At 39.0% G+C, this 140,056-nt stretch overlaps 13 protein-coding genes and 1 non-coding gene across 18 annotated transcripts; 5 read left to right on the top strand and 9 right to left on the bottom strand.

Moving 5' to 3' along the window:
- Nucleotides 1–4,188: 4,188 nt before the first annotated feature.
- On the bottom strand, nucleotides 4,189–17,064 carry LOC145911205 (uncharacterized). The gene is made up of 8 exons (XM_082998470.1): nucleotides 16,762–17,064; nucleotides 13,262–13,398; nucleotides 10,829–11,004; nucleotides 9,623–9,764; nucleotides 7,854–8,239; nucleotides 5,772–6,808; nucleotides 5,036–5,494; nucleotides 4,189–4,760 (listed from the first exon to the last, which is right to left on the bottom strand). Exons 1-8 carry the CDS (start codon nucleotides 16,923–16,925, stop codon nucleotides 4,364–4,366), a joined length of 2,898 nt encoding a protein of 965 aa, XP_082854596.1. The 5' UTR covers nucleotides 16,926–17,064; the 3' UTR covers nucleotides 4,189–4,363.
- A 3,410-nt stretch (nucleotides 17,065–20,474) lies between these two features.
- Nucleotides 20,475–42,929, bottom strand: LOC145912482 (uncharacterized). Its single transcript, XM_082999956.1, has 44 exons — nucleotides 42,832–42,929; nucleotides 42,431–42,606; nucleotides 42,205–42,322; nucleotides 41,618–42,061; nucleotides 39,840–39,974; nucleotides 39,653–39,781; nucleotides 39,331–39,498; nucleotides 38,963–39,119; nucleotides 38,339–38,612; nucleotides 37,901–38,028; nucleotides 37,554–37,616; nucleotides 37,445–37,495; nucleotides 37,148–37,190; nucleotides 36,934–37,050; nucleotides 36,720–36,838; nucleotides 36,516–36,595; nucleotides 36,085–36,358; nucleotides 35,270–35,581; nucleotides 34,616–34,841; nucleotides 33,990–34,074; nucleotides 33,585–33,692; nucleotides 33,417–33,501; nucleotides 33,018–33,143; nucleotides 32,512–32,637; nucleotides 31,960–32,100; nucleotides 31,293–31,484; nucleotides 30,880–30,930; nucleotides 30,419–30,598; nucleotides 29,902–30,236; nucleotides 29,479–29,635; nucleotides 28,806–28,932; nucleotides 28,703–28,736; nucleotides 28,326–28,445; nucleotides 27,812–27,956; nucleotides 27,280–27,489; nucleotides 26,857–26,899; nucleotides 26,741–26,792; nucleotides 25,985–26,274; nucleotides 25,703–25,835; nucleotides 25,094–25,268; nucleotides 24,050–24,247; nucleotides 23,494–23,618; nucleotides 23,092–23,257; nucleotides 20,475–21,594 (listed from the first exon to the last, which is right to left on the bottom strand). The coding sequence occupies exons 1-44, from the start codon at nucleotides 42,865–42,867 to the stop codon at nucleotides 21,422–21,424; spliced, it is 6,627 nt and encodes a 2,208-aa protein (XP_082856082.1). The 5' UTR covers nucleotides 42,868–42,929; the 3' UTR covers nucleotides 20,475–21,421.
- A 3,829-nt stretch (nucleotides 42,930–46,758) lies between these two features.
- On the top strand, nucleotides 46,759–47,928 carry LOC145911625 (zinc finger protein 706-like). The gene is made up of 2 exons (XM_082999025.1): nucleotides 46,759–46,947; nucleotides 47,308–47,928. The coding sequence occupies exons 1-2, from the start codon at nucleotides 46,819–46,821 to the stop codon at nucleotides 47,398–47,400; spliced, it is 222 nt and encodes a 73-aa protein (XP_082855151.1). The 5' UTR covers nucleotides 46,759–46,818; the 3' UTR covers nucleotides 47,401–47,928.
- Nucleotides 47,929–48,053: 125 nt separating this feature from the next.
- LOC145912029 (uncharacterized) lies at nucleotides 48,054–55,783 on the bottom strand. Its single transcript, XM_082999456.1, has 23 exons — nucleotides 55,502–55,783; nucleotides 55,321–55,419; nucleotides 55,127–55,256; nucleotides 54,900–55,064; nucleotides 54,697–54,832; nucleotides 54,266–54,366; nucleotides 54,096–54,207; nucleotides 53,888–54,028; nucleotides 53,740–53,816; nucleotides 53,494–53,678; nucleotides 53,088–53,261; nucleotides 52,968–52,981; nucleotides 51,069–51,156; nucleotides 50,791–50,889; nucleotides 50,531–50,663; nucleotides 50,303–50,467; nucleotides 50,097–50,232; nucleotides 49,943–50,043; nucleotides 49,711–49,822; nucleotides 49,511–49,651; nucleotides 49,130–49,448; nucleotides 48,519–48,695; nucleotides 48,054–48,454 (listed from the first exon to the last, which is right to left on the bottom strand). The coding sequence occupies exons 1-23, from the start codon at nucleotides 55,607–55,609 to the stop codon at nucleotides 48,416–48,418; spliced, it is 2,952 nt and encodes a 983-aa protein (XP_082855582.1). The 5' UTR covers nucleotides 55,610–55,783; the 3' UTR covers nucleotides 48,054–48,415.
- Nucleotides 55,784–56,319: 536 nt separating this feature from the next.
- LOC145912507 (conserved oligomeric Golgi complex subunit 8-like) lies at nucleotides 56,320–58,495 on the top strand. The gene has a single exon (XM_082999989.1). It carries the CDS (start codon nucleotides 56,332–56,334, stop codon nucleotides 58,138–58,140), a length of 1,809 nt encoding a protein of 602 aa, XP_082856115.1. The 5' UTR covers nucleotides 56,320–56,331; the 3' UTR covers nucleotides 58,141–58,495.
- Nucleotides 58,496–58,519: 24 nt separating this feature from the next.
- Nucleotides 58,520–69,487, bottom strand: LOC145912506 (uncharacterized). The gene is made up of 23 exons (XM_082999988.1): nucleotides 69,205–69,487; nucleotides 69,075–69,142; nucleotides 68,749–68,940; nucleotides 68,421–68,615; nucleotides 67,887–68,045; nucleotides 67,643–67,834; nucleotides 67,217–67,285; nucleotides 67,011–67,139; nucleotides 66,444–66,599; nucleotides 64,166–65,855; nucleotides 63,839–64,023; nucleotides 63,217–63,327; nucleotides 62,878–62,988; nucleotides 62,362–62,502; nucleotides 61,817–61,942; nucleotides 61,221–61,415; nucleotides 60,964–61,095; nucleotides 60,558–60,758; nucleotides 60,061–60,195; nucleotides 59,557–59,723; nucleotides 59,354–59,489; nucleotides 58,907–59,032; nucleotides 58,520–58,840 (listed from the first exon to the last, which is right to left on the bottom strand). Exons 1-23 carry the CDS (start codon nucleotides 69,417–69,419, stop codon nucleotides 58,662–58,664), a joined length of 5,010 nt encoding a protein of 1,669 aa, XP_082856114.1. The 5' UTR covers nucleotides 69,420–69,487; the 3' UTR covers nucleotides 58,520–58,661.
- Nucleotides 69,488–69,978: 491 nt separating this feature from the next.
- On the bottom strand, nucleotides 69,979–75,241 carry LOC145912508 (fumarate hydratase, mitochondrial-like). Its single transcript, XM_082999990.1, has 11 exons — nucleotides 75,079–75,241; nucleotides 74,742–74,873; nucleotides 74,205–74,315; nucleotides 73,967–74,143; nucleotides 73,647–73,802; nucleotides 72,691–72,883; nucleotides 72,244–72,367; nucleotides 72,097–72,176; nucleotides 71,617–71,761; nucleotides 71,280–71,417; nucleotides 69,979–70,228 (listed from the first exon to the last, which is right to left on the bottom strand). Exons 1-11 carry the CDS (start codon nucleotides 75,184–75,186, stop codon nucleotides 70,087–70,089), a joined length of 1,506 nt encoding a protein of 501 aa, XP_082856116.1. The 5' UTR covers nucleotides 75,187–75,241; the 3' UTR covers nucleotides 69,979–70,086.
- A 3,406-nt stretch (nucleotides 75,242–78,647) lies between these two features.
- Nucleotides 78,648–84,233, bottom strand: LOC145910875 (muscarinic acetylcholine receptor M1-like). Its single transcript, XM_082998089.1, has 3 exons — nucleotides 83,768–84,233; nucleotides 83,175–83,468; nucleotides 78,648–80,151 (listed from the first exon to the last, which is right to left on the bottom strand). The coding sequence occupies exons 1-3, from the start codon at nucleotides 84,187–84,189 to the stop codon at nucleotides 79,308–79,310; spliced, it is 1,560 nt and encodes a 519-aa protein (XP_082854215.1). The 5' UTR covers nucleotides 84,190–84,233; the 3' UTR covers nucleotides 78,648–79,307.
- Nucleotides 84,234–89,538: 5,305 nt separating this feature from the next.
- Nucleotides 89,539–101,854, bottom strand: LOC145910530 (tetratricopeptide repeat protein 7B-like). Of its 2 annotated transcripts, none has more exons than XM_082997683.1 (21): nucleotides 101,644–101,854; nucleotides 101,402–101,559; nucleotides 100,850–101,018; nucleotides 100,659–100,774; nucleotides 100,498–100,601; nucleotides 100,178–100,253; nucleotides 99,050–99,279; nucleotides 98,055–98,118; nucleotides 97,608–97,745; nucleotides 97,449–97,532; nucleotides 96,506–96,758; nucleotides 96,050–96,107; nucleotides 95,375–95,468; nucleotides 94,683–94,822; nucleotides 94,215–94,325; nucleotides 93,874–93,953; nucleotides 93,666–93,741; nucleotides 93,345–93,489; nucleotides 91,439–91,529; nucleotides 90,680–90,785; nucleotides 89,539–90,281 (listed from the first exon to the last, which is right to left on the bottom strand). In XM_082997683.1, the coding sequence occupies exons 1-21, from the start codon at nucleotides 101,756–101,758 to the stop codon at nucleotides 90,152–90,154; spliced, it is 2,538 nt and encodes an 845-aa protein (XP_082853809.1). In that variant the 5' UTR covers nucleotides 101,759–101,854; the 3' UTR covers nucleotides 89,539–90,151. The 2 variants fall into 2 exon arrangements, with proteins under 2 accessions (XP_082853809.1, XP_082853810.1); XM_082997684.1 differs by having other exon boundaries at nucleotides 99,155–99,279.
- Nucleotides 92,915–92,988, top strand: Trnat-ggu (transfer RNA threonine (anticodon GGU)). Its single transcript has one exon. It is a non-coding gene; the product is annotated as a tRNA-Thr (tRNA).
- Nucleotides 101,855–112,662: 10,808 nt separating the features above from the next.
- On the top strand, nucleotides 112,663–114,703 carry LOC145911759 (demethylmenaquinone methyltransferase-like). The gene is made up of 4 exons (XM_082999187.1): nucleotides 112,663–112,920; nucleotides 113,121–113,235; nucleotides 113,673–113,793; nucleotides 114,008–114,703. The coding sequence occupies exons 1-4, from the start codon at nucleotides 112,695–112,697 to the stop codon at nucleotides 114,212–114,214; spliced, it is 669 nt and encodes a 222-aa protein (XP_082855313.1). The 5' UTR covers nucleotides 112,663–112,694; the 3' UTR covers nucleotides 114,215–114,703.
- A 3,138-nt stretch (nucleotides 114,704–117,841) lies between these two features.
- On the top strand, nucleotides 117,842–120,630 carry LOC145912344 (malonyl-[acyl-carrier protein] O-methyltransferase-like). The gene is made up of 4 exons (XM_082999781.1): nucleotides 117,842–117,959; nucleotides 118,161–118,275; nucleotides 119,785–119,905; nucleotides 120,125–120,630. The coding sequence occupies exons 1-4, from the start codon at nucleotides 117,908–117,910 to the stop codon at nucleotides 120,329–120,331; spliced, it is 495 nt and encodes a 164-aa protein (XP_082855907.1). The 5' UTR covers nucleotides 117,842–117,907; the 3' UTR covers nucleotides 120,332–120,630.
- Nucleotides 120,631–121,004: 374 nt separating this feature from the next.
- LOC145912028 (uncharacterized) lies at nucleotides 121,005–124,335 on the bottom strand. The gene is made up of 10 exons (XM_082999455.1): nucleotides 124,255–124,335; nucleotides 123,912–124,029; nucleotides 123,677–123,819; nucleotides 123,375–123,463; nucleotides 123,019–123,108; nucleotides 122,510–122,739; nucleotides 121,967–122,125; nucleotides 121,793–121,899; nucleotides 121,566–121,691; nucleotides 121,005–121,504 (listed from the first exon to the last, which is right to left on the bottom strand). The coding sequence occupies exons 1-10, from the start codon at nucleotides 124,333–124,335 to the stop codon at nucleotides 121,340–121,342; spliced, it is 1,308 nt and encodes a 435-aa protein (XP_082855581.1). The 3' UTR covers nucleotides 121,005–121,339.
- Nucleotides 124,336–130,357: 6,022 nt separating this feature from the next.
- LOC145910928 (Golgi-associated plant pathogenesis-related protein 1-like) lies at nucleotides 130,358–137,517 on the bottom strand. 4 transcript variants are annotated; one of them, XM_082998151.1, is made up of 4 exons: nucleotides 137,447–137,517; nucleotides 133,544–133,805; nucleotides 132,895–133,070; nucleotides 130,358–132,684 (listed from the first exon to the last, which is right to left on the bottom strand). In XM_082998151.1, the coding sequence occupies exons 1-4, from the start codon at nucleotides 137,478–137,480 to the stop codon at nucleotides 132,527–132,529; spliced, it is 630 nt and encodes a 209-aa protein (XP_082854277.1). In that variant the 5' UTR covers nucleotides 137,481–137,517; the 3' UTR covers nucleotides 130,358–132,526. The 4 variants fall into 4 exon arrangements, with proteins under 4 accessions (XP_082854277.1, XP_082854278.1, XP_082854275.1 ...); XM_082998152.1 differs by having other exon boundaries at nucleotides 133,544–133,802; XM_082998149.1 differs by lacking the exon at nucleotides 137,447–137,517 and adding an exon at nucleotides 135,954–136,073.
- Nucleotides 137,518–140,056: the final 2,539 nt, after the last annotated feature.

The raw sequence follows: 140,056 nt of genomic DNA, 5'->3' as shown, positions 1-140,056 counted from the left end.
ATTGAAACTTTCGCGTTGTAAAAAATTTCACACGAACTTCGTTCTTTTGATGGACAACCAACCAGCGACGACCAGGTACGGAGGGCCTTGGCAATATTGATTGTTGTTTTTCACTGGGACGTAATCAATGTTTCGTGAAGGTAGTGTGTGGTTGGGGTCACGGTAGTTGGTAGTCAAGTCATGTTGTATAACGATTGTTTTTTCTTGACACGTATGGAACAAGTCAAAACATACCTAGTTGTCGAGGAAAAGATATTGGTACACAAGACCACACACAATTGAAAAAAATTTAACACTCATGCAAATTTTGTCGCCATCAAAACAGACGTTCATTTCTCTGTTGTCCCCTATGTTTCGAAGTATATATTTTACAATTTACTCGTCTTAACAATTAAACACTGAAACAAGCTCGACTGAATTAATACCTGGTAAGAAATCTATATTCCCTATATTTTATTCAGTTTGGAAAATATAGGATATATTTCCCACCAAAGGGCAAAAAATACACTTGCAGTCTAAGATTATACGAAACCTCTGTTACAGCTACCGAAACCTCTATAGTTGCTAAAAAATATTTTCAAGAAACTGTTCCTTCTGTCTGGACTACTAAAAACCAATTCAAACACCAGTGATGATTGCCCAGGCTACCGGACATAAATGCTGCCTAGTCCACGCTTACTCTCCAATCCGCAGGATTACGGCTTGGGCGTCCCACATTGCTCCATAAACACAGGAACAATGGCCTGTATTGGCGGGTCAACACCACCGAGCGTTTTCGAGTGTTTGTGCAGGACTCGGTCTGGTGTAATTGTTATCACAGTGTCGACAGTGCGCGTATTACCTATGGTGTCTTCAACCCGTGCTGTATACACTTTCTGGTGCTATTGATGATGGTTATGAATTACCGACAACAGATTGAGGGCCCGGAGTGGCGCCAAATCGCTTTGGTGTTCGTGATATCAGCGATAAGATACGACAGTCGTATAAATATGGGAGTGAATAGGAAGTTGGAGAGTAATGCTTAATCATGTTTGTTATTTCCACTACTTCTGTTCAAAAACGTCATATACCAATGGGCCCCAACTGCTAACCTCTGCCATTAGATTCGCCGATCACTTATACAATGTTGCGATCTTTGGAAAGTCCGTAAGGAGTTGATAAGGCAGACAGTTTTTCCAATGTTCCACAGAAATCCAACCAGCAGAGCCACGGAGTCGTTGGGTTGTGTTTACGCGCGTGTCTATGGCGATAATTTGTTGTCACACAAGACCCAGCCACGCGCATTGTGACTCATCATTTATTTAAACACGACTAAGCTTTACGTAGACATAAAATATATATGTAAGCTTTCGCTAAACCTCATGATTGACAAAAGTTTGTGACTAAGCTGCCACGTCACAAGTTAAAAATCGTCACCCCGCCGCAAAGGTCTGCTGATATTGAAGTTTTAACCGTTCAAAAAAACTTTCAGGCACTCCGTTTGGTTATAATAACCTTGGTAATAAATCTACTTGAGTGCGAATCTTGGTTCGAATTTGTCTTTCTTTTTGCCTAAATCCAAAATATGGTTCATATACGTGATTGCACCGGGGATTTAACGTTAGACCAATCACTAAAGGGGCGAAAATAGATTCGTTTTTTTTTACTTTTGCTGTGGCACTGCACGACAAAAAAAGTCCGCATCGGAATTTGATTACTTGCTTCAAACTGAACCCTCAACGACTGGCATATTTTTTAAGCAAAGTTAAAATCCCGAGTCATTCTTTTCATATTTTCACATGTTTTAGATATAAAACCAAAAACAACCGGTGATGCAACAGAAACACTACGTAGTTTAACAACAAAACAACAGCAACACAATATACCTCCCAATATCTACATCCTGTTACGGGAGCGTTCATTTTTAACCATCAGACACCACGCACACATCTGTCACGCTACAGAACCTGCCACCCGCTCCTTAATATTGAATCCCACGCTGCGACAACACAGCGTCGCACCTTATCGTATAAAACATGAGGCGTTTAGAACGCGGAAGCGGTCGAGATTCTCTGTGTGTAATTTGGCGCAATAACCGCGCTTAACGGAGTGTGTAATGATTTCCTCAGCGCATTTGCGCCTTTTGTCGCCGCCTATTCCCCGTGTTACAATTGCGGCAAATGACACGTTTGAAATTAGGTTTATTTGAGCTTTGGTTGAATGACGTCAAAAGATTGACAAACACGATGTATTTAATGTGGAATTACGTGAGTAGTGACAGAAGGTTCCATCTGCGGTGGCCAAACGCAGGGCAAATGAACCTATTAAAATTGCCGCTCTCATTTTTTTAGTGTACCCAAGTTGAAAGATAATGTAATGCCAATTTCAGCAATAACTTGAGGAGTCACAAATATGTTGATCAACGTTTCAAGGAAGTAAACTTACTACATACCACCTGTGTTGCTATACCTAATTATATAACTCACCACGAAGCTCTGTATGCATGATGTTGATGACTCTTCCACACGTGACACTATCTCCCACTTATATGCGTTGAATTCCATTTTAAACTTAAATATACGCTAGTACAAATCACTATGTAGTTATATTGCCTCCCAATGTCCCGCTTTATTTGGAGGATATGTTTTTCCACGTTGAACGTAATATACATTGAACCACAAATGGTTGCGTCATAGTCGCTGTAAATAAGCTGTGATATCAACAAGGAGCACAAGAAAATATCCCCGCTCAGTTGAACCCTTAAAGCAACACAATAGACTGTGCGAAATCGACGATTCTCGAGTACGACTTATGCCACTTTACATTCCCAATAGGGAACGAAATAAGTCGGACTTGGCCCTTCTCACATGGCCTCGCGGAACCCAACTCACTCATGACGTGCCAGGTAAACACATTCGATAGAAACGCAAAAAACTCCCCAATTAGAAAATCCTTGCAATAGTTTTAAACTACTCGAAACGGTAAATTGATGTAAATATACACGCTCAATTGCTCCTTGCCTATTTCCGGAGTGTGCTATTAGCACTGGCATTCGGTCCCTGCGTGTGCAGCGTATAGGTTCGTAGAAATTTTACATACATTTTTGGACATGTGGTCGTGTTCCTTTTTTGTAATCAGGTGCTCACTACAATTTCTGAGGAGAGTAAGAATATGGCATTCCGTTGACTTGGTAGCAAACTCACAACCGTTTTCGCGCAACTGAAATTATATCTCCGACCTGCGTTACAGGTTGCATAACCTTTACTTTCCAATTTCCAGTTACGTGGAACCTATAGCTTTAGGTGCCTTCGATGCTTACACAACATACCTAAAACGCAGAAAGCCAGCATTAACATATTCTCAAAATGGTTCCAAATTTAGCGGCCACACTTTTGTCCTCGCGGAACAACAAAATATTACACCACGTTCAAAGGTTCAATCTAAACGATACCTGATGGTGAAACTTATAAAGCGGTGTAAAGCCAGTAATATTGTTCGGAGATGCCATGTGCAGAAACAGGCGATAGGCGCCAAAACATGTTTTCGGTTCAGCTGGGATCAATAACCCAACGTATCACCTACAGGTTCGCTTTTCTACATTCGCCCTTTCAAGTCTCGTGAAGCTCCAGCTGCCTTCAAACAAGGTTTCGCGTAAACAAAAGAATCGTAGTCGTCGTTACGCCTGCCTCCTTACGCCTTGTTCACACCTGGATGAGGTGCCGGCCTTTCGACGCTTGTTAAAAATGTCCGTTCGATTTGAAGTCTCATTTAAAAGCCACTCAATATAATACGAGACCTCTCGCCAAGCCGATGGAGAAAAGGTAAAATGAGTTAATCATTGTGAACAAAATCTTTTGTAATGACTTTTGACTAACGTTTGCGACAAAGGGTTTCTGTGCCAATGCACAAAAAAACTCAGTTCAGTCCTTTGCAACTGCTCTGTTCACCTTCAAAACCGACAAGATCGTAAATTACAATGAAGTTTTCATTAAATGTAGAAAATAAGCCAACACAACGCATTGAAAGTAGAGCTTCTGTTCGAAGATATTTGCAAAACATTTGATACCTCTGAAAAACAACATTGTATCACTTCACAATGCATCCAATAATGATGGCCACGTTATACCTACGGGTCGTGGAAATGTGCAGCGATTGTGAAAGCGTGTAGCGTTTTAAATTCTGGGTCTCGTACAATAAAAAACGTATGATTGCTTCTTAACATGTTTTGTACATTACTGGGACAATTTTTTAGGCAAATTCTCGTTAGAAATTAAACCTATGTTTTTGTCATGTACTAAAAACATAAAATGAATTGTTGTGAAGTTCAATGTTGCAGCAACATGTACCAATGAAAAATCAAGCTCAATCTTTTCCGGGCCAGAGGTTAGCACACCTCATGGTCGTACCCCAACGTACCAAACCCCGTACTACCCATGCCTAAGTATGATGATAATGACGTGACACTCGAAAACGATTCACTGTCGAATTCGTCTTCTAAGGTTGCGAGAGAACACATTTTAGTTTGTAAAACGACAGCAGGTTCGCATTGGCTGTCAAAGTGTTGTTCCGTGTAGCGAGACCCCGAAACTGCATTATGTAAACCCCGGGTTTCACAATGTTTTGAAGCCGAAGGAAGGCATTTTTGGCTTGGGGTATCAGGTCGATTGTTTGCTTGTTCTTGTGAGTTTTCGGCCACTGCACTGAAGGTCACGTGCGGTGATGTATCTTTATTTCTTCGCCACGGCGTGGAGCTGAAGAGCTGAATAAAAGGGACGCTCCATCTACACCAAAGAGATTAGAGTTATTCATGGTAAACATTCAATTTACATTGGCATAATGAGTGCCCTTTATGTTTTTATGTCTAAAATTACCTTTTTCATCTTTTCAACTTTGTACTATATCTATTTACTTTGGTGTTTGTTATTAAAAAGGCTTCGCCAATATTTTAGAACAATTGGTTGGCACTTTACATTGTATTGTCTACACGTTTGTCGATATGTTTCATTTATCCAATAAATCAATAACTCCTAGTTTATCACATTTATGATATGCGCACCTGCTTTTCTTCGGGCCTTTGTTCTGGTCTCTCCATTTGGAGTCGTTTTCCTTTCTACAAACATCGACACTTTTGGTTTTTCTGAGCAACTTCCGCTTGCGCCGGGATGCGTGTTTTTTCCTTCTCTCTGCATGGCGCTGGGTGTCGTAATTGTGGGCACTTCGGTTTCCATCGCTTTCACAGCTTGATGCACGGGAGCGCTCTTCACTGGCATGACATTCACAGCGGCATTGCACGTGTGAGTAGTTCACATTATCTTCCGCGTCGTCTGTATCGGTTGACTTCATTTTCCACAACTGCATATTGCGAGTGAAATCCACCGGGGCGGAACCCGCAGGGTCTGACGGGCGTAATTCAGGGGAGAGGTTTGTCAGGAGTTCCGTCGTCACCTCAGGTTTGCTTTTTTCGTCCAGCGAACACTGACGTTGTTCCAGAAACACTGAGTCTTCCACTTCGCTCCTGTGAAAAGTATTTGCCTGTTAAAAGCGGTCTTTGAGGCTTCAGTTAAAGTTGGTTAGTATTTTCGCAGAAGTGATTTAAATTTGAATAACAAAATTTGATTGCATGGAAAATTTTAGGGGTTGTTCATACACATCTGCCTATTGTTCAAACCAAAAACTTTGAGTTTATGTTTGAAACAGATTTAAGCAACCAAAATATTGTACTTGCAATTTGCATAAACTCAACCTTCCGGTAGGGAATTTAGTTTTAGTCCAATGTAAATTTGTACACCTACGTGAGGACAGTAACAGTGGTCTCGTTGCTATCTTGGTGTGAAAGACTGTCACATGCTCTGGCCAGCTTCGGTGAACAAGTGGTCACAACAATTGATGGAGCTGCGTTGTCCGAGAATCCGTTTTGGCGTAAAAGAGGTGGAGTCGCCGACCTCTCTGACATCAGGACTTGCAAGCGCTTTTCTTTGATTGGTTTTTCATGTTCATAGGCCTTTTCAGGTGTGACCAACTCAATTTTTGCCTTCGCCTGGATGTCGTTACCGTCTCTCCTTCTACCCTGGTGGATGGTAATTGTTTTTCCCGCTCCCTTCTTGTTGTACACCACCACCGGGTCGGCACTGTCCGAAAGCAATGGCGAAGGTGATCTCGGTCCGCATCTTGAAATGGAGTTAGTGTTCCTGTTGAGCATGTGCTGCTGAGGGGAGTGCTGAATGCGCTGATTCGCCTCCAGGTCACCAACTGCGTCATGTTCTGCCTCTCTGCGTACTGGGTTAGGCGATCTCGGAAATGTGCTTGTGCTGCAACCATGTGCATGGCCGGAGTAACCGCTGTCGTTTGAAACCTGCCTTCCATGTCTTTCCATGGGTACGAATCTTCTAAAGCCCTCGCCGACTCCACCGGAGTCACTATAAGTGTCGATCCCAAGCAAACAGTAGTTTCGTTTCACTTCCTTCCCTTGTGTTTCATCCCGACATTTGTAGGATTCCTTGACTGCAGAAGGTTTGTAAAAGGTGTCGTCGTGCTCTTGATCTGCCTCCATTTCTGCAGGGTAATGGGGCATGGGGGCCCGCAGGCAACGACATGCGCACGACCATTCTTTCTTCAACCGATCGTGGTCTTTCCGACGTGACGTACGTCCAGCTGACTTGTGCCTGAACTGTCGTATCTGACTGCGAGTAATATTTCGAGTGGCAGCGACACCTCGTGGCTGTTCGTTGCTGGTCTCGTCTGAGGAACTGTCACCGTCTTCACGAGATGTAGCTTTTCGCCTCCACCGGCGCTCAAAGTTTCTCCGTTTGTTCATTCGACATAGCGCGGTCTGAAATGCACGAAGACAACCTTATGTAAACCAGTGGGTAATTTTCCGGCTTTGTTTGGGATTAAGCTTGCCCGCCTTGATGAAATTTAGCTGGTCCGCCACAATTTAAAACATGGAGTGTAATAAAAGCATAGCAAAAACCAGCCTTGGCTCATTGGCTAAGTTTTCCTGGCAAATTGCAGCAAAAAAGTAAAGACATATCACAAACAATTATTGCCCGTGATGAATCATGCGCAAAAAGAATGAATGATTAACATTTTTACGAATACTATGCGTGTGGTAAATATACATCCAGCCTTGGGCCATACATTTTCCACGCTATAAATAGAGTGGCTCGTATCCCCAATAAAGAAAGCAAATGACACACGGTGCTGTCGGAAGACGAATCGGAAATTTCGGCGATGAACGATCGCTACTCAGTTGTCAGTCTTTATTTATATTTCCCCAGGAGACAGAACACCACGAGAAATTTTGAAGACTTCCAAACGGATTAGGTTCATTATACGTGGTTCGGGTCGCGTGGGTTTAAATCTTGCCGCGGTTCGCTTAAATTATTAACACTGTGACCGTTGCTGACCGCGACGGCCCTTAAATCTCGGGGACGTGTTGGCATTTTTAAAGCCGCCGATGGCTGTTGAAACAGTGAGAAATTTGGTGGCCAGGTCTCGATACGCCGTTCACTTAGCTCTTTGACTCATTAATTGGGATAAGAAGGTAATGGCTCATTACACTAGTTTCTTACTTATTACAAAAAATGAAAATTGCCTATGCAAGTTTAAAGCGAAAACATGCCTTTAGAAAACTTTGATGTCCCCGCAATAGTCCAGCTTCAATATGAATTAATGTATACCGTTGGTGATATCGGCAAATTGCAAAACAATGTTATAGTGGAGGGGTTTCAAAAAACTGTAACACCATGCGACTTGAGGAAAGGACCAACTATGGTTAATTTCATTATTGCTTTAGTCTACGTATATATATTTAAGCACACAGTGTACATCACATATAACCTTGCAAAGTCGGCTGTTTTTAACCTATTACGTACCAGCTTAAGTGGTCGCCTCATCCTCCCTTGCTCAGAGTCATTGTACAAATAATCCCGTACTGATTTTCTCAGTCCTCTTCCGTCCTCTCGTGCTCCGTAATCACTCACCAACTCGCTTGATTCCTCGTCACCCGATCCGTAATCATCTTCGTCCTCGTCCTCCAGCGATCTTGGAGCGTAGGACCGTCGGTCCAGTGCCTCATGATCGCCATTGGTCGAACCTTCCGGGGTGTCTGGCAGTGTGACCATCATGCGCAAAATCACAAGATTGAGGAAAGCTCCGATGACAGTGAGTCCGATCATGATGTAGATGAGGCTGAAGGCAACGTAGTGAGGTCGGTCTTGCATGTCACCATCGTCTTGCAAAGCCACGTAATCGCCAAAACCTAAATCAATGGAAATTATTTTGGTTAAAAATTTTAGAATTTTTTGCCAAATTGTCTATCTTTAAACATGCAGCCTTCCCAAAGCAAATATTTGTCTCTATTTCGGGGAAACACTAATCTTGTACCAAAATCGGAAATTAACCTTCAGTCCGTTCCTAATTCGATCCAAGGTTCTTAACAGAGCTATCCTTGACAGAGCGAGTTTGCACTGTTTTTTTCGTTTTAAGGGTAAAGGACCACAGTCAATAATAACGGCCTAACGGGAGTATTTTAAGGACCTAACGGCCAACGGGCCTAACGGAAGTATTTTATGATAATTTTTGTATAGCATTACCATTGCGATATCAACATACATTCTCTTTGCGGACATTTCATTATTAACCGCCCCCTTTTACATACGAATTCGTTGAAATTTTATTGGTAATTTATACAGAACTTTACGCAATGTGTTGCGGCCAATCGCAGATATCACGCCTTGGGTGGCAACGAACGTAACTCTAATTTGCTGGATTACATTTCGGCATTTTCAAAAGCTTCAATTTCACGGTTTAAAGACGCAACAGCGCTGACTGCAGTTGCGTGCGTACGGGATTGCATGCAGAGAATTCAGGACTTTTGATCTGCTCGTTGTATTTTCAAAACCCGGAAACTTTCAAGTGATTGGAAGGCACTTGTGTCATGGGATAGTGTGACAAACAAGTTAATTCACCTTGCAAGTGTTGTCTTGTGACAATATACCTTATATTGGAAGGATGGGATTGCATCACGCATCGTCCCAGACAGGAAATTTTTTTGCTTTAATAATAATAATACCATGTGGATTGGTCCGTCACTTTGCAACGCCATAGTTATATCTCTCCACAGGAAATGGTGTTTTTTTTTTAGCACCAATCAATCAAACCAACGATGCAATCAATACAACAAATGGGTCCAGCTGCGGAACCGGATCCAATGTGCTCATATAATGTGGGAATTTAAAGCTATAATCACTAAATGCAAGTGGTTCTAAGCGCATTCACACAAAAGCCTCAAAACCAATCAACAACCCTGAATAAACCCCAAGTTTTATGTTTCAGTAAACTTAAGTTATGCTGGCTTTTCTGCGATAATAGAATGTTTAGGGATGCATCTACCTACAGGTAGTGAATGTGCCGTGAGACTGCGAGGTGTGTCGCGGTGTAAACGGAACGAGTTATTTTGTTTCAAAGAATCCAAATGACCTTTTATTTTTGGCAACATATGACGTCACAACCCTTACATATTGGGTTGAGGTGTGCCGCCGAATTTTGAAAGTTTGTTAAAGTGTGACGTCAGTGGAAAAGGTTACGGAGCACTGGCATAGAAGCCCACGGTCGAATCGTCAAGTTATCGGCCTGCACTTACCGATTGTACTGAGTGTCATGACGCAGTAGTAGACGCTTTCCACGTACGACCATCCTTCGAACGCCGCAAATGAAATCGTCCCGACAATCACGGTGAGAACGCAGCTGAAGATGCCGAATGGCACAAGGCATCGATGGGAAATCTGTAAGCACAGTTTACTAGAAGTTAATACACATCTACGTAGATATTATTACCTTGGTGTAATCGATTCGATTGTTACTAATATCAATTTTCCAAGGAGGCCTCAATTTAGTTTAGAAAAAAAAAACGTTTGTAACTGGGGAAACTTTAGGAATATTGCCACTGCAATATTTAAAAGCAAAGCATAAATTTGGTTGAAACAATAAATACATAAGCTGGTTGTGAACTTAATTTGCAGAAATTTTAAGAAATCTCAAAAAGCGCGCCGACACAGTCCCAAAGACAGCGTCGTGCTACATAACACGTTCCTGTTTTGTTATTCAAGTCCGTCTTTCGCCACGGGTAATAGATAAACGGGGACCAATGGAACTGCTATGCTGAGACTTTGCCCTTCTTGTTATTTTTGCAAACTGACCTAGTGCTTGGCGCAGTGCAGAGATCTCATGATCCATTACCCGTATCGGTTGCGGATTAAATGGCCATCATACGTTACGCCGTTATCGCCTGGCTTGGGAATTTTGTTTCTAACAATACGCAAGTGGCCCGACGTTAAGTTTGTGACGCTATAAATTATTTAAGTGTGAGTATTGCGTTTCGCGAATGATCTGTAGCAGCGGACGATCAAAAACACACTTGCTTTGTTATGCGAGCATGTATGGCCGTGCCACAAATTGCTTCGACCATATGCCGGACTTTAATTTATCAACTGGCGCTTTTTCATCCCATATTTAACACACAGTTACTACAAACGCGTCAAATGTAACGTAACAGATAATGATTAGTTCGTGGGACAAGCAGCATGTTGTTAACAAAACAAATATCATCAGCATCGGGAATTTTTGATATAAATCTTTTTTTGATCCTTGCTTGAAATTTATATTTGAAAAAATGCGGTCCGTGGGCGGAGGCGCCCGAAAAATAACAAAACAACCCCAGTCCCCTCCTATCCCACTCTAATACGGTGAAAAAACAAACAAGAATTGGTCTCGGGTCGTCTGACAGCACTCCCGTCACCACCTGTCATGAAACACAAACCCGAACAAACTACTTGAGTGCGTTACTCGCCTCGTCGAACTTGAAGCCGAGTTTTCGTCCAGCTTTCTTGAGGCAGTACTTGGCCGCGTTGTTGATGCGCTCGCCCATTGCCTGAAACATGACCAGGCAGATCGGAATTCCCATAGTGGCATAAATCATGCAGAAGATCTTGCCGGTCACCGTTTGTGGCACCGAGTGACCGTATCCTATGAACAAAGGGTGTTTGCAATAAGACCTTTATGAAAATTAAGTATTTTACTATTACGTAGTGCTGAAAAAAGACAAATCGGTGTACCCACTGTTTCGACGTATAAGGTCTCAATTAGCCCAATGCCACAGCCACCAGCTGCATTGATGAGACCTTAAAGGTTGAAACAGTGTGTACACCTGCCTGCAGCTGTCATGGCTTAATATGGCTCTTTTGCACATACATAGTTTTTGAGAAATTGGAGACATTTATTTCAGTGCAAGGTGTGTTCTCCAAAATTATCTTTTATACATCATTTAATTTGAACTTCAAACACTGTATCATGCGTTTTAATCAAGATAAAAAAATCATTACACATGTGCATCTTCACGATTACAAAAAAAACATTAGCAATGTAGCCTCAAAGACAAAAAGCATTCCATATAAGTGTAGTTACAAAAACAGCTCCACTTTGCGTTGGATGCGTCCGCTTGGGTCGCAAAAATTGTCCAAGGTGACACACATAATGGACTGTGAATTATCGGATATGTTCAACTAATTCCAGGTACGCTTTCAATTAAACCACCTCATTTTTCTTGCAACGATCACTTGATTTCTATTATTATCTTATATTACTGGCACCCAATGCACGCATCCACCATTCACTGACAGTGCAAGGTAGCCATGGGATCTAGCGCTGCACTATACGACCATCGCAAACAAACAATTTGTTCAAAGAATTAAAAATCTTTGGGTTAAGAACAATTTTTATACCGACCAAAACTCATTGGTGGAAAAAGATTTCAACTCTAAAAGTGGTTGGACTGGTCATTTTGAAAACAATTGATCAGACAGACAGAAACAGTGTCATATTCTTTCAACCATCGCAGTATAGAAATCTATCGTTACAATTTAATGGGCAATTTGAAACGTATCGATCTCTTATTTTAATCTCTTTTACTTCACCTTCCACCTTTATCACCCGATCTGGAGCATTTTCTCCAAACCTATTGTTTGAATGTGTTGCGTAAGCACAATTTTAATTGCTGTTTCTTTCCGTCCATGACAGCATGGTAATGTTTATTGGACGGCTACGTGACCTTATGTGTTAAGGGGCATCTGTTTTTAGCATCAACTTGACTTCACCTACTGCTGATGGGCGCTTTCATGACGTAATAAATTGTTGTTCAAATAGAGATCATACAAATGAGAAAATAAAATCAGAAAAGTATTTTATTACTGCTGTTCTATAGGTAATGGCCATTGACGTAGTACAACTTAGTATGTGAAAAAGCTCCATATTTGGATATAGAGTGCATTGTAGATGTCATTTTTTTGTGGCGCACACCAAAAAACAGTTACTTTGGTGACAATTTCTAATTTCGCGCTGAAAATGTTTTGTGAAAAGAGGATTTTCGCCCCTTACATTTGCTTTTGAATCGCCTTGAAGCAAATACAGTTATAGTTATTACAGTGGTGTTAACTGACCTGAACTGCTCAAAATTAAAATTATTTTATCCCCATTTTATTTACAATAAATATAGGATCGCTTTTATTGAAATCTTAAATTGCCTTTGGGTGAAAAAGAATTTATGTATCAGCGATGTGGCTGCGCAATAAAGACTCCGAAGGTCATGGCTTAAACAATAAGGAACAGATATATAGAAAACGATATATTAGAGCACAAGAAATTGGCACCGCATAGTCAGTGAATTGCATCCGAGCTCTCATTGTCAGTCTATTTTATGAATAAAATTTCATTATTAAAGGCCATGCGAACTTTCGCAACGATGATTAAAAAAAAGTCGTTTAAGCAGGGATCATCGGATAGTCTGGACTTGTGGCTAAATTCGTCCATAAATTGAAATCGCGAGGCCATTTACCTATTAAAAGTCTTAAGCTAGTGACGAAAACGATACGTCTTGATCATGCGTAAACAGGGCGTGGAACGCGGATAAATTATTCACAAGCCTTTGCGCCATAAGGCCCAAGTATCGGCCCTTATCAAGAAAGCGTCGCTTCGTTCGAATCCATTGTTGTCGAGTCTTTGTCCTATTGCCAATTTGTGGTCCCGATATCGAGTCATAATAATGAGGTGGTGTTCGATCATGTGTTTGTGCCGATACCCCCCACCGTAACCGAAATGTAAACTCTCGGCCTATCTGCTGCACCTGGTGTTTTTCTGCGTCGCCAGTCGGCGTTGGCAATTAGAGAATGTGATTTATGTGGATTTGGGTCCAGCGACAAGGTGCGTATGAAGGTCAACACCCGCTTACCTATTGTGGTGACGACTGTTATAGAGAAATACAACGCCCCGACAAAACTCCACTGGGTGCCGGCTTTGTGCGGCTGCATCTCAAGGGCTATTCGCGTCAGATTTTTGAAATCCAGATCTGTCATCTTGAACAACATCCTGAAATGCAGACGAAAATATTAAGTTTGGCACCAATACCTGTAAGAGAAGTCTGGTCGTTTACACTATGCTCACTGAATAAATCAGCAACGACTTTTCGCCAGTAGGAAACACAAGAGGTAACAACACTTACAATTGCTATGCGTTGATTGTTAGTCATACTTAATGTTTTTGGCATTATTCACATTCAATTTTAAATTAGTTTCTTATCACTTGGTTCAATTTTGACATCTTTAATTGCCACGATGTAAAAAAATTCTGCCATCGCCGAATAAAATGTTAAGGAACAGAAAATCGATACCAGCGAGGTTTTGTATGTGGAAGCTGGCAAACGAGGGGTCATGGGGGTTATTGTACATAACCCAGTTGGGGCCTTTTAAGCCATTACTGCCGAGGACTACAGCGACATTACGCGACCCGCGGTAATCCCCTTGCGTTTGCACCAGCTCAAGAAAGAGTTGGGAAGCACTTTGCGGAGCGAGCGTGGTTATACGTAAGCGTCCTTGCTTCCGTTGTAACATGCAAAGTGTGGGTGCACGAGCCTAGCCTTAAATCTTGCGCGAAATCGTGCGAAAACGTCGCGGCGGATGCATTATTAATGAGGCGCATTTTTCGATTTGTTCTGACGGCCGCCTCCCCATCTCTGACGTTTGGAGCAACTGATACAGGAACCCAAGCCTGCATCTCCCGGGTGTCATATCCCTGTAGGTTTTACATACCTGGATCAGTGTTGTACGCGCATTTTCTATGCACAGCCTCCGTCATATGTTGCGTACTCATAGTATGTGCCAATATTCAGACATGGTGTTATATTCTGAGTAGTTTAAAGAAGATTTGCGGAAAAACGACCCAAGGTGAATTTTCAGCGAGAGGTTCCTTACACGGAGAATTCAATCAATAGGGGTAGTCGCGAAATTGGCGCAATAATAGAATGCAGTGCCGTCGCTAATCTGATTTGCATTGAATTACGCTCGACCCCCAACGCTCGACCACGTTGTCGAGGGGCATGGGACGAGTGTCCGGGCCCCATTTTTCCACTTTTGCACCAATGCTATTTGAAAACTAATATTTCGCCCATTTGCCACCAAAATAATCTTTTCCGCATTGCAGGGCAAGTTTACGGAACAGCTATTCATGTCAGGTAGCTGTTGTGAGACGACACATTCCAACAACACGCAACTGCTCATTTTAACACTATAAAGTTTTCGAAAAACGCACCACTGCATATGATCATGTATACGGACCATTATTATTGGGTATCGAAATTAGGAAAATGATCGATATTTAGAGGCAGCTCGGCAGAAAAACAGGACAAAAACTGTTAAACGCCGTTACAGGCGAATTTATTGATTTGACAAATTATATGAGAATGCTTTTCATTTTTAAGTTTTGTGATATATTATTAATGAAAAGGTAGATCCGTTGATACCACTGAGCAGAACAAGCGTATTTAAGTGTGTTGACGACGACAAAGACAAATCATGAAATTATGATTTAACCAAATATATTCTTCTTTTCCTATGTATGTGATTGAGTGAATGGCGCAACCACCATAGTTCACAACACGTGGTTAATTGCAATTAGCAACTGCCTAATGCACAGACATGACGCGGAGTCACCACCAGGAAAATACATCACTGTCATGAGCAATAATTTGTTTTACGCAGGTCGACACCATACGGGAATTTATCACCCTCTATGTATTGCGATTTATTCGAAATACATTTTGTGCCCATTATTCGAAAACTCCGACACAATTTAACAAGTATTGTCATGATCAAATCTAGTTGGAGACTCAAATGAACAGGAGAGCTATTTAAAGTTAAACCTGGTAACAACTTTGAACTTGTGTTTGCTCAGAAAAGGGCATGCTAGCTACATTTCGGTGATATTATGTATTGTTTATTTCTCAAATCATAATGATTTACAAGGACTCCATAAATTATGAATAGGGTTAAGATCAAGTATAAATATACTCTCAAGGTTTGGCCCGAAGGCACAACTCGGCGATTAGGTCGTTGTTTTGGTCTTTAAGCTCATCAACTGTCAAACTATTTTATTGGTCTCCGACAGGTTTGAACTGCACGTGACCTGTGATCCCCTCTTCTTCATATTTCATAAACCGACGGAAGCTGAGCTGTCCAACATTGTCGCTGACGGGCAGGACGTGTTGTTGGTCTTGCCTTGACGTTTTAAGTGCCCCCACCTAAACAATGACAAAGCATGCGCGGCAGGGGTCCTTTCTTACGCAGTGGAAAGGTCTTTCAACGATTTCAAGCATCCGCATCGATGCATGCAATAAATGTCGAGCGCTGAGCACTGTGCGTCAGCCTCTGTTTACGATTTGCCAGAATGCGGGTGCGACCGAGTGCTGGGTCGAAAGCGACGCTAAATCCGGGACAAGTAGGATGCCCCCCTACACCCGGTAGACATGCTTTATCGATTCCGGCCTTCAACGGCGACGCTAAATAAACATGTACGCACGGCACTAAACTCAAGGCGTTAAGGTTTAGGGAAAGGCGCACCTACTACTTTGTGTAGAAGTCGCGTAGGCAGTTGAGCTGAACGTAATCTTTGGAAAAGCGCTTATACGTCACAGGACGATATAAAGCGACGCCCGCTTTTTTATCTTTCCACTTTTGAATAATTTTTTTACAAAGTGTTACAAACTAGCGAACAGCTGAACAGCTGAATATTTTTTCAGCATGTACCTTGTCCAACGTAGTATAGGGACTGTGTTCAAAACGCCAAAAGATAAATAACAACAAGTTAATCGTTTCTTGTCAATTGGTAAAAGGCATAATTCGTGCTACTCATTGCTAAAATGTTTAATATTTCCAAAGGGTTAGGTAGAATTTCTATTGTGTGTTTTTTAAGCAGATCCCTATCCCTTAAAATAGCGGTTTAATATTTAAAAGTGCGCCCGCATATTGCCATTAAGTGTTTACATTGGTAAGGTCGATGCCTCCTTTGTACCTCAGATCTCTGCTGACAATGAATAGTGAAAAACATATGGTTGGACTACGAAGCACTGTTGACATATTTCGGACAAAATGTTTGATAGAAAAAGTGTTATGTAAGGTGACGATTTAATTTTAAAGATGTCGCTTTGCCACTATACATTGCATGGTCTATTAAGCAAATGTTTCAGCTATTAAAGCAACATGTATGCATATTATTTGATACAAGCGTTTTGTTGTGAACATGTTTGGACTGTTTACAGCACAGTGTTGGCTGACCAAATATAGAAACCACGAATGGCTTCAGATGCAAATCTATGCGATCGCTTATGCATTCAAACATACTGAATGGTATCTATTTACTTAAAGGTGCTGCTCAATTGGCACAGCTTATAACACTTACTTTATATGCTCGATTTCTGCAGTGAGACTAATCTTCCTTTCCTCTTCATTGTTCCTTTCCACCGCGCTGAAGATTGCGGCGCCCAAAAAGAGGTAAACCAATCCGATGAAGATGAGAATTAGTGTCCTTACGTTGGCCTCCATCTCCATAAGGAAGTTGCCCATGGTGGCCAGCAACCACTTCAGAGACCTATACTGTGCACTCGCTTGAGCCACAATATCTTACTACCTTTCTACGTCCGCCTCAATGGCTTGTCGTGTGCTATAGTATTCATACAGCGTTTAAACATTAGGCGTTGTTACACTTCACTAAGGTCGCTTGTTGTGCTCTGACTGCTATCGCGGCCGATTTTTTAGAGGTGCGTCTGCAGCCTTTTTTCCCTGGTTTTGCGCAAGCCCTTCAATACAACGTCACAAGAAAGCATGTTTTTTATCTCGAACGAATGTGTGTTTGCTAGATAATAATGCAACTGGTAAATGGATTACATCTTACATGGAACTGCGTAGGAACTACACAGAATATTGTATTACCGGGGTAATTGGACCAGTCACCTCTCTTGACCCTCGTTTAACAATGTCCCCCCCGTTGTGAACTTGACCTGTCCTGCATGGAATCGAACAAAATCAACTTCGACAACTTCCATGTACGTGAGGTTTTAAATTGAAAATGAAACACATGAGCCTTTTTCGGACACGTATGCCGGATTAATAATAGATTAGGCAGCCTCCAAAAATTACTCACCAAAACACAATATATTGCTTCAAATTCATGATCTATGCAAATAACGCTGCATGTGGCCAATGAAATGCGACACTGAACCTACATTTACTTAAATGTTATTGCCACCAAACAAGGCTATCTATCAAATGGTTTATGTCACAACGTCAATTTTCCACTTCTAATACAGAGAAAATCACAGTGGTCGATGGAAGTTGATTTGTCAATGAAGAACACAAGAATCATTCATCTAGGTTTATCATTGACAGTTTTGCCACGAATCCGCTTTGAAACAGTTGCTTTTCAGCTGAAGATGCGCCATTGAGCGTCTTTAACACGCCCAGGTTAACGCAGGTACCGCCAGGTTCACCGATATTGGTAAAAAAAGACGAAGCGAAAGTCGAAATGGCGTCACAGGTTCTTAACTTTCAACGCCGTTTTGACGTAAAGGATTTGACCCCCGCTGGGACTTCCACGTTCAACTCGCCGCGGGTGGGTGGGGGATGTTTTAACATATTTTGAAGTTTTGCTTTAAACTTGTTTTCGAAAAGATTTCTGGCGTTAATGTTATTGCCCGCTCCGGTGCATCAGTCAGCGTTAATTTAAAACTTCAAAAACAACGTTGTGGTTTTATTCAGTCGGGAGCCTTTTACAGTGCTCTGATATTTATATACCGGTGCTAAAACTCAAGGGAAAAACAACACGCCGAAAGCTTTCTTCAAACACTCCAGCAGTAAGACCAATCCTATTATATTACTCAAAAGCAAAATTCCACACCGTTAATGGGTGAATGACTGCAACCGAAAAAGACAACAACAAATTGTTCGTTGGCACTAAGAAGTTTAGTCTGCCCTTCAAAATTATGTATGTTCGCTTGTCGGTGACTCTCCGTCGATTCGTTTTTATCAATCTGATACAACACGACTATCCGAAGTTGTAATTTTATGTATCATTGATACGCGTGTAGTTACATATTATGGGGCCGAAAAAGCATTATTTCGAATTATCTCATCAACTTTAACGTCCGCAATTCCGATAATTTTATGTGTGTCAGTGCTATTATCGCTCAAAAAATAACTTTGTTCAGATACGTTGTTTTATAATAAACGAAATTAAATAATTTTCTTCAACATCCTAATACACACATTGCCCGGCATTTAATATAAGACATCTACCACCCTATGTTTGTCATGTGTTTGGTGATTTTAATGTGTCACTTCAAAAAGGAGCCGATTCCTTGCTGTCAAATCCTGTTGGATCTCAGCTACAGCCTGGAAAAAACTTTTGCCCCAAAGCTGTCATTTCAAAAAGTATGCTTTGATTCAAGTGCTTCCCAGCCTTTTTGAGCACGTCATACACTTTTTATTGCATTTTTTTAGGCCGCCCACTTGCGGCAAATCTTTTACCACCATGAGATTTGTTTCTATACACAGATGGACCTCACAATGAACGACTTTGCCCACAATACGACATGCAGTTTGCATTGCCACAAAATCAAGATCAAGCTAGGCTTAATTAAAACCGCTGTAAGCGACAATTTCGCAGACTCGACGCAAAATGACATGAAAGAAGTAATCCTTAAAAATCAATCACTTTAATGGTTGTAAAAAAACACGTCAATGGTTGTTGAAAAAATAAACATATTGATTGTCCTATCCTGCATGTATACATTGTTTTGAAACAATTGCACGTATGACATTTATTCGTCCTGTATTTTTAGGGATGCTGAAGGGCCAATTAGTTCACATGTGAGCTGGGCCTGAATCGATTTTGTAATACGGCCTTGGTACATTTATGATGTAAACGCAGCACCCCCAATTGTGCTATAGTGGTGTTGGTTAGATTAATATTCAAAGGGGGTCGCCTTTGATTGAAGACCGTTATATACAAACCTATGTTGGAATACAAAAAACTTAAAAACAGGGGAAGTCATGTTCATATTAGCCTAAAAGTGTCAGTATAATGAAAAAGGTCACATTGTGCTCACAACTAACTTTCAATGTCTACAAACGTAAGGGGTGTTCACACTTTCTAGTTTTCCACATTAGTATTCCATTTCTGGTCGAAATCAATATATATCCAAATAATTTCCAGGCAAATTTTGCGCTATACGGAAATCAAGCTGGGACTCTCGCCTACCTCTCATAGCAAGTAATCTCAATTATCTGCATACACGGCACTAGTAAAAAAACGTCTACCTAAAAAGTCATCTTAACTACGAAAGTTGATCAAGTCAACAGATCTCTTGAGAAGTCAAATCAATTCGGATTACGGGTGTTTTCCCAAACACACCTACTCGAACCTTATGCTCTATGCTGAATAATATTGGCAACGGATCAAACAGAAGCCTGTACGGCGACTGTCAGACGTGCAGATCTGGCATTCCTACGTCACATAGGATGTGGCAGTCGTTTGGTTAGTGAGCGGCTTCTGCGTCGCATTTTGGACGGCGTTCTCTTGGGAAGGTCGCATCATTTACTTAATAGAGAAGGTTGCGTCGCTTTATCCACCCTGTTACCGGACAGCGATCGATGGGAGGCGAGATTGGATGATGGCAACGCGTTCCGCATCCTAATTGGACCTGCTTTATCATTTTGATTCATCTTTTATCATGCCATGGAATAGAATAATTGGCTACATTAGTCGGTCTACCTTCTGCAAACTCCCAAAATATATCGTTAAATGTGGTAGTTCAAGCAGTCGATTTTAGGACATACCGGTTTCCGTTTATCACGCTTGACTTTAAACGAACTTCGAACCTGTATGTGTATTTACGTCTATGTATAACATGGCGTTCTTCGCGGTTGCACAACAAAAAGCGCAGTTTTCGCGAGGTTTAAGCAGGAATTGTGGCTTGCTATAATGGCAACAATTGTGAACATAAAAATACCCACTTCGATTTACCGCCCACACAACCGTATATATCAGCACCGATTCTGATGGCATTTGTCGATTCTGAAGCCAACCATATGCTGGAGCTATTAAAATGTCGCGAATTACGTTTTATTATGGCAAATTGCAACATTACAACCTGCCATACGGTACTGCTTTGTTGCGTGCGGACATTTAAAACCGATCAAAAGAGCAACCGAGCAAGTCTACAGAATCACAACACCAACAAATTTTGACACGTAACCAAAGTGTTTCAACCCTGGTATCTAACATTCGCTAGGTTTCCACCAAAGGTCTGTTTATACGTCTAACTTCCAGAAAGTTTTGAATAAAAATATGGATCTTTGAACCCGCAAAAAATTGGAACCAGCAACACCTGCATAATTGTACACTCATTTTCTCATAAAATCACTTGCGCTGGTTTCGCTTTACGACGTGTTATGCACAGGTTAGAGAGAGGGGATTGCGGCTCTGACATGATGTTTCCGTCAAACCGACAAGCTGGTACATCCGCTTATACAACAGAAAAATGAGTGATGGTAATAAGTACAAGATTGCCGCCTGTGCGTCGATACGGATTCTCATTACTGAATGCGATGCTTTTATGGATCGAAATTCTAAATTCGTACGAGGGTTGAGGTGAGTGAAACGTCAGCTTTTACCGTAGGCAGGTTATTTGAATTTCCCATTCAAAATACAACGGGTATTAATTGCAGAGTTGAGGAGAAAAAGTTTCGACACAGTTTCGCGCTTGTTTATTCGACAACATCGGGCGGTGTTTTTTTTGCGAAAAATCAATGCGAAAACTACGAGACATTTTTTCCGTTCAATTTCCGCCAACGCCGATGTGAGCGATTGGAGCGACTTGCAGTTGTAAAAGTTGTGGTCGCCCGCCAAGCAATAAAACAACTTAAAACAGTTTAAAGGGGCGACTCGTGAAAATGAACTGTCACTGTGCGCGTGGTACTGTAGGCTGGCAGTTCCTTAAAGGTCAACAACCTAAATGGAAAAAATGAGATGGTGAATGAAGAAAACCGATCCCCGACAGCGTTTATTCACAGGTTTGCGGGGTTAAGAGTCTTTGCACAGCGTCCAAGCTGTTGTGGATTGCTCCTATATCGCTCTGTAGCTCCCCCAAGCGGTGGTCCTCAATCGACGTAGTTGTTTCTTCGTGAGTAGAGGAAGGTGGCGACCGGTCGAATCGTTCGAATGCGGCTTCAGTGGCTGTAAAAAGGAATAACTTGAATGTTCTGTACATCGGTGAAAGATTAAGTAAAGAACTTCATGGTCACCAAAAGATGTGGGGTGAACTTTTTCAACAGAAGCCGGATCGTACACTATTTTATACTGTGTTGTTTTTAATAATAGTGATGTTGCGACTTCGGGCTTTTCCATTTTTTAAGCTGTTTTTTTTGTGCAAAAACATAAGACACACCGTTTTAAAAATAACTTGTTGCACTAAAATGTGCTCCCGCAGACATTGGCAATTGAGTTTAAAGTGCATATGACACGCGATGGCAACTTTGCGTAAAACTAAAGATACATCTACAACAAACGTATTCCAAAGTATTTCTGTTCCACGTCAACTAAAAAATGTAGAAAACTGCACGAAAAGTAGCGGCGACCGAAAATCGTAAACCTTTTGCACTGTGGCGAAATTGACATCACACCGAGTCGTTCGCGTCGAAAAAATGCATTGTTTGCATAGGAGAAGGCGCCTTATATTGCAGATATCGAATAGTTTCAAACATAGGAGAATCCACAAATTATGTTACCTCAAAGGCCAGGACAAGGTTTTACATCATACAAAAATATGTCATTGTGACGTCACAAACCAAAGGCTTATTTGTCCCTAATTATCGGAAGACCATATAGGGTATAGCATCAACGACATTACTCTGTACTTCGACAAGACGGGGATGGTGCGTTTCTTTGTTCAGTGACATTACATGACGTCATTTTGGGTGTGATGTCATAACCTTAACCTCACCTTTGCGTTGACTTAAATTTGATGAACATTTCTAGTTACAAACTATATTGCGAAAAATACATTAGTGGTTAATTGTGGCGAATTAATCAAATCATTTATGACGCGAACTCGCTGGCAACGCCAGTCGCAGACAACAATGCAGCTCAAATTGACATAAAAATTCGTTCATTTCACTTGTTCACTAGTTGTCCCCTGTTTAATGCAATTTTATGCGCACAATTTCATTCGCAACGGTAAAAATATGACTTTGATTAGCTGTATCTCTGAAACCAGTCGCCGTATCAAGCTTCTTTTTTCGCCAAAAATGTTTTTAAGTTATGAACATCTCCTAGTTTAATTACTAACATGTTTTATTTTTCCGTGTCACGTGCATTTTAAGGCTCCTGAGAATGACGAATAGGTTTTCTTGATATACGGATCTTGACTGATATTGCCAATCGCACAATGCAACATTAAAACAACTACGAATTAAAACTGTATGTGCTTCGACTACGCGTGTTGCACATTATATTGTGACGTCATTGTTTAATTGTGATGTGTAATTTACTGTACAGTGATAACGGAATCATAATTAAAAAAGTGGGCAGACTGTCAACAGCTTTTTGCAGCAGTAAATCCAGTTTAAAAAACACGCCAATTAAACTAACCCGACAGCGTCGCCAAAGAAAAACAGTCTAGGGTTAGAAGGGACACACGGTTTGTGGACTGAAGATTAAAAAAGCAAATCCCACCTGTGACGTATTCGGTGAGTTTGATAATTCCCGCATCGAGCGAATCTTGCAACTGGTTGATCAAAGCCAACAGGTTGCTTCGACCTTTCAGCATTTCTTCAGTGTCTGTGTCAGTCTCCAATTCTTTCTTCGACAGGGCGCTCAGCGCCACTAGTGTCCGCTTTATCTGGGAAAGGATAGAGTTGGTAAATTATCACCAGTGAAGCATTTGAGCGTGGGACAGGGTCGGCCGACTTATGGCGCATATGCGCAGTGTACGATTACAAGTAGAGGACTAAACCCTAAAGACAGTGGAAGAAAAAAAATCTAATAAAAAGTACAGAAATTTGGGTCGCCAATAAGCTAATAATGAGTTTTACTGAAAGAATTTCTGGTTTCATGTTAACATTTTAAAGCGTTTACCTCCAAAGGTTTCCAAAGGTCGGATTCATTCTCTGGCTTTTCAACCTTTGATTGATTTAATTCTTGTGAGGCGAATAGTTCTGACGACTCGGTAATCGAATTAGTATTTCCAGTCTTTTCGGCGCCTGTAAAACACCAGAAAATTCACATTTTCGATTTTAAAATTGGCTGTGGTAAGTATACCCGGGTGTCCCCACACGTTGGTTATTGGATCCCCAAAAAGAGAGGATAATTTTTTTTGCTGTTTGTAATCCATGGACAGTAATACATCAATTGAAACTACGCGACATAACAGTGGAAACACTTCAAACAAACAGTAAAGTCCATGTAACTGCATAGAAATTTATTTTTCAGACGTTTCGATGTAACTGCAATCATTCTTAATGTAAAATGCAGGCGAGCGGGCAGAATGGGCTTTACTGTTTGGTTTGAAGATTTATAAAACCATGAGGTATGTTCCTAAGCGGAAACACCGATTTTCCAATACAGCTGGTTGGCGCTGAACATAAACAACAACAGTTTCTCGTACGATTATAACTTATCGTTCAACACTTACCCTGTTGTTCAACGTCCATTTCTCCCTCTATATTGCCCGTGTCCCCTTTCAAAGAGTCGCGGTTTGGCGACAACTGTCCTGTGACCGACGCAACGATACGGACAATCACCGACTTGACTGTTTGAAAAATAGAAATCGAATCAGCATCGTTCGTTTTGCTGTTTTCTGCGTCAGGACTTTGAGTTGATCCGATCGCTTCTGTGGAAAAATTAGATTCTGTTCATCAATCAGAATACCTAATCATTTATGATTTCTGGTACACCGAACAAACGCTTACATGCGATTCATCACAGTAACCCCGTCCTGTGATTAGATCCGTCACACGTGGAGTCAAATAAACTGCTATCGTCGGTCAAAATTAATATTTCATGCTCTAGCTATTGTCGGCACTTTAATTGAAGTAAATCATGTTACATAGCTTAACAAGAAAAAACTTGAACTTTTGTAAACTCTGCCTTGGGTTTTTTTTTAACTCACTTGAATCAGCCGACAACCTGGCCAACTTACGACCATTGTCGGTTCTTGAAGACCGTTTTTGTGGTAATGTCTTCATACAAAATGAACCTCACCACAAAAGTGCTATTGTTTTGTTTAGGAAAGTTCAGTGGAAAACCTCGATAGGACATTGTGTTAAGAAACTCTGTTCTAAATGGATCTTTACGTAAACTAGCATTATTGCGGCAACATTAATTTTTTTTCAAAATAAAAAAAAATAGTTGTAAATATACGAGTTTAACAGATTACGTGACACCACAGCCTTTCGACTTTTTGTAAACATGAGTAAAACTGACACAAAACCGAAACACACATTGCCTGGTGATACTACAGCCGGATTGAATTCTTAAACCAACCGTTTGTCGCCTGTAAGCGTCATCCGCACCTCGCATACGAAAGAGATGCATAAAAAAAATTGGCTACAATTGCCAAGGCCCAACTACAAACAAATACGTAAATCTCGGTAGGGCAAGATACGGAAAACAGGAATGAAACGTCGCTACTGAACCGCACGTAACCAACACCTAAAGGTGGTTACATTGTCATTACCATTTTCAGCGGCTTCTTTTTCAGGAGTGACGTCATATTTCTTAGTTAGGTCATCATCCTTCCAAAGTCGGAGAAGATGATGCTCTTTCTGTGGATCGGCGACGTCGATTTTTAGACGAATTCCGTATAAAGCCTCCTGCATTTTCCCCACTTCGTCCATTAGACGGTTGGTAACCTGAGGATTTGCGTTTTGGTTATGAGAAGAAACCAGATTTAACATTTATTGCATTTACGTTCACTCAGAGGTCGCGCTCGGACGGTTGCAAGAAATTAGAATTGCTGGCACCAAACAAACATATTGGGTAATTAAATTATCGATATTGTACGGTTCAAAAACGTGAGGGCGTCGCATCAATTTAAGGAAAATAAATTGATTTGTTTGAAAAAAAATAGAGGATATACCATGTTAAGACTGACATCTGCGACGGAAAATTGTACAAAATTATAATCCTAATGCAATTTATAACTAGTGTGTCGCAAGTGCGGCAAATCGACGCCCAGAGAGACACGGAAATTGGTCAAACATTTTACTTTGTCTTTCCAAACAAGCCTGTTGCATTTTTTCAATTAAACATTGTTCTTGTAGTTATGTGCACAGTATAAGCTTACCATCATGATCTGCTGAAATGACTTCTCCTTGGCCGTTTCGTTCGAATCAGCTTCAGCATCATCACCAAACTTCATTAGTGAGGGGAGTTTCCCTTTCGTGAGAAAGTCGGTGTTGTAAAGAAATTGTCGCGTCCTGTCATAAAACAACCACTAGTAGGAGCTACGGAGCGTTTGTTATATGAGGATGTTTAAAAAAAAAAAGTGTTGCATTTTTGTTGTACAGGCCATTTTTTGTATGCCTTTTAACTGCAGAATCAAGCACAGACAAACAACCAAGCCCACCTTCTTACGCCCGGCGGATTCTTACACGTCGAACAAACGTATCCCTGGGACACTTTGGGCCCCTCGTTGGCCCCCTGCTTATCCCCAACACCGTCTGGTGGTGGGGAGATCCCCTCGCAAACGGCATGCTGCCAAGTAAAGCAGGATTCGCACTGGAGCATAAACCCTTCTTCTTCTTCTTCACCACACACGCACTGGATGATGTCTTCATTGACGACTTCAATCGTTCCCTTGGGCTCAGTGTCGGAGGCAGCACTATCACCCTGCTGTCCCCACGAAGTCGCGTCAACCTGTAAACGGGAATAGCAAGTCAACTCGGTGAAGGTTTTTAGAAAATGATCTACAATTGATACAGGTGGCTGAATTCCCGAGACAAGAAAAGGGGCACGTGTATGGGTTGTCGTATAGGTCTCTATAAATGGTTTGGTTGATATCACATTATTGTGTTGCAAAAAACGGCATTTGGACAAACTCAAATGAGTCGGGGATGCTGTCAAGAAATATACTACTTCATGCCACGACACGCTTAGTTTAGCTTTACTGCACTTTCCAAGTATAGTTTCGTGTTTCGTGTTGCTGCCGACTCATAATCAAGTCACAATTACACAACAATGCCTCTACGAATATCAGCAGACAGGGGGTTGTCGAATGTTTGCTGAGCGATTTGATGCTTGTTTAACAGCGTTAATTGCATCATGTATAAAAAACTAATTTCACGTTTATCGTAACACACAAACGGTGAACTTTGACCTATACCTCTCCGTCTTCGACGTCATGTGGGCTTGCGCCGCTTCGCTTTCGCTTGCTTCTGAAACAAGACGACAAGAAAGTGTAAATTTGTTCTTGAGAAGGTAAGGGAATAAAATACTTACTTGCCATGCGGTGAGATCTTCTCCATCGCAAAGCCATCCCCACCTGGAATAAATACAGTTTTGCATTACGCAATGTAACACTGTGTAGTTTATGATAAAAAGTGTAATAGACGGTGGGAAAGATAACAAAACGCATAAATCACAAAAAAATCTCATCACTAAAACACTTATTATGACGTCACTTTACTTTTTGGATTTAGAACATGTAATTTGGTTAAATGCAATGCTTTTTTTTATAATGATAATAAACTCCCATCGAGCATCAGATAGAAATGCTAATTGTTATATTCTAGCGGTCGCTCGTTGATTTGCCGCCATTGGGTGCCGCAAATTCTTAATAAATTCAGGGTGCGTAGGCCGAGAAGTGCTTTTTGCTATAGTTTTTGCAGTGTCCAATATTTCCACAAAAAATCAAAAGTTTGCCTGCAGTTCCGCTGTCATTGGGTGACAACATGGAACGATCCTCAGGGCTGCTTGACGTAACACCTAATGACGTCATCTTCATCCGGTCGATAGGGGGTTTCCCTCCACGTGATCTCATACCTCTCTCGCCACCTGAGGAAGAGTGGGTGGCATCTGGGTGGGGCGACATTGTGGCGTAATAATCGTCCGATACTCGACGTTTTATCGCAGCTGCAATGGTAACAGTCCGTTAAAAGTTTCCTGTTTTGTCGTTTTATTTTACAAGGAGAGTAAACGAGATACACTGAATGTAAAAAGAGCGTGGATAAAACCTTAAAAGCAGGGATTCCAATCTTTCAACCTTGGATTGATATTAGTTTCGTAAACATTCTTGCCTTTTATTACAACCTTTGAGTTTTTTTTTTATAATGGTGGTATGCGAACACGGTAGTGTGTACAAAACCTTCAAAACGCAAGAGACGAGGTTTGGGAATCAAACTGCCAAAAACCATTCTTACACAAACACTCGACAAAATGAGAATAACAAACTTACTTGGTTCGTCCTTCGAAGCTTTTCTCTTTGGTGGAACTGGAGTTTCCTGGTCGCGTAGTTTATATCGCTGCAAGTGGTAGTGTCTGTGGTGCTGCTGTAGAACCGATTCCTTACGGAATACCTTGTTGCAACCCGGAACACGGCACTGTTCAGCGTTAAACATGTTTGAGGCGTATATACAAGCTTTAAAACAGCCCAGAATTTAAAGCTCAATTGAAATATTTTTCAGTAAATTTTTATTAGGAATAAATAGCATCTGTACAATGTATATCAGTGGTCGACAACCTTTGTCTAGCCGCTAGACTCTGCAACCTAACACTATTTGTCCACTAACAATATGTTCGGTTCACTGTTTATAATGTTGAAAAACATTGGGAAGTAGTGGCATTTTATTCAGATTATCTTCTAATTTGTACTTGAATCATAGTTACTGCAATTTGTAAAGAGGCTTCCAGTCGTTGATTTGCCGACCATGATGTATATGTTAGCGTTTATTTTGTTAAAAAGAGCTTACTTTGAACTTGTTCAACTCCGATTCCACTGCGAAGTCTTTGTGGAAAGGTGGTTTGGGAATGTGGCCGTGGGCAACATCTAATTCATGCTTGCCCGGCGCTTGCTGCGTGTCGTCGCTGAACTGAACAAAAAAAAACACGTTTTTGCGCCGGAAAATTCGTAAGTTTATCAACGATACCGAGAAGGCCGTGAAAAAGAAACGAATTTTGTGATGATTCGTTGAGCAAAAAACTTATATTGGTCGAAAAAATTATGACCAGGGGAAATTAAATGGCATGGGCGCCGATATAACAACAAAGGTTTTCGAGTCATTACAGTAATTACCGGTCATAAATGGGAAACGAGAAACAACCGAACATTAAATCTTTTTAAACTCACCTCTGTTCGTTGGTCACCTGTTGCTTTCTCCCCCCTGAAAAGCAATGCGAATACCCCCGTGATAAACTTGCTATTTGGCAATTTCATGCTCACTGTAACTTACTCTTTGGAGGATGTTCTCTTTCTTTGGCGGGCGAGTGGTCTGGGTAGAGCAGTGGGATCCCATTTCCTCAGTAAGTTCGGCTTCACTTTCAATTTCATGCCATCGTAATACTGAACTTCATACTGACCTGTTACGACGATAAAACCGTTACAAAGGTTTAATTGAATTTTCTTTTAAATAAACATTAGTCCGTAACAGCTGCAGGCAGGTGTACACACTGTTTCGACCTGTAAGATCTAATCAGTGCAGCTGGTGACCGTTGCACATGCTATAGCTGGTAGATTAGCAGGAACACAGATGTCCACTTTGTGGTACCTTTCGGTCAATCGTCAATGTGTTGGGTACCAAACTAGGTAACAATCAACACAGACGAATCACGTGGATCGCACTATGGCCAAATAACTGATGAGACCTTACAGGTCGAAACAGTGTGTACACCTGTCTGCAGCTCTCATTGACTATCATGGCTCATTTGTGCAAAAAACATTAGTCCAATTATGGTAAAAATCCAATTATCTCAGAGTAGCCAAAAAAGTTAATATATAACTACTTTTCATTTTCTTTTTGAAAACACGCGTAATATGTACAAAATAAATGAAGTTAACGATGCTGGAGATTGCAATAACGTTCCTGAAGTTCATTCGTTTTAATTTATCCAATGCGAAAAACTGACCGTCCTTGAGTCTTCGTCGTATAGTAGCGGGGTATGATCTGCAGTCGGTCCATCGCGCCAACACGGTGTCTCCAAGTTTAAAGCCGTACACATCCGTCACATCATCTCCCGCTGTTCCGTATTTTTCTTCCGTCGATTCCTCATTTTCTGCATCCGCCTGAACGTGTGACGCGGTAAAAAATGGAAAACAAGGAAAAAGAAACTTGTAACGCGGAATTTTCGACTTTTTTTACCGCAAGCTCTAATTTATTGTTTGAAACTTAAGAACTGTCTCAGAAACTTTCGTTTCAGGTTAAAATCTTTCAGTCTTCTTTTTTCAGGGCCAAATTGCAACAGAATGGGAAATGATTCCCAGAATCAATTCTCAAGCATTCTAAAACTTAAGAATCAAATAAATACATATTTTTATATATAAACACATACCTCAGTGCTGCCATCATTGATCACACCGGAAACTGAAGTTCCGCCATATTTTCCTCCGCTCTGAATCTCACTTTTCTTCTCAGCCAACACATTACCGCTAGATGGCGACAAAGGTACTTTGACCTTGGAAATGATGATCGATGGGGTTTTAGCGTTGATCAGTTTAGCTTTGAGAGTCTTTGACGCAGACACGGACGTCTTTTCGTCATTGGCGTCAACGACACTCACGACTGGTGTTGAAGTCGCCTGTTGTGCCGTGGTTGGTTTCCATGGTGACAACCACGTGTACTTGACCACTTTTTTTCGTTCGTCATAATATTTTACCAGATAATGGTCTGAAAGGAATTCCATCGTGTATTTTTGTGGTTGGTCAGATGGATTGCGAAAAAACACGTCTAACTACAAATGCGTTAATTGTACCCACTATTCCCACTATTGGAATTGGTAATAAACAAAAACGTTTTCAGAAAAACAGCCAATTTCAAATAGAATTTTATTAAAATCGTCTGACACGAACCTTCGTCGACCTGTCGTAGTACAGTGGCGGGATACATTCTTCTGTTGGTCCATCTACACAACACGGTTTCGCCTTTTTTGTACGTGATACGTTGATCGGGTGGAGTGAAAACGGTCTGTGGGACATTCGTGTTCTTCTCGCTTCCGGCTGTAACACTGGACGACTGTTGCTTCTTCGTACCTGGATGGGAAAACGAAAAACTTAATCTTGCGGTGTATTAGAGTGTGTATAATTGAGCAAGGATTAGGGTGAGTAAATTGCTCTCATTTGCTCCATGTAATTTTTGCCGTATAATTACTTTAACACTGGTATATTCTTTTGTACAGCGAGAAAAATCGGAATAAATCTCTGTTGAAACCTTATGATTGTTTTTTTTTCAATGACCTGAAGCAGGGATGTCAAAGTGGCAGCCCTTCAACCGCAAAATAGTGACAGTGGATTTATATCTAAAAAGGACAAACCTGTTATGGTGCCCCCTGATGAAGTTGTCCGTCTTCTTTTAACGCTTGCAGCTGCGAAAATAAATGTATTATATATACGGTCAGTGTCAACCCGGGTTTCATTTAACATCATTGAGAAAAATGAACCAAACTCCCATAAAGCAAATACTTTTAAAACTAGCGTGTATATAAAACCTCTACATTTTGATAATAGTTAATGCTACTGCTCGTAAAAGTGGAAATTTAGTAAAAAAGGTTTGCTTCAAACTCTTCAAATATAAAGAACTTTCTATTTTGCAACAACATTTCACGAACCCCAATTTACCAACTGTATAAAATAGTTCAAACATGTGCCATGTTAAAAAAAATAGTACATGCTACTTTGACCAGTCATTCACGCCAGCATTGTTACATACGTCAGATTGACGAAGTACCTCGCGCAATTTCAGTCTTTTTCTTGACTCGCTTTCCTCGTCCCCTCTCATCTTTGGGCGATTTTTCTTCAGCCAACTTCACGGTTTGTTCGGGTGCAATTGGAAGAATCGGCATTTTTCCACTCCACGGACGAAGAAAGTCGTCTTTGACCGTTTTCACCAAACCGTCGAAATAACGTATCTTGTACTTATCTACAAACGATTTGTAATGTACATTGGTTTACTAAGTTGTATCCTTCTGTGTATAGCAGTGGTTCTTAACCGGTGTGGAATAATACGGTTGATATGTGGGTAATTACTCGGTTTCGAAATATACAAAAGTAGTTGCAAGAGAAATGTTAGGTTCTGTATTCGCTGCGTGTCGTACACATATTGGCATTTTGTCACACAATGCGGTAAAAATGCAATAATTAAATTCCAATTTTCAAAATTTAAATACAAGTTGGAAATGACTATTCTGTTTAAACTGAAAGTGGAAAATAAGAAACAAAAGCTTAAGAACCACTGGTGTAAATCGTCTGAGTGTATGAATAGTAATTTGTCTGTACGTAAATTTGACTCTCTTTGCAACACTTCGTTTTTTCACAAAACAAAACAAAAAGAGTATTTTTTTATCTTATTTAAAGTAGTCAGCTCCAAGATTTTACATCTAAAGCAGTTTATATACCTTGGTCAAGTCGCTTCAGTATGGTGGCAAGGTAAAGGCGACAGTCGGACCATTTTGCAAGTACGGTTTCCCCTTTGCTGTACCAGCTCTTCTTGAATGGAATGGAAGAGGCCTCTGGTGCTTTATTCGTTTCTTTGCTCTCTGAAAACAGCATGCAAGAGTGCGATGAAATTCCGCTTGGTTTTGAACACGATCCCGTTAAGACTGTTAAATGTTTTTCGCCATTTAAGTTTTATTTAATATCTGAACTTTAGGGACGGGTTCATGTGCAACGATATGTGGTATTTACTTTGCATTCAGTTTTGACGAACACGGTTTTGGGTGTTTTAAGATTGGACCATCTGTACGGCTGAACTAAAACTGTTTTTCCAGACCAGATTAGCAGCAACGACCACTAAGAAAATGTGGCGCACAATTTCTTTGCCGAATGAGATTTGCCGCGGTTGAGAAATAAAAATAAACTTTTAAAAATAAACTTAAACCAAAGACATGGGGAAATTTTGCATCAGGCAAACAGCAGTTTTTAACACATGTTTATCGACCGCAACACACCTTTATTCGATGGTGTTCCCACTTCGCTGGATACGGAAGAAATATCGGTAACATTCGAATCGTTCAAAGTCGAACTTTCCTTGTCTTCGTCGTCGGCTGTCAAAGCAGTGTTTCCTTGTGTCGCATCTGTATTGGGTAAAAATAATAATTTGTGGAGCCAGAATCAAGTCCGCAAGTAATGGGTAAACCTATTTAAACAGGACAAAAAACATCTAAAGAGAAATACGTTATCGCCATAACAACATTAGGCAAAAATCAAAAAATGTTGTGCTTATCATCCTAAAATTAGATCCGTCGAGTTTTTCCATAAACTATTTGCGCTTTTTTCTCTGCACTCAAGTTCAATGGCAAAAAAATTACACAAACATTTTTGTTTACAATCCATAATAAACTAAAAAGCATTAGTAAAAATACAAGCTTTCCTTTTGCTCTTTTTTTCAAAAAAAACCATCCCAGAGAGTATTTAAAAAATATATATTGTCCTGAGACAAGATGTTTTTCTTTACCAGTTGCTTCCACGTTACTGTCTTCCGGTTTTTCTTCGATCTTCTTACCAAGGTCGGTTTTGGCGGAAACCGATTCCTCACCCACGTAAGCAACTGGTTTCGAACGTTTTCGCTTGTTGCGTTTATCTATCGGAAACAAACAGGAAGTCGTAAGCGTTAAGACGGTAAAATTAAGTTGTAAATGTTTTGCTAGAGCAAGTTCAATTCAACACAAAAAAATCTTTTGAAAAGTCTTAAGCTCTTGCATAATAGCACAAATAAAAAATCTGTATATTATTCGAGGTATATTAGCACAATGGGTAACTTAACCACCCCAAAACACGCCTAATGCAAACAGTTAACATACTGTTAGAAGTATTTGCTGTAACTCAGAAAAGTCACGCTGCTCTTTGTACTTACCTTTCATAACTTTGGCGTCTTTTTTCAGAGCGAGGATTTCTGCTTCGGACATGGGTGTGTACAATTTGGTCAGTTCGTAGCACATCTGAACGTAATACATTGTTAGAACAGTTGCGGCGCAGTCTATAGGCGAATAGCCTTTTCCTGTTCAGGCCAGAGACCATATACCTTGACTGTAGATGGAGTGGCGACCTTGCGAAATTCGTCGTTGAAAAACTTCGCGAACTCAACGGTGGAAGTTACACACGAAGTATTTTGTTTCATGAATTTGCTGATCTAGAGTGAAGCAATGGTGAAAGCTTTGTTATTATTGCTGTATGGGCTTTATTTGCTTGCCTAGATTTTATGCGGGCTAGACAATTTGAATCTTTATTGATACAATCGATATTTTAATTCAAATTTTAATTGCAGCACTGTCGTTAAGCCATGATAGTCCTAACGGAGTATTAAAATTAACATCACTGGGCCACAAAAGTAAACAAAGTCGAACAGATTTGGCCCGCGGGCCTCCAGCATGCTTGGCACAATTCCAAAAAAAAGCAATTTTAAAAATAACCATTACACATTTTGTACCAGAGATTTCTTCCATTGTTGTCGTAATCTCCCGAAAAGCTTCTGGTCAGGATGTTGCAGGAAATGAGCGGCCGAAGGTAAAAACCTGTCCAGGCGTGTTTAAGAAAACAAGGTAAATTTTAAAGAAATCGCGACTGCGACACACTAGCTGGTAAATGAACATTTTAAATAAACTTTAAGAGAATTATTGTCAAGCAAGGCAACGAATCTAATTCCTAAAAAAAGTATGTTGCCAGACACAAAGGGATAATAAATTTTAAGAAACCTATGACGCGAAACGTCAGTGGAACCAAGTTCACCTTTACTCTACACAATTTGTTGCTGACGCTACTAAATAATTATTAGTTTGGTCGACGTTTCAATCGCTATACAACAGACCTTCACCAAGACAAAGCCGCGTTACTATTTATCGTCGTGTTTGCGTCTTGCTTACTTGTCCTGATGAAGGTCTGTTGCAAAACGACTGAAACGTCGACCAAACTAATAATTATTTGCCAGAAGAGCCTTGAGTTATTGACTACCTTTACTTTGTTACCAGGAATGAACACTTTTATTTGTATCCAAACTACTCGCTGAAACACAGTCTTTCAGATAAACAAGAGCAGTGAGTATCAAGTTCAGCCCACCTGAACAAAACTATTTGATTTTCCTCTGCCAACTTGAGAACGTCGAAATCGACTTCGTCGAGTCGCCAGTCCAGCAGTAGAGCGGTCGGTCTGTGCTTCGTCGCGTTTTGCATGAAGTTGCTTTTCAGCCAGTGATGAAACAGATCGGAGCTCAGGGTGCCGGAGTTAGCGAGGGCTGCCTCTATTCCTAGCTTTTCGTCTTTAGTCATGTCTCCCTTGCTGTTTTCTGCACAACAGAATCGAAAGCTCATGTAGTGCGAAAAACAATGTTGAAAGCGGTGCGTTTCCATGACTACATCTACATTGTAGATTCTTTGCATTAAAATATATTATTGTGACGTTTTTTGGCTGGGATTCCGTTTACAAGTTCGTCTTACAAAAAACAAAATTAAAATCATTTGCTCTTTATAAAACTGCCAGTTTTGCGAATGTTTATACCGCAATATATAAGTTAAACAACTCAGTATCGCATACTTTACCGTATTATTTTTCAACATAACTTACGTTTATTTTTTTTTTCACGCCAACACACAATCAAATTTAAAAGCAATATTTTCCGCCAAAACTGAAAACAAACAAAGTCTCTCCCAATCTTTTTCCATCACATCGTTATATTGTCCACTGATAAGCCAGCACCATAGCAAGTTTACCAACCTGGAAACACGTGGAACGTGGGCAACATGTCACCATTCGCTCCGATGCAAGTTAAGGTCGTAATCTTGCTCTTCTGCGCCGCCATTTCCAGCGTTGCCTCTCCGTGTGTAAAGTTGACGTCGTGTAATAGTTTGGGACTTGCGTCAAATACAAGCTCGTCGCAGTAGTACACCGCGTTTGGGAAAATATCGTAGGAGCGCAACATGGCCAACCAGCGGACGAGCCAGTCTTCGAAGCCTTCCCTGTCGCAGCGAAAGCGCGCTAGCGGCCTCTTGCGGCCAGGAAAAATCTCCGGGTGGCGCTCGAGGAATCCTGAGGAAACATTCGCTTACAGCTCATTACAGGATAAAATATCGTTACAATCTTGGGGAAGATTATTCAAGCAACATATGCAGTTAAAATTACAAACGGTAAACATATGCTTAACGGCAAAAACCACATTTCAAATTTCCAATTCACAACACATTTTCCATATTTGTTGGCTCTGTGATGGTTTTACTGGTAGATGTGTTGCAATTTATAATCGCTCCTTTTCGCGTGTAGCGGCGCATTTATGTTTTCTATTGCTCTTTTGGGTGTGGTTGACAGAGAGTGTGGGCGTGGCAGTAACGCAAGGGCGTATCGTGGTGCCTTATTGCTGTTACGTCTTTTGACGAAGGCATGATGGTTAAACTCTTGGTTGAAGCAATTAAATAGACAAAGGCATACACACTACTGGTTGAAGCAATGACTGATTACAAAGGCATTGTACCGGTTGAAGCAAATCCAACAAACCTTAAGGAAGATAATAACTTGTAAACATAAATTAAACTAACCACTAAGCCAGGTCTTGGAAGGAAAATTAACGGGCGACGCGTTGTTGAACACGACAGAGTAAGAATGTTCGGCTAGGAACAACTTGACCCTGTGACAAATGTGCTCGTCACTGATGCCCCAACCCAGATCAGTGACGTCATGGATCCAGTTGATGACGTCATCTTCCTCGGCTACAGACATGAATCGCGGCGAGGAGGAGCCGGAGATAATGCCGGGACGCTGGAGAAGTGTTTCGCGAAGTTCGGCCACGTTGACATCCAGTACTTCGGCCGCCTGCGCAACAGTGGATTCGGTGAAATAAATACGAACATGTAAAAACAATGGCGGAATCTTCCAGAAGTAAACACGTATTAACACTCTGATGGTTTTGGAATAATGGTGCGATTGTGTTTTCAAATTGCTAAATTCAATTAGACTAAATCCGCCCTACCTCAATTAGACTCAATCCGCCTTTCAGCACCCGCCCCACAGCGACACCTAGCCGTTCACTCTCTGTCAGATCTTTGGGATCTAAAGAAAAAAAACGCATTCCTTAAACACGATGAAAAACACCAGTTTTTTTGCACAAGAATGAGACTCGATCAAACATTATCCGTTTAAAAATGTGGCTGAACACGAAAAAAGTCACAATTACTTTTAGCTTCCAGCGTGGCAGATGTATCTTCCCTCTGTTCTTCTGAACTGGTTTTGTCGTTGTTGTAACTGAATAGAGAAAGTTGCAATAGAGCTTCACTCGCTTCTTTTCTTTTCTTTCTGTTCACAAAACAAAAACCATCAACATTTTTTAACACAAAGACTACCCAATATATTGTAGACGACGTTAACGGCTATCGCAGTGTGTATAATACCCTGTAAGCGGCGACCCAGGGGTAGGCGGATTGTCATCCGACGAAACTGCTGAAGATACAGAGAGGGCGGCATCGGCCAGTTTTTGGAGGTTTTCGTCCAGCGGTTTAGCCAAAGAACTGCAGATTAGAGTGAAGGGATTTTATTGTTTTGCCACAGCTTTGTTTTCAACAGGTATATTTCTTCGGAAAGGATTGAAAAAAAAATCGTTTGTACCTTGTTTTTGGGGAATCCACGACATGACCCTCAGTTTTGTCACCTGAAACAGAAACATACAAAGCCATCAAACATGGAACGGAGTTGAATATTGGCATACCAAGAGCTCGTATTTCAATAATGTTTAATGTAATAACTATTCAAATCAGTTGGCAAAAACATGTTACTGCAAGCAAACATGTTGGCACGCATATGTTGGTGTTAACATTTTGACATAATTGTAAACTGACACGCCGCATTCGAAACGTTCCGCTGCTATGAAGCAAACTGTAGCCTTTAAGACCGATCTGTTTGTACCTTTTTTCTTTGATTCTCTTCGCTTAGCACTGCTGATCTGAGGCCTTGTCACTGCAAAATAAACGGTGCAAAAGTGAAAGGTGTCGCATTTTATGCCAAAACCACTCACCCTGTTTGGATTTAGCCGAACCCTTTTTAACACTGAGCTTTGGAAATTTGCCGTCTCTGTCCTCTGCCGAAACAAGAAATCGTGGGTAAATAACGCAATAACAGAAAAACAAACAAAACAGCCAAAGCAATAGTCGGGAATTTTATGATACAGACGTTTCGATTGCTGTACTACAATCATTTTGCCGGCTCGCCTGCATTTTACATTTGAAAATGATTGTAGTAGAATAATCGAAACGTCTGTATCATAAAATTCTCGACTATTGCATTGGCTATTTTGTTGGTATTAAAGATTTACAAAACCGTCAGTTATGTTCCTAGGAATAACATAAGATTGGATTGCCATACCGTCTATCACAAGCGGTGCGTCCGACCCATCGCTGTCGTCATACGAGAATGTGACGTCACGCTGTGGGGATTGCACCTTTACGTCATCAGCCACCAGCGTTGTCGACGAAGATGAGGTCTCCGTTGTTCTGTAGTAAAACAAATATGCTGCTTTATAAGTACCTGAAATGGAGGGACAATGATTGTTAACCTATAAGCTTGATTGATGAGCTATACACAGTGCACACTGTTTCGACCAATCAGAATTTATCGGTGTGCACTGATTACAGATCACTGATCATTATTGGCTGATTTACTTGTAACAAGTTTAATAAAAATGCATAGTTATAAATTATAATCCTATTTCAAATAATTTCAGAGCGTTTGACGTTATAATTTTCAGGGCCTTTGTGCTGGTTGCCTGGCAGGTCTAGAAATACGCGACAATGGAATCTGTACCCTCTATCTCCTGCCAATGTCGACACGGCTGTTGCACTCGTGGAAGGTGTAACGGACGTGGTGACCTTGTCCAAAAGTGTATGCGTCAACTTATCAAGGCGGGCCTTCTTGGCCTCAAACTTTTCGGCGTGACTTTCTGGTACTTCGTTGCCACCACCGCCCGGTGACTCCCCCTGCCCATCTGCAGGACTCGTCGTCGTTTCCTCGTGCTTTCGCTTTTTGGCCCGTTTGGGAACCACTGGCATGGCCGGCGGCGCCGATGAGTCGTCCGAGCCTGTGTGTAGATTGTATTTTATACACACCACAGTATATCATTGTCACCATATTTTCTAATGTATTTTGACAGATTTGTATGCAGAGAAGAAATCCCCTAAACCTAATGGTATATGATATACTAATGCTCATTTGTGTTAAAAAACCATTAAGATTTCTGATTGCCTGCAAAAGTCAAATCACTACAATAAGGTAATTTATTATAAGGGCATAAGTTTGCTTTGCATACCTTTAATAACATTATTTTTTTACTGTATGTTATTTTTGACATATTTTAATAAAGTTTATGTTAAATTTTTGGTATTTAATTATGACATAAATGTTGCCAACGTATGTCAGAAAACTTCCTACTTAATCTTGCAGATATTCGTTTTCCACGGTCAGTTGCAGATGTTCGATATCTTCTGTAGTTCTGTCCTGTTGGCAAGGTTTTTTTGGGTTCAGGTTCTGCTAATTTTGTTTCCAAAGACATAAGATAAGCCTTTTGTGCAGCTTTGAGCGATGCTTCCTGTTGTCAAGCACAAATCAGGCATTACTAATATATGACCCATAACAAAATCAAAAATGTGTGGTATAGCTTTGAGACATGCAAACAAAAGTGCAGATATTGGAGTTAACTGCCAATTTAGCAACTAAGTATTCTGTATGTATGAAAAAGAAATGCTTCCGTGTTAAGTTTTGCATTGACAATTCAATTAGATAAAAGAATTAAATTCTACCTTCTCTTTTTCAGTGATTGGTTTTAACATCGCCGGTCGAACGAGCTTCTTTAGCCCATCGTAGAACATTACTACATACGATCCAGATCCACGAAGTGCCATCACTGTCCCGGGATAAAAGTTTCCATCACTCCATTGAGATAAAACATCGTCTCCCACTTTATACTTCTGTGATATAATATATATATCAGTGTGGGTGGATTGGACAACAGCACTTTGCAAAATTGTGACTTTTTGGTAGTTGCCAAAACTTACAGACTAATTTCTTTCCGCTTATTCAATTGCACTTCCAATGCATTCATATTTTACCAACAAAACTCACCATTGCATCTGGTTTTTTATCAAGTTGAGTAATTCCTCTTATTAGGGTGCTACTTATTGGGAAGACTGTGTCAAAACGTTTTCCCCAGCCATTGAAATGCACAAGGATTTCCTTCTTTTCTTGGTCAACCTACAATGAGCAAAATTCAGTTATAACATGCACTTCATGTTTACATGCAGTTACTTACTTCTACAATTTTGGCCTTATACCACTTTCCACAATCCATGGCCTCAATATTGGCACCTTCTTCATACTTAACTGGCGCCAGAGGAACTGCATCACTAGGCATTACTTGCTTGGTTCCTTTGCTAGCAGGGCTATCCTGAAAAACCCCAAAAAATCTGTATTAATCCCTACTGCCAACTTTTTGTGTTATTATTTTAATGTCATATGGCAGAGGTTACTAAACTATGGCCACCAGTCTACATCTGGCCCATCCAGCAAAACTATTTTCATGCTTGTGTTTAACTTTTCGTACACTACCATTACATCTGACTTAGGTTCAGCCTCCTATCCGGTCAGCTACTTGACAACCATTATTTGGTTCTTAGCTGTACCCTTTCGTCTCACATAGGCCCCCATATTGGTGTTTAAAAAATTGTGAAATTTATGATGACGAAAAAATAAACAAATCTTGAATCTTATATAGTCCACAGCCTCTCAATATAAAAATGACTCAAATTCTCAAGGTTTAGTGAACAGAGTGATATTATAACAGCCTGCTAATACATTGCACATAGTTTGGCTTTGGCATGTGGTTGAAAAAAGTTGCCAAACCCTGTCATATAGTATGTTATAATATGTTAGTTGTTTGTGTATAAGCTGCAGACAGATGGCCACTGTTTCGACCTAAAAGGTCTCATCAGTGCAGCTGGTGTGACTGTCAGACGACTTTGCTGACCAAACGGCCAAGCAAAGACTTCCACTTTGTGGTGACTATACAGTCACCGTCATCCGTTGGGCACCAAACTAGGTGCAACCTTACGGAGCAAACAAGGTGGAAACACTACGGCCAAGCAAGCTCAACCAATAGTGCCGTCAGGCCCCGTGTCACAATAATCATATGATAAGCAATGTGGAGCCAATAATATGAATTTGTGTATAAGCTGCAGACAGATGGCCACTGTTTCGACCTAAAAGGTCTCATCAGTGCAGCTGGTGTGACTGTCAGACGACTTTGCTGACCAAACGGCCAAGCAAAGACTTCCACTTTGTGCACTGATGAGACCTTTTAGGTCGAAACAGTGGCCATCTGTCTGCAGCTTATACACAAATTCATATTATTGGCTCCACATTGCTTATCATATGATTATTGTGACACGGGGCCTGACGGCACTATTGGTTGAGCTTGCTTGGCCGTAGTGTTTCCACCTTGTTTGCTCCGTAAGGTTGCACCTAGTTTGGTGCCCAACGGATGACGGTGACTGTATAGTCACCACAAAGTGGAAGTCTTTGCTTGGCCGTTTGGTCAGCAAAGTCATCTGACAGTCACACCAGCTGCACTGATGAGACCTTTTAGGTCGAAACAGTGGCCATCTGTCTGCAGCTTATACACAAATTCATATTATTGGCTCCACATTGCTTATCATATGATTATTGTGACACGGGGCCTGACGGCACTATTGGTTGAGCTTGCTTGGCCGTAGTGTTTCCACCTTGTTTGCTCCGTAAGGTTGCACCTAGTTTGGTGCCCAACGGATGACGGTGACTGTATAGTCACCACAAAGTGGAAGTCTTTGCTTGGCCGTTTGGTCAGCAAAGTCGTCTGACAGTCACACCAGCTGCACTGATGAGACCTTTTAGGTCGAAACAGTGGCCATCTGTCTGCAGCTTATACACAAATTCATATTATTGGCTCCACATTGCTTATCATATGTTAGTTGTTGTTAATACGCAACATGCAAGAAATGGAATAAATTCCTTAAACACTTTTTTAATCACTAATTAGATACAAACTTAATTTACCGAGCTTGTTTTCTTAGACAGCTTTTCTTTCTTAACAGGTTCCATTTGCTTTGTTGTTCCTAGTTTTTTAGGGTCTGCTTTAGGACTTTGTTTGTTGGAAAGAAACAGTTTAGAAGACAACTTTAGACCGACACTATTTCTTGCTTTTTCCTTTGTCTTAGCCAGTTTCTCACTGGTCACATCTTTTACAGAAACTGCATGAACAGTTTTAGCACGTTCATGCTTAGATCCAGAGACTCCCACACTGGTGTCACTCTCAGAAGATTGGGCAGAAGGTTTGGTGGACAAAGAATGCCTTTTCTTTTTCTTTATGTTGAGAATCCCACGTTGGATGTCAGCATCTTGGTCTGTACTTTGCACAAACTGGGATTCAACTGCCTTTGCAACAGAAGACGCACTTATGGGCATCTTGACTGTTGGGGGCATTTCGGCAAAAGCAAGATCCTAAAAAAAGGTTTATTACATTGCCAGATTGACATCATAGAAATTAGACATGAACAAAAAGTATGTATGTCAGTGAAACAACTCGAACTGTAATGAAACGCGCTACACAAAAGTCAAACTTCATCTAAAACATGTAATTATACCTGCAGAAAAGAAGAAATTAGTTGATCAGATACAAGATCAAAGTTCCTTGAAGCAGTGGCTTTGTACACTGCATATGCCTCCTGAACTGCTGGATTTCTTTCAAAAAATTTCATTCGCCTGAGTGAAAACATCTTTGGTTAGCCAGCAACATATATCACAAACAACTTAACAAGTAGAAGTAGCACTGATATATATATATATATATGTCTAATTACTAAAAGTTACCATATTGAACTTGGCTTGTTGTCTTTGCATTTGGAAGGCCTGGGGTATTTTTCCAGGTGCTTTTGTAAAGTTTCATACAGAACTTCATGTGGCACCCTTAATTTGTTTTTCCAACTTGATATTAAAAATTTGCCTATGATTTCCTCCTCATTTGTGCTGAAAATTTTCCTGGCACCCTAAAACATATGTTACAAAACTTTGATTTGTGCAGCAAGATCACAAGAAAATCTCTCCAGAAATGTAAAAACTCACATGTATGGTTGGTTTGTAAAGGTAAATGTAACTAACAAACATGTATATACTTCTTGTATTCTATTGATGTGCAATATATATAGACAGGAAATATAGGAAAGTAATTGTGGGTTGAATAATTACAAAATGCCTGAACACATACAACTTACTGTTTGTTTGGGGGAAGCAAATCTCTTGTTTTCCATTATGAGCAAAATATGCAAATCTATACAAACCTAATGTAATTACCTTACATAAAGCCTAACCTGAAACAAAGACCAAAGTATTTACAAAGTAAACTTGCCTGGCAAGAAGATTAGCTAAATCACAGACTTACATTTATACACAAAAGTGTACCTGCACATGTTCAACAACACACTTATTTTAATGTGTCTGTAGAGGGTTCCACAAACTATAACTAATTGTAAACAACTATATATGAACCACTGTAGTACCAATGGACAAACAAAACAGTTTGCAAAAACTTCATCAGCTTACACATGTCTTTACATTCCAAGCAATGCTGCCACAAGTGATTGGGATCAAAACAAAAGGAAATTAAATTTGGTTGGTAAAAATATAAAAACAGGCCATGTACAGCAAGGTTTTGATTTGTCTCATATAACTTTGTTATCTAAACCAAACTGTGAAAATTTACATAAACAGGGTTAACATTAATTGACACAGAGATAGAAAGAAATCTACTTTGTTAATTATTGGTGAAACAAAAGCTATAGCCTACATAAAAAATTTACCCAAAGCCACTGGTGCACTATTTGTGACAGACTGACTGTTTCAAAACTTTATTGGCACATCTGCTACAAATAGTGCACCAGTGCCTACAGCAAGTTATAAACCAGAGACTGGCACATGCACACAAATTAGATTACATGTACAGCAGGATTAAATCCTAATGTCAACAGGGCTTTTCATAACAAAAAACAACATACATACTTTTAACTTATGTCTACCAGATTGGAACAAACTGTTATGCATAGAGGGAAAATTCTTTGAAGTTTAAAAAATGTTATTAGTAATCCATGTACAAAGAAGAAAGTAATGTATTACATATACAGAAATCATCTTCCATGCAAATACAACTTTTTAATCTGGTATGTCTACCACATAACAGTAGCAAAGTCCTTCATGCTACACACAGAAAAAAATGTGCTATAGCATCTCAGTTTCATCATTTGCAACAGGAAGTTTTAATAAAAACATGCAAACATGATCAATGACAAAACTTTCGTCAAAAACTTGAATGTATATTCACATATGTGCAAATCACATTATAAATGTTACATTTGGCAACCCCAATGACAGTCATCGACTGAGATCCCATAGATTGAGAAGCGATACTGTAAGATACTATTGAGGCTAACTACAAAGATCTTAACCATGCAAAATGACTTGTATTATTGACCTTTTACAGGCATTGGAGCTAATTCACATATGGTTCAAATTCACAAAATCCCATGTAATACAATTTTAGTATGCGGTAAAACAGCATTAAAAGTGGGTTGGAAAATAAAACTATGCTGACATATATTTAACCAGAGATTTTAAAGCTACAAAGCTGTTTGCAAAAATAATGTGCTATGTTAGTACTCTTATGCAATTTAACAATTATACCCAGGGTAACAACCATACATTGCAAGTAATCTAGCCCAATGGTGATTGATTTCTAAATAATGAAGACATAATGTTATATGCCCTTTATCAATGTACAACATGCATTTCTATAGGACAAGTTTGTGAAACTATTTGTTTTGGGACAGCTAAAAACCTGCACATGTTGGTTTGTGCTTGCTTTAATAAATGTGTATTAACATATTTGCTCAACGCAAGTGTTTTGTCGCAATTTTAATTTTGCCAATCTTATCATATTCAATAATCTGCACAATATGATTAATTTCAACAACAAAGAAAATCACTTCACCCATTTTTCAAGTAAAATGAGAGACAATTTACATTTTACAAAGCACATTTCATTGGTCGGACCAAAGTTTTACAATATTTTCATAATAAACATGAGACAATAATAGAACCACTTAAATTTTGAACACAGACCAATTGCATGCTTTAAAAGGCAGTTGAGCTTTTGTGGCCAATCATTCTAGTCAGTAATTTTTGTGATCACAAAAAGCATTCTTTATCATAAATTCCAGATGTTTTGTCACTGGATTTGCTGGATTGCAAACACTACGCCATTACATAAACTTCCAAGTACACCTTGAAATATTAAAAATACAAGTAGAAAAGAAATACAAGATAATTATGAAAACTCCACAATCATTGCAACACATTCAGACTATACACATATTAACAAAATGAAATAAGGTTTTTCATTACAATCTTATAAATAACTGTTCCTTACATAGAACTTTTATAATCATTTTCAGCTTGTACATAAACTTTTATGTGATACTTATATGTAACTTTATACTTCACGACAAATAAATGAAATAAGTGCTAATAAAAAAAGTGTTAGACAACAAAAATAACAGGGATGTGGCGGGCGAGTCCGAATATTCAAATTCAGTCAAATAGAAGGTATTCTTTAATGTTTGATCGATTCCGTATACTGGCACTGAATTCAAATATTGATCGCCAATACATGTGTTTCCCTGGAATACTAACAACAGCACTTCAAACTGCATATTGCAGGCATAAATTAAACTATACGAAAGAAACACAAGCAAATTTATCTTATAATGACATTACAAAATAATTATGTCACCATAGCGAAAATATAAATGGTGTGGGTTATTTTTTACGATCAACATGTAAATTTATAATGCCATGAAATATTTAGATTTGCTCTGGATTGAACCAAATATTGACTGTTGGTATTTGGACATTATGGTGCTGTGATAACAATTTTAAAATATTATCGCCTTAACTTTGCTGGGTCTGTTTGTAAGATAATAAATTTTGTTTGTACTTAGTAAAAACAACATATAGATAGTAACAATGCGATTCGAGTTATGTGCCAGAATGCTAGGTTGATTAAATACAACAGCACATCATGTGGCTTTCTTGGTGACAAGGTTGTTTGTTTGCAGTGGAGTGTAATTCGTTGCTGTTTTACTCATGCATGGGCATTTACACGTCAAAGGCGGTCAAACGCTAGCCAACAATAATACGTTACAACAATGAATCGCCGCTGTCTTTTGCTGCAAAGGGGACGCGTGGTGTGCGCGGCACGGCCGTGCGTCCTTTGGGTTATACGCTGTGAGCGTCGGAAGTGTTTTTTGCTGGGCGGTTTTCATTTCTTCACTTGTTGTGGACTGCATCGAAGTTCACAAAATACAATAAAAGAATCTAATGATTGTTTTACGAAAACGTAAATACTTGCTCAAAAGGCGAATTTAGAAATTTACATTATCCAAAACCCTTTGTACGTTTTCCACACACACAATGTTTTGGATGATCATTAAGATTGGTTTCACCCAGCACGGTTACTTTGACAACTTCATATATGGGATAATTGCTGTATAAATAACGGTTAGAAAGCAAGTTGCGAACGATTATTTGAATGTTAAAGGCTAGCTTTGTTGTGCATCAAGATTTAGAGCAGGTGTACAAGGTTAACTAAAGATAATCGCAAAAGCACAGTACTTCTGTTACGTGCACCAAAACTTAAAACACGTGCCAATCAAAACATGCGCGTTGCTAATTTTTTCTCATCTCCACGCCCCCATGCGATTGTAGTTTTATTGTGTTATGACGCAGACGCAAGCCCAAGGCGAAAGCACAAAGAAGGGAAGTTTTAGAGGGTGTTTGGGAATACTACTTTTCGTCATTTCTTTCTATTTGGTGGCTATTTGTCATTTTGATCTAATAGAAATTAACTATTTTAACTTTCTGTATAACGTATAAGCTACCAGCTCAGTGCTGTCATGTGTTGAGGAGACAAAGATATTAGTTTTGGTTATATATAGTTGTTCATCCACGTCAGCAAATATTCACTGGTTGTCTAGTTTCTGTTTGGTCCAGATCATGAACGACTAGCAAGCAAAAATTGGACACTGTTCTGTGCAGACAGTATTTTTTTGCAAAACATGTGTAATTACCACTATTTTACTTGCAGAACAAAAACGCAGACATAAGTATTTATTTATTTGCTAAGACTGTGAGTTTTGCAATTGGTAGTCATGGCCCGTGGACATCAAAAAATTCAATCACAAAAGAAAAACCAAGAGCGTCAGGCCAAACTTAAAAAAAACACTGACAACAAAAGTGCTGCTAAAAAGGCATTAGTTCATACCTGTCCAATTTGCAAGGTAAGACCTATTTGTATCCTAACGATTCTTATGTTTTAAATATGTCTAGGTCATATATATATATATCAAAACTGCTTTGTATTTTTTGAAATGACTGATTTTGTTGTTGGCTTGTTGGCTACCAAACATTAACCAAATGTTAGTTATCAAGGAAAGTGACTACAGTCAATACAGCAAAACTTTGATATTGTTTTTCTTTAATGTACGCTGATTCTTGATTATAAGCTTCAACTATCAACCTTTACACATTTAGGTTTGTATTGTTAACTTACACATTTAAATGACCGTAATTTACACTACAAGTATGAAGTTTATTGTTAATTTATTTATTAATTTAGTATTGTTAATTTATGTCTGCAGACACAAATGGGAGATCCAAAAACGTACAAGCAACATTTTGAAAGTAAACATCCTAAAGCACCACTGCCTGATGCGCTGAAGGAAATGCCCTGAACTTGTAATTATTTTATATGTTTATTTTGCCAGCAGTACTTTCAAGAGGGTGTAAATACCTGTATCCACCTTGTTGGTCTGTAAAATTTTGAAACTTGTTTGCTGAGATTTATCGCATGGTTTTGAAGTTAACTCGAAATATAATTATCAAGATTTGCAGTAGCATAATCAAGAACTTTTACATTTGTTATAACAAGTCTACTGTATGTTGCTTATTTGGTGTGAATGAATATGTCTTTGTAACTTTTGGCTGTGTTGGCAAAACATTTACAATTGGTATTAAATAAAACAATTACATGTTAAAATGCAAATGCTGTCTTCTTTTTAACCACTGCTATTGATAAATACACTTTATATAATGTCTGGTTTGACAGTGTTTTGTGTATATCTTGTCTACATATAGTCATAATCACTGTATATCACTAAAAAACAGCAACATTGTGTTGTATTTTTTTGTTGTTGTTTTAGCAATATATACTGATGATGCCTAACATGGAAAATATACATCTTGTTATAAGCCAAACGCCTTTGGGGTTTTATACTGTTAGATACTGACACAGCTGACACGAGTCGCAGTGCAACTTTCGTTTAAATTGTATATTCTTTGTTCAAAAGAAGAATAAAATGCAACGTCAGTTTTTAATATTGATCTTCTCACAAGATGAAAATACTTATATCACCATACCCACAATTTTCTGAACAAAATATAATTTTGCAATCATAAATTTGTTAATCTAAAGATGGAACTGAATCATTCAACTTCACATGATGTTGGAAACAACTCACTTTCACATAATAATTAGTGCAATTCCAGTGCACAGTAAAAATGATCATAAACTTGGAAAACATATATATCGCTGCATTGCAAATCAATAATTGCAACAACAAGTTAAAGGTACAAGTGCAGTTTCTGCTATGTTAAAACAATACAATTTTAGGAACCTTGAATAAAATTCTACTAACACATAAAAGGTAACTGCATGGAAGTCAACTAACAAACAATAATTGCACAATATTACACATTCACAGCATCACCATCTTCTGATTCCACAGCCTGAGACAAAAAATGGGTAAGGTCATATAAGAATAGCAGACAACTAATTTACAAGTATACAAACCGGCAATGGATTTTCATTGTCATTTTCTGTTAATGGTCTGTAGGTTGGTTTAATCACATCATCAATGGTTTGTGGCAAGGGTTGATTCAGTGTTGCAGGTAATAGTAGTGTTAACATGGCACCCAGAAATGTTGAAACACCGAACAAAATGTACGGCAAAATTCGTATTTCAGTTAGCTGAAAATTATGGACATTTTTCTTTACTTTGTTGTATTTTATGACAATAATATGTATTGAAAATGGATGATAATTTTCTTAATCACCTACAGGGTATGTTAACCTACTGGATGTATATACTGGATTCTAAACTAATGTGGCCAGAACACATAACATTGTTACATCCCATAAAATTTGTCAACCTTTTTGGGGGATGTCTCCTGACATATCATATAAACACATTTGAAAAGGTTTCGTTTAACATAGTTTGAGCTAAATTACCATAAAAATAGAAACACAATTTGTCAGACATTAAACAGTATGGTATTCTGTACTACTCTAAACAAATGAAGGGCAGTTTTGTAGCACACAAAAAAAGTACTACTTTGGTCATATTATCACATAGACAATAAAGTGTCAATAAGGAGTTCTAAGAATGTATTCCCACAACTTACCAGAAGAGGCACAAATGATGCGATTATTGCACCTATACGGGCAACAGTGGAAGATGTACCAAGAGCAACAGTGCGAAGAGGTGTCGGAAAAATCTCAGTAGTGTAAACATAAATTACCGAGAAGATGCCGGCATCACACAATTTACTTGTTAATCCCAGGGCAAGGGTTGCGGTGGTAGCACTTACTGTGAAATATATATTTGTGATTAGATGCGAACTTTGATTAGTTAATACATTTTTACCTGGAACAAATATGGTTGTAATACTGACAGCAGAACATACCATAAGCAATGCTAAAACTGTTCCTTTTCTTCCAAGCCTAAAAAATTTTTTGATTTTTTCTGGGCTTTGTCATTACTTATTAGACCAAACAATACCAACCATTTTAGGTCCATTAAAAAAATGCATGATAGAATGGCTGGAATTTCAACAGCCCCAGAAAGGGCAACTCCAAGATAGAGATCTGGAGTTAAATCAGCTGCACTCATTGTTAAACCATAATACACCAAAGCTGTTGTAAACCTAAACAAATATGAAAACATAAGCTTTTTTGCCCCTTTTTAGAATGATAAATAATATACCAAACAAATGATAATGACAACAACCAAACAGCCAACTTCTTGTATCTAAACATATCAATAAATGTATGGGTTTCAGTTTTGTTGTCTTTTGTAACCGGAACCAAATTAACTTCTGAAAAGAAAACATTTTAAACCAAAAGAAAAAGGAGAAAGAAATCACAGACTAAAAGGAAATGCTGAAACAGCAACCATTTCCGTCAGGCCAAAATTTATATATTTTTAATGAGATTACCGTTTTCTGTTTTTTTATTCCATTTTGCAATTTTCCGAAACAAATCTTGAGACATTTCAGTCTTTCCAACAGAATATAACCACCGAGGGGACTCTGGAATACTAAACACAAAACACATAACAACATCACAAGCTCACAAAAAATTAACACATACAGAAAGACGAAAGCTGGCAGGACAATCAATTCCAAAGCACCTGTCACCATACAAATTATCCTCCACTTCTGTATAAGATAGGATAGACCAGCAAGGAACATGATGCCAAGGGAAAACATGCACTGGTATGTAATACCTATATTGCAAAGCATAAAAATTATTTTAATGGAATAAGTTTCATGCATAGTAAGAATTTAACTACCTACCAATTTTTGTCCACCAATTTTTTCCCACTAGTTCAGTCATAAGGACATATAATACCACGCCTGAACCACCAGTAAATACTCCACCAAAAAATCGAGAAACAGCAAAGGTTTGCCAACTATAACACAGACCGGAACAAAAGCATGAAATAACCATCAGAATAGTGCCTAAAAAGATAACTGTTTGTAAGGACAGAAATCCACTAAATCCAAATAGAAACACGTACTTACTAATTATTATTATTGGCTTTCGACCGAAAACATCTGATGCCTGACCAAATATAACAGCACCTGCCATGTAACCTCCCATAAAGAGACTTTGAATCAGATCGATAACCCACTTCTTGTCACCATATAGGTCAAACTAAATATTCCAAAATTAGGTATAGTTCTTATGTCAACAAGGAGTATTTTATTAACTTGTCCTGAAATTGTATTAACAAACTTAAAAAGCACTTATCAAAAAAGGTTCAAGACAGCAATATTATTACCTCAGTAACTATTGTGGTTAAGTTCTTTTCATTTTCCATGGTGACGTTGGGAGTGGCACCCACTATAACCATCAGCACCATTTGTGGGGCATAAATAAACTAAAAAATAAACACATTTTAACCACAGGGCAGCTTGCTGCTTAATTGTAGCTTAATACCAAAAAGGATTTTTATCTGATTATTTTCATTTTGTTCACCATTTACTGTATATATAAAACCTTTGTATGCATTAAACAGTTTCGAATTATCAAAATATTATATCATATTAAGTAGCTCACATTTGCAATGTAGAAAATTCCAGAGGTTGCAAACTGAAACCTGCCAAACCCTCCAACAACGTCAAAAGCCTGTTCAGCATTCATTGTTCTAAAAAATACACTAACCGTTTTTAAATCAGTTGTAATAGTTAAGTACTAGATAAACTTTCCAAACCCAAAAACACAATTGTGACAATTACGTACCTTCCGAAGATCAACGACGCACTTCCACAAACTCAGCTTTTACGACATACACGGAAATAACCGAATTGTAAACGATACAAAGGGTTCTTGGCAAACGTTAAATTTCATGCAAGGATGCCTCTTACTTACAACCCACAAACACGAAGTGCTTTGTTGTTAAATGATCGCTTGAGTGATTATCACGTGACTTTAGCAAATAAATCTTGCACTTGCATGACCAGTGCACTTTACATTCTGCAATCAAATCTACAATAATGTTTGTGACGTTGCGTCGGTTGTAGCCAGGGTCGGGCCAGTAGGTCGCCCCACGTAATTGTCTCATTTAAACGATGGGGAGTGAACAACTTAAATGAGCGGCTGCATGCATTTTAAAATGTGCAATGTCAATCAATCCGAATGCGTGTCACGCGTTTGTGTTCAAGTTATCGATAGTATTTCAATAACACCTTTTTACACAACAAGCAATTGAATGCACCAAAAGTTTGCAAAAACAATGCTAGATTGGAACAAAATGAATATGAAGCCACAATGAAGTACAGATCATACGCCGAACAGCTTTACATTACGCAGGGATGCGTATATAATATATGGTTACCCCAATACAACGGTCCTGATGACGCAGGCGCAATGAGTCTGTGGAAAGCCAAAGGTCTATGGTTTAGAATTGCCTGAATATCTCTCTTATTTTTCTGTTCTAGGGCGACATAGATCAATTACGAGAAGTTATACAAGGTCAGATAACTACTGTCGTGACTACATGACGTGATACTGACTTTTTATTTTGTAAAGGTTGCCGACTTCTCGGCCAACTTGTATATTACCTCAGCACGAATAGGCTATAGTATGTTACAAATCAAAACCGTTCTAATTTTTCCACTTTCAAATTATTGATGTTGATGGTTATGATTCCTCAAATTCTTCTCATTAACTATTTATGTCATCGTAATCTATTTCAGAACTTCGTCGCAACAGCAACAGATGAATTAAACGAGTACAGTCCTGTAATATCACGTAAAGAAGAACATATAAGAGTCAGTGTAATGATTCGATTATTGACCCTCTAGTTTCACGATTGGTTTATTTTCCATTTCTACAAAGAATACAATCAAGTTTTGCACGACAGAATAAAATGTGGACCTTCTTCATCGTTTCATGTATGCGTAACAAAGGAAGGTGACTACATTGTTGTATACACAGAAAATATACCAAAGTGCCGATTACATATGCCTCGTCACCTATGCACACACTTACAGGTGATGAGATATTTCATGCAAACTAGTCTCAGTTATCACAAAAGATACGTCACGCCAAATAGCCTGAAACTTTAGCAAAAAAAAAACGCAACAATCATAAGCCCAGAAAACTGCACTGCTTTTCTAAGATAAAATTACACACCTAAAATAGAAAATACCTTCACGAAACTCGCATGTATTTAAATTTTGAGGTAAAACAATATGTGGAAACTCTTAGGCAAACATACAACTGACAGTTGAAAAACACCTAAAATGTTAAACACTGAAATATTGGTTGCATTGAAGTGTCAGTTGTGTATTATGTCATATATGTGTATTTATGTCATACATTAAATTAAAAAATGAGTGCAAAGCTAATATACAATGAAATAGTATTGTGTATTAATTGAATGATTGAATATAATCATACTGCAGATTTACAACAATTTGGGATCTCTGTTATGCATCTGCAGCCAGACTGTACTTTTGTTCCTCAGCCTGAAACCAAGATGTTTACTTTTTTAAGGCAACAAGCATTATCTATGCCAAATAAAACATTGTCTATGGCCACAATAGCAAATTCAATTTTACTGGCCAATACTACCTGAACATTGAGATCTTCACTATTCTCGAGTGGCTGATATGTGGGGTCTACTATTTCTTCTACAGTCTGTGGCAAAGGTTTTCCCAATGTCTCAGGAAGTAAAAATGTAAGAAGTGCAGCAATAAGTGTAGTAACTCCAAATAAAATATACGGCAAGGCAGGATGTTGGAGCAGCTGCAATGATAATGACAAAGTCTGCTATGCAACTATACAAGAGCGTTGGACAGTTAATAGATAAATTGTACTTGGAATATTACAATTACAAATTAAAGAATAGTTTTTGATTTAATTTAAATGACTTAAATAATCATTAAAATATTACAATTTTTTATGTCAGTTTTTAAATCTTAATATTGTTCATACACAACTGAGTATAATCACACAATGATAATAAAAAAGAATATACCAAATAAGGCACAAACGATCCTGCGACTCCACCTATTCTAGCAATGGTTGAGGAAGTACCTAATGCCACAGTGCGCAAAGGTGTGGGAAACACCTCAGTTGTGTAAACATAAATAACTGAAAAAATGCCAGCATCGCACAATTTGTTTGTCAAGCCCAATGCAAGTATGGCCGAAGAAGCACTTGCTGAAATAAAATAGAACTAGTTAATTTAAACACTGCACTTAAAATAGTATGTTCAGCTTGCCTGGAACAAATATGGTGGTAACACTGACTGCACAACAAATTAAAAACAGCATTAACACTGTACCACGTCTTCCCAACCTGCAGAAGAAAAAATATAATAGGTTAATGGTGTTAATAGACAGTGGCAGGCAGCCTTCTTTGACACACACCACTTCCAATCCATTATAAAGATGCAAGACAATATAGCTGGAACTTCAACGGCACCAGAAAGTGCAACACCCAGATAGAGATCTGGACTTAAGTCCGCAGCACTCATGGTCAACCCATAGTACACCAGTGAAGAGGTAAACCTGATATTTATTACAAATATGTAGTTCGATTTATTTGTAGCGTTTTACACACTTTTGACAAATTTACCAAATGAAAGCCATGGAGAGAATCCAAATTGCCAGTTTCTTGTATCGAAACAAATCAATGAAAGTACGAGTTTTCGTTTCATTGTCAACAGAAATTGGGCACAGCGTAACATCTGCCTCAAAAATGTTCTTCGTTCAAGCTTAAACACACAAAATAATAGATTAACTCACATGTCCCTTCTTTCCCATTCCACCGTGCCATTTTTGAAAACACTTCTTCAGCTTTTTGTGTTTTCCCCATTGCATAAAGCCATTTCGGAGACTCAGGAATGCTAGAAAGTAATGTACATTGTACATATGTTTTAGGCACCGTTAAGAGTACAAACATAAAGGTAAATATATAGGAAATCGTATATGCACTCAGCATTGCGATTTAAACTGTTAGCCATACCCATATACTGTACATGGTTTTACAGAAGGTGTCAGGAATATTAATAATTTGCACAAGGCTCCTTAAGAAAAAACAATACATATATATTTATTCACCTTTTGCCTATATATTCTGACAAAGATCTGTTGAATAATGACCTAACTGTTGTTTAAAATGACTATTTTTCCCCAGAGATAAAATGTGTTAAATACATTTCTATGTAAACACTTACAACATAAAAATAGGTACCATCACAAAAATACCCAATCCACTAGTAACCATACAGATGATTCTCCACTTTTGCAATGCCAATGAAACACCAGCTAAGAACGTAATTCCCAGCGAAAAACAAACCTGGTAAATAAGACCTAAACCAAGAAACAACTTAAATTACACAAGCAACAACCATACTCAAGACACAGTTTACATGCTTACCCACTGCAGTCCATGCGCTCTTTTTAGTTATTTCACTCAAAGTTACATACAATGCCACCCCAGCACCTCCCAGGAAAAAGCCAGTGAAAAACCGTGAAACAGCAAATGTTTTCCAATTTTGGGTAAATGCAGAACAAAAGCAAGATACAACCATCAGTACAGAAGCTGCAAACAGAGCACATGCTGCTGTTATAAAAATACTTGGGAGAAAGTGTATTATTACTCACTAAAAACAAACACAGGTTTACGTCCAATGACATCTGATGCTTGTCCAAATAATACTGCTCCAGCCATAAATCCAGCCATCGTCAAACTTTGTATCAGGTCGATGATCCATGCTTCATTGTATAAGTTAAACTAAATTTGCAAAATGGCAAAGCAATTTTTTTATATGGAAACTTAAACAGATTAGCCTACTTACATCAGTGACAATTGTTGATAGATTTTTCTGATTTTCAAAAGTTGTATTTGGTGTGGCTCCAACAATTACCATCAATACAAGTTGCTGGCCATAAATAAACTGTATCAACAAGCAAAAAACATTTTAAATAGCAATATCCACAGCATTGTTTTAATAATATACACAGAATATTACTACTTACATTGGCAAGACATATTATTGTAGTAGCTGCAATTTGATAGCGACCAAAACCACCCACAACTTCCAAAGCCTTTTCCGCATCAACCTTGTTTACACTGAACGAAATCATGCTGCAACTATTCCAATTCCAGTTAAGTATTCTTATTTATCATCCAAACATACAATAAAGTGTAACAATTGCAATTGTCGTTCATAGCAAAGTCAAAATATGCATGATGCATCAACTTCCGCGTTCCATTGTTACAATTGCGACATAGCAATATAATAAATGCTGATTTGACGCATTACACGTTTGTTTATATGATTCGGGTGAATAATTTGTGCATTGCAGCATGACCACTGCCCACCCACAGCTGCCTTTTAACATTAAACAAAGTGCTCTGAATGACTGTATTTAGACGAAAATCTGTTGTTTTTAAAAAAAACGACATGACATAAAGTGTGCAACATGGAACTTCGAAAATTAGTTGGACTGTCAATCTTATTTATCTAATATTATTCTCTTGTTATAAATCTTTTCTTTCGGATTGGCTTTCATCATGCAAAAATAGCGTATAAAATTTTCCCAAGCTTTCATTTTACCAAAATAATAAAACTAAGCATTCCTTTAAAGAGACAGCATAGTTTAGTTTAGGCCTGGTTCCTAGGTTTTCAATCAGAACAGATCCGCAAGAGGTCAGCTGAATGCCCCGCGTTATGACGCCGATTTGCATATTTTATCTATCAGACTCTAAATTCTTCTGTGCCAGGCAACAGGCATCCGTATCCCTGTTAAGATATCAACACATCTAACAAACATGTTTTTTGTACAGGATAAAAACAAACAATAATATGATGGATGAACCTACTGCTATCGATATAGATGACGAAAGTGTCCTTTCAGCAATATTCAAAGAAAAGTTTTCTGAAGAGCAAAGGAGCAATCCAGACTTCTCACAATATCTCTCTAAACTGTGTTCACAAGGAATACAACAGCTGAACCAAGAACCACAACGCCTACAAGATGAAAAGGCCAATGTTTTAGAGCAGACACTTGATTTAGCCTTTCATAACTATAAGACCTTCATCAGAACAGCTGAATGTTCGAGGGATATATTTCAAGACTTTGGTATTGTTGAAGAGAAACTCCAGAGCATGATTGAAAAAATTCCAACACTGGCTGAGCATGGCAAAAACTTTGCAAAAGAAGCTTCAGATATTGGAATGATTCGACATGTTAATTCACTTACATTGACCCGCCACACAGAACTTCTGGAAATACTTGAAATACCACAACTGATGGACACCTGTGTTCGAAATCAATACTATGAAGATGCTCTTGAACTATTGTTTTATGTTAAAAGGCTAAATAAGAAGAGCTTTATTTCTGATATTCCAGTTGTTGCAGGCATTGTAAAAGATATACAGCAGTCTGCACAACTGATGCTCGACCAGTTATTGGGTCAACTAAGAACAACTATTCAACTTCCAGCTTGCTTGAGAGTGGTTGGCTTTCTCCGCAGGTTAGAGTGCTTCACAGAGACAGAACTGCGGTTAAAATTTTTGCAAGCGAGAAACTCCTGGTTGGAAGGCATATTGTTGTCTGTTTCAATTGGCGAAACAGAAAACGATTGCTATGACTGCATCACTCGTACCATTGAAGTCTGCAGAGTGCATTTATTTGACATAGTTACTCAGTACAGAGCTATATTTTCAGATGATACAGCTGTGGTATTTGACCGCAATGGCCACACTGATAATAGCCCGTCAGAAGCTTCAGTTTTTCATTGTTGGCTTATTTATCGCATTGATTGCTTTCTGTCTGTACTGAGAAGCTGTTTGGAAGTTGGAGTTGGCAACAGATTGGACTCTATACTTGGACAATGTATGTACTTTGGCCAATCTTTCAGCCGTGTTGGTGCAGACTTTCGCTGCTTGCTTGTTCCAATTTTCCAACATTATACCTTGAAAACATGTGCGAAAATGGTGGAACAGGCCACACAGGAATTTGAGAGTGACATGCTCTCATATTCATTAATCGCTACATCCATATCTTCGGGTCAAAACGCTATGGCAGACTCTATGTCGTTAAGCACCTCTGGAATGCCAGCTACACCCCAGCCACCCATAAGTCTGCTGGATTTTTTGCCACTTGCAGTATACTTGAATGGAATTCTAGCTGCTTTCAACCATATGCGAACCTGCTGTACTTTATCAATGGCTGTAGACCTTCCTGCAATTATGGTGAAGTCTGAAGAAAGAGTGGGTAATGCCATTGTGGCCTACCAGCAAGCGGAGGAGCCTGCATTTAGTGAAACAGAAAGAAAAGCATTTGCAAGATTTTGCACTGCTTTCGTGGATGATACAATACCACACATTAATGCTTGTATGAGGACACTTTTATCCCATCGTGCAATATCTGATATGTATGGATCACTTGCTTCTTCTGTTCGAAACTTGAAAGACCAGTCAGGTCCAGTGAAAGTTAATGACATACAGGAGAAACTTAAATCATATTTGCCTACAAAACAGCTGGACTTTAATATTGGTGATAAATCTTTATCAGAGGACAATCTACAAAAGGATACTATTACAAGCGGAAGTGACAAACCCATGGATCGATTAGAATCACTTGTGAAAAGTGATGAACTGGATCCCTAAATATAGAGAAGATGCTATTGGACATTGTAATGCATTGTTATGTTTTTTTAGATTTCCAGTGCTCGTTAGGACTGTGTTTAAATTATATTTAATATTCAGAAGTTATATAGAGAAAATATTGATGGACAATTAGTGTTTGTACCAAATGTCTATTGACATGGCAATTGTTGCTGTATCATTATGGTGCTTTGGGTTGTTGTTGAGTATTGGATAAACTGAGGCTACTGCTTGTGCTGTAAGATGGTCTGCGATATTTTCTGTCTAAAACTACATGCTAGTGTACATTACTGTTTGTAGTAATGTCAATTTTCATCAACCTATCCTTCATTAAACAAGATGCAACCAAACAAATGTGCTTTGTTTACTTAATAAAGGATGACTAAATAAGGTAAATTTAATTTCCTGACTTCCACTTGGCACATACACAAGGAGAACTGGACAAGCACACACACATTACACAAGTGATATATTGCAACACAATTTTCTGGGTTGTGTGGGGCCTTTTAACCATGTTGCAATTCTTAAAAGTTGGGTCTGTCGTTAACGTAGTCCTGGTCGGCGGACACGCAGATGGATGGGTTAATTGGGGAAGGTTTGTAGCCGTGTCTGCAATTACACCTGAAGGAGCCCTGCGTGTTAACGCAACGCCCACCAATGCACAATTGAAACCTGGCATTGTGTTGAAGACATTCGTTAATATCTGCGCAAATAAAATACATTCAGCCCATGAAATCGGAAGAACTGACTTTAGTATTTCAAGTTTTACCGTCACATCTCATCGTATGGGTGTTAAGTCGGTAACCTCTGTTGCATTCACAAGTGTAGCCGGTGTTTAGCCGAATGCAAATTCCGTTGGCACAGCCGCCTTCGATTCCACACGTGGGTTCTGCACCTGCGTAGCCAAGAACCTTAACTTTTTATGCAGAAAACATGCCTGTGACAAAAAGTCACCACCAGCGCCAACGTATCCCGGAAATAAACGGATGTTAAGCATGAAATTGACAAACATAATGCAACATGTATACCAGTAATTGGTTAATCAACAAACTTGCAATGCTACGCAAACACATTGCATCCTTAGTCACGTGACATCATTGTAAGCGAAAGAAGCAAAATGCAATGTTGCAACGTTTAACACAAAAACTTATTTTTATACTCTCAAGTATACGAAAAGAGCTTTATAGATCTTAATTTAGTTTTCCAATGCTTTTACCTGCTTGGGTGTCAACCTGTGCATGTTGCTGATCCCTTGAAGACTGGCGACACAAAAAGTTGAAGTCGTTTGAGTCACGGGTCGGGCATTTGGAACATGAATGACCCCACGAATCGCCCCCAGAACAACAACAATCCTTTATGCAACAAAAGGGAAAAATGCAATAAATGATTATATCGGAATAACATCGTGCCTTTGCCCACATGATAAGTTGCATTTCTGTCGAATTCTCCGTCGCAAATCGAGCTTGGCATCACCGTAAAGCACGGCTGAAGATTTCTTCTCGGCATGTTTTGTCTGCGCGCAGTTGTGGTCGCCAATGCTGTGCGTCGAGTTGGTGTTGGTGTTGTTGAAGAAAATATTGGAGTGCCTGCAGTAAAGGTATTGTTTGATATGGATGAAAAAACAGTTATCACACAATCTTGATCAATTTATGCCATTTTGGGGAGGAAAGAGTCTAGTGTAATTGATGCATAAATTTTGTATTAGGTGACTGGTATTTTGTCAATATCGTGTTAAATACAATAATTTAAGTTTCTAGCTAACTTTCGATACTACATATCGTGGACGCAAAGTGGTTTTTATATTGCTGCGATTCAATTATTGTATATTACTGTATATCGTTCAATCAATAGTTACAATTTTAATGCGAGACACCACAAGCCCTTCATGCATTTCCAGGTGCTTGTTGATTACCGCAGTTTTACCTGGTTGTACGCAAGTGATGCCCATTGCCACTAGTCTGGGGTAAGTCCCGGCAGCGCATCTGCAGTGAAATGATCCTATGGTGTTGAGGCAAGTTCCATCCACGCACTTGTACGGTAGCGTACACTCGTCAAAATCTGCATTTAAATGTGACGTTCAGCTGAGATAAGCCAGATTAACAAAAATTTTCCGATAGCTTTATTGTGCGAACGATTCCCTTTTTTGGTATTTCTGTGTTCATTATTTCAGGAATTAGTTGATCTCCACGTATATACGTCTTCTCAGATGGCGATGAAAATGTGACTTGGCAAAAAAATATAAATCGTCACCGATTTAAAGCTCGAATTTAATGCTTGAATCATTTGCAAAAAAAAGATGTCTCACTATATTTTTCCTCATCAGAAATTATGGATGGAAAAATGTTGAATCTCTAAACACGAGTGTAAGTTATGACTCGTGATAAAGGTTTGGAACGGTGCGAAAAAATCAAATTGATCACCCTGACAAGCGTGTATGCGCTGGTTGTAGTAAAAACCGCGATAACACAGACATTCGAACGATCCGTAAGAGTTGTGGCATCTTCCGTTGGGGCATGCTGCGGAATGACCGAAGAGTGAACATTCGTCGATGTCTTTTACACGGAACGAGTCAAGCGCTGGTATCAGACCGTGGCCGTGTGGGCACATAAACTCAAATGAAGCTAAAATGTAAAAAGGCAATTTTTCTTTCCAATGTCAAATCATGTATATTGTGTACAAATAATTTGTTTGTTGGAGATGCCATTGTAATTATTTTTCATATCCGTTGATAGCACATACCCAACCCCTAAGGCTTTCGAAAGCACCAAGATTTGAACAGCGTCAGGTTTGTTTGAAGTTTTGTACAAATAAAAACTTAAGTCTAACCTGTTCTCACAAAGGGGCAACTCCCGCATTCGCCCCAAGCCCGACCGAAAGTGCAGCAACATTCTCTTTCGGTGACGTTCATACTCAACTCAACACGACACGTGGTGTGATCAGCGAAGCATGACCGACGAGCTAGGGAACACAACCAACAAGTTATTCCAGTAATATAACAAATATATTTTATTTTTTGGGGAAGTAGGGGGGCGATTGTCCCATTAATTTAGGTTCAATTTTTGGCATCAAGGCCAAAACATTACCTTCCCTTGGGGTGCTTCCCCCATTGTCGCTTCTCGGGTCTTCGTCATTGTCGCTTGCTGTTGCCGTGGCAACGCAACGTTGTGTGAGGTAATCGTAGTACACGCCCTTGGTGGGACATTCGCATTTGTAACTTCCAGGTATATTGCGACAAACGCTTCCACCGGCACAAGTCACCGTCTCACATTCGTCCAAATCTGATAAGCAGAGAAAGTGTACGCAGAATATTCGAGTCGTGTTGGAAGATAGGGAGGATTTTTTTGGAAGGCACTGGGTCGTTTAACGAGGCCCTTTTTTACCGGGAAAATGTTGATGTTTGTCATACGTTATCAGTTACCACTAGGTGATGTAACAAAAAGTTAGGGTGTGTAGAATGTAGACATTAAATCCTAAATTCGTCGCTGGTTGGAATCATGATGTTTGTGAAAGGTACAAGCAACACAACTAAAAGCAGTGTATATCTAACTTTTTGATATTTTTTAATTTTGTTTTTAAATATTGAAATTTTATGTTACTTCAAAATTAAAAACACGAGCATTGAACACTAACAAAAGCTAAAACACAGGATTATGAGTATCCATAAACCATGCATTATTACCATTGCATTCGGTTCCGTCAGCAGTTGCTGCATATCCTAACGTGCACACGCACACAAAAGATCCCACAGTGTTCGTGCAACTTCCTCCAACACAACGTGTCGAGTTGTCCAGGCATTCGTCCATGTCTACAAACATCCAACCAACTTAAGTTTTCACTAGACTGGGGTTCGAACTCTTCGTAATGCGCCAACCCATTTGGGTTAACCAAATGTAATTTTGGGGTTTCGGATTTTGTACCCCTTTCGAATTGTTTAAAAAGGAGAAAATAAATTTATTTTTTAAATGGGTCGCACAGAAATTTTAATTTAAAATGGGGTCGAATAACATTAAAAAACAATAACATCGAACGCCAAGGCCTGCTGTGCAAGACTACATGCTATAATAGTCTTTCTACGTGGATATAACGATTTAGCAGGGTTATTAACTTATGCTGTTAATTATGCTGTCACCAGGTTGGCCTCAATAAACGTCACAAAGTATTTAGATGGTCGAAAGTATTTGCTATGCTGTGTGTAACGCATGTGTGTGTACAAGTATAACTAACCCAGACAATCAGTGGCATCGGCGTTGGCTGCAAATCCGACGTTGCAGTGTAGATCTTTAAGGCATCTGTACGAACCGATGGTATTTACACACGGGGATGATCTGTCGCATGCATACCGATTCACCTCACATTCGTCTACATCTACACAAGAAAACCTCACATTTATGCACTGAACTCCTAGAAACGATAGCTGGACACAGGGCCTACGAGAGGACGTGCAGCCGACAAGGCGAACCAGGGCACAAACGATGAATAGGATTATACTACTATTGCTTCCAGGCATGTCACAATTTAAAATAGACTGGTCTTCTGGCACGAAACGTCGGAAGAATATAGTACATTAATTTTATTCTATAAGTTCAGTCTAAGATGAATACGATTGTTTGCATAGAAACTGGGGAATTTCAACAGCATGTAGGCTTTGTGCCCCCTACAAACTAACGTGATCTCAAAAAAGGTCCTGCACGCCTCCGCACATATTTTCACTCTCAAGTGCCCTATATGTACATAACGTACCTGCTTCGCACATCGGTCCCGTATAACCAGCTTCACACAGACATCGAAATTTCCCGCGAAAGTTTTGGCATCTTCCGTGTACGCAAGAGTTGTTCGTACATAAGAGTAAATCTGCGAATATTTAACAAAGACCGCGTGTAAAACGATTAGCAAACAATTACCACACATTTTTTAGGCTGTAGCCTATATACGAGAACAGCCGGTAGGCGAAAACTGTACAACTGCAGTGTCTTCTTGCTATGACAGAATATTTTATGATAGATATACAATTGCACGATTATGAATAAAGAAAGTATCAAGAAAATTCTTTAAATCATATTTATTTTGTACCCTTCATACCTATCTCACAGTTGGGGCCGGAATAAGGGTGATGACAAGTGCAAATGTACGAGTCTTCAGTGGTTTCGCAAACACCGTCGTTCTCACACGGCCGGGAGACGCACCAATCCACTGCAATGAGGGAAAATATAAAAAAAATAACTGTATACTGGCCAAGTTAATAAAAAATGCCATTCAGTTTTCATGTGGGGTCTCAGCATCAGGGTAGTGTACCGGTAAAGGTCTCTGGGACACTTTTGTAACCGGTACAAAAAGAAAAAATACTGGTAACAATTTAGGGTTTATACAGGTTGCACGTTTAATCGTTCCTTGTCATGTGATAGCATGTAACATTTCTGCGTTAAATCCAGCCAGCAATGGAATTGTTACACTGTACAGTCTTTGCATAAAACAGCGTAATGTAGAGTTGTAATTTACATTGGCTGCTAAATTCATACTGTGATTATCCGACACACCTTAAAGGCCGGCCCGTATGCGTATTACCGGTCATTAGTACATAAAATGCTTGGAACCCATAGCGTATATAATACATAAACGGTAAAGAAATACGTCCTTCAAATACCCAACTGTTCAAACGAATTTTATTCTTTTATTTTATATATAATTCTTAAATGGTTTTTACCAGCTTCACACAATTCGCCGATGAAACCTCTGTCGCATTCACACGAGAATTCCCCATCCGCCATTAAAACACAAAATCCATCATTGACGCACGGAGTTGGATTGCAGGCGTCCATGTCTTCGTCATAATCGTATACTTCGATTGTATTGTCAGCGATGTATTCGTTTGTTCCTTCGTCTTCAGGACTATAACAAAAGTGTTGCCTTCGTAAAGTGCGTTGTGCAAATATTTGAAAGTATTGATACACGGAAATAATTCTTTTTGAGATCGAAAAAGGCCACCAGCTTACAAATCCCAACTAATTTAGTATAGAACAACAAAAAATACCTTTGTTCGATCGGCGGTGGCTGTGACGAAATAGAAGCCGCACTAAATATTTTACCCGCACGTGACGTCATGACACTGGGACTACGTTGGATGACAGGAGGAGCTTCGGAAACGGGAAACTGTAGAAGCCCTCCGCCAAATCCCCCCACCCTTGCATACTGTGGTTTTGGCACAAAAGCGTACAAAGCATCCCAAGAGTCTTCTTCTTCCTTCGTAATCAGAGGGTTAATCTTTTCGATAAACGAATCCTCAAAACCGATATCTGATCCATAATATTCCCCAGCGAATCTCGGAAAGGCGTCAGACGTTTTTGGGGGCCTTGTATTATCATTATTTTTTGCGGTTTTTGCACCAGATTCAGGAGTGTTTCTACTCACTGGCTTTCTTGATGTTGTTGTTGTTGTTGTTGTTCGTCGAACAGGCTTGGTAGTTTGTAAATATATGTTGTCAGTGCTGTGTTGATCACGCGTTGATGCCGGTGCAGTGGTTTCCACTGTGACAGAAGCCTGTTGGTCATTGATTGTTATGTGCACGTTTTTACCGGTTGTGATTTTTATCGTTGAGCTTCTTGTCAAAGGTTTCTCAAGCATGGATTTGATTGCATTGGTGCTTTGTGAATGATAAACAGGACCATTATTTGTTCTGACTATTGAATAAACAGGTGTATTTAAAACCGCCCGAGTAGTGCTTTTGTCAAGTTTCGGGGCTAACGTATCCACACTCTTTTCCACAGAAGGGTCTTGGATCAAAACTGCTTCGTTAATATCTTTTCTTGTTGGCGTGAACCCGGAAATTGAGTTTGAAGTTAATGCAGTTGGTTTTACAACGTCTGGTGATATAACACGGGTGGTCGGGAAAGCGCTGGTTGGATTGGGTGTTGTAACAAAGTATTTATGTTTTAACCATCCTTCGTTCAACGTGATGGCTTTTCTTGTTAAAAGATTCATTTTTGTGGTTCTTGTAGCAAGTGTGCTACTGTGAGCTGCTTTCATCTTTGCTCTTGTAGAAGAGGTGACACTTTTCACAGAACTTTTTTCAAAATCATGTCCTGGTGGATTAGAAGTCACCGCGACTGTGACGTCGCTGATCCTGGAAGTGCTGGGTTTTCTGTTATATTTCTTTATTGGGACTTGTTTTGTAGATGCTGTATTCGATATGGTTGGTATAAGAGACTTCTTTGTGAGCAAAAACAGCCCTTTTTCCGATACACCAAAACTGGCATGGGGACTTTTTCTGAACGCAGTTGTTTGTAGATGGCCTTCGGACGTAGCCGCTGGAACAGTGGTGGGTCTTTTTGGAGCGTTTGTTTGAAACGTATTTTGGATATTCTTAAGCACGTGAATAGCTGTCTCTTCTGGTTGAAGGGTCTCAGTTGTGGCTTCTACTGTGTTCGATGGTGAATTTCTTTCTGATATCCACAAACTGTTCTTTGTTGTACGTAGGATATTGCCGTCCGTGATTCTACTAAACGATGTTGTACTGAACGGGTAAGTGTCACCTATACCTGTAGTAGCACTGTGTAAATTTGCTGCTTGTGTTGTTAACGCTATGCTGGCGTTGGATTTTGTGTGAGTTTTCGCTGTCTGAGCTTGGCTGACGTAGGAAGTTCTGTTCTCAGGAGCTTGCGTCGTTGCTCGTGTTGGTACTTTGAAGTAGCCAGAGCCGAACGGACAAAGATTCTTGTGTTCCCCTATAAAATACAATGGGCAATTTGTGCTGTTTTGCATGAAACGGAATTGGCACCTTTTAATAACACAAGAACAACAACTTTGGTATGAGCAAGGTCGATTTAACCATTCGAGCAAAACAGATGCCTGTTTATGGCACTAAGAGGAGGGGGTACTACATATTCACTAATCTTGCGCTGTTAGGGGTATAACTTCTCAGATGTATGCGAATTAAAATTTCTTTTTTCCTTACTGTTAGCTTTGTTTATCTTTAAGGGACATACTTGCTTTAAAGCCATAATCAGTCTAAAATTACAGTGTGCAGAAAAATATATTTCGACCAAAGGGCATCGCCAGTTCCTATTACGAATACAAGTGTGGTTTATTGGTTGTGGTTTGAAGTACACGTGTATGGGGCACCAAAGTCTCCAATGGCGCCACCTGACGCTTGCTATAAATGGTACGAATCGATTTAAGCACAAATATCTTTCTTTGAATCAAATTTTTGTTGTTGTAGTGTTCCCAGCGTAAAAAAATGTTTAGAAAAAACATTAAGTGTTTCTTTAAAATATCACAGAGCATTTCAGGCGCGTGGCTAGCAGATCACTTACTTGATCCTATGATAGGACACGGTTGACAATTTCTTCCCCAAGCCACACCAATCGAACAGCAGCAAGCCGCTCTGCTTCCTTTGATGGTTGATTGTTCCTCACAAACACCATTGCTGTTCACAGACAAGTGACAAGAATCAAAAGTCGGTTCCGCAGCTGCGAGAAATATGTTTAAATATTGCCATAATAATTGAATATAGGGTTGCAGTATTGTGATGGTATAGCCTACATTTTAGGGGTGTATATTAGAATAACACCACACAAATCACTGAGTAAATTGTTTAGCAGCGCAGGTGAAATAAAAACGAAAAAGTATGTTTATTTATGTTTATCAACTGTCAGAAACATATTTGGCATGTTTCCACATTTGTATATTGGGAAACACTCATGAATGGGTGCAAAATAAGTGAGTTAATAACTTTGAAAAGGAAAGCCAAAGCTAGGATGCTGTTAATCATATTCTAAGTAACGTTTCGAACTCATACTGGGTTTATCATCAGTACTACAATGGTAGTTTTTCTTTCCTTTTCAAACTCATGAATGCTTTATACATTTTGTTGTACTTACGGACGCATTGGGTGTTGGTGGACTGATGCCTGTAGCCAGAATTACATTGGCACCAATAGGAACCAAGCGAGTTGTGGCATATTCCGTGTCTACAAATGCTTTCAGATAATCGAGCACATTCGTTGATATCTAAGCGAAAATATAAGATTGATCATGAGGTTTTCAGCAGTTTTATGGCGATCCAATGAAAGAAAATTCAGCATCACCTTCACAGTTTCCATTGACTGTCGCAAATCCACGGGCGCATTCAACGACAGGCCTCGTCCGTGGCTTTCCTGAAATGTTGCAGACATCTTGCATAAAACGTAAGGTCAGCCACAGCCATGAATCAAACTTTCAATGAACTAAAGCAATGCCAACCTTACCGGGCGACAATTATGATTCCACAACAGCTGACTCTACTTTTATTGTTATCACTATGACGTAACAATTTCGACAACTTCCTTCGCGTCATAAAGTTGACAAGAATTACTAGGAATAGTTATAGGTTGCACGTCCTGATTTTTGGTCGAAAAATGGTCGTATTTCAAAGGAAGACTCGGAAACCGACTGGCGTTGTTACTACCTACAACTATTCCTACAGTGAGTTTTAAAAAGGTAATTCTTATTTAAAAAACTATAGCTTTGAATACCAGTGATTTGAGAACATGATGTACACAGTGTCCCCCAAGCGTCGCCAAATCGCCTGCAGCACAGTGTGGCAGTCATCAATCCAGAAAGCTTCATTCCGCACTGGATGCCGTTGAACTCCTTGTAGCATTTCCCCAAAGTTGTCGTGGATGCAAAATAGGTTTTCGCCAAGGGAACTGTATCTGAAGTTGGCACTGCAAACAACTTTTTGTTGAAATCTTGATTTAGTTCTAGTTGTCAACTAACGTTGGTATATGGTTTGTCTGGAACGATGAGTCGGGCTAACAGGTGCTTTTACTGACAGACGCGGGGTATGGGTGTTACAATACGTTCCACTGTATTCGTGGTCGCATATGCAACGAGTTGATGTGCAAGTGCCATGGTCACATAACACCCGACACGTGCCTAAAAAGGAAAAACCAACGCATTATAGCAGAAGTTTCTAACTTTAATAAACCGGCGACGCACTCATCTCTAACAAACTGTTACGACGAAGCAGCCGAAATATGTTGACCAGTTTTAGGAATTACGAATTCGTAAAACGATAATTCTTTTTTTGTCACTGCAACAGCTGAAAGGTTGTGCAGGTCGTTACGGAAACAAAATGCTTCCAAAGCCTAAAGTAAGCCTGCGATGCCTCAACAACATTAAAATGACGCACCATTCGGGAACCTCTACATTATGGTATTAATTAAGTTACTAAATTTACAAAATAACGCCGCATGGACAGACGACACAGACTATGAAAATGTCGTTTAAAGCATAAAAGAAAATACTTACGCAAGGAGAAGGTGGTGGATACCCTCGGTCTGACTGGGACAGTTGGTGAGTGGGTTCGCGATGTTCGAAACTGGCATTTTGACCCAGTGTAAGACAAAGTGCATACGCACTCGCCAGCAATGCACACTCCACCATTATAACAAGTTACACCCCTGCACAGCACCCGGTTGGACAGCCTTGGGCTGGTCAACACCCCTAATTTTTTTTGAAAAATACAGGAAAAAGCACACGGCTAGTTTGAAAAGCAGACAAGCAAATACTTACGTTGTATTTTTTTTTACACAACAGGTCTACGACTTTTTTCAGTAAAACAGAAGTTTTTGCTTACTTGTTGGTGGAACAGAAATGCGATGGCTATAACGAATACTATGTTGACGTTTAGTTCGCACTATTAGCGGTAATGGTAACCCCGTCCGTCGGGTTTTGTATGAACATAGACTTCCGATATATCCCACTTGGCATTTGCATGTCATCGGCTTGATACACAGACCTCTGTTTCGGCACTTAGGCTCACAAATAGCTGCAAAAATAGTGTTTTATTATCAGGTGGTTGATATGGGGTGTCGCTATACCATGACTGATATTTCTACAATTTCTAGTTAGGCTATAATTTTTTTATGCTAATATCAACACCACCCATATAGTTATACTTACGGAATGTACAGTAACCACTTGTAGATGTCTGCCAACCATCACAACACGTTTCACCACATACGTTTGGTCTACAAAGATGCAAAACTGTTTTACAAACTACATTTTTTGTGTGCTAAGAAATATTTCTTACCCTGCTATCTGAACAAACTTTGGTGTTCTTGGGTCCACATTTCTGCTACCATATATTACATTCCCTAAATGTAACCTTGACTTTGCACCTATGTTTATATGGGCTACGCGACGGAAAGGTGATTTGCCGTATAAATATCGCCGATCACAGTTAACACTTGTGCTTAATAGAATCACCCACAGGAACACAGGCACTGTATTAAGTTTCCCACTCATTTTGATTCAGCTTTCTAGAGAATCCATCATGCTTTTCTCAATGCGTCAATCCTAAGTCTTTGCTACGAATAAATCTGAAAAACATTTTGCCTGATTTTGTACATGAATAAGCATCTCGTAAATTTACAACACACCGCTGGCCTAAAGCACCTTTACAGCCATTCAATGCAGTGCGCAAGGCACGCGATTGAATGTAGAAATCATTTGTTGAAGCAATTTTCTCCTGCTATATGATTGGTAATTTCCGGCGGCTTTTCTTTGCCCGACAGGAGTTGCAAGACAATCTGCAAACGCCTAGTAAGGAGTGAGCTTTGTGGTTCTAAATTTTTTTTGTAAATACAACACAACCATTCCTTCAAATGTATGGTTTCTACTTCAGTTTCTGCCAAATGTCTGGCTATAGTGAATTAAAGAAAATGTACTACAATGTAACTATTTCGAGGTCATTAGCGAGACGGTGGCTCAAGCCTAGTTGATGCTTTTGCGTAAAAGTAGCCCATATACGTGATCTTGGGTCGAAGTCAAGCAGAAAGTACATGTAATAAATGGACTCTCAAAGGTTTGTGAACTTTATTCGTAGCGCAACCACGAAAGGCGGAAAGAAACAAATATATGGAAAGAAACGAACTGGTTACTTCGCAATTCACAAAAATCGGTGAAAAAGACTCTACTTGGGTCCAAGCATATCTTCTGGTCGCACCCACTGGTCGAACTGCTCAGCTGTGAGCAGTTTCAACTCGATTGCTGTTTCTCTCAAAGTTTTCCCAGTTTTGTGCGCAGTCTTGGCGATTTTGGCTGCAGCGTCATAACTAACACATACAAAAAATATTATGTAAATGCACAAGATTGTTGAACTTGGCATGTAGTTAGGACAAGGAGTGCTTTGGAACAGGGGATATTAGAACTTGTGTTGTGTGCAGTCGCAATGGTATACACACACGCGATAAAACTTATCCAACAAATAGTACCAACATGACAACCGAAATGAGCGAACTTTGGTCTCTGTGCAACGAACGGCTGGGAAATACAACGTAAACCAGTTTTTCTATACATTTCCGTCACGGTGGACCACTTTTGATGACGTCAGAGTAGTCGTAAACCCTTTAGGTTTTTCGAAAATTGTGATCCTGCTGGGATTCGAGTCCAGGGTGCATGTCACAATGAGTTTCAGTTAGTCATATAAACAAGGCTGTACAGTGCTTCTGTAAGTATGCTGCTTCCAGAGTTACATTGTAATATGAGTAAACATTTTCCGAAAGTATCGGGTTATCAATCACATTATACCGTGAGTATTGAGATGTTGCGGCGGATCCCATGATGCAACGATTTAAGGACCCCGGGTTAAGAACCAACGTTGTAAATTGTGGCCCACTTAAGTTATGTAAAATCAACAATTCTTTTTTGAAATGTCATTTACTGTAATTTATTTGGCACATCTTCGCTTAAAACCCCCTGTGACATTACGTAACGTAAGTGGGCCACAATTTACAACGGTGGTTCTTAACCCGGGGTCCGTAAATCGTGAAATCACGTCTAACTCACTGTTTGACAAACGTGTGTGCTTCGAGAGATTTTCAGGCGAACTTCTTACAAAAAATGACTTGGAGTGCAGAGTGCTCATTATCCAATAAATAACAGATAATATTAATGAAATTCCTTTGCAAATGAAGTAAGGGTGATTGGCAAATTATAAATGTATTGATTGCTATGTAAACCAAGCACAAACCATCGCATTAAAAAAACAGAATATAACTTTTTAAAGCGACTTTGTTTTTGTAGTGGGTGTATCGCGAGTTTATTTATTTTCTTAGTGCGCCGCATAAGCTAATAAAATATTTTGGAACCACTGATGTAACTTACCCAATGTGAGGATTTAAAGCTGTGACGAGCATGAGCGATTCGTGGAGGAGAGATGAGATGCGATCTTCATTGGCTGTGATTCCGTTCACGCAATTCTCGGTAAATGAAACGCAAGAATCTCCAATGAGACGAGAAGACCTGTACACACAATGGTGTAACGTGTCATACACTGCGATGTTCGAAAAAATTTCACGCTTCAGAAGCGCATGTTTACGGGAAAAAAATATGTTTACTGAAAGGTTGCATGTCATCATTTTTAATGTCGCTTTCACATCGTACTGTTATCGTCATGGTATTTCATCTTAAATTTGCTGCATACAAATGAACGACAGCTTACCGTAGGACGTTGGACACCATCATTGGTTTAAATACGTTGAGTTCAAAATGTCCGTTTGAACCACCCACAGTGACAGCCACGTGGTTTCCCATCACTTGCGCACAAACCATTGTAATTGCTTCGCATTGGGTCGGGTTCACTTTGCCTGAAAACATGATTTTGTTAAATCTATACAAACACGAACATACGACAGTTGCGACAATGTGTAGGTTATGTCTGAGTTTAGTGCAGGGTTTCTTAACCGTGGTCTATGCCCCCGCATGCGATGAAACGTTCCTGGTTGGGAAAAAAATTTGGGGTCTTTATGGGTCAAATTCAATTTAACCCAGGCAGCAACAAATGTCTTTGAAACAAATATTTTCCTTTGTTCTTAAAATTAAAGCGGTTTCGTTGTCATAGTAAAGCGGAAGTAGAAGTTACCATACTTCAAACCCGTTTGAATGCGTTGGTTCTATCGATACAAATTACAGCAGTTCGTACCTGGCATGATGCTGCTCCCCGGTTCATTTTCAGGCAAAGTAATTTCACCCAATCCGCACCGAGGCCCAGATGCAAGAAATCTAAAAAGGAAAACAACAAGGGAGTTAGTACATAGAACATAGTTTGATCTTGTTTTATTGAATCTACCGAATGTCGTTGCCAATCTTCATCAAGGAGCAAGCGAGGGTGTTGAGAGCACCACTGATTTCTACCATAGCGTCGTGGGCGGCGAGTGCCTCAAACTTGTTGGGCGCTGTTACGAATGGGAGTCCTGAAAAAAGTGGTTTATCGTTGCGATGAAACTTTTCAATGTTGTTTTTGATTTGCACGTGAGAGGGACAAAAAATGTGCATTTTTGTTGCTGACGCTACTAGGCATAATATTAAATAACTCAAGGCTCTTCCGGCAAATATTTCATAAGTTTGGTCGACGTTTCGGTCGCTATGCAACAGACCTTCATTACGAAAGTAAGCAAGACGCAAACACAACGATAAATAGTAACGCGTAAAAAAAGGAAAAAAGGGCCCAAAAAGGGGGGCCAAACTAATAATTATTTGCCAGAAGAGCCTTGAGTTATTGAAAAACTGTGCATACCTGTTTCTTTGGCGATTTGTTCTGCTACACCTTCAGCAAACCCGATCCTTGTGTTAAGACCAGTGCCTACAGCCGTCCCACCAGCCGCCAGTTCGTAAATTCTGGGCAAACAAGCTTCGATCCGTGCGATTCCATTCTTCAGTTGTTGGACATAACCGGAAAATTCTTGTCCCAAAGTAAGTGGCGTTGCATCCTGGCAAGCACAGAGAGCTTTTAATAGGGGGTTGCAGCGTATGTACTTATCCACGTACTGCCATACATGTGTACATAAGCCTGGTCAATAAATTAACATCACGTTTTCATCTGGTCGTAACAGTTGGCAACGCTTTACAAATGTACAAAATAACTTGAGCATATCACTTCGTTATAAGTGGGTATAAAAGAATCAAATAAAATTAATAATGCCATGGAAATTTTTGGTTCAGTTGCATTTTGCAATATTTTCTTACTGTTCAACAAAAATTATGCAAAAACAACAAATATAGTCTAGTGTCTGTTAACAGTCTGGATGGCCCTGGGCGTTTTTGCGGCATCAAGAAATGCTAGGTAAATGCAAAAACTTCCAATACACAAGTTCTAATCAATTCAAGAATGTGCAAAAATAAAAAACTAATAATACAATATAGATGGACAAAATTGAATTACTGTGTTCGGATGAAAAACAGTTTTGACTGAGTAAAATCCTACTTTACAGTAAAATGCACTGGCAAAAATCATATTTGAAGAGAGGAAGCTATTGGCACAATTTTAAATGACAAACGATCCATAATGCATGTAGGTCGTTTTTCCACTAAGGGACAGGATTAGTAACATGATTAACGGACGCAGTTATTTAGATCAAATCATAATTCATGGTAAGGGCATTTTGCATGGCAAAGTAGCATTGAAGCTTCTGTTTTTAAAACATGACGCAACACTACAATAACTACAAGCCTCTTTTCTTACAGCAGAATTACCTGAGTGTGGGTTCTTCCTATCTTTACAATCTTGTCAAAGTCAGAAGATTTTTGCTCTAAGGCCGACAAGAGGGTTCTCACTCCTGGTAACAATGTGTCATGAACCGATCGGGCCACCGCAACGTGCATTGCAGTTGGGTATGTGTCATTTGAACTCTAAACATTAATACTTTACTGTGACAGGTGGTTGTTAGACAATATATAATTATTTTATGATTTAAACACTCCACTGCTGAAATTGTGTAAAAAAAATTTTTTTTTTTATAGACACTCTCTCTCTCTCTCAGAAGCAATAGTTTAGAGTTTATTTTTAGCATTACCTGACTTTTGTTGACATGGTCATTTGGATGGACTGGTGTTTTGCTGCCCAAAGTTCCACCCATCATTTCAATGGCACGATTTGCAATTACCTCATTCACATTCATGTTGGACTGGGTTCCACTACCGGTTTGCCATATCACTAAAGGAAAATGAGAGTCCAATTCACCAGATTTTACCTAAATCGAGCAACATATTATACACTAACTTTGGACATTTATAATGGCTAAAAAGCCCAACCTCATCCGCTGCCTGTTGTATTGCTTTTGCAATATCATCTGGAAGACCAAATTTTTGGTTGACTGTGGCAGCTGCTTTCTTCAGGATTGCAAAAGCATGAATTACCTCAATCTATAATACAATATATATATATATATATATATATGCAAACTGAAAAACTATTGACAGTTCTGTGTTACTTAGTATATAGCTAGTAAGTTTAAAATATTGAAATAATTTTCACAATATTTTCATTCTTAAACAAATTAGCATCAGATAACTAAAGATGTACTTGGATATGAATCATGCTCTATCAAAATTAACTTATATATGTATGCTAAAATCGCAAAAGAAGAAAGAATTTTTGCATACACATTAGCAATCATTTTGAAGAAGTACAGTCAAAATAGTTCATACTTCTAGGCTTTGGAAAAATACATCCTTGTAACACTGTACAAAAAGTTATTATAAATTATTAAAATCTTACTAATCTACCTGAAGAACCGAAAACAAAAGAAAATATCTAGTTATTTGATCAATTGCACTACAAATTCATACCGGCATTTTGTCAGCTGGTCCACCGATTTTGAAGTTCATTAGAGATCTGGCTGTATTGGCTCCATAATATTTGGAGTTTGGCACTTGCAAATCTCCGAAGCTGTCGGTTTCAATTCGGAAGCCGTCGCTGGCCTGAAAAATTTGTAAAAAATATGTACATAATATATGGCCTGAAAATATATACCCTATTAATTACACTTGCAAAACAATGATTTCAATTCTGGTGGTGCACATAATATGATATCATTATAGAAATCCTACTTAAATACTACTGTTTGAAAATTTTAGATCTTTTAACTGTGTTTGCATTTATTCAAAATATAATAGCTTATCTTACCATTCTCCTAGCAATATGATGCGTCGTTTCCTTGTAAAAAACTGTATTTGACAACACAGAGTTGGAGACGAGACGCGTCGTGCGAGAAAAAAGAGAAACACAACTCATTCTGTAATTTACGTAAGACTGCGCTACAACAAAACGTGAGAGAAGCTGCGATGCATCCCGTTAGTCCGTCACGCTTAAATGAGCTTACACCGGGTTACCATAAAGATCATACGAGTGTCGCGGTCGAAACTATTTGGCAATGCACCGAACTGATTGTGAATTATTTGCTTTTTCTTATAAAACGAGAGTTGGACATTTATACACATATTTTTTTCTTAAATCAGCTTGCCAACCCTATGGAGCCATACAGAGGTCGCTGACCCTGGATTAGAAGATTTGTCCTCTGATTTACGTCCGTTATTGGTTCCATCAGTACGACTATTTTCTGTATTTAAAATTTTCAGTCGCAGAAAACTGAATAACCTGACTTAACTTTGGTGCTTTTGGAAGTAGTTGCAGCCTACATTTTGCAATTTTACTGTAAACGTATAGCGTTTTATATTTTGGACTAAATTGTCAAATATGCTACACATTTGGGCCCAACCAAGGTGTTTCGAATAAAAAGTGATAATGATTGCACTTTTATTTTATACCATGCATTGTCGTGCCGATAAAACTGTTTCCGGTAAATTCGACATCTCGCGTCATGGTTGGTCATGCATGCCATTGGTAGTAACTGAATTTGCCATGCGTAGGAAATTGGGTTCACGTTGCAATACAACAAGACTTTGTCATTAATGTTTAATGACTTTTTTCGACTCTTAGCAGACAGCAGTGACATTGATAGTGACACGGCGGGTTAGCTGACCGAAACCAGGCCGATGACAGACATTGCACTATAGCTCCCAAAAGAAATGGAATATAATTTTGCATTTTACTGCGGGCTGTTTTCAATACACTGTGTCATGGAAACTAACGAGGCATCCGAAATTGTTGTTGACAGACCAACTTCGGCGCAACAACCAATGTACCAAATAAATTAGTTTATGTTCAAAAAACGTTCATTCATGTTAACAGTCAAAACACCGATTCTGGAATATTTGAACAAAATTGTTACATGTCATCCTTGAAAATAAATAAACCCCAATTAAGAAAATTTTACATAATTAAGTTGTGTTCCTCGTTGCAAAATAAAAATTTGTATTGAACTCCAAAAGACGTTTGACTATTTAAAAGTCAAACGTCTTTTATAAAAATTTATTTAAATCACTGTTGTGTCATGTTCAGTAAACAAATTTCTGGTGCAACCTAAAAAATGTTCATAACTAACTCGTCCTTATAGGGGCCTATAAATAGTGCAATACAAATGTTATGAAAACAAAAATGTCATTGTATGCCTGTGAATTCGTTGACCTTTTCGCTATTTTGATGAAGAAAAAACCATCGCTAGTCAAATATTAATGGCTTTACAACTTCTCGGTGAACTGTAACAAAATACGATACGACATCCGATACCTGTAAGTTAGAGAACCAAAAGTCATCACGGGGCTTTGGAAAATAAAGGGTCGAGGAAAAAAGTGTTAAAAAGATTTGGATCATCAAAATAAATACCTTGGATTAATAATGCATGAGCCTGAACGGGTAATTGCTAATTTCTCCGGCAGCAAGAGCCAAATTGGATCGTTATGGTGTTACAGAATTTTGTTTGGTGTAAACAGCAGTAGAAGCGCAAGCAAGCAAACAGCACATTGTGCATATCGTTTTTATCGCGCGGCGGCGCTGTTATGCCTTTGTCGCTTCGGACCTTTTTCTGCATGAAAACTGCAAGCTCTTTTACATATTTTTGTGATGCCCTCAAACAGTTGCAAATACTTAAAGCTTATACGATCTTGAAAAGGAATGCGAACTTTGGCATTAATTATGAAGGTCCTAAAAGCAGTGATTTTATATCTCGGTATTTAAAGTATTTATAGGAGAAAACAATTAACGACACTCGATTGATAAAATAACTTGAACTTGTATTTTTTGTTATTACTTCCATCTTTATCAACAACAGTTGAAGTAGAAACTGCTTTACTAGGAAAGCCTGAATATTAAATTACACTGAATTCCAAATTGCGCAAATGACAATGATCATCTAAAGTTTTTTTGCAAAAGTATTGCAATAACCAAGAACCTATAGCTACAAATTTCGGTGCCATTTTTTTGGAATTCAAACCTCAATCTGTTAATTATTGGACTGTTCACAATACGATGTCACCCGTTTTTATTTGTAATTTAGCCGCCAAGGCTTATGGAAAACGCGCGTATGCCCGCAAGTAATTCACCATATAGAAATCGATCAAGGGTGAAATGCCTAAATAGCGGTCGGTATGGAGAAGTCCAAACGCAACACAACGAACCAACACAGCCGTTAGACGACGACTTTGACGGCAATCGATTATGTAAGTGCTCTGTGAATCTTTTCACCTGGCTTTTGCGTCAGACCTTGTATAAAGTAATAAATAACGCAATGACATGTGTGTTTCACTGTTTAGTGAGACTAAAACAACGACAAATTGACTGAAAGTGCGTTGATGCCGTGTGTAAAAAAAACCTTTGGTGACAATTAGTCAATACAGGATGATGGATGACGTGTTTGGGAACACCGTGTGATATTTTGGGAGTAATGCTAAACAATAAAATCGTGGCATTGTTGACTGAAGGATTTTTTTTGGAAGCGCTTCCTAACACCTGGTCGATAACGATCAGTAGCGTTGTGCTTTTTTTGACTGAACAAAATTCATTAGCAATTTTTTTTTTCGTTAAACCGCGTAATCGCAAAATATTTGTGACAAATTTTCCGGAGGAATTTTTGTAACGAAAACTGTCGTTTCGGGGCGTTAACATGGGGCAAATTTGTTTGTAATTATTGTGGTATGGATTCCAACAGCAACAAATTCATTGTAAATATAACAATGTGTAGGTATATCCTAATTGCACGGCTGAAATTTAAAACAAGCTTATGGGCGTACGGCACCATCCGCAAATGAATCACCTGTGTTTATGAACGATGCCCAATAACCTGTTGGATATCGCGCAGCAATGCAATTGGTCGTTCATCAGCTTGCGATTTGCCAAGCCTCTTCCGCATATAGGTGTATCAGGCATATGACGCCGCACATTTGTTGACATGGTTTACGGTCGTATATTTTAACGGCGTTGAACCAGAAAGTGGGCAGGGTAACATTGGCCCCTATCGAATAAACGATGTAGATTTGTTGGTTTGGCAACTTTGAAATCGCCTCATTCTTTTAAAACAGAGTTATATCGTTTTATCAGCATGCGTTTTTACTATCTAAGTCACCGAAACGTTTTGAATCTAGTTTTTGTGTTTGCACAAATTAAATTTGATGCCAAACACTGCTGCAGCGAACGACGAAACAGAGAAGTACTGCATTATTGGCATATTGCTAGTACTATATTTCTAATTTTGCAGCTTGACCATTTCCACAAAGCTTTATCAAAATATCAACTAATCCCAAACCTTGTGTATGTATTTTTGCTTGCACGAGGAATAAACAACACTAAACAATGGGAACTTTCAACAACAACCAGCAAAAATGAAGGCAAAAACTTTACTGTGTAATATCTATGTGCCAAATCAAGGTCTCAAATCACACAACAGTCGTACACACTTCATAGAAGCATTCTTCCGAGTTAATTGCTTGACTTTCTGCCTGGACGGCTTCGTCATAATGTCACAGGAAGGTGAAACACGAATCAGTAAAGTAGTCAATAAGTCTGCAGTGTCGGATGTTTCAGTGATACCAGGGCATCAGAAAGTCAAGAGACCTTCGGAGTGCGATGTTCATGTTGGTATGTGACCCTGAGTTTACGACAAAAGTTTAATTTCGGCATTTTGACAAAGCGTTATCGGGGATTGCAAAAGTACCAATATTCAATCCGAATTTAGAGATTAAAAGACACAATTCAAACGCAGCAATGGCTTGATTGCCAGATTCGACCATAATAATATAGCCAGCAAAAGCATCGTATGATGCGAAAATAGTCATGAAATTGTCAAAAAGTCAGTATGCAGTATAAACCGACACCATTCAAACACTTACGTCGTCTGGAGTTACGTCAGTATAGGCTACACAATTGTGATCTCATGGCATTGAATTAGTACCCATATTTACTGCACGCCTGTTGTACATTATCATTTGTTTCAAAATGGCATGAGCGGTGGACAAATTACGTCATTTTCGATACATCTCCGTGATCCTTCGCTTGATTTCTGACGTTTCTCTGCTCGGTGACCGATTTCGTTTTCCAGCCACTCGTCCGGTTCTTAAATACTTGCGTGCTTCCTTCGTCCACCAGCGGGTTGTGAGAATGGCCTTAAATGTCCGACGGAAGTTCTCGTTACACAGACCGTAGCAAATGGGGTTGACAGTGCTATTAAGGTAGCAGAGCCAGTAGCCAAGGTTCCACGCAAAGGCCGGGACGAGGCAATTGCGGCACAAGGCTGTGATCACTACTATGAGACTGTAGGGCAGCCACAGTATGATGAAACACATTAGGATGAACTTTAGGAGCACAGTGACCCGCCGTTCGCGGAGGATTCGCATGGAGGCGCGATTAGATGAACCTCGTTTGAGGGACTTCCGGAAAGAGTGCTCCCGCGAGCGGAAGGAGGAAGAGAAGCTTACGCTCCTCTGAAGTCCCTCCTCATCCCCGTTGTTGCTGGTGGAGAGGGTTCTCCGGCCTTTAAATGACTCTCCCGAGGATAACCTGCTTCCATTGGATGCCTGTTGTTCAGTGGAGTCGCGAAGGCAGTCTCCAGGTCGACGAATCACCTGCTTTTCTTTATCTTCAACCTTGGCAGCAGATAGTGCTGATGAATGTATTTGAAGGCTCCTGGCGCGTTTCAGAGACGAATTACACACTTTGCTCTTCCGACCGTTTTCCACTTTTCCGTGTGGCTTCTTCTCGAAAGTAGGTTTGCGCAGAAGTTTGTATTCGTCGTTGGCATGCTCGAAACACTCCGTGTCCGGTGGTGCTATTGACGACGTAGTGCTCTTGATGAGCGAGCGGACGCCACTGAAAAGATACAATTTATCCATATAAGTCTTTGTTTGTATCAAGATAACTCTGATCATTTAAGTAAATGTCTTTTTCTGTACAAAATGTCCGATTTAATTAACAAAAATATTGCATTAGTTTTGAGGGCAATTTGATAATTTACAAAACAACCAAAATGTTGGACAAAATCAGCGCTTATGAATTGCCAGAAGAGCCTTTCTATATACGAAGCAACCAACCGAAGAAGTAACGATAGTCGCAAGTGGGAGAATGATTGGCAGGTTCGCGTGCGCTAAAATCTCTGCTAAGCAAATTTGAACAGAAGGCTTTAACGCCTAGCGTGCACAAGTGAAACACGCTCCAAGTTCAGACAGGGAACACAGACGTGCAAATTGTATATCAAATTCAACTCTTTGTGGAAAACTCATTCGTCCATTTCTATTGTAAGGGTCTTGAATCTGATTTACGAACTTAACAAACGAAGTTATAGATATTTGAACAAATGAAAAGGCTCAGAAATCCTACGGTTAAATGCTGTAAGGGTAAAAAAACTCAATTTTACAAAATGCTGTAAAACGTTTTTTCTCTCTTTTTCGATATTCGGATATCAGGGTATAATTTCCAAATAGAAGAACATATAGGCTTGCCGAGTTGTGCTGTTGCGTTTTGTTGATGGTTCAGCCTTCAATTATACAGTAGCTTGTGCTGCGTATAATGCAAATACATACAGTCATCCATGCGCTGACTTACGAGCTGCAAGGAGGAAACGAGTTCGGAAAAACTGACGGCTCAGTTTACATTGTGCTGCCATACAAATTGTTAGCACCCATAACCGGCCTATAGAAAATTTAAAGCATGTGCAAGCCTTTCCAAACCTTCTATTCACTGACATAAGGGAAACTTAAGCTGCTGGATTGCTTTTGAGATGTTTGGTGGTGCATCTTGCTAAGTGCAATTAGTCTGGCCGCATTTGGGAAAAGTTGAACACAGTTTTTAAGACCTCAGTCACGTTCTTCGAGGAAACAGTTCATCATTAAACCGTATATACCTTTATAGCAACCGATTATCTAGCTTTTTAGAGGGAATATTTTGAAAATGATGTAACTTTCCGAAACAATGGAAGATTCATTGGCGCACTTGCGATAATACCGAGTGTTCGTGAGTTCTTACTCGCTGGGAGCGTCAATTTTTTTCCATCACACGGGTCATGAAAATTTGGCAACGACTACAACACCACAACCTCGCATTAATTATACACGAAGTTTGTTTACATTTGAAATCATTGTCGCAAAATCGATTTTTTACTGTTTACTTGAATTGGACATTACACCGAGCCCTAAATGAGGGCAACTTAATTCGAAACAGTAAACAGCATCATATATAACATATATCTGATAGCTGGTATCTTGATAAACAACTTCCAAGCGATTAAATAAAGTGCGTCGTTAGTTCGCAGTGCTTAAAATCGAATATAATAGCAATGTGCTTTTGCTATTGTAAGCCCGAAATATAGATTCCGTTTTTGTGCGCGTCCATTACAACGGATCGATAAGAGGTCGCTCGCAGATGTGGGGGCCGAAACTTAAATTTGAGTCTCTCAAATATCCATTTGGCTCCACCACAGTGCGTTAGCGATGCTGCGGGATGATTGGACATAGTTTTATAGCGATGGGGAGGTGACGTGCACAGAAGGCCGTGTAACCTAAAACCACGGACGTCATTTCAGGCGAGGCCTAATTGATCGCGGTACAAAACCACAAAACCCATTTTAAGTTAAATTTGGGTTTGGGGTCGACTCTATCGCCTCGGTCGAATACGTCACCTATCAAACGAACGGAGATAAAAACAACAAGTTTGTATTTTAATTGATTTAAGTGTAGTCCATTTGCGAAAGCGTTGCTGCAAAGTGCAGCAACAGGGAGAAGTAATGATGAATCATAGAAATATTTTACTCAAAATCGGAGTTATGTGGGATAAAGGGGAGTTTTGAATAATTCGCGCATGCACGTCTTTGTTTATTATTTAAATCAGCGTTTGTAATATCGTTGGTGAAATCGGTACCACGTCTAAATTGAACCGAAAACCCCATGCGGTTCGTGCGGTCATGTTTCAGTCCAACACTTAATCCCGTAATTTTGACATCCGAGCTTCCTCTTCAAACTCAAATAGGTTTTAATGCATCAGCCGTTTGTTTTGTGGCGGCAGAAAGTTCGTTTACATGCGGTCTCTCTGTTCCAGCCAAACACCGCCCGCCAATTTAAAATGTTTTGAAAAAATAGTATAACTATGGATTTTCCCATGTTTCTTTTTGGTTTCTATATTACTGCGGAATTAGCATTAAGTTGGAGATATGAACTGTTTTTCGGGAATATTCCGTAATCAAAATGGATGTGGAAACTTCACAAAATCGAAATGAAATGATTTCCATCAAACAGGTATAGGTTTTTCGTAATTGTCCCAAACCTGTTAAAGGTTTCCCCATATGTTCATTGTGTATACATAATTTTTGTTTGCAAACACGCAGGTTACACTCACTGCAGTTGGTCATAGCCCCGAATTTTCTACATTTAACGTGTGCTGACGTCGTTACCATCATTTCAAGGTGGCTTTTAATGTTTTTTAGCTTAAGACCACCCGTTGTCTGAATGGTAAGCTGCTGGACGCTGTGCTCCTGGCCACACAATGGCAGGACCACTATTTACAATGTCGAACTAATTTTAACTACGTGTGGGGCCACCAACTGTGAAGCAGTAACCGCTGATGGCATTTATATGTAGGTCACAACAATGACGTCCAAACCTAAGGTTGTTGTCGAAATGGGAAGGGTGAAAAACATAAAAACATTGTATTGTTAACCTCTGTTTAACTGCCTGTGTCTACTGATTTAGTTATAGTTTAGACATATTTTCTGGAATGATAATAATTGACAAAAAGTTTTTTTCAAAAAATCAGAAGTCACCAACATGTTGTTAACCATAACCATAGCAACCTAAACTAAACAACTTGGGCGAAATCATATTAAATTTTTCCATAGAACTTACTGTCTACGCTTCTTTAGTTTGTAGATGACACTTCGATAGAGGGCGCACATCAATAGAGCGGGAAAGTAAAACGCGATTCCGATTGTGATCACAGTAATAACAGCGTTGTCCTCCAGAAACGGGATGTAACACTCGTTCTCTCGAATATGACTTCCAGATGATATAACGTCCCACAGGATGATTGCTGGGCCCCACATGAGGAATGAGAGAGCCCATACTCCTGCGATGGCCATGCCTGCCCGTCGCGGGGTACACCACTTGCGGTATTTCACCGGTTTGGTGATGGCGAGGTATCTAAAAGTTTAGGAGTTCCGTTGTCTGTTTATTGCTTTTCATTTGCTTAATGAACTACTGTTATAGGGACTAAAGTAGTTAAAACGAAACATGGTGGGAAAGCCTCTACTATGTGCCATACATCTTAAACATAAATGGAAACATGAAAGAATGGAAGTTTAAGTAAAACATGACATTGACTTGTGTTCCTTCGCGTTAGTTTTGTCGGTCAATATCTATAACGAAAAAAATGAACAGAAAACGAAATACAGAAAAATCCCTTGATTTTTAATTTTTTTTCAATCCACCAAAAGCCTTACCTGTCAAAACAGATAACCAATAAATTCATGACAGAGGCGTTGCTGGCGGTGTAATCGACTGTGAGCCATGCTTTGCACATAACCGTCCCCAGCGTCCACGAGTTATTCACAGTGTAAGTGGTAAAGACGTTCATCGAGAAAGCGCCGATGGTAAGGTCGCTGACAGCCAAGCTCAGAATGAGGTAGTTGCTGAAATTGCGCAAGTTCTTGTTGATAACGAAGGAGAGGATGACGATGGAGTTGCCCACAATGGTAAGGAAGCTGCACAGACCAGCCGAGACACACATCAACACGATCACTTCCATACTGTGAACAGACCCGTTTTGGGGACCAGTAGCAGGTGATAGCTTGCAGCTAGAGGCGTGAAAGGAATAATTGTCTTCCCGGAACGCGCCGGTGGCCGCAGTCGTCATTGATTCCATTTAAAGCGCTGTTCGCAAAGGTTATTATATACGCTACGGTAAACAGTGAGTCTGTCAAAGTAATAGATTGCATTGGTTATTGGCTTAGAGGGGTGGTCAAATGACGATTTGCTTATTGTTGACGAAACATCTGCTTACAGATATGTAAGACCAGCCTCAATTTTCTATGCACACAATTACTCTCATCCTGATCCTTCGTTGTTTTTTACAATTAAGCAACAACTGCACAAAGCCAGTGAAACTGTACCTACGCATGATAAACGTTCAATTGCGTAGAACACAATTTCAAAGCGCGTCGTTAATATATTCGCACGAAGATGTGATGTTGGTGAAAGCACTTTTTATCGCTCAACGGCACAAACCTACAGCTCATATGAAATATTTATGAATTTTAATATTTTTCTTCGCAATTAATGACGTCCCCGTGTTAACGAATAGTGTATGCGCAAACTTGCGTCGCAAAGACATTGATCGATGGGCCGATAACCAATAGTAACACGGAAAGGCCATTGAATTGTCACTGAGAAGTGACGCAACCAGGTAAAAATTTACGTTGTAAGTATAGAAGACCCCTATTAACGTCTCGTCGTTTTGTTTTACGACCATCTTGTTTTCAAATGTGGAACAGTGTAAATTCGTTTCAGTCAGCTCAAATTGACGCACAACTCCGCTCCATAAGAAAGTCAATATCTACTCTATTATACAGAATAGCAATGGTTTTACATGCAACACAATAGAGGTCGGGAACAGAATAACGGGCGATAACAATTCCACCGTTCCGCGCACCTTTTTAACAAGTTAGTTTTGTGGACACAGAACGGTCACAAAACCCACTCCGCCCTTGAAGACTCGGCCCACATACAAACAGCAAACTGTTGACTTTCGGACCGCACATGACGCAGAGGAAATTTCGACACTTCGATTGTTTCTCAGTGAAACAGAGCGTCGTTTCAGTGCGATGCTTTTGCAGCACAAGGAAGTGGGTGGAAGGAGGGATTCTATAAGACCGACCAACATAAGAAGAAAGCTTGGTAAAATCGGTTAAAGGTTGCATGGTGACGCAATGCAACGACTGGTTGCGAATTACGGAGGGCGAGATCACAACTTGCAGTTTTAACATTGGCAATCTATTTTCGTTGCCAAAACCTGTTGTGTGCGCACGGACATCCTCTACGATTCCATTTCAACGAAGCGTCGTGCACATGAAAATTATAATATGCCGCATTGCGCAGCAAGTGCAGCAATTCTCAATTGTAATACGACATGAGCTAAACACGGACATTTTCATCAATTTTGCGTTGTAAAAGTGTTTTCATATTATTCTTTGCAAATATTCATTGGCTTGCGTTGTAGCCGCACTTTCAAATATTTCTGTTAAAACCTGCCCAGCAAAGTTGCTTCACAAAGGTCAAAACCCAAACCACTAATGAGACAACATAATCAACATAGAGTTTGAAACTAGCAACACATTTTCGTCTAACCGCTGGCAAATTAGGATATGTAATGAAAACGGAGTGACTCCACAAGCGTCAGTACTTTCTTGCGGTAACACGTCCGAATGATACGGAATAGCGTTAGGAAGCCGTCAACTCAAGTTATATTCTATGGTCCTGGCGGGCCCATTAAATATTCACACTATCACACAAATCGTCGCGTACGACAATCTTTCCGTCCAGGACGTCGCCGTAGCCTTTCGGGCCTTTTGACGCTGCAATTCCCTGGTGAGAGAGCCGCAAACGCCAGCGAACGCAGGGTTGCTGCGACTGCATGGGGCATTGAAGTGCTATCTTTGAAGTGTTATCACAATAAAGCTTGCCGTCCTTTTTTTCATATAATAGCTACGATGTCCGAATTAAATAAACCCAACTTTATCGTGGGCTTGAAAGCAATTCCACTTCATGATATTACTACCTTTGTGTTTTTAGTAAACGTTATTATATGGAAGGGTAAATGTTGCGTCAAAACAACAAGTTAATACATTTATCTTCAAACGCATTTGACTCCTATCTCTGCATTATATCCACAACCGCTCGTGCAAACCAAACGTTTATAAACGTCGAGATTGCGGCCAGGGCGAGGCAGTGTCAAAACGTCATCACTATTTGAATAGGCACCTCACGTTAACATCCAAGCTTCCTTGATTGGCTCGGCGGACTTACAATAGTCGATGCCGTTATCTACCTATGCCTTTGTATGTCTGCATTTCAAAACATGACAGCTTGTGATACCGTTTTGCGGGGTCGTGTCCTTTGCGAAGACATGACCGTGTTGATGGTTTGATAGGTGGCGGAAAATAAACGTTTGTCCAAGCTGACGAGGTACACCGTCAACCTTATACCAGCGACGCGAAATCTTTGCCACTACATAAGGTCGTATTCTCTTCTCGGGGTAAACATAAAGAAGAACGATTCTCCAAAGTAAACATAAGCCTCGAATTCTTTTTTGTCACATTGTCGCCCGTAAACGGACTGAGCAAACTCGCGTAAATCGCTGTATGGGCTGCTGTGGTTCTCCCTGACCTTGCATTGAAATGTACCGGGAGACACATAAGCCTCATTTCCTAACTCGGTGGCGTTGGCGGTAAATAGGAACTAGTTTGCATCTTATGCATTCACAACACGAAGAACTGCCCGCGGTTGACTGGCTAAAGCAATTTTCTTGGTAAAGAATTTGTACAGAGGGCTCGAAGACAAGAGATCCTTTGCCAAATGCGTTTGCGCTCGTTGGTACAAAACGCCTTTCTGTTACAACAGACGGCGAACAAAAACAGTGACAAACCCGCAAGCCTATATGGTTAGTATTGACATCAACCGCGACTCCATACCATTCTACACCTCAATGCCTTCCAGCCAGACGCTCGTTCTATTGTGTTTGCTAAATCTAATGCCGGGACTCCTACGAAGCCCCACGAAGAAGGTGCCAACCAGGTCGCACTTGCCGTTCAAGCTGGTTACGCGGCAGACGCCCTCCAATGACTCTTATGCGGCGATTGGAAACTGCATGAACTGCCACGAGGCCGTCTGTTGTTGGCGTTTCGGTGGCTCTGGAAATTGACAGGAAGCAATACGGCCATTAGACGATGCGTGACATCACCCATTAGTGTGTGGCTATATCTCGTTTTGTTTTGCAATTGTTACGTTTGCGGTCGAATGTATTTCGAAATACACCCTTGGGTAGATGTGTGTAACATTATATTAACGCCATTTGTTTAAGAATGGATGCGGTTTGCAACAGTGCTATAGCTCCCTTGCATATTTACTGCATTCCTCAAGAGGAATTTGTATGGAAACAAACTGGTTTTTAATTCCTTTAATGGCTGTTTTTTGACTATCCTTATTTACTTTCTTATTTGCGTTATTATTATTAAGATGCGATATTGCCATTGAGGTCATGCGTTTGACTGATAGTGCAGACCAGACTGCGTAATTGCACATGATCTGCAAAAAGAGCAGCACATTTGGACCATAATCTTTAGACCAATTTAGCACAATTTAGAGACGGATGTTGATAAAAGTCACGTTTAAAGCAACGGACAATGGACGTTCATTTTCGCCGTAAAATCATTTGTTTGGGAAACACGACGTCGTTTCCCGTCACGTCTCGACATGGGTAAGTATCATATCACGCAACGGAAGTTTCAAGGGTAAACAGTTGACGCAGTAATGAAGTAAGCGGGAAACTGGTGGTTTTCAATAAAGGTTATTCTGCTAAAGTAAGCGGCAATAACAATTTATTTCTTCTTTATTCATTTCAGGATTGTGAATTGCTTGTGCTTTAATTGAACATTTTGAACTTTGGTTGAAGTTTTCGACCTTTTAGGTCGAAACAGTGGCCATCTGTCTGTAGCTTATACACAATTCATATTATTGGCTCCACATTGCTTATCATTTTGAACTTTATTTAGCGGAAATTTGACCATAAACTGACTTCCCTCCAATGTTCTAAATGTCAGTAAATAATCATTTTGCCACAATAATGTTTCTCGTTTAAGCGACTAAACGTATTGAAAACTGCTGTTCAAGATCATGGAATACAAAGGACCCGAAGGGGCATAAACATATATGATAGTTACATAAAGTAATAAAGCGCATACTTGGCCCGCCAAGCGGATACAAGTACATTACTGCAAATGCAGTTGAAAGGTTTACTCAATCATCAGATTACTACCACATCAGATGTGTTTGTCGAATATTTTCCTCAGACCACAGTCGTTTCTTTGCTAATGTAAAGGGGACCCGACTGACCCTAAAACTCGAAGCATAAAGCACTCATCGGTCAAACGCATGAAAACAGAACTTTCTCATTTTCATGTCATGAATTTGCAGTTCAGATGCTCCTTGCATTATACGTGCCGTTTCCTGATATCTTGGCTATATTGCTTTAATTTTAGTGGTGGGATTTTGTACACAAACCTAACTCTAATTTTAGTATCTTACTCGATGATATTCTCCCTTCCTACTTTTTAATACAATCAGCCGTAATTGCATTCCACATCCTGCTGCAAAAGCACGCCATAAGCTTAATAATATTTGATCAGTGCTGAAAGTAATAAAATAATTCTTCTTTTTATTTCTTCTTGCTGCAAAAGCGTTACGCCGTTGGATATCAAGGATAACATGTGACCCATATGCTCTTGGTGCACCTGAACGTTCGTTCCTTAAAGATCTCAAAAAGCGATAGTTTATCACGTTTGGGTTTTTATCAAGTATAAATCGTTTCAAAACGACTTCATTCAGCGATCTAGTAAAGATGGGCAAGTTTTTCATCCGACTAATTTTTCTTGTAAAAAATTTCTCTGCTGGATAATCTCTATTTGTGTTGCCCGTGAAATTAAAACTAGCCCTTTTGTGCATTATTGATTGAAGTTCACGCAAGATAATTGGCCTACTTTTGAGACGGCGCTGCGTCTTGGCAATTACTTCCCTGGTTGCGCTTCCGCCAGACTAAATTATAGCAGTCAGATAAAAAAAACGCAGAACTTTTATTGCTTGTTTTCCAATCATGACATCACAATGCCTGTTTAAAGTTTACGCTTGTGGAGCTTGGGATATGTTCCGTTTTTCTGTTATCGCCAAGGCCGACTGGGCACAGATCTGTTTTTCAGCTTTTCTTTGTATAAAATATTTTTAACTTTATATATTTTAATTTTCTTTAACTGGTTATAAAATTGGGCCACAAAACTAAAATTGTCTTCTTGAAAAATGAATTATGTCGGAAAGCTTGCCTATATTTGTTGCTGAACAGTCTTGCGCCGATAAAACGTGTTATTAAAAAACTGAACAGAGACAATACATAAAAGTGATAAAGTTGTATGATATGCAGTATCAGGCTTGATATTTGATGAATTGTCATGGAGATAAACCCCAAAACACAATTTTTGTGCGTGTCTGAGACATTTTCTTTTAACAAAAGATAATCAACGGTTTATTGCACAGTGACTGCAACCAACATACAACACAAAAGCACAAATGAACATCGTCATTATACCCATGTTCACCAGGTTAAGGTCATTCCTACTGAAGGGAAAGGCCAGGAAATCCGAATTAGGAAATCTGCACCATTACAACCACTTTCAGCCACATCACGTAATGCGGTTAGGAAGTTTGGGCTTAGCCAGTTTCGGATAAATTCCAACTGTGATCGATTGATGACTAAAATATCATCGGGGGTTACGAGTAAAGAAAATAGTCACTGGACCACATTTTCTCAAACTGCCATGCCTAATTTTGTTTAAAGCTGCTAGAAATGCGAGAACGCAATATAGATGCTTTTCGCAAAACCTAACCCAAGATATAACCAGTGTACCAGATTAGAAACATGACATTTGACAATTGGAAACTATAGTCGACAACTAAACAAATAAAATACGCAATAAATAATATTACGCTTAAAAAATCGTTCAAAAAGCGGGCAGACATTACATCGCACAAATGTGTATGTGACGACAGGCATGTTATCGCTGTTATAACTCGAAATTAATTATAGAGAAAGGGACGACGGGAGCAGTCATCTCCAAACTGAGGGCCAGGGTTGAGCATTCAATCGTTCCTTCCACGTCATTTTCCGACTCGAGAATTTCACCCAATTGTTGCCTGTAATGCGATGAAGACAAAACATTAACCCTTAAATTTCAAGGTTTTTTAACTATACGCTGAACAACTCCCTAATAAATTAAATTAATTGAATAGTTTACTTAAAATAAGCTATTGCATAGTAGTTAAACCGCAATATAAGGTGGAGCGCAATTACAACAATTTTGTTGGTTAATCTACAGTTAATATGATTTCCAAGCCGATCAATCCGCATCAAAAAGTTTGTGTATGTGAAGAAAGTGATTATCGAATAAAAACACACGGGATTTAATATCTAAACTCTTTCCTTACAGGAACAACATATAACAAGGCACATAGATATCTTAGTGTAATATACAGTTAAGCTTTGGGGAGAACGGGTTAAGGTTGGGACTTATCAAATGTATTATGGGACTTACCAAACGGTATGGGAGGTGAGGTCCATGGCAACAGCATCCTGTAACAACTTTTTAGAGTAGCTTTGCTTTCCCATACAACGAAGTACGGCCGCAAGTCTTTCTGTAGCTGCAAAGAAAGCAACACGTTTCATAGTCAGGTAGGTCATCAATGTTTCTGTGAACAGTGGTTGTTTTATTTCGTGCGCCAAAAGGTCATAATTAATTTCTGCGACCGCTAGGTGTGTCAAACATGATGCTTGCGACCTTGGTTCAACTTCATCTACCGTTGAGTAAACCTTTATTAACATCCCGAAAGGTTTGCACACCATGCGGAAGGATTTTAATGTAATTATGTCGTTGCCTCGTCGCGTATAATGTTTGTGCTGGCAATGTTAATATAAATACTAGACTGTGCAGCTCACAAAGCAAAATTAGAAGTTTATATACAAGTGTATGTGAAATTACTGGCAGTGAAATTGTTTGGTGTCACAAAAGCATGGGTAACCACGTTTACACCGCTATTAATGCTATATTTGTTTGAATTAAAGATATTTTGCGTAACTAGATTAAACGCACAGTTTGCTTATTTTTTTCAAAATGACAACACGACGCTGCTTTCAAATCTCACATAACGCGGCTCAAAAACAATCGTGAATTTGTTATTTTTTCCGCGGATGAATACAAATCAAAACAAAGCGACATCGATTCAACGTCGCGAGTCGACGAGAAACGAAAACAAACAAAAAAAAATTCGTTAAAAACCGAGCGTTGATTTCTCACCCTTCAAATTGACCGGATCAATGGCGAGTGTGTTATTGTACATGACGCTTGCTTCTTGCAGTTCGTTCTGGTATTCATGTAACCGTCCTCTCTGTAGGGGAAATTATGCATGAAATGGTCGTATTATAAACACGTTTGTTGATACCAGCGTACAATACACAACCTATACAACCTCTGATATCACTCTCATTGTAGCGAGAGTAACCACCCCAACTGCAACGCCCGATCATAATAATAATTGGACGAAAATGCGGTATATTTTAGTTATTGTTTTTAAATATTCTGATGTACATGCAAGTGTGAAAAGTTTGGGTTGTCATGTTTAATCGAAATGGTGATCTGTCTAAAGCAGGAAAACTTTCAGTTGAAGCTTGCTGGAAGCATATTGCCAGATATATATATATATACACAAATAGGTATTACGTGAAGTGGACAAACAATGTGATATGCAACTGTAATCTAACGATTGTTCGCATAACCAGAGTATATTATCAAAATAAACCCTATCGTTGCAGCAGGAACAGCACATTACCTCACGGGATTATGGTTAGAAACGTTGGAATGCCAACAAGAGCAGCTGTACGGTTGACGAAAGGGCATCAATGCATAGGACATACGTGGGCGTTGCCTTTCAGTCCAAAATATTATTTTGTGTTTCGGGGTTTTAGCAGACAAACCAATAAACCGCAACATGCGCATTCCCTTTCATAACCTGACATCGCATTATATATTAATGAACGTAAGACGGGAAAGGATGCATAAGGGAAGTCGCGCCGTCATGCTATTCGTTCCACACTACGTGACTATAATTGAATACATGAATGTCCAAGAAAAAATACAATCACTTTGAAAACGTGTTGCTCTGTTATTTTAAACTGCTTTAGGTGTTTTTGTTTTTGAGCTTTATGAAAATACGGTGATTTTTGAATTTTATACCAGTGGTGTACATCAATCACACCCTAATGAAAAGAGCCTGGTTATATTTTTGCATGCTTAAAGTTGGAAAAACGTTACCGATGAAGATTGGCTTTATAATTTTGGGATGTTTGCATAAAAAATCCAATCAAATTATTTAATGTAACCTACAGAGTCTCCAGAAGGCTTCATAAAAATTACTATACTTGCTACTAAAAGTGACAAATACGTAGCGCTACACAGCACACCAACATACGCAGGAAGCTCCTTAGCACATTGGGGCAGAAGTGGTAACACTTTTCGACTTGCCAACCAGAAGTTACCAACAGTTTGGCAGACTGGCCAATTGTCTATGCTAGCATAAAGACTGTTTACATCATACACCATATGGTTAAAAGGTTCACAGGCTTCGCAACCAAGGCATTGCAGTCACGCTGGATCAGCCACTTTTCCCGACATGTCGGAGCGAGATCTGAAAAATCAAGCTCCCGGTGAGGTTTGAAATGTGAAGGTCGCCTGACAAGTTGTGCGCTTGCACAATATACCCTGTGAAGCCACTGAGCTCCTGTAGCTCAGTTGGTAGAGCGTTGGGCCTGGTTAGCCCATGGTCGTGAGTTCAAACCTCACCGGGAGCTTGATTTTTCAGATCTCGCTCCGACTTGTCGGGAAAAGTGGCTGATCCAGCTGGGCTGCAATGCCTTGGCTGCGAAGCCTGTGAACCTTATGATCAGAATATTAGAGCTGTGCAGTGGGGCGATCCTGCCTTGCTATGCGAAAGCATGGAATTACTTCTGCGCTATATGGTTAAATATATTTACAATGTTCAAAGTTTAAAAACTTGCAACTGAAAAAAATTCCCACCTAAATTACATTAAACTGCAGTATGAAGAGTGACATTAATTCATACCAAACCCTGGCTGGCCAGTTTGCAAGAGTCAATGGTCCAGAGTTTGCCCATGTCTTCACTAGAATGTATACATTTACAACCTACCATGTAAACCACGTTGGGCGAGAGCGGGTATAGTTGGTTTGCCTCCGCTACACACATCTCCGCTTCATCGTATCGATCCAACGCCAAATAAACTTCTGCAACCTGAAGCCAAACTTCACTGTGGACCGACCACAACAGCGCCACCCTGCGGAACAGATTTATTTGTTACGTCCGGTTTAAATCAGACTGCCTAACAGTTTTTCTTTGCAGAGCGTGGTGTTAAAGAGAAGGGCGAGCAGTCAGTACTTCTTTACTGCATATACTTAGGTTTTGCGTTATAATATATGTTAAATAACACATTTGTCCACACGTAACACCAACCGAGGTCGAAGATCAGCGTAAGAGCCGAGATCAGATGCTGCTTGCTCCCACCGCGAAATATTAGCGAACGTTGAACCTACAGAAACAGTTAGAAGTAGTGTCTCTTATGATGATAATTCCTATGATAGGTTCTCGTGATAAAATGTCGCGGCATTCACCAAAGTGTAGGGTTATTTATTGGAGATAAAAGTTTAGGATTAGTACACACCGGTTTCTAGCTCCGTGCCGATGGATTGATTCGCTAAGCTCCGTCTATCGCTGGTCGTTCTATCGGCGGTCGCCTCGAACCTTAGAACAACACACATGGGATTACTCAGCCAGAACCAAACACACTTTGCAGTAGTTTTCGGGACACGTATTATAAAAAGGTTTGGGCGAATTTAACTAATACCTTTTAAAAATAACCGTTAAATTTAAGTTGAAACAAATCACATTGGAGTTTATAAAATGTGTATCTGAATCGATTTTGTTGATTCTAAAAGTTTTTGAAACGACGTTAAAAAACGACGCGTCTGTATAAGTGTATGGAAAGCACCAATGTACACTCACACGTCGGTCTTGGGTTTTTCTGACCAGAGATTTAGGAGTTCGTCGCATGTTCTCAAAGCCTCGTCATTTTCCCCCATGTGTAATTCAAGCTTACATTTGGTTGCCAGCAAACTGCAGAACGAAACAAGTTCATTTAGGACACACACGTGGTCATGGTATGGTCTGTATTAGGTAGGGATTGGCACTTTTTGACACAGCACGGGCCATAAACTACTCAAAAGTTGAAAGATAGGCCAATGGGCAGTGCGAGCATAAAGTGGACAAACAGTGTTTAAACTACAGTTTATGGACTAACCCATTGACAATAATTGACGTTTACAAGTTGCACAGAAAAGAAAAAAGTGATCACTAAAATTACGTTTTACTGCAGCATGAACACTTTGACCAGTGTTATAAATTACCCCGGCGTTTGGCGGGCAAGAATTAAAACCCAATGGGCCAAATTTTCCCCATGTTTAGTCTACATACCTCAAATTGCCAGGGTACATGAGGAGGGTGGATCGGAGAGTGTTTTTCGCCTCCCCGTATTGTTTTCGCGATGTTTGGAGTAAAGCAAGAAGGTGAAGACATTGAGGATCTTCGGGGTTCAGATCAAGAGCTTGATGAACCTGCAAGAATTTTTTTCTGAATATGAATCAGTAGTTGTCAACGTATCGGGTTCGAGTGACCGTTCGATGCTTCCATAGGGTGTCCGTATGGACAAGAGTAAAATTCTGATTAAAATTAACATTTATTTTCTATTTTCCCAGTTTGGTTGTATTAACATAATTTTGCGATAAATTTTGTCATTTATTTTCTTTTATTTGCAGTAAAGTTACTGATATGTTGCATTTCTTTTTATGTCACGAACATTTATCTATTTGTTTCCCTAAAATAATGGGTACATGACTACAAAAAGGCAAAGTCACTGGCTTAAATATTCACGGGGCTACAAAAATAAATACCTTTATCTCAAAACTAAGGTTTGTTTACCTTGGAAGTTAATATGTTCCAGGTAATTATGGGCATTTTAATGCAAACATGTCGAAAAAAGCGACCAACATGGCAATAAACACGTTTCGCCTAATACGAGCACGATGAGGTGGAGGTTCGTAAATTTGTTGGCAGCCATCTGTGCCGCATGTAACTTCCATCATACAATTGTATGAGCAACAACTCACCTTCTTGAAAGCCTGCGTCAGTTTTCGGCTTCGAGCAAATTCGAGTGCAAGGAAAAGACAAGGTTTGTGGTGGTTCGGATCAGCTGCATGCGCCCTGTACATTCACGCATACTGTATAAGCTGGGTTTTTTTTGTGTCATTTGTCTGTCATTGACCCATTTTTTTTAGAAACGTCACAAAAAATAAAAGCCGTTTCGGACACAATGTCCCAAAGGAAATTGGCTGGTAGATTATTCAAATTGCTTACATTTTTGCGAACGAAAGTATTATGACGTAAATGACCAAAATAAATTGAAAATGTCCTAAATTTTTGCTGGCACTTCGGTCATTTGACAGAAATTTTTTAGCGAAAAAAAAACCCAGTGTATAAGCACGCTAAACCAGTGCGGCCCACGTATATATATATCTTACCGTTGCACTAATACATTATTTCCACATCAAATTAATTTCTTCAAAAAAAAACATTCATCAGAAAAGGATATATAAGGCAAAAATTATTTTCACATTGAAAGTGCATTGTCTTAATAAACATTCTTTTTTTATTGGGAAGCCCTTTTCAATACATTTTAGCTGCAATCTAACATACCACCGGCCAACTAAAGCTGTTTTTTTATTTTACAAGTCCGCAAGTGCAAAAAGTTTGCACTAAACAGCACATAGTGTGATTGGACTTACATTGCAAATGCTTCAACTGAGTTTCTGCGCCATTCACCGCATTCAGAAGATGACGAGTCTGAAGGAAAGGTAAAGTTGGGATAATCATGCAACTTTAAATGAGCATTCTTATAAAATATCGTCTATGCGTCCACATAGACGGCAGAAAAGACGGTGGTTGAGACAGTGGCACACTTATAAAAAAAGCATAATCCCAGGGGCAAGTTTTGGTCGGAATTAGGTACAGATTAGACGGATGGGTGCCTGACTTAATAACCTACTAGTTGGGTACATCATGACTGGATTTGGCATTTATTGATATTGTAGATTTTTACACACAATCAATGATTCCATTCACTTTACAGAAATACTACTAATTGAATAAATTTAATGCGTTTTACAATATATTTATAACGTTGATATACATCATATAAATTTTGACTTTTTCACATGTAAAAGTAATAGCAAACAACATACTTCTTGAGGCTTTTAGTGACAGACCAACACCGAGGCACATGTAAGCAACGGATTTTAAGCCCTCATCATGATCGCCCCCGTCTGTTTCTCCAGCTTTAAGTGCAGCCAAAGCCCTGTTGCTAAACTCAATGCCTTCATCATAGTTAGGTGGTTGCTGTTGTTGATAACATGCTTTCGCAGCTAGAAGTGCAGGCACCGGATTGTCAGGTTCAATGCGACAGCACTCATTAAAGCTTTGTATGGAGCGGTCAACCTGCATTGAAATATACAGAAATATTGATGTACAAAGATACAAAATGTCGCAGTAAATTATCAGCATAGCTTGAACTGTGGAATTAATCCATGTATAGAAGATATTTTATTTTATATCTTAAAATTTGTATGTGCGCAGTTGCAAACAAAGAAAAGTACGGATGCGTTTAAACCAGTTACTTGAGAAGCAGATGTTTAGGAAACATGCCAATAGAAATATATATCACGGGAAACAACCTCGAGCATTATCTACTGCAACTATAGCTTCATAGCAAATGATAAAACATTATTTCCTTCTGTTAGCACCATTGTTTTGCAACAATAGGGGATTTTTTGTATCTACAACTCTGTTAAATTGTTCATCGAGTCTGGAGAAGGCATTAATAGTAAAACGCTGCAGTGCCTGTTAGAACCAAGGAGATCGTTTGGTTTTGTGCAGTCACAGAAAATTTTTGTCATAAAACTCGATCATTTTCCTATCTTTGCCGATTAAGAACACATCTGCAAAGTACACTGGTCCACGACTGTTTAAGTGGACTTGCGATACTAAGCATACACAAAGATATCGATGTTCCAGTGGTTATTGATACATATTTACTTACCGCCTGGATATACTGTGAATGCCAGATAAACAAAGCAATGTTACTGATTGTATGTAAAGTAATGTTAATGAACCCCCAAAAAAGCTTACCTTGCCAGCTGCTGAGAGTGAGAGTGCAAACTGATTCCACAAGTGAAAATGATCAAAAGCATATTTAAGCGACTTTTCTATGCACTAAAGAGAAAATGTAAGAATTTAAAACATCTGTGCTTTGGTGAAAGAGTATGGAATTCAGTCATTCAAACTTACAGCACTAAATAAACCAAACTGTCCCAGTGGTACCAATGCAACTGCCAGTAAATTGTAGAGGAACTCAGCATTGCGTAGAGTGTGCTCTCTGCTGCTGGCATGTACTGGAGACATATCAAGCACTGGATCCATGTTCAACTGTTTATAAAATATTATTACTTAAATACTGTATTCCTATATTTTACAATGCCTGTGTATAAGGCCACTTTCTTCCGGTAATAAGTAACGCAAATATTTGGATAACAATGGTCAAAAAGGAAAAGGGCTACGCAACTATTCGGTTAAGTTAAGTTCCCATTTACAATTTCGTTTGGTTAAGTGGGGTTGTTGAGAACTTTTTTTAAGGGTAAAACAAACCAGCTAATTGATATATTGTACAGGATAGCATTTGCAACAGCAACAAATAGTAATACTGGAAATGCTATAAAAACAAGTATATGTATGTACCAATGCTTCTGATATTCGAATAAGCAATATTGCCTCTTGCTCAACCGAAGTTGGACAAAACAACCTGAAAATAGAGGTAAAACATCCTGGGTTACTAAAAGATAATTGACAAGAAAACTTTGGTATTAGCTAATTTACTTTTTGGCCGCAGGTGTTTGGGCTAACTTTACTGCTTTCACAATGATTCATTAAAAAAAGGTGATTCACCTTGTAGGTGATTTTACATGTGTTAAATAAATTATCTACTACCCTGTTGCTAATTTTGTCAAGTATAATAAAAACGAAATCAGTGTTTAATGCTTTTATCTACTTCTAACAAACCCGCTGTATCGAGTAAATAAAGATATGCAAATAAAAAAAAGCGGGAAGTGAAAACAACATCACAAATAATAAAATCGCAAGTGACAGTGGTTAGATTGTTCACACCAGATTCTGTGCAGTTACATACACATGCAAAAGAAATATGTTGCACCTTGTATGAAACATGAAAAAGAAAATGTTGTGTTTGGAACAAGAAGGTCAAATCGGTATGAAAAGGTTAAATGAATAAATTTTCGGTTGCCATATGTCAAGATTTTCTTCAAATGTTTGAGAGTTTAGTGTTCAAAACTATGCATTGAGGGAAAAAGTGAAAATTGTGTTACATTTGATAGATGAGTAATTTTTAGTTCACTAGTCTCTGAAGAACGTCAAAATATTTAGATTGTGTCTAATCAATATTGTTAACCTTGTAAGTTGTTTTCTAAAATATCAGGTGGATATCTTGAAGTTATTTTTTTAAACCCTAACGGGGCAGCAACGTTTTTGAAAAAGGCTTGCAATGAATGGTTTCAGTAAAATAGGTAAATCGTATTAGGTAAGTTTAGCTACAAAACTGCATGTGTACTATTTCCAGTTCACAATGCTGATCATGCGCACCCATGCACTCGAGTGAGCTAGTAAGAAAACATGCCACTCGTGACTACAAAACTCAGCTCTATGAGCATATCACTAACTTCTCTCCAAGAAAAAACTTGGGTTTGATCTGACTGGTGTTTGACAAAGCCACCGAACTAGGGGAACCACCGTCACCAGCAGTTACTATATTACGAGGGTCTGACTTCTTTTCAGTTATTGAGTACGGTGAGTTTGAAGATGGAGAGTGATCGGAATCAATCAATCCTTTGTTGTATTCCAACCTGGACATGCCCCTCAGAAGGATTGTTGCCAACTGGCATGCTAAGGTCTAGGAAAAAATACATTTATTGGATTTCACAAATATGTTTAGACCTTTCATACAACTAACAGGGTAAACTGAGGTAAGATGGCCCCCTCACGTAAGACAGTCCCTTGAAACATTGACAATTTAATAAAGAAATAGCACAAGGATCCAGTTGATTTTATGCCATGCTGTTCAGGTAAGATTACCCCATTGTTTGAAATTTCCGTTTGTATAAAGAGTAGTTGACAGATGAATGGAGGAAAACTACGAAATTTATCCTAATATATTGCTATTCTATAGTAAACGTTCTATTTGCACATAAAATTTTCAGTGTACTTAATTACTGCAGTGCACGAAGATCCCTCTCCACTGATATAGATACTATATGTACTACTACATACTCCCTATTGAAAATTTTTTTTTTTTTTTTTGATTTACTTTGTATTCGGTAAAAAAATTACTGTTTTTGTTTCAAATTTTTGATAAAACTTTTTAAATTTGTATAGGAATATCCAAACAGTCTTTTAGACAATAAAGAATTGTTTTTTTTTTATTTTTGAGAAATATTATGCAAAAAAATTATGAAAAGAAGGTACTGCAGGTTGAAAAGCACTGCTTTAATCCATAAAGGTAAGACAGACCTTTAAAAACATCAGGTAATAATTTCCAAACCAATGCACATGATTGATTGAAGTTTTGCAAAAGGAAAGCAGAGACTCTGTCCCAAACATAATCAGCATTTTGGGTTTAAACGTGCAGGTAAAAATAAAAAAATATCGCCTTCTTGCTTAAGGGGACCATCTTCAGAGTTCAAATTTCATTCAAAGCTCAATTCACAGTTTGGCACAAATTGTAACATGTACTTCAAAGTAATAATAAGTAACTTTTTATTTGTGTTTGAATTATTAGCACCAGTACATACCTGTCTGATGTGATAAGTATGTGTGTGTAGCACCTTCATTGCATGACGCAACAATTCAATGCCCTTCCAACAATCACTGGAGAGAACAATACAAACCAATAAATACAAACAAACACATGACTAACTTTAGCTTTTTAAGGTTCACAAAAAATACAACTGACAATCAGAGGACCTTTAGTTGAGCGTTGTTCAATCAATGTAATGTTATTTAAAATTGTACTGCTCTTCTGGCATAAAATATACATGCTGTATTTCTTTGACGTTTCGTCTGCTATGCGGCAAGACTTCTTCAGGTATGTAATGTAATTCAGGATACTCACTTGTTTTTAAGATGGAGTATGGAAGCTCGCTGTAAGGAACTCTCAGTCACAGAACTAACAATTGAATCATCACTGGCAACGCTTCCTTGGATGCTGGGAAAAGCCTTCAGGAAAAAAAATATTAGGTTGCTATATGTTTGAAATCAATTTCTCCTTGTTACTCTGTCTCTTCCAATCAGGTATTTGAAAAGCAGTTCACCAGCTTGTTCGTACAGTTCCAAAGATGCCTGTATTCGATCATTCCCTGGTAGACTAGATTCCTGCTCCAGACACAGACCTAGCACAATATTTGACAAAATTTCTCATGTTGACATATATACCAAAAAGTTATGACAAAACATCCATTACCCACCTTTAATTGCATAACATTCAGAAAGAATTCGCAAGAGATACAGGTGTGAAGTTGATTTGAGCAATGATGTCAGGTTAATTTCAGAAAAATGTTCCTGGCAAGCCATAAGGTTTCCTTGGGCATAACTGATTTTCACCAACAGCAATGTAGATTCCGCAAAGACATCGAACTAAAACAAAAGCAAAAGTTAGTTTGTCTGGACACACACACACACACACATATTTCAGATTTGAAAGTTTGTAATTTGCGCAGAGAATTTTTCTGCAAAGCGCTGACTATGTGGACAAACTGACATTGTTTGCCTGTTGATGTAATGGCTATAAATTATTTTCCTGGTTTTGCCAAAATAATTGTGAAATCAGGCATACATTTAGAAATGTAAAAACACATTTTAATATTCAAGAACTAGTCTTGACAATACTATACAATTAACCCCGAGGAAGTCTCGCCAGGTGGTAGACGAAACATCGGTTTTAATAAACACTATAGAAACTTAAGTGCCAGAAGAGCAATTTCTGTTAAATACTATACATAACTGAAGATTTGACAAACCATTGTGTCTTTGCAATCAGCCCTACGAATTGCACTCAATCTATCCTTAATGTTAGCCAATGATCGGTTGGCAATAGTGATGTTGTCTGGTCTTGGTTCATGTTCCATTAGGAATTTTTCAAGCTCTATTTCGCATTCAACAAGTTTGACAATTGGATCTAAAATGACAAACATACTGATAAATTCTTCAAAACTGAAAATTTGATAACCCAAAATAAGTTTGCATGAAAATTTAGACTTACCTGACATTCCATATTTCATTGAAAATTGTTTTATTGTTTCCTTGACCTTCTCCAATTGTCGTTCGTTGCGAATTTTGATGATTTCAGCTTCAAGTTTATGGCGTTTAGCAGACATGATTTTATTTGTATAACGTATATGCCTAAGACAGTTTCTAGTCCAGTGATCTCAAACTTAAACTGATAGAGTAATCTTTTACTAAAACCGACCCACTAACCAAAACAAACATCAATCTGAAAGAATCAAATTTTTTTTCATAAAATGTGTTCCGCTTTATTGAGTAGCATTTCACAAGAAGGTTTAACCAAACTATACCCTACAGTATAACTAATACAATCGAATGTTTGCTGGGTTTATAATATATTACACCTGGTTGGAAAATTTTGCAAAATAATTCACTCGCCAATAAATTCGCACTGATACAATTACAGAAATCTGAGGTTTTGTTGCAGAAATAAGTGCCTTTTTTACATGCTCAGCCAAGCATAAAATGTGGGGCTGTTTTCGCATGCATTTAATTACTATTGTCATTCTGGCAGAATCCAAAATTATTGTTTCGCAAAATGCGTTCCGCATCAATGAGCAGCATTGCACAAGAAGGTTTAACTTGTACAAAAGAGTTTATTGTTGGTATATATCATACCAGTAAGCATTATTTTGCAAAATATTTCACTTCTTAATCATTTCGTACCAATACCTCTGTAGAAGTCCCAAGTTTATATTCAAAATAACCTGAAATACGGATCTTTTTGCTTATTTTTGCATTGCCGGTGACGTCACATTCAATCAAATGCTGAACCACTTTCCGCTTCATAGGATTTTATTTAAATCTCAGTATCTGTCAAGGATAGAGTCCAGAATAGCGTGAAAGTAATAAAAATCGGTAGAGATCCCACGTATTCCATCAGAATGACCTGAAACACCAGTGTTTTTGCGCTTTTTTGCATTGCTGGTGACGTCACATTCAATCAAGTGCCAAACCACTTTCCGCTTCATAGGATTTTATTTAAATCTCAGTATCTGTCAAGGATGGAGTGCAGAATAGCGTGAAAGTAATAAAAATCGGTAGAGATCCCACGTATTCCATCAGAATGACCTGAAACACCAGTGTTTTTGCGCTTTTTTGCATTGCCGGTGACGTCACTTTCAATCAAGTGCCAAACCACTTTCCGCTTCATAGGATTTTTTTTAAATCTTAGTATCTGTCAAGGATAGAGTGCAGAATAGCGTGAAAGTAACAAAAATCGGTAGAGATCCCACGTATTCCATCAGAATGACCTAAAACACGTGTGTTTTTGCGCTTTTTTGCATTGCTGGTGACGTCACATTCAATCAAGTGCCAAACCACTTTCCGCTTCATAGGATTTTATTTAAATCTCAGTATCTGTCAAGGATAAAGTGCAGAATAGCGTGAAAGTAACAAAAATTGGTAGAGATCCCACGTATTCCATCAGAATGACCTAAAACACGTGTGTTTTTGCGCTTTTTTGCATTGCCGGTGACGTCACATTCAATCAAGTGCCAAACCACTTTCCGCTTCATAGGATTTTATTCAAATCTCAGTATCTGTCAAGGATGGAGTGCAGAATAGCGTGAAAGTAATAAAAATCGGTAGAGATCCCACGTATTCCATCAGAATGACCTGAAACACCAGTGTTTTTGCGCTTTTTTGCATTGCCGGTGACGTCACTTTCAATCAAGTGCCAAACCACTTTCCGCTTCATAGGATTTTATTTAAATCTCAGTATCTGTCAAGGATAGAGTGCAGAATAGCGTGAAAGTAATAAAAATCGGTAGAGATCCCACGTATTCCATCAGAATGACCTAAAACACGTGTGTTTTTGCGCTTTTTTGCATTGCCGGTGACGTCACTTTCAATCAAGTGCCAAACCACTTTCCGCTTCATAGGATTTTATTTAAATCTCAGTATCTGTCAAGGATAAAGTGCAGAATAGCGTGAAAGTAATAAAAATCGGTAGAGATCCCACGTATTCCATCAGAATGACCTAAAACACGTGTGTTTTTGCGCTTTTTTGCATTGCCGGTGACGTCACATTCAATCAAGTGCCAAACCACTTTCCGCTTCATAGGATTTTATTTAAATCTCAGTATCTGTCAAGGATGGAGTGCAGAATAGCGTGAAAGTAATAAAAATCGGTAGAGATCCCACGTATTCCATCAGAATGACCTGAAACACCAGTGTTTTTGCGCTTTTTTGCATTGCCGGTGACGTCACATTCAATCAAGTGCCAAACCACTTTCCGCTTCATAGGATTTTTTTTAAATCTCAGTATCTGTCAAGGATAGAGTGAAGAATAGCGTGAAAGTAATAAAAATCGGTAGAGATCCCACGTATTCCATCAGAATGACCTAAAACACGTGTGTTTTTGCGCTTTTTTGCATTGCTGGTGACGTCACTTTCAATCAAGTGCCAAACCACTTTCCGCTTCATAGGATTTTATTTAAATCTCAGTATCTGTCAAGGATAGAGTGCAGAATAGCGTGAAAGTAATAAAAATCGGTAGAGATCCCACGTATTCCATCAGAATGACCTGAAACACCAGTGTTTTTTCGCTTTTTTGCATTGCCGGTGACGTCACTTTCAATCAAGTGCCAAACCACTTTCCGCTTCATAGGATTTTTTTAAAATCTCAGTATCTGTCAAGGATAGAGTGCAGAATAGCGTGAAAGTAACAAAAATCGGTAGAGATCGCACGTATTCCATCAGAATGACCTAAAACACGTGTGTTTTTGCGCTTTTTTGCATTGCTGGTGACGTCACTTTCAATCAAGTGCCAAACCACTTTCCGCTTCATAGGATTTTATTTAAATCTCAGTATCTGTCAAGGATAGAGTCCAGAATAGCGTGAAAGTAATAAAAATCGGTAGAGATCCCACGTAGTCCATCAGAATGACCTGAAACACCAGTGTTTTTGCGCTTTTTTGCATTGCCGGTGACGTCACATTCAATCAAGTGCCAAACCACTTTCCGCTTCATAGGATTTTATTTAAATCTCAGTATCTGTCAAGGATGGAGTGCAGAATAGCGTGAAAGTAATAAAAATCGGTAGAGATCCCACGTATTCCATCAGAATGACCTAAAACACGTGTGTTTTTGCGCTTTTTTGCATTGCTGGTGACGTCACTTTCAATCAAGTGCTAAACCACTTTCCGCTTCATAGGATTTTATTTAAATCTCAGTATCTGTCAAGGATAGAGTGAAGAATAGCGTGAAAGTAATAAAAATCGGTAGAGATCCCACGTATTCCATCAGAATGACCTAAAACACGTGTGTTTTTGCGCTTTTTTGCATTGCTGGTGACGTCACTTTCAATCAAGTGCCAAACCACTTTCCGCTTCATAGGATTTTATTTAAATCTCAGTATCTGTCAAGGATAGAGTGAAGAATAGCGTGAAAGTAATAAAAATCGGTAGAGATCCCACGTTTTCCATCAGAATGACTTCAAACCAGGGCTTTTCAACTTTTTTGCGATTTTTAATGAGGCCCAACGCTCCACCAGATGAGCTGTACATGATCGAAACGATTAGAGAAGTCAGATTTTGGCCTATGCAGTGTTTCGTGCACAAATTGCCTGGCAAAATTTGCATTTACGATATCCACCATTGTAATCAAACAACACAGAAATGTTTACATTGCATGCTATAAATACCATAGCTGCCAAATGAGGGTTTTCTCATTGTGACGATCCTGTCTCGTTATGCGATAGCCTTTGAGGTGCTTAATATTATCCGATTGGGAGTTTGTATTGACGAATGGTAGTGGCGAAATCGTCGGATTCTAACCTTACTTCCATACCGACATTAACATCCTTTGCAACACTTCTTGATTAAATATGCCAATTGCCCATGCTGGTTGACTTGATTCGATATTGTGCATGTTTAATTTCGGTTTACGTCGCTTTATAAAGTATGTTGATACACATACCAAACGCGTTTGTTAGTCTTTTCATAAACACGCCTAACCCTTGCGAATATGTACATGTAACCATTTATGTTGACTTCCTTTTAATACGAAGGTTGCTTAGATTTATGTTTCGCCTTGTAAAGGGCGTCATCAGTTTCCGTGGAATGCAAAACACATATAAGCAATGTGATAAACATTTGAAAATAGGTCCAGGAAGTATCAAACCTTTTACTCAGCACTATAGATACGGTAATCGGTCGACAGCCTGCCAGGGTAGCTTGGTTCCATCATCCAGTAAGGTTTGAACAAATGATTTTTTCTCTCGTTTGTTTTCCTTTTTGTATTGCGAATGTGCATGGTCGCCATTAGGCCTATTATTAGCATTGCGCACACCTTTATCGTCAATTTTGCGTGTAAAACGTACTGTGAACATACATTATTTTTCAAACATTTTTTTTTACATATTGAAGTACATCCCAATATCAGGATTAAGTACTTTGTAGCGTCATTCGATTTAAATTGCGATCGTGTGATGCAAACCGCCTTTGACATATGGGTGAAAATGTACTCGCAATCGCGTTGATAAGAATTTGCATTGACACTCACCAAGCCGCATTTGGGACAATGTCAGAACTGGAAGCTGTATTGATAAAAAATTTGTCATCGCTTTCCATCGTTAGGGGAGTTTGTTTGTGACAGGGATACTTCACCCTACGTAATGGGCTGGGGCTTTCTTTCCCAAATTTTATTTACGAGCCCAGCACTGTCTTTCTCTCACAATATCGCATATCACGAGACTATATGTTTATACGGTAACGCTTTTCGCCCTTTCTGACCGTTCTATTTGATTCTAAATATATTCCATTTTATTTTATGCTATTTAGTTACATTTCATCAATAAACAATTATACCCAACTGCCTGCATCTTAGCCAAGTGCACTGGTAAACGACAATTCAAAGGCAATTAGCCAGCATAATCATCGTGACAAGTTGCAACTTCACATTCAAACCCTAAACGTATATTATGTTGTTTTGGACATACTGTTGGCCAGGCTTGAAATAACGAGCACGTTCGTTATGTTGTTTGGGACATCGGTGTCATAATTCGCCATATTGTACGCGTACCTTAGATAACGTGCGTGTGTCGTAATAATGAACGTGCGCGATATCTAAAGCCTGGCCAACAGTGTCAAATTCCAAATAAGAGCGACATCATGTGGAATAATAAGGCACGCGCGCGTTAGTAAGCAACACGTTCGATATTAGTGTACATGTACCTTAACAGGATATATTTCATGGCCAACCGCGTCATAAGTCAAACTGATGTACGCGTACCTAGTTAACGAACATGCAACTTATTAAGGTGCTTGTAACTTAGTAACATGTTAAGTTGGCCGACAGTGTCATAATCTTAGGTAAAATTACTTGTACTATCGTCGTATATTTTCATTTCAAACAACAAATAGTTAGCTTCAAGTCAAAGCTTATGGGAGTCGATATGCCCTTGTTTTCTGCTTTTACTTTGCAAATATCACTCATGTATCCATCTTGTGGATATCTGTGGTTCGCACCGTTTACTTTGATGTATCGCAACCCCAAAGAGAACCTAAAACGTGAGGTTTTACTGCAATCAACTCTGCTTTTTGGCAAGCTTAACACGATTAAATTGCGACGTAAAGATGCAAACTTTGTAAAATTATTGTGTGGCATTGCAAGCGCTGTAAAATTCTTTTGAATGTGGGCAGCCCATGCGCATTAAAACAAAGTATGTACATGTTTACTATAACTTAAAATCAAAATAATTTGTAAAGACATATGCGTACGTAAAAGTACAAGGTTAGCTGAGAATACAGCGCAATTTCGCTGTTCAAATGTTTAATTCTGGAAAAAGAGGACAAATTTGACAAAGGATAAATATGTGAAAAATACATTTCCGGTACTTACAAATTTGTGCGGGGCCATGGTATATTTGGGCCTGTGATGAAACACTTAGATTTTTAAGCAGTTGCGATAACATTTGAGGATTTGACATAGATCTGACGCTACCTGCCACTAGATGAATACATGAGTGATATTTGCAAAGGTGCAGAAAACAAGAGCATATCGACGCCCATAAGCTGATGACAGTACATGTAATTTTACATAGAATTATGACACTATCGGCCAACTTAACATGCGCGCACGTTAATTAGTTACGTTAATAAGTTGCATGTTCGTTAATTAAGTACGCGTACATGAGTTTGACTTATTACACGGTTGGCCATAAAATGTATCCTATTAAGGTGCATGTACAGTAATAGCGAACGTTTCCGACTCATGAAAATTTCAGCAATCTTTGATCCTGTTACCAGTAGGTACTAACCACAGATGATGCAGAAATGTTCATGAACTCAATTGTCAAAGATGTGGCAGTTATCAAAACTCCTGATAATCTAAAACTGTCCGAAAAAAAGTGGGCAATGTTTTTCTTTAATTGTGCCTGTTTACCCAATTTGTTTCTTAGATTTAGTGGCCACCATGAAAATTGTGTTTCTTATATGTTTGTGTAACAAGCAAAGACGACTTTCACCTGTGATACATCAACATCATGCACAAATTTAACATTTTTTAAGAGTAAATATCATTTCATTTGAAAATGTTAAATCAAAATATTTATTTTAACAAGCATTACCTTTACGGTCATTTGTATTCACTACAAAAAGAAGGAAAAAGAATTGGACGCATATTGCACAATAAAACGTTCTTTGCAAGTTTATAAGTGTGACACATTGTGATTAGAAGGGAAAATGTATGAGATTGTGTGAAAAATCGAGTGTGCCACTCCATTAGATTTTGCGACGACATAAATTCTGGACAAATATAGAGATTTAAAAAAATCCTATGAAGCGGAAAGTGGTTTGGCACTTGATTGAAAGTGACGTCACCGGCAATGCAAAAAAGCGAAAAAACACACGTGTTTTAGGTCATTCTGATGGAATACGTGGGATCTCTACCGATTTTTATTACTTTCACGCTATTCTGCACTCCATCCTTGACAGATACTGAGATTTAAAAAAAATCCTATGAAGCGGAAAGTGGTTTGGCACTTAATTGAAAGTGACGTCACCGGCAATGCAAAAAAGCGCAAAAACACACGTGTTTCAGGTTATTCTGATGGAATACGTGAGATCTCTACCGATTTTTATTACTTTTACGCTATTCTTCACTCTATCCTTGACAGATACTGAGATTTAAAAAAAATCCTATGAAGCGGAAAGTGGTTTGGCACTTGATTGAATGTGACGTCACCGGCAATGCAAAAAAGCGCAAAAACACTGGTGTTTCAGGTCATTCTGATGGAATACGTGGGATCTCTACCGATGTTTATTACTTTCACGCTATTCTGCACTTTATCCTTGACAGATACTGAGATTTAAAAAAAATCCTATGAAGCGGAAAGTGTTTTGGCACTTGATTGAAAGTGACGTCACCGGCAATGCAAAAAAGCGCAAAAACACCCGTGTTTCAGGTCATTCTGATGGAATACGTGGGATCTCTACCAATTGTTATTACTTTCACGCTATTCTGCACTTTATCCTTGACAGATACTGAGATTTAGAAAAAATCCTATGAAGCGGAAAGTGGTTTGGCACTTGATTGAATGTGACGTCACCGGCAATGCAAAAAAGCGAAAAAAAATCACCCGTGTTTCAGGTCATTCTGATGGAATACGTGGGATCTCTACCGATGTTTATTACTTTCACGCTATTCTGCACTTTATCCTTGACAGATACTGAGATTTAAAAAAAATCCTATGAAGCGGAAAGTGTTTTGGCACTTGATTGAAAGTGACGTCACCGGCAATGCAAAAAAGCGAAGAAAAATCACCCGTGTTTCAGGTCATTCTGATGGAATACGTGGGATCTCTACCGATGTTTATTACTTTCACGCTATTCTGCACTTTATCCTTGACAGATACTGAGATTTAAAAAAAATCCTATGAAGCGGAAAGTGTTTTGGCACTTGATTGAAAGTGACGTCACCGGCAATGCAAAAAAGCGCAAAAACACCCGTGTTTCAGGTCATTCTGATGGAATACGTGGGATCTCTACCAATTGTTATTACTTTCACGCTATTCTTCACTCTATCCTTGACAGATACTGAGATTTAAAAAAAATCCTATGAAGCGGAAAGTGGTTTGGCACTTGATTGAATGTGACGTCACCGACAATGCAAAAAAGCGCAAAAACACACGTGTTTCAGGTCATTCTGATGGAATACGTGGGATCTCTACCGATTTTTATTACTTTTACGCTATTCTGCACTCTATCTTTGACAGATACTGAGATTTAAAAAAAATCCTATGAAGCGGAAAGTGGTTTGGCACTTGATTGAATGTAACGTCACCGGTAATGCAAAAAAGCGCAAAAACACACGTGTTTCAGGTCATTCTGATGGAATACGTGGGATCTCTACCGATTTTTATTACTTTCACGCTATTCTGCACTCTATCCTTGACAGATACTGAGATTTAAATAAAATCCTATGAAGCGGAAAGTGGTTTGGCACTTGATTGAAAGTGACGTCACCGGCAATGCAAAAAAGCGCAAAAACACTGGTGTTTCAGGTCATTCTGATGGAATACGTGGGATCTCTACCGATTTTTATTACTTTCACGCTATTCTGCATTCCATCCTTGACAGATACTGAGATTTAAATAAAATCCTATGAAGCGGAAAGTGGTTTGGCACTTGATTGAATGTGACGTCACCGGCAATGCAAAAAAGCGCAAAAACACTGGTGTTTCAGGTCATTCTGATGGAATACGTGGGATCTCTACCGATTTTTATTACTTTCACGCTATTCTGGACTCTATCCTTGACAGATACTGAGATTTAAATAAAATCCTATGAAGCGGAAAGTGGTTCGGCATTTGATTGAAAGTGACGTCACCAGCAATGTAAAAATGAGCAATAAGATCCGTATTTCAGGTTATTTTGAATATAACCTTGGGACTTTTACAGAGGTATTGGCACGAAATGATTAAGAAGTGAAATGTTTTGCAAAATAATGCTTACTGGTATGTTATATACCAACAATAAACTCTTTTGTACAAGTTAAACCTTCTTGTGCATTGCTGCTCATTGATGCGGAACGCATTTTGCGAAACAATAATTTTGGATTCTGCCAGAATGACAGTAGTATTTAATTTACGCACGGTAACGCATTTTGTGTACGAAATTCCGTATGGCTAACGTAAAATTTGTTTTTTTGGCTGTATTATTCCTGGCCAGTAGTTGGTGTTGTTTAATGTTGTGTAATTAGCCAGGGGGCTGACACAAATATATATAGTGTTAGAGTTATTAACGCTTGCAGGCAGTGTGTGGTTTGACACAGCTGTTTACAAATAAAAACCAATTTTGGATTGATGGTTCGACAACCTTTAGATGTTAGGCGATGATATGTACCACAAGAGTGTGTCATAAGTAACTACATACCAGTGTTTATCATTAAGGAACTGGTGTGGACACACATACTTTGCTGGCATACTCTTTTTAAGGTATGTGTCCACAATGCATGATGTGGGAATTATATTGGTCACCAAGCTACTACTTCCAACTTTAAAACTGATAACACAACGTTAACAATGGATTAAAACAAGCATGCTTGCTGCAAACTGCCAAGATTCAAGCTAGACTGCCATTAATATTGATTATTTTGCTTCCAAGGTTTATTTTGGTTTAAGGGTTTTTCTTATGTGTAGGCCTACATTAACAACAACAGATTTCAAACAACACATCCAGTTGAATTATAATGTTTTTTTGGGTATCCTGCATGATTTCCCCTTATTCATACAGTATAACAATTATTAGGACAGATTATGTAGGCTACATTTCTTTGCAAATCGTCATGATGCAATATGTCATTTTATGACATCAAAACTATTTTCCTAATTTTTACCTTCCAGCATAACACTTTTTGGGTCTTCTACCAATATTTATGGTGACATGTTTCATGTTTAGAAGATCCTTTTAAGTTTTGTGATGTCATTATCTGCAAAATTAAGTTAGTAATTTTGGGGGATTTCCCTTGCGAGAGACACAGTTAAACTTCAGTTTTTTTCAGGCTCAATTTTTGAAATATTTCGCAGTCTTCAACGTCATTTGACATATTACAACAACAACAGAGAGTAATATGATATTAGGCCTGAATTGTGCTTGATGAAAATGTTGTCAATGCATTCTAAATTTATTAAAAAAACAAATTATGATCAACAATCCATCCATACGAAGATAAAGCTTCGAGCAATTTTTTGCGTACCCTTCGCCTGTAGTTGCGTGAATATCTTAAAATCCGTCAAACACCTCGTGAACTGCATGTATTTGACATAACGCCCTGTGTGCAAAATGCACCTTGCAGTCTCCCACTCCAGTCAAGCCACGGACTGTACAAGTCGAGGGAGTCGCCCATTTGCTTTGCACTCTATATTTGTCGGAATTACATAGTTGTAATCGGGTTTCCAGCACCACGTCGCTCATAAATTTAACGCCAAGATAGCAGAATAGAAACATGATACCAGCTTCACTTTTAGAAACAATAATATCTGGCGGTTCGCCAACAAATTATGCTTCATTAATTTTGCGCCTTTTTGGGAAAAACAGGGTGGCCTTGTCGGTATTCCACACATAAAAGTGACTGATATGTACAAATGTTTCATTTATGAAATGACGATTCTTTTTCTTGTGTGGGTGGCCAAAGAGCAACAGAAGTATTGTTGGGCGTTATTTTAGCGCAAATACATCGTGCAGTTTCTGATCTTGATTGTCATAGCAGACGTATAGGTTAATATACGTAGGATACATATCGACTTGTTTACTTGCATTTCAAAATTTCAAAGCGTTGCAATAACCCTTTTTTTTACCGAACTATAACGCCAAACGACCTATCCATAACTTCTACAGCATTAAACTTCATGTATAAATAAAATCTGGGTTGACTGACTGGTTAGCCGAAAAACGATTTTCATGGTAGGCCCAACTGAAAAATAGAAGCTCCAAGTCGGTGCCCACAAACTGATTTACAACTAAACGAATTAAACATTGTTTTCTGCAGGCCTGTACTGTACTAAAGTTTCTTTGTTTAATAAATATGGCACTGAATGATGAAATGACGGTCGTAGAAGCACTTGAAGCGGTGAAAGGAAGCATTTACAGCAACAACTTCGCCGAATCGCAACTTCAATACGACGAACGAAGCAAGACGTACGACATACAGCAAAAAGTTCTCGGAACTGCCTTTCCCCAAGCTGCAGCGGATTTATGCATGAAATACACGGAAAATTCCGAGGCCACAGCGGTGTTAGACCTTGGAGCAGGTGATTAAAGTTTTGTTAGATTTGGTGCATTTTTGTTGTCTGTTATTGTTTTAAAATACCTTCTTTTGAGCGTCTGTTTTTGAAAATGGTAAAACGTAGGCAGATCTACATTTAAAATTCTGTTTAAAAATTTAAAATACCACAATTCTCATGTTTGTGTTGTGGTTTCATGGTGACATTAACGTTTTGGTTTCACACAGGCACTGGAAATGTAAGTTTATGCCTAAGAGAGAAGAACTTCATTGGGAAGATTGATGTGTTGGATGCCAACATTGAAATGCTGTATGCCGCGTTCAGAAAGAAACTTGAATTCCGGTTTGTACTCGGGACATAAAGCGCCGCAAAATGCAGCAGAAGGCTTTTGTGTCTGGAAAATCGCTGTCAGAGAATTGCAAATTTTTAAGACACTAAACTTACAGATCTATGTGTTTTGGTGCTTCGATTGCTGTCCGTCGCAAATTTCTGTTTGATGCTAGCCTATGTTATGCAATCATTATAACTTTGGGGTTGACAGCTTAAAGGTCTGAAATAGCTATAAGAGCAACTACTTCCTTTTGGTGACCCGCTGTGTCGGCCAATAAGACCACTATTAGCCAATTACGAATCCTTGTTTTGTACATTAAAGATAGGGGGATATTCGTCCTATAGCCTTCGGCGCAATAATCTTTTGTGCTGATGGATCTCAAAAAAAATTTCTTTATATTATCCACTGTCTGTTTCGGGAAACTAATTACACCATTTAATTTGTTTAGAAACATCGTGCGCCACATAGTGGATGACGAAGGCAACCTTCCATTTCGTGACAATTCTTACCACGCGGTTTTGTGCATTTCTTGTTTCTTCGCTAACAACTTTCCAACAACTTGCTTGAAGGTAACCCAACGTTTCTCTTGCAGTCTTATTGCTTTGCCACAAACGTAGCAACATTGTGGCAATATTTTGATTAAATAAGGACGCAAAAAGACGCAATCTAGGCTCAGGAAACATTCCTCAACATACTTTTACCGGCACGCGTATAACGTAGTGAAAAAAAACTGTATTTGTTTGTTCGATTTACGAAATAATATTACTTCTCCATGCATTTCAGGGCATCATAAAAACACTAAAACCTGGTGGGATTCTGATTTTCAGTTTAAGGAAAGGCGACAAAAACGAGTACGCCGATAGAGTTAAATCTGAGGTTGACGCATTAGAAAGCCAAGGCAAGCTCGTACAAGTGGAATGTAAAGAAGTACAAACCTATAAGCAGTTTACTGAGTGGTCTTCCATGTTTTATGTTTACAAACGTTTGTAAATTTTGTCAAGCGCCGCTTGCACCATATTACATCAAAATCTAACACGCATTCCTTTTATTACTTTATATCTGAAATGATGTTTCCTTCTACTAATGTTTGTTGTTGTGGTGTATTATATGGCGATGGCTAATATGAACGTAACAAAGCCTCAACGTACACTTGCAAAGCGTACAATGCAGACAAGTTTTAAAAAAATGAATAGAGTATTTCGTGCTTTTTGTAAACTGTTTCACAAACGTGCGTTCTGTATAAAGTAGGTGTTCTCAAACCTTATAGGCTCGCGACACAATTGGATCCTCTGTAGTTCGTTTGCGTCATACCAGACTTTTAAGCCATTTCAAAATTTAAAAGCAAACAACAGGTGGCCCTGGTTAGGTGAACAAATTCGGGGTTGTTTTTGGTTCCGAACGTTGTTTGTTTTTAATTAGTATCATTGAGGAAAAACGATTTGTAGCCTGTAACATTTTGATTGCACTGGTAGCCTGTAACGTTTTATATAAAAAAAATTCGCGGCACACCTAATAAACCAGCTTCACGGCACACGGTTTGAGAAACCCCGGTTTGAAGGAATTATACATGGTCTCGGAACGGAATGGCACAAATAAATCCAGCTTTGAATGTCATTTGTAGCAAAGCACCTATAAATGGAGAGGCTCCATCAATATTTAAGGTGAAAAAGTTATTGCAACTGCATTGGATGTAATGCTTCTTAAACATTTTTGTTCTGAAATCGTTGGACGACGCTTTAATGATAAGTACACACTTTATTGATGATAAATAATACATTAAATTTTTTCATTAAAAACCTTTGTATTTCACGACTCCAAATTGGGTGTTGGCCCACAGTTTTAGAAACCGCGTAATAGAGCACAAGAAGGACATTTTATTCTTTTACTTTTATACAAACACGGCCTTACTGATATATACACTATTCTTTGAATAACGATGATTCGAGTCAAAAAATAAGGTAGAAGCCACATATTCGATGCAGTATATACACTATAAATTGTATCGTTACATTAACATATCATTGGCAAAAATTATGTGTTGTCATTGTATGTAGAAGAGCAAGTACTCCTGCCTCATAGAGAGTCTCATGCATTGGGGCCAATTTTCTGGTTGAATGAGCAAGAAGTCACGTGGTATAGCCAGGGCGATTTCAGCGTGTTTTGGTGCAGTTTTAGTGTATTTTTGCTCTTCTCAGTCAGTCAGACATTTGGTGCAGGGTGCTGTGAAAAGTTTAGTTGAAAAACCATCAAAATGTTCAAGGGGATGTAGCTCAAAATTAAATCACAGAAGTATACCTTAATTTGTGATTTTATGTTAGGCCCGCCTCTTGGCTACGCAGTAAGGTCACAATTAGTTTCAAGATAGTTGCTTAAAGCACCCCCTAGGGGTCATTTCGGGCCCCGATCAGTCAATATTTTAGCTAAATGGGATGCAAAAAAATGTAAGATGGTTTTGCGAAAAAATGAATCACAAAAACCTCATCCAATTTGCAATTTAGTGTTGGCCCTAACCCTTTTCTACGCAATGGCAAAAAAATTGTCACAGGAAAGTTGCTTTTGTTGCCCCCTGGGACTGTTTGTGCTATCCTGTAGGACAAAAGATCCTCCTGGAGGCTCCTCAGATCCTTGCTGTGTTTTGGCGGATGCAGCTGCAATCAATTTTTTTTCTCTATGAATAGTACCAGTAGATCTTCATGGGTGACTGACCACAGGAATTGATGTTGGCAAAATAGGAAATCAGTCAGTATGGGTATTAATGGTGATAGCCTTCAAAACTAGATTTTGGGGATTTAATACTGATATGCGGCCTTTAGAAGATCCTTTGAAGTTTTGTGATGTCATTATGCAAAATTAAGTTAGTAATTTTAGGGAATTTCCCTTGCGAGAGACACAGTTAAACTTCAGTTTTTTAGGCTTAATTTTCAAAATATTTCGCAGTCTTCAACGTCATTTGACATATTACAATAACAACACAGAGTAATATGATATTAGGCCTGAATTATGCTCGGTGAAAATGTTGTCAATGCATTCAAAATTTATAAAAAAAAAATTATGATCAAACATTTTATGATCAACAATCCATCCATAAGAAGATAAGGTTTCGAGCAATTTTTTGCGTATCCTTCGCCTGTAGTTGCGTGAATATCTTCAAATCCGCCAACCACCTCGTGAACAGCATGTATTTGACACAACGCCCTGTGTGCAAAATGCACCTTGCAGTCTCTCACTCCAGTCAAGCCACGGACTGTACTGTGGCAAGACGCATGTTTTCCCTGGCCTTGTTGTGACCACGCCCCATGTTTCCTGAAATTCAATACTGGAACACTAAAGGGAAAGGATGCAGGCGGAGCTAAGCCTTCCTGCAGAGTTCAAAAGAAGCTGCTGACAAAACAGACAAACAAAAAAAAAAAAGCTGCTGATACCCTGCGGGACAACCACGTTTTTTCTGAATGTTTGTTATAAAACGCCCTCGTAGTAATTGTTCGCTCTCTTAGTCGCTCGACCTCTCTCGGCCCTGTTGTTATTCTTTCTCTCGCGCTGTAAACGTTCGCACGTTCGTTTAATAGTTAAATTCGCTGCAATTCAGTAACGTGTTAAACGCGCTTGAAACAAATTAAACTTAAGCCACCTGGTAATTGCAATCGCGCCTTTAAATTAATAAACAAGTCTGCCACGGAGTTTCAAATCAAGTATAGTCTTCAGCGAGAACACGCAAGCAGACTTTAGCTTTGGCACAGCAGCCGACCGACCGGAATCAAGTGGTACGCGGCACTGGTGAACTCGTCCGACGTGATCACAGTACAAGTCGAGGGAGTCGCCCATTTGCTTTGCACTCATATTTGTTGGAATTACATAGTTGTAATCGGGTTTCCAGCACCACGTCGCTCATAAATTTAACGCCAAGATAGCAGAATAGAAACATGACACCAGTTTCACTTTTAGAAACAATAATATCTGGCGGTTCGCCAACAAATTATGCTTCATTAATTTTGCGCTTTGGGGAAAAACAGGGTGGCCTTTATGTGTGTCGGTATTCCACACATAAAAGTGACTGATATGTACAAATATTTCATTTATTAAATGACGATTCTTTTTCTTGTGTGAGGTGGTCAAAGGGCAACAGAAGTATTGTGGGGCATTATTTTAGCGCAATTACATCGTGCAGTTTCTGATCTTGATTGTCATAGCAGACGTGTAGGTTAATATATGTATAATACATATCGACTTGTTTACTTGCATTACAAAATTTCAAAGCGTTGCAATAATCCTTTTTTTTACCGAACTATAACGCTAAACAAACTATCCATAACTTCTACAGCATTAAACTTCATGTATAAATAAAATCTGGGTTGACTGACTGCATGGTTAGCCGAAAAACGATTTTCATGGTAGGCCTAACTGAAAAATAGAAGCTCCAAGTCGGTGCCCACAAACTAATTTACAATTAAACGAAATAAACTTTGTTTTCTGCAGGTCTGTACTGTACTAAAGTTTCTTTGTTTCATAAATATGGCACTGAATGATGAAATGACGGTCGTAGAAGCACTTAAAGCGGTGAAAGGAAGCATTTACAGCAACAACTTCACCGAATCGCAACTTCAATACAACGAACGAAGCAAGACGTACGACATACAGCAAAAAGTTCTCGGAACCGCCTTTCCCCAAGCTGCAGCGGATTTATGCATGAAATACACGCAAAATTCCGAGGCCACAGCGGTGTTAGACCTTGGAGCAGGTGATTAAAGTTTTGTTGGATTTGGTGCATTTTTTGTTGTCTGTTATTGTTTTAAAATACCTTCTTCTGAGCGTCTGTTTTTGAAAATGGGAAAACGTAGGCAGATCTACATTTAAAATTCTGTTTAAAAATTTAAAATACCACAATTTTCATGTTTGTGTTGTGGTTTCATGGTGACATTAACGTTTTGGTTTCACACAGGCACTGGAAATGTAAGTTTATGCCTAAGAGAGAAGAACTTCATTGGGAAGATTGATGTGTTGGATGCCAACATTGAAATGCTGTATGCCGCGTTCAAAAAGAAACTTGAATTCCGGTTTGTACTCAGGGCATAAAGTGCCGCAAAATGCAGCAGAAGGCTTTTGTGTCTGGAAAATCGCTGTCAGAAAATTGCAATTTTTTAAGACACTAAACTTACAAATCTATGTTTTTTGGTGCTACAATTGCTGTCCGTCGCAAATTTCTGTTTGATGCTAGCCTATGTTATGCAATCATTATAACTTTGGGGTTGACAGCTTAAAGGTCTGAATGAAATAGCTATAAGAGCAACTATTTCCTTTTGGTGACCCGCTGTGTCAGCCAATAAGACCACTATTAGCCAATTACGAATCCTTGTTTTGTACATTAAAGATAGGTGGATATTCGTCCTATAGCCTTCGGCGCAATAATCTTTTCTGATGGAAAATTTCTTTATATTATCCATTGTCTGTTTCGGGAAACTATTTTATTTTATTTTTTTTCGGGAAACAAGCATGCTTGCTGCAAACTGCCAAGATTCTAGCTTCCAAGGTTTATTTTAGTTCAAGGGTTTTTCTTATGTGTAGGCCTACATTAACAACAGATTTCACACAATCACATCAAGTTGAATTATAATGTTTTTCTGGGTATCCTGCATGATTTCCCCTTATTCATACAGTATAACAATTATTAGGACAGATTATGTACATTTCTTTGCAAATTGTCATGATGCACCATGTCATTTCATGACATCAAAACTATTTTCCTAATTTTTACCTTCCAGCATAACACTTTTCTGGAATATTTACTATAGTGCCATAGTCTTATTTCATACAAACATACCCATTGTATTATAGGGTCTTCTACCACTATTTATGGTGATATGTTTCATGTTTAGAAGATCCTTTGAAGTTTTGTGATGTCATTATGCAAAATTAAGTTAGTAATTTTAGGGAATTTCCCTTGCGAGAGACACAGTTAAACTTCAGTTTTTTAGGCTTAATTTTTAAAATAATTCGCAGTCTTCAACGTTATTTGACATATAACAATAACAACACAGAGTAATATGATATTAGGCCTGAATTATGCTCGGTGAAAATGTTGTCAATGCATTCTAAATTTATCAAAAAAAAATGATGATCAAATATTTTATGATCAACAATCCATCCATAAGAAGATAAGGCTTCGAGCAATTTTTTGCGTATCCTTCGCCTGTAGTTGCGTGAATATCTTCAAATCCGCCAACCACCTCGTGAACAGCATGTATTTGACAAAACGCCCTGTGTGCAAAATGCACCTTGCAGTCTCTCACTCCAGTCAAGCCACGGACTGTACTGTGGCAACACGCATGTTTTCCTAGGCCTAGTTGTGACCACGCCCCATGTTTCCTGAAATTCAATACTGGAACACTAGAGGGAAAGGATGCAGGCGGAACTAAGCCTTCCTGCAGAGTTCAAAAGAAGCTGCTGACAAAACAAAAAAAAAAGAAAAAATATTTCCTTATATTATCCACTGTCTGTTTCGGGAAACTATATTTTTTTTTATTTTTTTTTTTCGGGAAACCAATTACACCATTTAATTTGTTTAGAAACATCGTGCGCCACATAGTGGATGACGAAGGCAACCTTCCATTTCGTGACAATTCTTACCACGCGGTTTTGGGCATTTCTTGTTTTTTCGCTAACAACTTTCCAACAACTTGCTTGAAGGTAACCCAACGTTTCTCTTGCAGTCTTTATTGCTTTGCTATCAACGTAGCAACATTGTGGCAATATTTTGATCAATAAGGACGCAAAAATGTTTGACGCAATCTATGCTCAAGAAACATTCCTCAACATACTTTTACCGGCACGCGTATAACGTAGTGAAAAAAAACTGCATTTGTTTGTTCGATTTACGAAATAATATTACTTCTCCATGCATTTCAGGGCATCATAAAAGCACTAAAACCTGGTGGGATTCTGATTTTCAGTTTAAGGAATGGCGACAAAAACGAGTACGCCGATAGACTTAAATCTGAGGTTGACGCATTAGAAAGCCAAGGCAAGCTCGTACAAGTGGAATGTAAAGAAGTACAAACCTATAAGCAGTTTACTGAGTGGTCTTCCATGTTTTATGTTTACAAACGTTTGTAAATTTTGTTAAGTGCGGCTTGCACCATATAACATCATAATCTACCACGTATATATGCATTCCTATTATTACTCTATATCTGAAATGATGTTTTCTTCTATTAATATTTGTTGTTGTGGTGTATTATATGGCGATGGCTAATATGAACATAACAAAGCCTCAACGAACACGTGCAAAACGTACAATGCAGACAAGTTAAAAAAAAATGAATAAAGAGTATTTCGTGCTTTTTGTGAACTGTTTAACAAACGTGCGTTCTGTATAAAGTAGGTGTTCTCAAACCTTATAGGCTCGCGACACAACTGGATCCTCTATAGTTCGTTTGCGTCATACCAGACTTTTAAGCCATTTCAAAATTTAAAAGCAAACAACAGGCGGCCCTGGTTAGGTGAACAAATTCGGGGCTGTTTTTGAATCCGAACGTTGTTTGTTCTTAATTAGTGTCATGGAGGAAAAACGATTTGTAGCCTGTAACATTTTGATTGCACTGGTAGCCTGTAACGTTTTATATAAAAAAAAAATCGCGGTACACCTAAACCTGCTTCACGGCACACGGTTTGAGAAACCCTGGTTTGAAGGAATTATACATGGTCTCGGAACGGAATGGCACAAATAAATCCAGCTTTGAATGTCATTTATTAATTCTTTTACTTTTATACAAACACGGATTTAATGATATATATACAATTCTTTGAATAACGATGAAACGAGTCAAAAAATAAGATAGAAGACACATATTCGATGCAGTATATACACTATAAATTGTATCTTTACATTAACATATCATTGGCCAAAATTATGTGTTGTCCTTGTATGTAGAAGAGATGAAATAGAACATGTACGAGTTTCATGCGATTAAACTCAATAAAGCAGTCCAATTGGTTTCTTTTCTTTGACCCTAAAAATATTCAGATATTGTGGTTTGCCATAAAGATTTATTTACAAATTAATGATTGTTTCCTGTGGTCGTTTTGTTCAAGATAATATTCCACCCGGCAAGCCAGGGTAAATTAATCCTTTTTCTCCTCGTAATTTTCACTGTCATCCAACAATAACGACACTTTCTTTTCCTCTGGCACATGAGGTCGCAGTTTCGGCAGAGAGTAGAGCAGATGAAAGTGAAAGGAACGAAATCTTTCATTCATTTTTGGCGACCAAGATATGTTCCTGTTTATCTTTAATTTGAAAATACATCATTTTAAGATAATATTTCCTCGAAATTCCAAGTGCTTGTACCTCGACAGCTCTTTGAATCATTCGAAAAGTGTCGTCGATTGATGCTTGTTGATCGATGTAGCGTCTCATGCCAGGAACCACAATAAAAATGATCTTTGAACCAGATTCAATCATTGCCTTGAATCCCTAAAACATTTCTTGCAAGTATTATGCCAGATATTTGCATGTTTTGGAAAAACGGTTGTTACTTATTAAAGAAGATGCAATTGTTGCCAAAAAACGTATACCTGCTGTAGTTCAAACACCTTCCAGTGGTCTTTTACGTAATCTGCAGTAAGCAAAATCACAACACGGTGGCAAGTGTCCATAACTGTTATTAAATTCTCAGCACGGTCTGCAATAATTCAGAAGGTTTTCATTATCATGTCAAAGATAGGAAAGAGGTTTTGCTTGGAACTCACTCAAGTTGCCACCATCAAAATGTTCATCGTACACGCTGCATTTCAGTGTCTCTAGATGGATACGCGTGGTTGCACACAGATCACGTGCTTGCTGTTGCGCGAATGTGTCTTGTTCGGTGTTGAAATAGTAAGAAAGGAAGACAGTGTATGTCTTATCATCTGCAACAAAACTCCTGCACTTCAGCATCACGTTGTATTTATTAAACCAAACTTTATACCACTAGTTATATAGTAAAGGGTTTCGATGCAGTTTAATTACGTATTCCGGAATTTCAAATATAAATCCCCTCGAAGCACTTTTTTGTCTTACGGGAAACATTTCATTTTTACCACGCATTACACTGCTAAGTTCTTAGTTAAACGTTTGGTATGGTGCTAAGGTTAGTTATGTGAGTTCGCAACTGCTTTAGTTTGCCGTAAGTTGAGAATTAGTGTTTTTTATCTTACTGTGGCTACACAGGAAAGAATTTGAGAAACTTATGGATTTGTATATTTTGTTTACGCAAAACAGATAATTTAATAACAACAAACACTACCTCTCACCTGACTCATAAGGTCCGCACCACATCTTCCAATATACCTTCAGGTAAAATCGAAATACAAACAGGACAGCAATAATTATGACCAAAAACAATGCAATTCCGACCCCTAATTCAATAAGCAGAAGACTTCGTTCCACTTTTGGTGCATCATCCAATTTTACCCTAACTGTTACTGTATAAAGCGATTTAAACTTCATTCTGTATTCTCCAAGATCTTCCTTTTGTATGTTTCTGTATCCAAAAATATTTTCAAGAGGTTTTACGTGTGACTTTAAATGCACGAGACGGAAGTTTAAGTTTTGTAGTATGTACAAATAACGCTCGGTAACTGTTAGATTGTTGAATGTTAGATTATATCTGACCACCACAGCACACTGTATGCACTCTAACGAGACAGCACAGTTTTTTAGTTCATTTTTCTTTGATGGAATCTATTTCCCCATTCTTTAGCGTAAGTTTGCATGGAGAAATTATTTGCAAATTCTATATTTAGAAGTTCCTTTGACTCACATTAAATAAAGTAGCGATTTGACGATTAGGGGAGTACTTCCTTTCTGATTGGTTGGGTGGCATTGGCTCTTTTGGGGTCCTGGAGTACTCCTACATAATGTAAAACCATGTATAACGAATAAGGTTTTGTGGAAAAAATAACACTACTATTTTATCATGTATAGCTACAGTGTTATTTGCAAAAGGTAAAAGGTAATGTGTTTTGCGCACAGAAAATAAATCAAAAATTTACCCGAAATACATTTGTTTCTAACCTTGGCGAGCTTGATTTTTATTTGATTACTTGTGACACGTAAATATTGCTTGAAATTAAGATAGGGAGTTTGTGTTTGTGTAACCGAGAAAAAGCGACTTACAGACAACGATGTAAGGAGTTCTTTGGATTTCTAGGTACCGTGTTTTTGCCGAGTTGATTATAACATTTAAATGCGCCAGCAGGACGAACCTGAATAAAGCAGCGGCAAATGTTGTTCCTATAATTATTAGTTGCACAAAACCACATGCACAATCACTATAAAACACATAACTACAAACCGCACAGGAGACAATTGGCGTTAGCGGTTGTGTAAGCTTTGCGCATAGAAGTTTGCTCTTTTTCCAGGCATATATGCTTCAGATGTTGATGTAAATTTGAAAATTTTGCTTTAAAACAAATAACCTTTTCCCAAGTGAAGAGAACATCGTCTTCTCGACCCAACCCCATGTCAACCACGCACTCTATGCTGATATTTTGGCCAAGTTTTTCCACTAGGTAAGTGGATTTCTGACATTTTAGACTTGGAGGTGAAAGAGAGTTTTTCTCTAGAAAAATAAAAATTGGTTATGATCACGACGTATTTTATTATTCCGAAACCAGGTTTTTATGCCTCAACGAAGATATGCCAACAGATTACCTTTTACACAGATGGGAACGTGTCTGACGTACTGTGTCCTTCCTTTGTACACCACAGCGCAAGTGTAAATTCCGGGATGCTCAAATCTCACTGAATCGATTGACAGTTCCTCTGCGCTCTGGCAATCAAACGCACAAGATACGCTGACTACGCTATCACAATTTACACAATTCGTTTTCGTTGCTACCCCCCACTTCCACATTCCTCACTTTGTAAACACCGGTGTATATGTTTTGATTGCAATACAATTAAAGATTAAAAAGTTAAAGATTTTAATTAAAATAATGTATCTAATGAATCTTGGTCCTAAAGCGATGCTAGATTTACTCAATTTGAATTTCACCTCTGCTTGTTGTTTGCGAACCTCAACCCCGAGAGGAAGATTTGATTGACAATTATAAAGCCAAATGATGGGTAAATTCATTGATTGCAATTCAGGTCGCTCTGTGGCTTCAACTGGAATTTAAAAAATATTAAGTTACGAAACAAATAAACAAATTTTTCATGGTGTAAAGAAAGAAAAAAAGTGTTTACCAAAGCATTTCAAAGCTGTTGGTTCACGTTCAACCACATAAATCGGTCCAGGGGAAATTAATTCCAAAGATTCATTGCAAGAAGTGTAGGGCAGTGGTCGGACATCAAAAGACACGCTTCTCTCTACGCATTTGGCACTTCCATTCTAATCCAACAAGCGATTCATGAAGTTCATATGAAAATGGTATTATGAAATGGTGGCAAACCGAAAATATAAATTGATTGTGTGCTGGAGATAATACCTGTGTTTGAAGTAAAAATTTCTGCGTTTTGTTGAATTCAAGGTCTGGAGTGATGAAGGACCGACTTTCACTTGTCCAGTCAAAAGTTTCGTTGAACAACAGAGAGTTGTTTGACCAAATTTGGCACGACATGATCTGTTTTTGAAGATTTAGTGGGTTATCAATAAACAATGACACACACATAAATATACAATAACTATACAGCACGAATGAACACAAAGCTTTGAAACTTGAAATTTTGAATTGCCGCTCTGTTTGTTGTTTATGGATTAACAGCGGGTAATTTTTCGCCTGTATTGTGGCAAAGTTTGTGTTGGACAAACAAAACCTAAATTTTATTGTGGGTTGCGCTGAAAACTCATTTGTTTGTTCTCCACGTTCTTACACAACGATTCATGTTCCATATGCCATATAACCTTACTGTTTCGTCTTCGTAGTTGTAGTCGTATTGACTATCATTTGATGCATCAATGCAATTAACAAGCTGTGGCCAACCGTCAAATGCCGATATCACTTGATCGTCCGTTCTTGTGCACTTGATTCGTTTATCTTAAAGATATACGGTTACATAAAGATACAGGAAAATTTGCTTGAATAACAACAAATTTGTTGGCCTCTTGTCAGTATGCTATGGGAATTTTACCCATACGAGTTTGATTGGGAAAACGTAGCGTGATTATCATGATATAAAGTCGGTTATAATCGTTTCCAAGTCATCAAACTGTAATGAAGTCATAAATAACAAAAATGTATGAAAGTCGTTACATTTGTCAATGTTTCAAAAAATAGATGTACATTTTTGTAATTCTTACCATCTTCAACCTTTGCTGTCGACCATACTGGTAGAGACAACACAAGTACAGCTAGACAAATCATGCTGTTACCTAAACTCTACAAATCCGGCAAAAACTTGTTTCTAGTCCTGTTTGCAAACTGTTAACGCACTCATCCCTAACAAAATGTTATTACGACTCACTAGATATTTATGGTGCTGACTCTTTTGAAGGCGAATTCGCTTATGTATTTCAAAACATGATTAGGTTATTAATCTGATCAAGATCTCGAAGATTGCATAGTTTGATATAGAAATTCATCCAAAGCCACGAATTCACCTTGTGACGCCCCAACAACTTAAAAAAACACGCACTGGAGTGTCGCGGCGCACCAAATACAAAACTCTGCCCAAACGGGACTATAAAAACCCGTCTTCCCTTTTCTTTCTTTTATAGATATACCATGAGTATCGCGTGCGTTTGTGACTTACTTTCATTTTCCACAAGAGAAAAAATCGTTGTTAATGGTCATTTGTTAGACATATGTGTATATGGTTAGCCACAGTATATCCTATAACGCACTGCATAAACAACATTAGCAAGGTAATGATTGTCCTGACAGCAACGAATGCTTTGGTTATCCTAAGGAATTGTCAATTTACCACCATTTCGGTCATTTCAAGCAAAAAGAGTATTTTTAATTTCCAACGAATGTTCATACAATCGCCGCTTTCTGGCTGCAATCACAAATCAGCACTGCCAGCATCTGCACTACGCAAACTGACAGGCATTTGTCGTCATGTTATATTGTAAGCTTAATGTTACAACGTAACAAAATTCCAGTCACATATTTGCTGACTGGGTTTTTGACAGGTTGGAATTTCCTCGATCGGGTGAAGAGTCTGCGGGAAATTTGATCCCGCCGTTTTCCACAACATCTTCTTTTTCTGGCAGGCCTATATACAAATATTTACATATATATATATATATGATATGTACTTGTATTCTTATTTAGTTTTAGCTTATTGTTATTATAATCAACGAGGCCACTTTGGTTGCACATAATAGGAGAAGCGCCAGTAAATGAACTCGACCACAAGCCGAAGAGTGACAGGTGCGGGTTATTTTGACGCCAGTACATCGTGATTTCAAGCTTTCCCAAATCTTCTCTGACGATCCAACCTTGCGCTGATCTGAGTGCTTCCTTTTCGCGGTCACTTCTTTTACGTGACATGACAGCCATAACTACCCCGGGCTGTCATTTTGTTTTTGTAGAAAGGACTACATTACATATGGCATACTTTCAGTGGATGTCGCAGAAAAACTTTGTGCGCGATGAGGGACTTATCGGTTTATGAAATGTAGGGAACTATAACCAGCTGAAAGAATTGCGGCGTCTCCAAAACTGTGATTAAATTCTCAGCATGATCTTCGAAAATTCAGCAGGATTTTTAGGAAAGAGTTTTTCCCTGCCACCATCAAAGCGCTCATCGTAATCGCTGCATTTCAATGTATCTAGATGGATACGCGTGGTTGCACACAGATCACGTGCTTGCTGTAGAGCGAACGCATCTTGTTCGGTGTCAGAATAGTAAAAAAGAAAGACAGTGTCCAAGAATTGCTGAGTTATCGTTTAATTTAAGGTCTGGTGTGGTGATGGGCGGGATTTCGATCGTCGAGTCAAAGTTTCGTTTACCACCAAAGAATTGCTTGACCATATTCGGCGCGATACGTTCTGCTGTTAAAGATACAACGCGTAAAGCACGAGTGAAAACGAAGGAATTTGAAACTTGGATGTTTGCATTTCTTTAATCGCCCGATCTCGTGCAGTTTATGTGTGGTTTATCATGAAGTTATACGGTTACATCAAGATGCGAGAAATTATATTTGGGCAGATGCAAAGTAACAAATTATTTGTTGATCTCTTTCAATACAATGGTATATACCTCTAAAAATTTCTTGTTAATTAAAAGAAATCTATTTTGAGACGTATCTTGTTTCAGTTTCTGCTTTTTATTGTAATTCTGCTGTATAGGATACGAAGCCAACATCCCGTGTACATTACAGATAAAACGCTGCTGATTGACTTCCTACAGAACAAAGCGTGACAGGTTCGGTTATTTTGCGCTCGTGTTTCAGCGGGTTTGTGTCCTAATAAGACGTGCTTCAGATTCCTTAGCTGTTTATTGGTTCATGGTCTTGTGTCGCCCATTCTCTCATGCCATAAAAAAAGTAAAGAGAGAAAAAATGGCCGTTGCGATTGAAATACTTCCGTTTCAATGCAAACAATGATCACCATTTTTCTACTTATACCCCCTCCCCAGAATACCCTTGTGGTACACCAGCTTTAAATTGGTTCCGTTAGCATGGAGTCGTACTTTCTGGTACCAACTGCCAAGTCATTTAATTACCTCATGGGAAAGTTTCATGCGTCTGAAAAACACATTACATTATAGCATAACGTTACAGTTTCTACGTCTACTCGTTTGATAAACAAAAAATTGAGGCAAATCTTCCTAATATGTTTGGTAATATGCTTGATAAACTAGTCTGAGGGACATAACAAAGAGTTCATATTTGTTAAAGTGAGAAAAGTAAGCTTGTTTTTGTTTATACTACTGACATTCTGACAGAATCCAAAACTGTTTTTCGCCAAAAGCGTTCTGCATCATAGACCACAATTTGACAAGAAGGTTTTGTTGATACATACGTGTCTGTTCTGTGTTCAAAACACAACACGTCTGATAAAGAAACCATTTTTTTGGACGGTTAATACACACGAATAACCTGCTGTAAATCCCAAATTTTCCATCAGAATGACGTGTTCTGTTGTGGTTTACGTCACATTCAACCGCGTGCCAAAATACATTCCGCCCCCTTTATTTTATCAAAAGCCCTGTATCTGACAAGAGTGATGAAAAACCTGGGATTTGTACCGATTTTAATAACTTCACCAGCAGTAGCTTCTTGATATACATATAAATATTTTAAGAAAATTATTGGGGGCGGAAAGTATGTTGGTGACACCCCGAGCAAGCATGTAAAACCGCGCATGTGTAGAGTCATTCTGATGGCAAACCTAAGATTTACGAAGAAACATGTTTTGCTTTCATTTCGATCTACCTAATAGATACATTCCCGCCGATATCTTGTATTCATGATTAGTATGCATCTTGTCTTTCATTTAATTTTATCTCAACGTCGATTTTAACCAAAGCAAATATTAAAGTCCAATTGCGTGCGTAAACGTTGAAGGCGCTGCTTAGTGTGTTTAGTCTTGAAGTGTTTCTCCGCGTCGCAGTATACAGTGCAAAACCATACCCATTCACACTTAAAAACGAAAAAACATCCTCTGCCAATGCAAAAATTCTTTAAATTGCAGGCCCAAATTTTATCTCCACAGATTGAGGTTCTTAATGTTTACTCTGTGCATTTTTGCCTTAAACCTCCATAAAATAATAAATCGCATTGTTCTAAAACACCAATCAGGCAATCGGTAAGGTTGTTTATTGATCAGACATAATCAGCACACATTTGTTCCAATCGTTTTCTCTGTTCAAAAGCACTTGATACGCTTTTTTATCTTGTCAGTCTCGCACCTGCCACATAGTATTTGCATTATTTTTTAATGGTTATTGTTAATGCAACTGCCAAACAAGGTGTGGGCACAGGATCAGGGATATTAATGTGCCTTCCTCGTATAAATGTATTTGATTTCAGCGGCATAATAAAATCCACTCTGGCAAAAAAACTAAGAAAGTGCAATTAATTAAAACACAACTGAAACAAACTTAAATAACTTACAGTGCAATAGTGTCAACAATAATGAACTGTGTATGTAAGCTGAACTTACTCGAACTTGTCGTAAAAAGGTTTTCCGTAGGGAGGAAACGGAATGGAGAACTAAACAAAAGTTAAAAAAAGTCTCAAACCATTTTTTAATTTTACTGCAATCCTTTTTACGGGACATCATTTTTTCAAAAAAATTTACGCCATTGTATTTTTAATGGGAATTTAAGCATCTCCTTAACACATAGTTACCTCCAAGTTTAACAAATGTCCCCACCGCACATCTGCGAAACAAACAAAAGAACGTTGTAATGTAAACTGGATGTTTAAGCAGTTTGGCACTGTACCAAATGCGAACATTTTGCATTAATTTTCACCGCAACATTTTTACCAATATACCATGAAATATACTTTGATCTTACCGGAATTCCTTTTCGGACACTTTGAAAACGCGGCCGTAACAAAAAGCAAACATAAAGCAGCAAAAATCAAAGCTTTTGCCATCATAAAAGTAGGCTGTTTATAGTCTTGCAGGATACGACTTTTCACTACCCCGTTCTGAACGCTTTAAGGAATGACACCCCAGTTCGTCATTTAAATACCCGTGTGTAGAGCATTTTGCGGAACAATAACATCGGTTGGTGGGTGTCTGTATCGGCCTTTATGACGTAAGTGCGTATTGCTTGACCCCGAAAAAGGGCAGTCGCCGCGGTTCTCATAATATGTACGTAATCTCTTCCGCTTGTGTAGCAGCCTGTTCAAAGTCTGTTTCGTCACTTGAAGCTGCCTGTGGGAAGAAAGGCTTCTTGTTAACGTTTCCAATACATGTGATTTGCTGTTCACAGATTGTGAACACACTAGAATATAGTTTGCGCGCATATATATGAAAGTCAAGTAATGAGGCAATGCATAATTAATTAAATTTTGATGCATTTTGATGGTCTAGTTTTTATTGCCGAAAGACAAATTAGGCCCGACAACGTCCTTCCAATCGCCGATGGCTGAATATGTTTCCTGTTCTTAACTCGAACCACATTAGTTTGACAAATTGGGTATTGGAATTTTTTTTACCGAATCTTTTATTCAAATCTCACTTAATATTGTATGGAAGAAAAGCGAAGAACAAGTTTTGAAGCAAAGAACGAAAATGCATAATCACACACTTACCATGTCATATAGTTTTCGCTATAAGAGATTGTGGACTTAACCTATGACGGGGAAATTGCTATCGGTCTGAGTCTATGAAAGTCGATTAATTTTACTTAAATGTACTGCAAAGTTTTTGTTAAAAGCAGATATTCTGTTGAATTTGACCACTCCATGGCGCATACTTTCGCGAATAAAATATTGCTTTCCCTTTGCTGGAAATGTTGTATGCTCCTAACGAATATTCTTATAAGGCACGACGAAAATGTAGTTATTGCAAGGAGCAAGAACACAGCTTCAAAGGTGAAACGTTTTCGGGCAATTTGCAGGAAATTGCAATGAGGCAGTTTTTCAACTTGTATTCCTCGCTTGCTTTCTGATTAAGGAAACAGCATTGAACTGCCGATGGTACGCAGTGGCATTTTTAACATCGCTGGTAATGCTTGAATTGGTGTTTACCTTTTGATTCTTTCGTGTCACGAATGTAAGTATTTCGATAGTTCTCACGTCAAAAATCATACGTTTTAGGGCGTGTTGCTGGAAATTGCGATCTTGCGGTGAAACGTTACTGCCTCCTTTATTTCAGGTGCAATACAAGGAAGTATTAAGGCCTTTTATTCTACCGTGTTACAGATTAAATTGCTTTAAAATTTCTCAGCGGCCGAACTGAGACGATTCTCAATACATCTAGCCACAGTTCTCACATATTTTTGGGTCGAGTTGGTGTCAGTCCAAATGCGAAGGCGATAAAACAAGAAAGTTTATTGATTACTTACTATGTTGGGTTTGAATTGATTACAAAATTACCAGACCATTAAGTAAAATCATGAATATGTAGATTATGTAAAGTTTTTTACGATTCACGAATCACGACCATAGCAAAAGTCCCAAAAAAGCAAATTAACTTGGACATGACTGTGGTTTGAAATCTGACCTCACTAGCCCTGTTTACATGAAATGGTTTGCGAACGAGCTTGCGGCATCGAGCCGTTAAGAACTAACATACCATAACGAGCGAGCTTCGGGGCTCAATTTACATGAGCGCGCGAAATTCGGTTCTCGCAAAATGGATATGGCGGCAACAGATAGTTTATTGGAAGTTAGGGCTCTACTTTTACTTCATAATTACCAAAAACGGTGCAAACGAAGAAAGGCTTTGCTGTTGTTACATGTCAATGCGTTGCTTTCTCACAAAAAGACTTGAACGGCCGTGGCGATTACAGAGGTGAGATATTGGTGGTATTTATGGGCCAAGCTTTATGCTTACTGGAATACTGTGCTTCGCTTTGCATTCATAGTTTTGTATCTTGGTTAAGTTAAATGATATTTTCGTTTGTTTTTGGTCAGGACAATGGTGGAATGTTATAGTTCCCGGTTTTAATGATTCCCAGTGGTTGACCCATTACAGATTGAGTAAAGAATGCTTTGGGTGTTTGTGTGAAGAAGTGTGGGAGTCAGGACTTTTCTTTCTTCAACACTTATTAGCAACTGGTGTATTGCTTCGTTGGTCCAAATTACTGGACTTTTTCGCAATATTTTTGTCATTTTTTATGAAATAAATATTAATACCAAGCACACAAATTAAAACCTCAGAAAAAATATCTTCGAAAAACATCAACAAGCAAACCTAACCTAACTTGATTTTGCCGCCAAATTTTTCGAACAGCTGGTTCGCGAAAAGAAGCTAGTTGGGCGAACTAGCTTCCGAACCCACCCCTATTAAGCTAGTTCGCCGAAACCGCTTCCGAACTAGCTTGGGCTGTGATGCGTAACGCTTTTTCTGATAATGGCGGGAAGCGGGTAGGAAGCGTGCCGCGAACCCGCTTTAGACGTCCATGTAAACAGGGCTATTGTAAACTGTACCCTTACGTTAAACTCACAAACGAAAACAGCTTTTAGTCAGTTGGATATATACTACTTATAAATGCTGCAGGGTTAGTAAACATACAATAAAAACATACAATATAGATACGTTCTGTAGAATATAATCAGTTATCACGTGAACAAGAATCAACATTTTGTGTCAAAAATATTCCGTTTGCTCAGTAACAACGGGCCGGTTTTTGGTTCTATTTAAATCTATGCGAGTAAAACTTGCATTGAGTGACGTTACAATGGCGCGGTTGTCGAGTTATTTTGGGGGAAATACGTTTGCCGCGAATTCACCAGGATTTGTGACGTTCCCAGCAGGCAAATATCGCCCCACTATGTACGTTCCACCACCACTGGCCGCCTTGATTCCGGCTCCAAACTCGGTGGACGATTTCCAGACAAGTTGAGTAAAATGACCTGCACAAAAGAGAAATTGTAATCGAACAATTGAGTTCACACGTGATATTCATAATCAAATTGTATAAATCCTCTTCGACACGACATAAATAAATCAAACACGTAGGTCTATGCAAGTCAACGTTACGTATACCTTTCAAGCATATTGAAATAACTGCAGTACTGTAAGGTTATAAATCAGGATTTGCCTCATCAGAAGCATGAACTTACCTGTGTTACCACGGAAACCAGGGTTTTGGAAGTCGTAGTTCTGGATTTCGTCATACCACTTCGTCGCCGTTTCCTGTCCCGTCAGCGTGGCTGATGACCAGGCCAAGTTCTCACCAGCACCTTTCCGGTCGGTGCTATGCTCCAATTTGTCCTTGGCAGCAATCGTGTCAGCCCATCTGTAAAACAGTGGCTGTTAACTATCTTTTCATAGCCCTGTAGGAGCAATCAATTTGCCGTCGTATAACAGCTGATTAGCCACCATGAGGGGGTGCAAATTGTGGTGCGCAGCGGGGCCCATAAGAGTAAACCCCTGAATATTAGAGGGGGTGGTTGTTAGCTTTAAAAGAGAGAGATTTTCACTGGAATGGCTACGTTCCGAATCTCATATGATCTCCCCACAAACGACCATGCTATGACTTACCTCGCGACTAGCAAAATGTATGAAGACAGTGATAGCGCTGTCCTATTATTGCTATTGCCACTTCTAACTGTTATTGCTATCCCTTGTAAACACTGTATAGTATATAGCTTTAACCGACACAGATTCACATAACATTGCTGATGACCAAAAATAGTATTATATGTAAATTGATGACAATGTGTGGTGTGTGAAAACCCACTGTAAATTACATCAAAACTAACAACTTACCCCTGCGCATCCTCGCAAAGAGTTTGGCTTAGAGTCATCGGTGGAACTCCATGTTTTGCTCTGTAATCGTTTTGTGCAACCAACAAGGCCTGAGCAAAAGCCGCATCCACTTTAGGAGCAGTCGGTTGAGGAGCTGGTGCTGCTGGGGCAGGAGCCGGTGCCGGAGCTGGAGTTGGTGCTGGTGCCGCTGGTCCTGGCGCTGGTGCCGGTGTCGGGGCCGGTGCCGGTGCTGGAGCCGGTGCCGGAGCAGCTGGATCTGCTGCTAAAATGGTTGCTTGATCAACTTTTGCGGAACGTATTGCAAACGATTTTATAATGTGAGCAACCAAGCATCCAGCTTTGGATATGCATATGTTAATGTTGAATACACCTGCATTCCGTTTTAGGCAGTCGATCGAAACACGTCCTGTACGAACCAAAAAAGCGATTCACTTTTATTAAATTTAAGGCTAACCACTATCGTTTAAGCCGCGACGGGATGAGCAAGTGCAAAATTTATGCAATACATCCCGGTCAGATATGCCATGTGTCATGATAATCATCACATTACAAGGAAGAAACAACATTAAGGCCGTGACATGGTTTGCAGTCACGCGTGGTGGTTTTGTTTCGATTAATAGCTTCGGGTTGTTGTTACATGTGTAATGAGGCCCGTCTCCCGTTATTATATGCCAGTGTTTCGCTGGGTCGCACTTCTTTATAATTTTCAGCCGTATATTTGCCATTTCCAACCCTTTCCCGGTTTGGGCAATTGTGTTTAAGCATAATGTGGCGATCTGTAAGATATGGTTCGCTCAATGCTTGATGAAACTTACTAGTCTTGTCACTATTTGTCTTTTTCTTTCCACAGCAATTTCCCATTCTGCAACAGTTTTGGATTAGCTCCCGAAACGCACTTTTGTTAACTTGCAAAACATTCGCTGTAATATTGCGAAAATATTTCCTATTTCACTTTGTACTTGAAAATGTTTTTCTGGTGCGCTCTTATTTCGTGTGTTACTTTCTCAGATATCGCTCTTATATAGGAGCTTTGAACTGAGGTTAAATGCTGTGATATACAATGCACGTTTATACTACGAGCGTTTACTGTTTGGAGGCTATTTGGTAATTTCACAAAGTTTTTCAGCGTATGGTGGCGTGTTTTGGTTATACGAAAATCGATAGAGTGGAAACTAACAATTGGCAGCATTGACCAAGCGCCCGACCCGTATACCAAGAAAAAAAACTGATCCAAATTCCTGGCTAGGATGGTAAAAAAAACTAACGGCGTTGGTTGGGTGATTGGCAGCATTGGTCAAGCGCCCGACGCATAAACGAAAAAGAAAACCTGATCGGAAATCCAGGCTAGGACGGACATCCTGGTTTCGAATCCTAGTGCGGCCAGAACAAAAATAACTAAGTTTAGTTTGCAGAAACTGTGGAATTATCCTTTCTGCGTAAGTTTCTTTACAACACCTTGTTTTGTCTTCACGTGTTTCAACATCCAACTACGTTCCAAAATTAAATAGTTTATCACACTGAGAGGCACACAACTTTACTTCACTGGCAGCTACGCAATATCCTTCGCTCTCGAGGCGTTACGCCACTTCTGGTCAAGCGTCTGTTTACGTCAGTAGAGATAGCGACAACAATCTTTTACTGCTTGCCAACTATCAAACAGAACATGGTAAACCGCCACGGGGCAAGTGTTAACGAGTTGGCACGCAACGCTATATAGTGTGGCTGTAACGACCAAGCAGAACGAAACGGGCTTCTGGTACTTCAAGCAAATCGACCTCTATCTGAAGTAAAGTTATAACTATACCTACACACGTACTCCGAGGCTTAATAATCACCGGTAGGCGTGGTAATGGTAATTACTCCAGCAACAGTATCTGGCGTATTGAAATGGATCATAAGTTCGAAATGCAAAAAGAGTTTGAACTATATTTCTGTGTCACGATTTGTAAGTTCAGTATAAATCACACATGTTCCTGTGGTGCGACTCATTTTATATGACACAACATTCCACACAACAGTTTATTAGTAACCTTTACAGTAGGAGGATACAACTGCTGTTGGCTTATCGTTATTGTGTGATGTTGTTTACTTCCATGGATTACATGAATAAACAACATCCCAAAATTTTTTGGAATTTTTTTTTAGAGAACTAGCTTACTTCGGGGTTTAGTACATTGCAATGTGTAATAAATCGTCATTTTATGTCAACTGCGTTACAGCAGTTTCATTTGTAATCTGTTGATTTCGCCCACGCAACAAAACCCATAGAACCAAAACCACTGACTTTTAGGGGAAATATTTCGAAGCGAACAACGCCAGACGGAGTATATAAAAGTGCAGCGACGCGAATCGTCAGTTTTTTCACCAGATTGCAGCCGAAACCCGACCCTACACAGGGCTGTATACTTACGTTTGCTTGTGGCGTCCGGGGACTTGCGCAGTTTTGTGAAAAAGTTGCCCATGCTTAAACTTGAAGTAAACTTAACACTTAACACAACCAGCAACAGTGTGAAGATTTACCTAAATACTGGAAAAACATTGCAAATACATGTCACATTACATTCCTATGAAGCGCAACCGACTAAGAAGATTGCGTTTAAAACGGCTTGTCTGTAACTGGTATCATTTATGAAAGAATGTGATTTGTTAAAACATAACCAACAAGAAATATAGAATACTGAATATCACTCAACTAATACAGTGTTATAAGTACTTACACTACGAACTACTGATAATGCTACCTAACTGAAAAAGTTCCTCCACGCATTTCAGCGGGTTTAAGTAACGTATGGTAGAAATGTATTCATCTAAATCTAATTTAATCAAACTTCAGTGCGAATTTTGAAAGACAGATACAATCACAAATCTTTAAGCGCTGAGACGATGTTTGAGTAAACAACAGGAGATGTTCGGATCCCATTTACGATTTATATGCTCTGCGTCTATAAACCTTTCAAAAACCTCGCAACCCAAACGTATGAAGCCTGTACATACACCAGCTCGAGCAAAGGCAACTCTATTCTCAGGTACCACGCATAATGCTAACGCAGTCAGGTATAAACGAAGAAGAAGAAGAAGTTCTCTCGAGTTCCATCGAAAAAGTTACGAACTTGTTTGTCATAAATTCCAGGTACAGTTTAACCAATGTCGGCGTCCAGTCGCTTGGCCGGTGACATTTATCCTATTTTCGCAACACCTCGCAAAGCCGACCGACCGCATTCTAACGCATGCGATGGCGAAGATAGAGGCGAAATGCAACGCTTTTCAATTGTTTGTTTTGTGCACGCGCCATGCAGCCAACGAGGTAGCGTGAATAATTGAAGCCAGAAGTTGTTGTACAACGTCCTTTTACGTTTCGGATTATTATTTTGCGCAAAACATGACGGAATTTCTGGTGTTTGGCACGAGTGTCATTTGATTTGAGCTGCTGCTGGACCAACGTGGTTTGTATTTTTGTCAAGGTTCTTGATCAGTCGCAAAACATTTACATCTAATTTTGTTTGTAACATGATAGATGCAAGATGCTTGCTACGCCCCATATTGTTTCGGCAATAGCGCTTGTTATCATAAGGATTACGCATTAATAACGTCCATAATTTCGAGCGGAAATCGTTGCCATTTTTTGCAGTATTAGATTGGTTTGGTAATATTTAAAACAATATGTATACCAGGTTGCATGGACGAACAAAGCCATCATTGAATACAAAACACAACATGTACAGTATGCGGGGTAATAATTCCATTTCAACGAGCGGCATGTGGCGTTGCACAGAAAAAATCAACATGCATTTTACAGGCTTATTATCAGGGGGTCACAACAGCGCAACTCTCAATCCATATCAAAAAAACGTCATAATTGTTACGACAGATTAATGATAACTTTACTTTATGGCTTAACATTACCTTTCTTCGGAGGCGGAGCAAAAATATTTCCCATTCTTCAGCAGGCTTTTTTACAATATACCTAATGACCTGCGAACACAACATTGTGAACAAACAATGCACGCACTTTATACCGGTATTAATTAATTCGAAATGTAATACATATTCTCCACAATCTGTGTCGTAACGGTGCGTTAAAATACATTCTGCATTTTTAATACAAACATGTTCTCTTTCACACTTAACCTTCACAAAATCTTCCGTATTTAGTCTCTCAAGCCCTACCGTTCCACCTCTTATACCGCGACGGGGCTACGCGTCACTTACCGTTTAATACCCAACAACAACACTGAACCCAGCGTGCCTCACCACACCCTTCAAAGGTCATGCGAGCCAGTTGTTTCCAGTGAAGCGATATACACCTGATTTGGATCCTTGTTAAACTTTGGTTTGCTTCGTCGACCTGTACACGTTTTAATGTGACACATAAACGATTTAATCTGGTAAATACATTCAACTTGACCATGTTGGGCATTCGAAGTCTTTTGTTTCGCATTGTTTTTCGTATGAAGTAAAATTTGGAATAAGACGCAAATATGACAATAATTTCGTAACATGTTGTTGCAAGATGGGAAATGGCATTCCTTGAAAGGCTGGCAGCATTTCTTGTTACTTTTAATGGCCCAGCGTTAAACACAGGTGGTAGCTACTAATCTGCACTCGGTGAAGCTCCTACAATCAACTTCCACGGGACAATTTACTGCACCCGTCGTCACTCAGCTGCACCACGGTAAAGTTCCTGCCATGGCGCGAGGGGAAATCCCACTCAATGTCACTGGGTGCAGGCAGTAAGCACACTGTGTTTATATTGATTTGACATATCCTTGAAATGGTTTGTGTGAAGTTATGCTGTAATTTTCTTTGTTATTGTCTCATCTTCTTTGTGGACTTTGTCACAGCATCGGAGATATTTGCCTGCATCAGCATTGCCAATGTTTGAAATCAAGCATTTTTTACGGATGTAAGTGTTTTGCAATATAAGCTTATCTGATATAATGGGTACCATGACAGTGCGCAGCATTCTTTGAAAATTACCATTTAGAGGGTGCAGAACTGGAAGGTACGATGTTTCATAGATTTAAACAGATACACGCACTTTAAGTATGTTATACTTTTAAAAGGCCAATAACAAAACAAATATTACTATAACTTTTGATTAACATTACAAAAATAAGGGATGTTGCTGGGTGCAGACACTGCACTGTGGGAAGTATAGGGTGCAGTCACTCCACCGAGGGAAGCTGGGTAAAGACAATGCATTGAGGGAAGTTGGGTGCCGTCGCTGCACCGAGGGAAGTTGGGTGCTGTCTCTGCACCCAAGTAAACATCACCTCAAGCGTTTTATGTCCTGTGATATCTGGTTCTACGACAAGCAATAGTTTATTTATTCCACAACGAAATATACTTTTGGATCAAAATATCAAAGACTCATTGGTATAAACAGAAATTGCGAAAGGCATCGAAAGTGTTGGCCACTTGTCAACGGACTAAAATATTCTTGGTTATTCGGCGGTCTGATTTCATCTTCAAAAATGTGCGGATAAATTATCCAAAGCTTGTCACTGTTTCCTTAGGTCGTCGTTTTACGTTTACGTTTACATCTACACGCGATATGGAAACAAGAAAGGCATGAATACTGACTGACTGATTGGCACAACGCCACAAGTTACATAGAAGCACACAGTTTGAATAAAACAGACACGCAAACTATTTTTCTTTAGTACGGATGCAAAGGCAGAAATAGTTCAGTAAGGCTCGGAGCTTATACACATGCGCAATATATTGTGTAAAGAGCTCACCTTAACAAAGGAAATCAGCTTGGCGATCAAGCATCATTGAAGCGTATAGGAACTTTTTTGAAAAACTAATATGTCAGGCTACAAATTTTTTAACTGTCGTTAGCGTGCATGAAAACGGGCGAAAGTATTGACTTTCCTGTTTGTTTAAATATATTTCTCATGACAAGCAAGGACGTTTTTTTCGCCCATTTCAACCCGAATCAGAAACAGGTTCTTTGGCGCCCACAAGCGGCGGTGTTTTGTTTGTTGGTCCCGTCACGGTGTCGTCGCAGTTCTTGCTCGTGTCAAACTTCGGGCTTCCTTCGTCATCGTGATGTTGCGGTTTTTCGTGTTTTACGGTTGCCTGGTCCTTCTTCCATTTCATTCGCCTATTGAGGTTGCAGAATAAATTATGTATTTATTGTAATGCAATGATTGACTGAAATCAAAGGAAGCGCAAGTTTATTGATGCGATTTGTTTCAGTTGATTAATAACCACTACTTGCACACTTTTTTAACGTAGTTCATACTTCAATACAAAACATGTTATTCTATCGCTTGTAGTTCATATACTTGTACGTTATTATCTATACCTAAACCAGTGCGTAAAACGAAAAAAAAACTAAAGCCAATGCCAATGACTGGACGTTGAAGTTCATAAAGACTAAGCTCATAACATGTTTCTCGTGTTATTACCAAGTATCATATTTGTTCTACAGTCCATATACCATACCTCAAAGGCACATCTATCAAACACAAGAGTAAATAGCAGGGCAAATCCTAAACAGCAAGT

The sequence above is a fragment of the Ascidia mentula genome, chromosome 8, assembly GCF_947561715.1.
Source record: "Ascidia mentula chromosome 8, kaAscMent1.1, whole genome shotgun sequence".
Lineage (NCBI taxonomy): Eukaryota > Metazoa > Chordata > Ascidiacea > Phlebobranchia > Ascidiidae > Ascidia > Ascidia mentula.
The sequence above is the reverse complement of the archived record's forward strand: the minus strand, read 5'-3'. Positions and strand labels throughout refer to the sequence as shown.

Bases quoted from the DNA above. Each gene is read 5' to 3' on its own strand.
- LOC145912507 (XM_082999989.1), top strand. From the start codon at position 56,332: ATGATGGATGAACCTACTGCTATCGATATAGATGACGAAAGTGTCCTT.
- LOC145911205 (XM_082998470.1), bottom strand. From the start codon at position 16,925: ATGGGCAACTTCCTTATGGAGATGGAGGCCAACGTAAGGACACTAATT. The intron at 11,005-13,261 runs GTAAGCGGGTGT...CTTTGTTCATAG, and splicing joins AACAGTCGTCACCACAATAG to GATACGGTCACTCGGTGCCA. The intron at 4,761-5,035 runs GTGCGCATATCA...TCTTTGGTGTAG, and splicing joins AAAGGCCCGAAGAAAAGCAG to ATGGAGCGTCCCTTTTATTC.
- LOC145910875 (XM_082998089.1), bottom strand. From the start codon at position 84,189: ATGGAATCAATGACGACTGCGGCCACCGGCGCGTTCCGGGAAGACAAT. The intron at 83,469-83,767 runs GTAAGGCTTTTG...CTAAACTTTTAG, and splicing joins TTGGTTATCTGTTTTGACAG to ATACCTCGCCATCACCAAAC. The intron at 80,152-83,174 runs GTAAGTTCTATG...GTATCTTTTCAG, and splicing joins AAACTAAAGAAGCGTAGACA to TGGCGTCCGCTCGCTCATCA.
- LOC145911625 (XM_082999025.1), top strand. From the start codon at position 46,819: ATGGCCCGTGGACATCAAAAAATTCAATCACAAAAGAAAAACCAAGAG. The intron at 46,948-47,307 runs GTAAGACCTATT...TTATGTCTGCAG, and splicing joins ATACCTGTCCAATTTGCAAG to ACACAAATGGGAGATCCAAA.
- LOC145912506 (XM_082999988.1), bottom strand. From the start codon at position 69,419: ATGAGTGGGAAACTTAATACAGTGCCTGTGTTCCTGTGGGTGATTCTA. The intron at 59,724-60,060 runs GTAAAACTGCGG...CCTTTACTGCAG, and splicing joins CATCACTTGCGTACAACCAG to GCACTCCAATATTTTCTTCA. The intron at 59,490-59,556 runs GTGGGCAAAGGC...TGTTGCATAAAG, and splicing joins ACAGAAATGCAACTTATCAT to GATTGTTGTTGTTCTGGGGG.
- LOC145912344 (XM_082999781.1), top strand. From the start codon at position 117,908: ATGAAATACACGCAAAATTCCGAGGCCACAGCGGTGTTAGACCTTGGA. The intron at 118,276-119,784 runs GTTTGTACTCAG...TAATTTGTTTAG, and splicing joins AAAAAGAAACTTGAATTCCG to AAACATCGTGCGCCACATAG. The intron at 119,906-120,124 runs GTAACCCAACGT...CATGCATTTCAG, and splicing joins TTCCAACAACTTGCTTGAAG to GGCATCATAAAAGCACTAAA.
- LOC145911759 (XM_082999187.1), top strand. From the start codon at position 112,695: ATGGCACTGAATGATGAAATGACGGTCGTAGAAGCACTTGAAGCGGTG. The intron at 112,921-113,120 runs GTGATTAAAGTT...GGTTTCACACAG, and splicing joins GGTGTTAGACCTTGGAGCAG to GCACTGGAAATGTAAGTTTA. The intron at 113,236-113,672 runs GTTTGTACTCGG...TAATTTGTTTAG, and splicing joins AGAAAGAAACTTGAATTCCG to AAACATCGTGCGCCACATAG.
- LOC145912029 (XM_082999456.1), bottom strand. From the start codon at position 55,609: ATGATTTCGTTCAGTGTAAACAAGGTTGATGCGGAAAAGGCTTTGGAA. The intron at 49,823-49,942 runs GTAATCTCATTA...TTTTCTTTTCAG, and splicing joins GAATAAAAAAACAGAAAACG to AAGTTAATTTGGTTCCGGTT. The intron at 49,449-49,510 runs GTTGGTATTGTT...AAAATTTTTTAG, and splicing joins TTTTTAATGGACCTAAAATG to GCTTGGAAGAAAAGGAACAG.
- LOC145912482 (XM_082999956.1), bottom strand. From the start codon at position 42,867: ATGGAAAACAAGAGATTTGCTTCCCCCAAACAAACA. The intron at 39,975-41,617 runs GTAAATTAAGTT...GGGGTTTTTCAG, and splicing joins TGTCTAAGAAAACAAGCTCG to GATAGCCCTGCTAGCAAAGG. The intron at 32,638-33,017 runs GTAAAGAAAAAC...TACCCAATACAG, and splicing joins CAGTAACGTGGAAGCAACTG to ATGCGACACAAGGAAACACT.
- LOC145910530 (XM_082997683.1), bottom strand. From the start codon at position 101,758: ATGTCTGCTAAACGCCATAAACTTGAAGCTGAAATCATCAAAATTCGC. The intron at 100,602-100,658 runs GTAACAAGGAGA...TTTTTCCTGAAG, and splicing joins ACCTGATTGGAAGAGACAGA to GCTTTTCCCAGCATCCAAGG. The intron at 90,282-90,679 runs GTAAGTCCCATA...ATCGCATTACAG, and splicing joins CTCACCTCCCATACCGTTTG to GCAACAATTGGGTGAAATTC.
- LOC145912508 (XM_082999990.1), bottom strand. From the start codon at position 75,186: ATGAGTTGTGTTTCTCTTTTTTCTCGCACGACGCGTCTCGTCTCCAAC. The intron at 72,884-73,646 runs GTAATTCTGCTG...TGTGCTTGCCAG, and splicing joins TAGGAAGAACCCACACTCAG to GATGCAACGCCACTTACTTT. The intron at 71,418-71,616 runs GTAAGCTGTCGT...TTGTGTGTACAG, and splicing joins ATGGTGTCCAACGTCCTACG to GTCTTCTCGTCTCATTGGAG.
- LOC145912028 (XM_082999455.1), bottom strand. From the start codon at position 124,335: ATGAATTTACCCATCATTTGGCTTTATAATTGTCAATCAAATCTTCCT. The intron at 123,109-123,374 runs GTAAGTCGCTTT...TACATTATGTAG, and splicing joins AACTCCTTACATCGTTGTCT to GAGTACTCCAGGACCCCAAA. The intron at 121,692-121,792 runs GTATACGTTTTT...GAAATGTTTTAG, and splicing joins AGGTGTTTGAACTACAGCAG to GGATTCAAGGCAATGATTGA.
- LOC145910928 (XM_082998149.1), bottom strand. From the start codon at position 136,005: ATGGGCAACTTTTTCACAAAACTGCGCAAGTCCCCGGACGCCACAAGC. The intron at 133,806-135,953 runs GTAAGTATACAG...CAACCATTTTAG, and splicing joins CCCGGACGCCACAAGCAAAC to CAGCAGATCCAGCTGCTCCG. The intron at 132,685-132,894 runs GTAAGTTCATGC...TCTTTTGTGCAG, and splicing joins TGGTTTCCGTGGTAACACAG to GTCATTTTACTCAACTTGTC.